Source organism: Cheilinus undulatus, linkage group 7 (genome assembly GCF_018320785.1).
Source record: "Cheilinus undulatus linkage group 7, ASM1832078v1, whole genome shotgun sequence".
Lineage (NCBI taxonomy): Eukaryota > Metazoa > Chordata > Actinopteri > Labriformes > Labridae > Cheilinus > Cheilinus undulatus.
Genome location: NC_054871.1, coordinates 25,616,440 through 25,720,839, shown reverse-complemented (window position 1 = coordinate 25,720,839; position 104,400 = coordinate 25,616,440). Strand labels below are relative to the sequence as shown.

Below are 104,400 nucleotides of genomic sequence, written 5' to 3'. Positions count from 1 at the left end.
AAAGTCTGTATTGGTGTACCCTATATGTAGTTAGACTACATTTTGGAAAGTGTTAAATGTTTTACAATATGACAAGAGCTGCAATAACGCTTGAAAATCTGTGGCATGTTGGGTCTCCTCTGGAAAGAGCAAAGCAGAGAGACAGCATCATAGCAAGATGATGCATAATGACAAAGAATACGCACTATGTATCCCTGAGGAATATAAAGTCACAGTCACAAACTGTAAATCAGTGGATAACTTCAAATGTGACTCAATTTTAAAACAACATTAATCCACCAGGAATATGAGCAAACGAGCCTCAGCAGGAATCAAACACAACTAAATACATATACAGTACCACAGGACCTATACAAACATGAAATATGAAAACCCAAATAGCTAAGAGTACTTGACTATAGCTCCTAGAAGAGCATTAACTCCAACTCACTACATCGTGATTACTTCAGATTTCTCTATATGGAACTTAATTTAATAAACTATAACTGCAACCTGGTGGTACAATGCCAGTACAGCAGTGGGTCATGAAGAATGTATGGGGTGTTTTCTGTGGTCGTGTAATTTACTGGAATGTTATCAGCAGGGCTGGCCATCAGACCGAATGACCTCTGACCTCCAAAATCTCAGCAGCTCATACTTGTATCAGGGTGCACATTTTTGAAAAGTTAAAGGAAATTAGTCAAGCATTCTTGTGATATCACACTCACTAGAATGGCCTATGCAGACAGGTGGATGTCTCGAAAACAATGCCTCCAGCCTCTTCTTTTGCCAGTGTAGAAGCATGAAAATTAATACTCGCTACTGAAGCAATATCAGTTCAGCTACAAAGCATACATTTTTAATTATTGCACGCCATTTTACCATGCAGTAATCCACCAATTCATTGTTTCAGTATGTTTATAGGATCTAACTAACTATAATTTTCTTGATATGATGACATTTAGGGGCTTTTGGAGGGAATTAGAGGACACTGCCAGGGATCCTACAAAGGGACTTTTTTGGATAATCGAAACCTATTTGCCCGATTCATTCAAAACACAAAATAAAGACATCAGTTATTGAAAATGATATTAAATGTATACCTGATATTTGATGCACACCTATAATGTGTATTTTGAGGCCTCTCAGGCATGAGGGAGACAACTGCCCACCTTTGTCTAACTGTAAAACAATAACCTACATTAAACATGTCAAGTGAGCCAAAAATATCTTTTTAAACTTAATATTGCAAAAATCATACCAAAAAGCCACTAGAGGGCAGAAAAACTGTAATCTTAACAGGAAATTTAACTTAGAGCAACATTCATCCAGAGAGAAAAGATTACACTTCATTATGAAGTTATTACCATACAACATATGATTAAGGTCTAAAACATCTACAAATACTTGATAAAATAGCAGGATATCTTAATGAGTACAACAATAGTCATTTTAATGCTATGATAATTACTATGACATAATTGCAAGGCTGCAGTTCAAATAACCACTCATGCAGGGCTTAAGAGTAAACTGTTATTGTAGTAAAGCTGACACAAGAATAAAGATCCACCCACGTTTGCTCAGATGCTGTTTTTAGTCACATGATTTATAGTTTAAGTTTATCCAGGCCAAAATTATCAGTGCACAAATCTATCATCAAACCTTTCTATTTGTGACACGTGATGTATGATAAAAACTGATTGGGTCAGAAATACTATGCAGCTCTTTCATATTCTTTATGAACAAAATATGATAAGTATCGCCCAACTATCTGTAACTTTCCTGTAACTATGAAGAATATTTTGTTTACGTGTTATTTTCAGCACTTTTCCACAATTTATCTTCCAACAACAGTGACTCATATCTGGTCTCTTCTGAGTTTCTCTTTCCTTTTGATTAATTCTCCTCTCTAAATTAACCACGGTAGTAGCTGTGATAACGTATGCCAGTAAATATAGTGTTTGAAGGGTAAAATGACGGTAGATTTGGAGGAAGGAAACTGTTTCAGTGTCAGGAAAGTCTCTAATTAGAGGAGCACATTAGGCCTTTTAAGGACAACAGGACCCACTATGACAACAGGCTGCAGTCTTATCTTAAACTCAGCTTAATGGAACTAATGAGGGTAAAAATCTGTTTCTTCAGGGATTTGCCTAAATCAAATAAATTAACTTTGAAAAAGTCAGTGAAAATCAATGGAAAAGAAGTTAACTTTAGTCTGCCTGCTTACAGACATCAGTCAGACTAATTCAGAGAGGGTCGTTTCCTCTTTCTCTCTCCTTTGATGCTGCTCTTCAAACAAGACACTCAGGTTCTCATGTTGTCCCACAAAGACCTTGCCAGCTGTGGAGAGCAACAAAACACAGGAACAAATCCTGCCGGGGCTATCAACACAAATAAATGGTACTTTTGCACAAGTTATTCAATTTTATAGTGTTTCTACTGTGGGATTATTCCTTTCACCTTGCTTTACTGATTACTATGTATCAGATTAGTATCATGTATTTTGTGGAATACTTAACTTTTTTGTTTTCTACTTTTTTGTAAAAAGCAGATTTCATGACTTAGCTTACTTCTTAAATATAGTAGGCGTAAAACTGCATCTGCTCCTTTGTGATGGCATGATATGAGTTATAAAGACAAAACTCAAAACTTAGCTCCCTAATGAGAGCTAAACAGAATGAAAATATTCAAATTCATTTATTTTTTCAAACTGTACATATGAGCCTTACGTATACTGACAAAACATATGTCACAACAACATGTTACATGAAAATACAATGAAAAATACTTGAAAAAGTAGTCACATTTACAGAAAAATATCTATGATACAAAAAGCTAAATGGGATGATCTGTATGGGAAATACACTGTAAAGTTTTCACTGGAGCACCAACACTATGTCTATACTGTACTGACAGGTATATAAATTCATGATTTTATACTTTTATGCAAAATAGCTGACTAAGTTTACTTTGTTTAGGATTTGAAATGTGTCAGTTGACCTTTTGAAGCAAAAATATATTTCTCTGACTGAAAAATAACAGATGCAAACAAATGACACTGAACAAAGAAGCAGTAGCATAAAATTATATAAAAAACAGGATTCAAAGTCATACAGTTTTGTTTTTTTGTGTAATCCTGATGCAGGTTCCTGATTTGCAGTATAGTAGTATTCAGCAATCCTGCAGTGATTAAGTTCATCATCAACATATTCAGCTCCAGTCTTAAAGTCACTGCTGGTCTGAGGCCCCTCCTAGCCCTCCTTTGTTCTCTCCTCTAGACGTAGTTGGATTTGGGGTTACTGCTGGTGGAGAGAAGGTGGTTCCCACTAATTGACTCAGCCGACCTGGTCCGGGAGCACCTCCGACAGCTCAGGAAAGCACCGCCGGCTATTGTGAGGAGGCCGCCAGCCCAGCTGACAAACACTGCTTTACCAAACTCAAAGCTGAAAAAAAGGATAAATTTACATTTACAACTGGTTTCCAGTCCAACCATTGGAACAGTAACCTCTATTCCACAATGTGTGTGTGGTGTATACCTTTCCAGGCGGTGGGATTCATGGAAGGTCTCTACAATCATGCTGACATACCAGGAGGTTATGACAACAGTCAATAGACCTGAACAATGGGGGAAAAAGTTATGCTGAAATAGTGTGATAAGAGAAAAAAAGAGAGAAGTGAATGCTGTTAGGGGTGGCAAACTTTTTAATTCTAGCCTAAAATTATTTTCAGATGATTTAAAGTCCCTGTAGAGTGATAAAAAAAAAATTTGGGTTTGTTGAATGACAGGCCACTGTGTTATGGACCAACAGAACAAATTTTAGTCTTGAAAAGGGTCTCTAAATTTGTCAAATTAAGCATCAAATTCATTAAATGAAGCAGTATCTGCAAATCTGCTCTCGGATGGTGTGGGTGTGTCAGTTGAATGAGCTAAAGCCAAATCGACTCAGAAGAAATACAATCCTCTGAAATTTTTAAAACTGCCTCTGACCAGGTCGCAACTGCCTTGCTCTGTGCCAGAGCAGAGACACAAGAGTTGGGGATTAAATTGACTGTTTTCTGGTACAAATCTCTCCATTAAGACACTTTTAATGACACGCTAGGCCACTGTAGCTGAAAGGCAGTGACATCAGCTACATCAGACTGTACTGAGATAAACTGCTCTGTGATTTTATATCATTGTAGCTTTAAGGGGGCATGAAATCCCCCATCAATACTGGTAATGTCATGGGCTCAGATATTTTTCCTACTCAACTTAAACCAACCCAGGAAAGAGGTGAACAATTTTCTAATGGTCTTAATCCAGAATTCAGTCACACATGTTTACAGCAACCTTACCTCAACATATCTGTTGTGCTAAGACACAAATCTGATCAGGCTATAGGATCTCATGTTTCCTCACTAGCAGGACTGCCTACAGAGTTGGCTGGGCCCCTTTATTTTGCAACTGTTGAATTATTTCCCCCCAAAGTTATTTAGGTTCCCTCTACTTTATTCTATGGTATCCTGACATTTGTGCACATCATGGCTCTGCTATGAAGTCTGACATAACTTTACTCACTGTTTAGTTCAATGTGCCCACCTAAATTGGTATCATTACCTAAAAAAAGATGATTATGTTTTCAGAAAAAGGGTTTAAATTTTGAAAATGCTATATTGTACTGTAGCATAAATAAGTATTTTTTGTTGACTGGTTATTATTCAGGTCAAATATAAAATATGGTTTCCACAGATTAACTTATGAACTGTGATTTTTCTTACCTCCATGGGTCCTGCATTTGGCTGGACCCCAGAAAGCTTTCCCCTTTATACCCCCTCATAGGGGGCCTTGCCCATCTGTATACTATTTTGTCATATACTGTATTTCTGCTCCTGCTGGTTTCACTACTGTAAGTTATTGCTTTGGTTTCAGTTTTTCATGTTGTCAGAAAATGTTGTGGTTGTTTTAAATGACTGCAAAGGTCTTTATACTGTTACTTCAGTTTCTGCTGCTACCAAACACACCTGAAACAATGAACAACATTCCTCCGATCATGGCTGTGAGGGATTTGCTGTCAGGCTTTCCATCCATGAAATGTGTGCACTTCATCCCCACTGTGGAGACCAGCAGAGCCACAGCTGAGAGCAAGATGCTGAGCAGCATCACGGCCCGGGTAGCCTGAACCTCATCTGGGAGAACACAACAGGGAAAAAATATATATTTATATTACAGTAAACTTGGTATTTATATAGTCTGTAAATGTTTGATACAATCTCTGCCGCATCTAGAGGGAATGTTTCTTCTTTCTAAAGCTGTATGTAATACTACTGAACAGTCTATCCATTAGGTCTATACAGTGGGATTTAATCTTTAAACACAGTGATAAAAACTGCAGTTAAATGAAAATTGCAACCATACAAAAAATATAGAAGTTTGACATTTAGCTATAAAACACCCTGATATATCTTTTAAATTCCCTGAATAGAAGACTGAGGACTTAAGAGGCCAGTCCACAGAGTTAGCACTAAGACACACTTCTGGCTAATATTAGTAACTTATCGCCAGTGGAAGGTATCTCAACAGGCAGTGTCTGGCTTTCACAGCAGATGCAGATGTGATACAAACGTACTTGGCAGCTTGAGGAGGGACTGGTGGAGTTCACAGGTTGTTCTCTCGTTGCCACTGCAGCTCATCCAAAGGCCTTCGTAGATGCGGTACGTTTTACCCTGAGACTGTTTCTTCCATTCAACCATGATGGTAGCGGCGACGGTGGCAGCGAGGCCAATCAGTGAGAGGAAGAAACCGAGAAGCTGCAGCCCCGAGCTGGCCATCGTATCCAAATGTAGGATAGAGATCGGAAAGTGTAATAAAGTTAAAACAAAAAAATATCGGAGGATTTAGAAAAAAATGTCTCGGTTTTAAAACCAACAAAGTGACCAAAAGTTGTTGAAGCAGAGAATGAATGATACAGAGAGAGATGTCTCTTTAAATATCTCCTCACAGCGCCGTTGACCGTTATACGCGCGCGACGCTGCCTCTATTTAAGGTCCAAGTCCCGTGACGCATTGGGAGGTCTCTCCACCTGCAGCTGATAGTGTGAGATGTTTGTTTCCTGCTAGTTATAGTGCTCCAAGCCCCGCTTTAGAGAAAAAGGAGGACGATTCTGGTTCACTCTGACATGACTCCTCAACAGTTGGACCCCTCCTTCCTCCTTGTGCTTTTTTTTCCAGGATAAATGACCATTAGCAGACATATTCCTGTATCACTGTCACTGTTGTGTAGCCTGCAGTACAGATTTATCTTGACAAGGGATTTGTGAATCCTCCACAGGACACAGTTGTCCTTACAAACCCACTGGTGACCGCTTTGATTTATTTTTTTAATAGTGATATTTCGACTTAATGCATCCGTGGATATTACAGAATTTTAGGAATAACTGCTGGAGTTTACTTTTTTACGGAGTAACGAGGCAAAATTACAGTTTTGAGTAACGTTAAGAAATTCAAACTAAATATTAGCTTGCTAATATTGCAAACAGGTAATCCTGTATGCGAAGCATGGCCTGCTATAGAATGTTTAGGGGAAATAATGACAGGCTAAAGCTCCAGTGAGGAACTTTCAGTTTGTGTTAATTTTGCCTTTTTGTCCAACATCAGTGCCTGACCTCATAAAAGCTCTACAGAATGAATGGGTGCACATTCCCACAAAACCAATCCAAAACTTGTGGAAAACCTTTCAAGAAGAGTGGAAGCTGTTATAGCTGAAAAAGGATGGACAGCTCCATATTAAATGTGTATGAATGCAATGTCATTATGCAATGTCACAGTCCCTGTTGGTGTAATGGTCAGGTGTCTGAATACTTTTGTCTATATAGTGTATGATGGAGTAATCACTGCGGGACCAAGCTAACTGCAAGAGTGTTTGACATATTGATCTTATTGTTCATAAAAAACACTAAAAATTAAATTACAGAAAAAATGTCAGTAAAATATGAGTGGCTTCACATGCTCAATTGTCATTCTTCTCTGCCCCCATTAACAGCAGCAAGCTTGTGTTTATGAGAATAAACAGCATTCATTTTACCCAGCGATTAGCAAATGAGTTGACCATTTTTGGTGCGGGGAATGCCAGTTTGTAAACACTCTCCATTTGTCCAAGAGATCATATCAGTGTCCACCCTTTCCTGAAATAAAACATCAAAACATTTTGCCCCAGTTTAAGGCACAGCTCCTTTCAGAGCAAGTCTAAAGCTGTTCATGTTTGGTATCCCTCCATTATACTTGCAAGTATGCAAAAATAGTAGAAAGGGAAAAAGTTACACTCCCATTGTTTACTATCACTTACAGGGTCGGCTTAGTTCAAACTTTATTTTGAAAGGAATTCCTGTTTAGGTTTGCAAGCTGCAGCTGAACCAGATGGTTAACGATAATATCAGGAAAACTTTTCAGTTTCCCTGTAGTTTTTTTATGTGGGATATAAAAACATCCATCCATCCATGAACAGAGTTATAAAACCACGATGATGACAGGGAAAAAAAGACATTTTGCCAGATGATACTGAGTGACAACGACATGATCATCTCTGATCCAGGAAATCTGTCCTCCCACACAGCCTGTCTTTGCTTCAGGTGAAGCGGCTTCCTCCCTTACATGTGAAATAACTGAGTAACATCCTGGGAGCATTTAGGGAGAATATCATGACAATGATAATAAAATGTATATACGTATGTGACTATCGACATGTGAAATAGGTGCAGCTTTAGAGAACATGCTGAAAAAAAGAGAAGAAAAAGTCTGCAATTGTGTTGAAGAGCCAGTCATTGTAGGGCAACAATGGGGCAAAGCATGACATTCCCAACTGGTGAAAATTATGAACACACTGTCTGTGTGTATGGGAAAATCTACAACCAGGTCATTTTAAAAAGTACTTTGATTTAGTTTTCAAACCCTGAAACCAAAAACCCAACAAATGGCTTTAGGTTCTTCTTTATGTTATTTGATGTAGTATGAACTGCGTTGAATTTTTGATGTTGCATGCAGTTTCTGCACAGCTGATTTTCAAAATTAATTTCACACTTTCATGCAAATTTGCACTCAGCTTAAAAATACAGTTCACAACCAGGTGTACAGCCCACCTAAGAGTGGGCTTTATGCAGGGGATGCTGGAGGCTGGTCCCTAATATAATAAATACATTATCAAATCAATGTGTCATTTCAATCAGCAAATTTTAGTGAAAGCCTCTTTACTACTGAAAACTAAAAGTTAAAGTGGACAGTTTTGAAAAAGAAAGAGACCTGCAGGTTACCAGACTATACATGACTCAGCTGCAAAAGACCCACAACCACAGAATACCACCTGGACATTTATAGTTTGTTGGTATGAGACAGCCAACATCAAGTGAGGTTTTACTGTAGCAAGTAAGGCTGGCTGTATATATTGTAGCTGTAATGGGAGATGTTTAATATAGCTAATGAATAAGAAACATAAGAAAAATGTTAAGAATACATGCTACTATTGATTATTGCTAAGGCTGAAATGTAACCTTGCAAAGCAGATCAAAAGTCTGATTGCAGATCGTACATCCCTGACGACCACTGAAAACACTGAATGGAACGAATTTAAAGTAAGACTATTAAATGTAAATGAATTTGAATTTAAGGCATTTTGGAAGGAGGCCTTCCTGTCAGGTGCTTATTCTACTTTTGAATCTTGGCAGACTTAACAGGTATCAAATATTATTCTTAACAAGGATAATCAGACAAGTCAAATAAATTTGGCCTTTGTGCCAAAGGTGCATGCAAGGTCCAAACAACTACAAAAAAACATTTGTGTGGTGAATACAAAACAATGATGACAATGAAATCACAGACACTTTTATGAGTCAGTTTGAGGCATCATGCTGTGGGCTTCATGTTTTGCAATTCACAACCAAAAATAAATGAGGCCCTTAAACTTCCCCCTTAGCTGGTAAAAAATAGATGTTTTTAGCAACCTCCAGGAAAGAAATCACATACTCAGAAGGGGAAATGGTCACAAAGTTTTGTGTGGGTGTGAACATAAGCAAGAAATATTGACGATGACACTTTATATGACGTGAATTAAAGACAGGGGATGGGTCACAGCGTGAGACATCTCACAATTGTCAGCATGATGAATCGTCAGATACATCCACCCCTGTGTGGAGTCACAGTCTTTATGCCTGCGGTTAAGACATAAGGGAAAAAGTACAAAGTGACACCAAGACAAGGACTAAAAGTGAGAATAGAATACGACATCTATAGCAAATGCTTGAACATGTCTTGGAAAATACGACAGAAAATTAAAATAGGAAGAAATATAATGTATCATTTGTATTTATAATATATATTTATTTACTTATTTATTTTATTCTTACTATTCTTTTTTGTGTATGTATGTTATGGAACAGCTGAAACTTGAATTTCCTTCAGGATCAATAAAGCATCCATCCATCCATCCATCCATCCATCCATCCATCTTAAAAATGAATTTTAAAAATACATACCTCTTCATCATTGAAAACAAGTCAGTTTGTATTGACCTACATTATGCAGGGGTTTTCAAATAGTTTTCATCAAAGGCACATGTTTAAGTGTTGAGGCACTTCATTCCCATATCCATGCAGCCCTTTTAAGCTGTTGTATAGTTGCACTGTTAATGTATGGATATACAGTATCCATCAGCACATCACAGCTTTTCTGAAGGCCAACTACACCGCTTTCCACATTATTAAGCAAATGACATTTTCCTCTTATTTTCCTAAATATTAATGCAAATGACAGTCAGAGTATTTTTCAAGTCATCAGCCGTTAGAGCATAATTCAAATGTTTTTGAACAAACTTCATAATGATAACCATTATTTAAAAAAAAAATGAAAACCTCAAAATGCACTTTTCCACATGTTCCACATTATTAAGCAGGCCACAGGTTTCAGCAATATTGGAAAGAAAAAGAATCTCTCTGCTGCTGAAAAGTGTCAAATATTGTAATGCCTTGGACAAGGAATGAAAACATTAGATATTTCATGAAAAATTAATCGTGATCATCATACTGTGAAGAAATTTGTGGCTGATTCAGCGCAAAGATGGGTTCGTGCAGATAAAGACATAATAATGAGGAAGGTTTCTGTCAGACAAATTCATCAGATTAAGAGAGCAGATGCTAAAACGCCATTACAAAGCAGCAAACAGGTATTTGAAGCTGCTGGTGCCTCTGGAGTCCCACCAACCTCAAGGTGTAGGATCCTCCAGAGGCTTGCAGTCGTGCATAAATCTACTATTCGGCCACCCAATCCAATGCACACAAACAGAAACGGTTGCAGTGGGCCCAGAAATACATGAAGACTCATTTTCAAACAGTCTTGTTGACTGATGAGTGCTGTGCAACCCTGGATGGTCCAGATGGAGGAGTAGTGGATGGTTGGTGGATGGCCACCATGTCTCAACAAGGCTGTAGGCCCCTTTAGGGTCCCTGAAGGTGTGAAAATGACCTCTGCAAAGTATATAGAGTTTCTGACTGACCACTTTCTTCCATGGTACAAAAAGAAGAACAGTTCCTTCTGTAGCAAAATTTTCTTCATGCATGACAATGCACCATCTCATGCTGCAAAGAAAACCTCTGTGTCATTGGCTGCTATGGGCATAAAAGGAGAGAAACTTATGGTGTGGCCCCCATTCTCCCCTGCCCTCAACCCTATTGAGAACCTTTGGAGCATCCTCAAGCTAAAGATCTATGAGGGTGGGAGTCAGTTCACATCAAAACAGCAGCTCTGGGAGGATATTCTGATATCCTGCAAAGAAAGCAGAAACTCTCCAAAAACTCACAAGTTCAATGGATGCAAGAATAGTGAAAGTGATATCAAAGAAGTGGTTCTATGTTAACATGTAACTTGGCCTGTTAAGATGTTTTTGATTGAAATAGCTTTGATTTCAGTGAATATGACCTCCTAATGCTGCAAATTCAACAAATGACCATTTTCAGTTCTTTACAACCAATAAAATGTTTTAAAATTTTGTCGTGCTTAATTATGTGGACCAGTGCATTTTTAGGTTTTTATTTAAAAAAAAAAAAATGATTATCATTATGAAGTTTGTTCAAAAACATTTGAATTATACCCTAATGGCTGATGACTTGACAAATACTCTGACTGTCATTTGCATTAATATTTAGGAAAATAAGAGAAAAATGTAATTTGCTTAATAAGGTGGAAAGCAGTGTAGTGTGCCTCGGCACACAATTTAGGAACCAGTCAGTCCATCCCTTTGGTGTTAATTCACTCTTCCTGCAGATTTGTGATAGTAATAAATACATTTACATACAATCATGGTTTTTGGGAGGAACAACCACTGTCTCCTGGCCTGAAATCAAGCAGTAACTTGAAAATATTAGTACTCTGACGTGAAAAACTGAGACTAGCTTCATTATGATCATTGCTTCTGCTCGGGTAAATATGAGCAGGTTAGTATGCTGCTGTTAGCATTCAGTAGCAGCATCTTTGTTCCTGTAATGCCGACATGGCTGTTGACAAAAACACATAAAAGCACACCTTTAATAAAATAAGATTTGTTTCTTGAGGTCACTGAGTGAACAGGACAATAACGTATCAAATGGAAACAATCATTGAAACGGCCCTCCAAACAACTACAGTCAAATTTTTTATCAAAAATCAGCAGTTTCCTCTAAAAAATCATAAATGTCAGGGTGTTTTATGTGCTTATGAAATTTGAAAGGATCAGAAAGTGTTCATGAGGTTCTTGAATAAGAAAAAAATGCAGGTTGTTTGTCTCAACAAACTAGTCCTTTGAGATTGGTTGTAAACTCTTGAATGCTTTTTCTGCTCGAGCTTTGGGGCATTGTTTGATTGTGTTATGTTGGTCTAACACAGTTATATAACATTTAAATAAGAGGTCATATTAATAATAAAATACCTCTTTCACAAGATAAGGATTTATAGCGGCATGTAAGAAATTATCACAACAGAAACTGTGTATGTAAAAATAGTGCTGGTTACAAAGATCACAAGCAACCATAGTCATGTATTTGATATTTCTAATTTAGACATTTACAACTGTCAAACCTCACTGATGAAATACAGGAAATAAGCCAGAATGTATCAAAATTTAACAGAAATTATGGCCAAATAATTAGTGAATCATCACAAAAACACTGGATACATAAGTAAACATCTGCTTGGCAGATACCTGTTTAACATAAGTCTGGTTCAGCTGAGGTATCGACTTGGTAAAAGGCAGTTTTTCTTGCTACTGTAACTTTGCTAAATGTTGTCAAGCACTGTAACCCATGGTGAATTAATCTTGGGTCTTTGTAATTAATATCACAAAGACCACAGTCTAGGGCTGCTCTTTTTAAAGATGGATTGTAATGATTGAAGTTATGTGGTAAAAAGATCTTGTATCTGAGCTCAGAGACAGGATGTTTTGAGGTGCAGATCTGCGGAAAGCTATAGAAAAGTTTCCGTTGCACCGAAGGTTCCAAAGAGCACAGTGGCCTCCATAATTCTAACACTGAAGAAGTTTGGCACAACCAGGATTCTTCCAAGGAGCAGTACAAACGGAGCAATCGGGTGTGAAGAGCCTTGGTAAGAAAGGTGACCAAAAAATAAATGATGGTCACACTAATCGAGCTCCAGAGATCCTGTGTGGAGATGGGACTAAGTTCCAGAGGAACAGCCATCACTGCAGCCCTCCATTGATCTGGGTTTTATGGCAGAGTGGCCAGACGGAAGCCTCTCCTCAGTGCGAAACACATGAAAGCCCAGAGTTTGCAAAAAAACACCTGAAGGACTCTCAGACTGAGAAACAAGATTCTCTGGTCCAGTGAAACCAAGATTGAACTGTTTGGCCTCAATTGTAAACATCACCAAACCAAAACCATCCCAACAGTGAAGCATGGTGGTGGCAGCATCATGCTGCTGGGGTGTTTTTCAGCAGCAGACTGGAGACTGGTCAGGGTTAAGGGAAGGCTGAATGGAGCAAAGTACAGAGATATCAGCAATGTGCAGTACCTCAGACCAGGCCGAAGGCTCACCTTCCAACATAACAATGACTAAACATACAGCCAAGACAACACAGGAGTGGCTTCGGGACAAGTCTGTAAATGTCCTGGATTGGCCCAGACAAAATCCTGACTTGAACCCTGTTGAACATCTCTGGAGAGACCTGAAAATGGCTGTCCAGTGACAGTATCCATCCAAACTGGCTGAGCTTGACAAGATATGCAAAGAAGAATGGCAGAAAATTCCCCAATCCAGGTGTGCAAAGCTCGATGTGTGATATTCAAAAAGACTTGAGGTTGTATTTGCTACCAAAGTTTCTTCAACTAAGAAGTGAGTAAAGGGTCTGAATACTTACTGTATGTCAATGTGATATTTCAGTTTCTTTGAATACATTTTCAAACATTTCTAAAATTCAGTTTTCATGTTGTCATATTAGGATACTGAGTGTTGATTAATGTAGAAAAATGTGTTTTTCAACTGTAGCATCAAGCTGCAACATTACAAAATTGGAAAAAGTGAAGGGGGTCTGAATATTTAATGAATATATGGTAGAACTTTGAAAGTAAATCTGAGTTATCATCAATTCACTGATAGATATGGAGGTCCCATCTGACAAGCTCTCTACAGGCAGCTTTCTAACACATTCTCTTTACTCTCTATCATCACAGCAGGAGGAAGCAGACACTGGGGAGGAGTCTCACTGCAATCTCTTGTCTGGGAATAGCCACTGGAGTTAATTACACCCAAATATTTATCCAGTGGTGTGGCTCAGTAAAGAAGGCGGAAGCAAAAGTAGGTTAAAGTCCTGTGCCTTTCTGTAATTTAGCATAATTTAGTTTTGTCTTAGATTATGGCAGTTGACACTGGATATGTATAAACATCGTCTTAATGTAGAAACAAGCCCATTAAGTACTGACCTGACCTACATCAGCAAAACATACAAAGAATCATACTGAGGAAATTCTGTTAAAGATATAAGAGAAAGATGCCATCTAGTTGTTGAAATGAGCACTACAACTCAGAGCAGGTGTTCTTGAGGACTGATTAAAGCTCTTGGTGCTGGCTCACAGTCAATGTAGTTCTTTATAGTGCAATTTCAATCCAAGTATTTCTATACATCTACTTTATTAGCTAAATGTGGCTGCACATTACACACTCAGCAGTACATACTTTATTGTTTTCTTTTGCATGCAGAGGCAAACATTTATTCTTGACTTTTGTGTGCTAAACATGCCATCTAAAAACAGAAAGAAACATGTTTAAATCATTCAAAACACTTAAAACTTGGCAAATACAGAGTAAAAACCAACAGACACAAACCACCAAGTCCAGAGTCAACACTGTCAGCCATCTACCAGGAGGTTTTAGAGCACTTCATGTTTCCATCTGCTGAGAAGCTTTATGGAGATACTGATATACTCTTCCAGCAGGACTAGGCACCTGTCCACAATGAAGCCACAACTACCAGAAACTGATTTGCTGTTACTGTGTTTGACTGGTCTGACCTGAAGCCTATAGGGAATCTCTGGGGAATTGTGGAGGGCGATGAGAGATGCCAGACTCAACGATACAGAAGGCTGCTATCAGAGCAACCTGGGCTTCATTACACCCCAGCAGTGCCACAGACTGATTGGCCCCAAATGCCACATTGTATTGATGCAGTAAATTATGCAAAGTTGCCACAACCCAGTATGGCCTGCAGAAATGGACAGGATTTTCTAGCAGATCAACACTTCGGTATTATAAATCCCTTTTGATTATAAATTTGAAATATTCAAATATTTTGATGTGGTTGATTTTTTTTTTTTTTTGAGCTGTAAGCCGTAATCATCAACATTGAAACAAGAACATGTCTCGAAATATTTCACTTTGTGTTTGAGTCAAGAAATGTGAAAGTGTCACTTTTTGAATTAACTTACCTGAAAGAATGAACTTTTTCCATAATATTCTAATTTGTTGAGATGCATCGTATATCTATGTGCTTTCCCAGTGGGTCTTTTTACAAGAGATATTTTGACTTGTAGAGCAATCAAGTTTCAGAATAACAACAATATCCACAGTAGTGCTGCTCTATTCAACTGGTCCAGTATTTTTATGACAGTAATCTAGTATTTAAAATGTCCAGAACCCTGAAACTCAAGCAGCTAGTGATTTTTTTTTCACCATTATTTATTTTGTTTTTGGCTTTCATGATGTATCTCAAAGTGTCATTAAGAAGGCTTGTTTCAGTTTAAAACTAAGGTCAAGAAAATTGGAAGCTCACACCTTAATCTTTTATAACAGTTTCAGTATCTGTAGCATCACTGAATCAGTGCCTTATCTTTGAAGTAATTTGTGATCAGTTTTCTCTCTCTTCAGGTCTTTTAATGCCTGCTACCTTTATCTGTAACTAAATAAGCGTATCAATAAATATAAGGTCCCTTTTAGCAAGCTTAAACAAGGCACTGAGGATTGCCTTGGCACGCATACAAGGGTGACACCCTGTGCTGATGGGCCTGGGTGGTGCTGCAAACCAGTTCGATGTCATTCCTGCATCAGGCACAGCACCGAGTGCCCGGGGCCAAACGGCCTGCCTAATTTTACACCTCACGATGAGAATGTTTGCTTTTGTCCACATGCCAACATTTCAACTTTTGAAATATGACTGACTCTCCTGTAGGGCTATGGAGTTGTCCGTCTTAAATTTGGCTGATTAAAGAGGGAACAGATCAGATGGCCAATATGCAGATATGACCAGTCATTCAAAATACCATGAGTCATTACTACCATGGCTTCAGTTAGAAACTTTAAGGGCTTGGAGGTCTTGCACGGACTATTAAATTTGCAATTGGTGCATTGATTGATGTTCCATGCAACTCCTCTGTAATAACAATTTTTGTTGATTCTGGAAACGGTTGAAAAGGTTTAGCACTGGAGACATCTCTGCTGCAGGCCTGTCAGTGAAGGATTCATATTTGACACAGAAAGAGAGCATTAGTGCTCAGATTAAAGAGCATTAGAGGAAATGTGGTTCCTAAATTGGCTTCACTGTCACTACAAGCCATGTCTTTCATATTTTTTTTCCAAGTTCACAATCTAATCTGTAACTTCTTTATTAATTTCCTCATGTATAAAAGAGCGGGCTGAGTTTCTCTGTGAAGGGTTGGATCGGTTTAAAGTCAAAAGACTAAATAGTTCTCTGACCACCTCTACCGGTTTTTCCTGAAGATGTGCCTCAGGCTCTGTCAGGTTGAGAGAAAAAACACACATGAAAAACATTGGATAAAAGATGTCTGGTGATTTTTCCCTTACAGAAACGATCAAAGACTTTGTCTTTTTCTTTCTCAGGAGGATTTACATTTTAATTAAGACCTGAATAGACCAAAACAATAAGTTCTTGGTGCCTCTGTCTGTTTTTCTGTCTGCCTGTGCGAGTCTCTCTCTCTCTCTTTCTCTAATAAGTGGGTGTGTCTTCGTGTCCCAACACGGCGTGCTCCAGTTGACAGACAGCTGCACTCACCTTTTTTACCTGCCAGGTAAGACACGAAAAAACTTTGTGTCGTTGAGAATTAATTTCACTCGGTCACTGAACGCAGTGGCTGGTTGATCACTCTCAGGCCTCTGGAATGATTAAATGACACCAGCATGGACAGGTAAGCTCTCTTACCTGTAGATACAGAAGAGTTGTTAGGTCTGTGCTGTTATGTAACACTAGGAACAAGAAGCCTCTAAAGTTAGGATACCTACCTTCTTGTGCTTTTTTTTGCCTTTAGTGCAGGCACCTGCTCTGGCCGGCCTGTGATAGTCTGTTCTCTGATAGTGTAGCTGAGTTTGAGCCTGAACATAAATCAATATTTGCTTGCAGTGTTGTGTTTCTGCATTATTGTGTATTTTGTAATGTTGTCAATAAAGGACAGTCAGACAAAATACACAGTCTATTTCTTAATTATGAGACTGATATGAGACCAAAAATGTATATTTCACAAAACAATATTTCTTTTCACAGGATGATCTGACAGCTTTTCTGTTGCCCACTCAGCTGGAAACTTTGCCTGGGAATTTGCTAAGAAATTTCAGTCATTGTTTCTGGTCGTGTGTGTAATTTTCATGCAAGGCCCAATGGATTAATTGGGGTTCTTTAAGGAACAACATGTTTAAGGGAGGGGAAATAAAGAAACAAAATTGATATAAGCCGGAAAAAAACTGCATCAAAATTGCAGAAATGGTAAGTTTCTGATCAGACAGCACTGGAAATGAAAAGGCAGCTGCTGCTGGTACTTCATAACCTTTTAAAACAAACAAACAAACAAACAAACAAACAAACAAAAACATATCTATAAAGAGTCTCATCTTAACACCAGATGATTCATCAGGTAACTAAAAGCTCTCCAGTCTGATTTGAAACTTTTTTTTTTTCACAGCAGCAGTAGCAGCTTTGTTACATGTTATTTCCAAGGAGTATCCTGCAGTAGTTTGGTTTTGACATATCCCACTGAGGGCATGGCAGCGGTGTTACCACATGCAGACGAAGCATCACTATGTCAGGTATGTTGGTGAACCAGCTCCACTCAGCCATTGTCAGATGATGGGTGTAACTCTCTACTTTGTGGCATGATTTATTAAAAAATGCAGCCAATAAAAGAGTTCCCGACATTCACACAAGGAAATGATTGCACAAAGCAAAGAGGTGTGAGGGTTAAGGTGCAGTGAGAAATAAAATGACCATTTTTTTTGTCAATATAAAATCCCATTTAGACATAGATGCTACAACTGTGTGTACTGTATGTAAGCTTGTGCATGTTTCTACAAAATAAACATGAGAAATGAATACTAAGTAAGGAGTTTTTGTGTGCATACAGGTGAGGATCATCATGTAATTCAAACACTTATTTTCATTTGCTGGTGTTCAGATGTAAAGATTAATAGGTGTCCATCAGGTGAGCAGTGCATTATGTAACATTCAAAATAAACGGAACGTGAGACATAGCAAAATGTCAATGTTTGTTTCTTTTCCCAAGGGGATAAGTGTCAGCAGGTCACAAGCTGGAGGGAGAAAAGGAGCTAAAGATAACCCAAATTTACTGTCTTTGACTTTTTTATGTGTAAGGAAGTTTGAAGCCTGTTGTACAAGTGTGAATCCCCTTTGTGGCAAGAGTATATCTTCACACTGCTTAAGATACTACTTAAAGTAACATTAATCAATGTTTGAACAGGGATCTCCCACACTAGTTTGATTCTAATGACTGTGCAGCATCATGTGACTTTAATAAATATACTCCCACTCAGGTGAAATGCTGATACATTTTATTACATTTTGAGATGCAATAGGTAAAAGCAACTTAATTCATTTTACTTAAAAAAAGTTCTGTTACAGCAAGTGCCAACACATACATGTACAGTATGTGTTGATTCATGATTGGTCGATTGCATACAAGCCCTGGCATTAAAAAAAATAACACTAGATGTTTGATGAAGACAACACTCAATTCCAAAGTAACGTCTGATGCACAACATCCACAAATACACAAAGATGCTTGATACTTGTTTGCCAGGCAATTGTCACCATGTCCACAAGGTGGTGCTCCCACCAAAGAATAAATTATAAATCCCACTTCTTGGGTGTGGTAGCTCTGCCACATTCACAACTACTTTAAGCTTTTCCCATTTTTAAGTCCCTGAAAACACTAAAAACATTGGCACAAATCTCAATCTGTCTGGCATTTAGCACGCCGTATTCTAATTCTGCATGCCCGTCCTCAGCAGCACAAACATCTCACACCTAGGTTAAGAAAAGTGAACATTTTCAGAACTCCAAACAGGAAGGGAATTATTCTAGGAGCTGATTTCAGCAATATTTATACAACATAAGAACCTGAATGCAGCAAGATTGAATCCATTTGAAGATGAATGTGCTTCTCTATTTTCCTTTTCATCCTTATTCAATATGAACAAAAATAATAGATACCAGAGCAGTAAAAGTCCTTTAAGAAGTGAAGTTTTATAGCTGACCCCATGAATGACTTTCCTCCATCCAGATTGCTCTTCTATTGTGAGAGTGTTTGCTTTTTCTGCAGGCAGGAAGTGATGTCTGCTGTTGAGTTTGAGACAAAGAGAAGAGGACTGGAAGTGACAGCAGGAAAGCTTTGGGGAATGGAAATTAAAGGAACAATGGGAAAATGTGGTATAAAAAAAATATATATATTTATATGGCTCCCTTTTTCTGAACAAAGAATGGACATAAGAAGGGATGAAAGAAAGACTTTTGGATTTCCATGACGAGGAATGATATTTGGTAGCATGAGTACAAAAAAACTTAAAAACATGTATATTTACATTTAAATAAATCAATAAGACTACATTTGAGCCATAAGCACAAGCATGAATTCAGATTTGACAACAGACAAGCAATGTACATGCATTTCATTTGAAAAGTGTCTATTTATAGGCCAAGACTTGGTTTGTAAATGATATGAAAAAGTTGCAGAAAAGTGATATATTGTACAGCAGAATAAGGTAACATTAACTTCATTCACTAGGAAAGGAGTTTTGGCTTTCTATGGCTGTAGCCCTTTTTGACGCCAAAAAAGGGAGCCTTGATACAGAGCTGAAATGCATGTACACAGTTGTACACTTTCAGTAAGCATGCACATAAAAACAGTGAGTTCAACACAGTATCATCCATCCACTTCAGTTTAAGGGTGATGGGTTAAAACAATCTCCTCACAAGTAAAAAGAAAACAAAAAAGACAGCCTACAGCCAATAAAAAACCCATGGATCATCACAAAGCTCCGCCTCCTCTGCACTGGAAAAAGGTGTCAAAAACTACCAGCATGTTGATAAAGGCTTATTTTTTGTCTTCTCTGGATAAAGAAACAGAAATGCATCCCCCTGCTGATGGCAGAGTGAGAAAGAGAGCAGAACTGCAGGGCGCATGGGTGTAACAAAGCAGCTGCCATGTTGCAATGTAAGACACTTTGGCAGCCATGATGGAGCAGACAGGCACATCCCATGAAGAAGTCACGAGGATTATTGAGATTGCACATAGTTGTTTCCAGCAGAGGCCTTAAGCCCTTGTGATGGCATGGTCCACACATGGGACGAACATCAGCACACAACCACAGTAGGTGAGGAGCCGAATCCTCCATTTTAACAGCTAAGAATCATGGGAGATTATGTCACAGGGCTGCTATTTTGGCTTTTTATGTGGTGTCAGTTTAAAGAAATTTTTATATTAAATCATCATGTACAACAAAATAAAAAAAAAAGGTTGATTGTGGTTCCAGCACCACTTGTTGAACTCTGGGCCAACTTTGGAGGGTAAGGAACAAAAAAAACATCCAACTCATTAGATTGTCCCAAGGCTTTTGGTCAACAGAGTGTGAATGGTTGAAAACAAAAAGATAAATTAAAGACGGAGGACGAAGGAGGACTGACAGCATGTCTGGACTTGGCAGAGAGCCTGAGTCACCGCCTGTAATAGGCACCTAGAAAAGACAAAAAAAAGAAAAGACAAATGATCCATCAGCAGCTTGATACATCACACATCCAATTTAAAGTTACGTTGTTGTTGAGGTGCTGCTGCACTGAACTTTTTTAGGGTCAAGCTGGCTCCCTTTTATATACATAAATGATGGCTGACAGAGAGGAGCCGTTCAGTTCAGAATAAGGCATGTTTTGTGTTTGCACTAATACCACTTTGAAAGGGAAGTGAAGATTCTTTCAACCAATTATCCCACTGCAGTGAGTCTAGTGCCATTCATTAGGGTTGGATAGGTACTATTACTGTTTCAACAGAAAGGTGCAGAAAAAGTAGCAGTTATTTTTAGGGAGGCACATCATTATCAGAATGCTATCTGTATCAGCAGATATCAGCTTTCTGCCAGTATTCATTATCAATATATCTATTGTACATATCAGTGGTAAAATCATTCATTAGCCTTAACTATCAGTAAAAGGTAGAACATCAAGTATAGATAGTTGCCTAGAGCAGGAGTTCCCAAACTTTTAAGCCTGTGATCCTCAAAATAACAGCACCAGAGACAGGGAGCCCCCTACCAACCCTGGAGGTGTTTGAAGTGTACAATGTTTCACAAAAATAATAAATACACTTAAGGCTGTTTTTGTACACATTACTTGCATTTAAGCACAAATCTCACTTAATATCAACTACTTTATTCTAAAATTGCTAGTGCTGAGCTTATGGTGATTAGCGTTGGGTCGTTGTAATAATACACCAAAGAGTACGGTCTAGACCAGGCCTCTTTGTGAAGAGTCTTAAGATCAGATAAGATTGAATATCTATTTTTTTTAAGGTTTTTATTTTTTTTAAATAATTATTGGTACAACTGTTCAGCCCTGACTAGTGACCAGTGTGTCTTCTCATATAATACCAGCCACTTTGCTGAACTCTGACCATGCATTTGAGCTTTTTCATGCCATGTACATGGCTCTTGGCTAAATGGTAAGTGCAGACACAGTATGATGAATCAAGTTTTGTAAAATAAAACATTAAAACATAACCATGCAATGAAAGCCCATAAAAATCTCAACTTATAAAAATCTATTTTTAGAGACTGGATTTACTTCCTGCTTATATGGTGGACTGATCCACTGATCACATGCAGCCCGAACTGTGGGGGTTGACCTAGACAGATTATGGATCATTTTTGATGCTTCAGAGGTTGATAGTGTAGTGGAAAGGCAAAAAAACTTGAAGCACAATATATTAAATGTTTGTAACATCTCTAAAACCAAATGATAACTTAACAATACGCTTAGTGAGAAAATAAACCTTAAATATAGCCTAAATCACAGCCCCGCATTAATGGCTCATGAAGTTAACAGCCAATCATTGTTAAGACTGTTGGGGCGGTCAGTCAGATTTTAGGGGGACCTTGTCTGCCCTCTACCTCTAGCCTCATGCTCCGTCTCTAGTCAGGATGAGAACTAATTAATTTAGACCTTGAGAAGGAGTGGACAGAGGAGAAAATTCAGGCTGCCTTTTGTGTTGCCATTTGCTGCAGTGATTCTTTTGAAATTTTAGGAGTGAACTACTTTTATTTATCTGTATCAGTTAATATTGGTATCAGCTAAAAAATAATTTGTGAATATTGACATAACAACTACTAACAAAAATCCAGTATTGCACATCCCTAGTCATACATTTCAAGTGTTTTAAAAAGGATCTACATACCCATGCCAATGTTATATTTCAGCTTTTTTATTTTTCATAAATTTGCAAACTTTTCTAAAAGTCTGCTTTCACTTTGTCATGATGGGGAACTGTGTGTAGATCTATGAGAGGAAAAAAGCCACACTGAACTACAAGATATTTTGTCTTTGGTCACTATAGTTTCAGAATCACAGAGATCCCACCTTTGTAAGCAGCGTCTGGTCTGGTAGGAGCTCGGGGAGGAACAGGATGGTCTGAATAGCCATAGCCAGAGTTCACATTCTCATAGTCATGTGCACGAGGCTGTGGAGGCCTGACCACAAAATAAATCAAAGAGAGACAAAATTAATGAAATGGCAAAGGTTTACATCCTGACTGTAAATATTTGGTTTTGAGGAGTAACGTACCTAGTAGGCTTGTTGTGGTTCCTCTGCTTCTGGTAATCATACTCCTCCCGCGTTCTAGGTCGGACAACTTCTTCTGAACTTGGCTGCAAACCAACAAAATTCTTAGTTCTAGTACTGCTGTAGAAATACACATAAGGTTTGTAATAAAGACATTTGCTGCAAAAATATTTCAGTCTTGAGCCTTGGCACAGTTTAGCTTTTTTTTTTTTTTTTTGAAAATTACCCTGTGGTCTCCCTCCAGGCGCCATCTTTCCATCGCCATCCTCTCCATGGCCAACTTCTCCCTCTCTCGCTCCTTCTCCTTTTCCCGTTCTCTCTCTTTTTCCTTCTCTAGCTCTCGATTCTTTCTGTACTCCTTTTTCTCTTGTTCCATCAGCAAGCGGGCCATTTCCTGTCAGAGTGAGACATATCGAATGAAGAACGACCTACATAGCCTATGTGATCTGATGTGTGGGCAACAACTCAGTTCTTCTACGTGATTATAATGATTATATGCTATAAATGTTGGCAGTATTTTAACTTTGATTTTAAAATAGTCTTCCAAAAATCTGTGTTAACACCCCTGATTTCCTCTAAAGATAATTGTTATGATACTGCTTATACAGTAGATATTTTATCCTAGTTTATAATTAATACTTAGGGTTAAAAGACAATAAATGCTGAGGTAACAAGATGAACCCAGAAAGTGAAAGGAAATAAAAAGAGAACAGGCAGCATAAGAACATTTTCCAGACTTCATCCCCTCTTACCTCGTCCTGTGCCACTTGTGCTGCACGCACATGCATCTTGCTCGCCTAAAACAAGAAGACAAAAAGTCACATTTTCCCCAAAAAGGGACTTCCTATCCTGCCATTATATAACAAAGGAAATGACATGAAGGTCTGTATATTTTCTGACATTTAGGCTTAAAGTCATTCACTGTGCAAACATTAGGAGGTATTTATATTAGTGCTGTTGAAATAACTCATTCATTTTGATTAATTAATCACACAAACATAATGTGCCAATTTTTTAAAAGCAAATTAATTGCACTTCTCCAGAGTGCGTTCACACTAACAGACACACACAGACAAGCACATTCACCTTCAGAGTCATGCTGCAGTACTACATTCAAAAATGCTGAATTCATCTTCTGACGTGAAGACACCCTGTTTAAAAGTTTACTGCGTCTCTCCTTTAAAACCTTGCAAAGGTTCTTTTGTTTATAACATTTATGATGTCGCTACCAAGAAGCTTCCTGCACGTGGGTTTGCAAGTAAGGAAACTTGTTCATGACAAATGACAATGAAACTTTCAGAATAAAAACAAAACACCACAAAAGAGGCAGAGACAAAACCATGAGCAAAGTTTGGCTAAATATAGCCATATATCCAAATATTTAAGTATTAACAATATACAAACAGAATTATAAGTCTGCCTGTAATGCAGTCCTACTTATTCATAGATGCAATTAATTGGAACTGTGTAATTAGATTTTTTTTTTAACTTGCTTGATGGATTACTGAAGACTAAGGCTGGACAATTATTGCAAATTAGATTAAATCGCAATATGGCCTGCTGCAATTTTCAAATCGCAGAAGGTGCAATATTTCTTTAACCTGAAATATGTGTCAAAATACCAGTTTGAGACTTTTTTGCAGCAGAGACATTATGCATTACATATCATGCAATCATTAGCGGCATATTTTTAGAATAGTGTACCAAAATGAATCCTATTTTCTTCATTTCTGTATTTTTTTCTTATTAAATATGAGAATAAGGGCGCACTCACACTAGGCCATCCATACTGTGCCTGGGCCCATTTCAGCCTAAAGTCTGGTACGTTTGGCTAGTGTGAATGCAATCGTTCCGTGCGTCGGCACAGCACTCTTCACAGCCCCGGCATGGAAGGACGAGGTGGGCCTAGGCACGGCATGGATGCAAATGAAGGGGCACAAGCGCAGGAATGTGACATAACATGAAGTAACAACAGAGGGACCCGCTTCAGAGCACAGAGAGCACAGCAGCTGCATGTTAGAGACAGCGGGATTTTTTCTAGAAAGATAGAGAGAACTATTTTGTTTCACTGAATTTCAACAAGTTACAAGGACTTTATAAGAGCTGAAGAATTAATCTTCACACAGCTTTACTACGACCTCGTTCTAATGGATCCCAGTCCAGTCCACATTTCTGACCAGTTTCGAGCAAAGTCAGGACTTTAACCACTGTGGAGGATTTTTGGTTTGTGAAATAAAGCTTCTTCCCTTAATTGAGTCACAAACAGCAGCTCACAGGATAACAAACACCTTTCATCCTCCGTTTGTAAAGGAGAGTGCCAATTACGCGGACAAGTTTGTGCCAGGGTAATTACATGGGTGATTTAACCTCTCTTATTATAAAATCATAATGCCAAACTATCATCCACTGAAATAACTTACCTCTAATTCTATTTCATGTCACCAAGAAGTGAAACTGTGGTCTTGATCGCTAACATTTGGACGGGACATCGTTTATCAATCCTGAGGCACATTCACCTCCCGATCTCATCAGATGGTTAAAATTGCTCTCATCACTGTTAAAAAAATTTTATCTGATCATTTAATCCTGCTCTGGACACAGGCTGTCCTGTGACATGAGAGCTTGTTTGGTGCAGCACTGAAAGGCATCCAAACGCAGAGAAAAGGCTCAGTTCATGGCGCATAAAAGAATTCCATGGGGATTCAGATAGTATATTGACACACAGAAGAGCTGCTGTAGGGGCTCATACGAGTGAAAAAGTCCGGGTTTCATTCATCAGAAGTGCTTGGAACTCTGATCAGGCTCCAGATTACAGTGGTGTGAAAAAGTATAGCCCCCTTTTTGATTCCTGAGGCTTTTTTGCATATTTATCACACTTAAATGTTTCGGATCATCAAACCAATTTTTTGATTTCACAAAGACAACCCAAGTAAAAAGAAAATGCAGTGTTTGTATGATTATTTAAGTTTTTAAGGGGGGGGGGGGTCCAAACCTATCTGGCCCTGTGTGAAAAAGTAATTGCCCCCTAACCTAATAACTGGTTATGCCACACTTGGCAGCAATAACTGAAATCAAGCATTTGCAATAACAGGTGATGGGTGTTTCTCATCACTGTAGAGGAATTTTGACCCACTCTTCGTCACAGAATTGCTTTAACTTAGCCATATTGGAGGGTTTTCCAGCATGAACTGCCGTTTAAGGTCACACCACAGCATCTCAGTTGGATTTAAATCTGGACCCTGACTGGGCCACTCCAAAACCTTAATTTAGTTTTTTTGAGCCATTGAGAGGTGGACTTGCAGGTGTATTTTGGATCATTGTCCTGCTGCATAACCCAAGAGCGCATGAGCTTGAGGGCACATACTGATGACCAGACGTTCGCCTTCAGGATTTTCTGGTAGACAGCAGAATTCATTGTTCCATCAATCCCAGCAAGTGGTCCAGGTCCTGAAGCAGCAAAGCAGCCCCAGACCATCACACAGACACCCCCATGTTTGACTGTTGGCATGATGCTCTTTTTATCAAATGCTGTGTTATTTTTACGCCCGATGTAACAGGACTCAAACCTTCAAAAAAGTTCAACTTTTGTCTCGTCAGTCAACAGAATATTTCTCCAAAAGTCTTGGGGATCATCAAGATGTTTCTTGAAAAATGTGATACAAGTCTTTCTGCTCTTTTTTGTCAGCTGTGGTTTTGGCCTTGGAACTCTCCCATGGATCCCATTTTTGCCCAGTGTCTTTCTTATGGTTGAGTCATGAACTCTGACCTTAACTGAGGCCAGTGAGGCCTACAGGTCTTCAGATGTCTTTTGAGGTCCTTTTGTGACCTCCTGGATGAGTTGTGGTTGCACTCTCAGAGTGACTTTGGTTGGCCGACCACTCCTGGGAAGGTTCACCCCTGTTCCCAGTTTTCTCCATTTGTGGATAATGGCTCTGACTGTGGTTTGCTGGAGTCCCAAAGCCTTGGAAATGGCTTTGTAACCTTTCCAGACTGATAGATTTCCATCACTTTGTTTTTCATTTGTTCTTGAATTTCTTAGGCTCGTGGCATGATGTGTTTCTGTCTGAGATCTTTAGCCTACTTCATTTTGTCTGACAGTTTCTATTTAAGTGATTTTTTGATTCAACAAATCTGGCGGTAATCAGGCCGGGGTGTGGCCAGTGAAATTGCACTCACCTTTCCAAAAACTGTGGTTAATCACAGTTAACTCATGATTTAACAAGAGGGGCAATTACTTTTTCACACAGGGCCAGAGAGGTTTGGACCCACCCTTAAAAAATTAAATAATCTTCAAACACTGCATTTTCTATTTACTTGGGTTGTCTTTGTGAAATCAAAAAATTGGTTTGATGATCCGAAACATGTAAGTGTGATAAATATGCAAAAAACTCAGGAATCAGAAAGGGGGCAAATACTTCTTCACACCTCTCTCTCTCTCTCTCTCTCTCTCTCTTTCTCTCTCTCTCTTTCTCTTTCTCTCTTTCTCTCTCTCTCTCTCTCTCTCTCTCTCTCCTCACCATGCTCTTTATAGTTAATGTACCTACTGATCCTAGGTCAGCTGGAATAACTCTGGTGTCAGATCAGATATTGTATAAATTTGTTGCTATTTTACAGCCTAAAAAACAATACTTATACTGAGCCATCAACACGTCTATGTTCATCAACGGTGGACGCTTCGTGTGATGACCTCAGCGCGTGACGTATCAGTGTCCAGGCCTGGATGTGTGGAGCAGTGTGAGTGTGGGCCAAAGGGGGGACAGGGGAGGGGGTCAAATGGGCTTCAGCATGGTTAGACTACGGCACAGTACGGATGGCCTAATGTGAGTGCGCCCTTATACAATAATACAACAGTTCATATCCAATTTTAAAAAATGAGTTGAAATCATCACAATTAGATATTTGATATTAAAGTGTTCAGTCCTAGTTTAATCTAATATTGTGCTGGTTATAGTATGGAATGAATTATTGCTTGTTTTTTGGAAAATACATGAGATGAGAAACTTAAGAAATAATCTTATATTAAATCGCAATCGCAATATTGGGTTAAAAAATTTGCAATTTGATTATTTTCCCAAATCATTCAGCCCTACTGAAGACTAAAATGATAAGGAAATTAAAACCATCTTTTGCATGCAAAATAAGACATTTCTGGATCACTTTGAAAAACTCAGCAGCTTAAAGGTACAGTGTGTGATATGGGCAATATCTAGCCCTCGGTACAATATTTTACACTCGGTAAACATAATATCCACATGATTAATCAACTAAATATATATAAAATTGTTTATATTTTGGATAAGCCTTCTATTCATACATATGGAGGATACCATCCACAGATTCAAACATGTTGGATTTTTGCATCTTGCATGTTTGAACAGTACCACAGAAGGGAACAAATAATAGATGGGTGTTCTTTTAATTTCACTGCTTACCATGATTACCAACATAATTGAGTCTGTTAGATGTCGCTAGTATTTCCAGTTTTACACACTGCACCTTTAATGGGTGAAGAGCTGTTAAATATAGTTGATATAGGAGACTAACTACAACATACTATCCTGTCAATCTGTCTTCTCTTTTACATTTGATATATATCTGCTCATAAAAACTGTAAACTATATCTAAGACTTCTCTGGCCTCTTCTTTCACCTTGATTTCCTCCTCCTGCAGCATCCTGGCCACCTCCATGTCCTTCAGCTCCTGCTCACGAAGATCGAGTTTTGTCAGCCCTTTAGTGGCTTCACTCAGTCCATACTCGGTTTCTGCTACTACAGCTCCACTCCCTCGATGCACAATACGACCTGTTGATAGAGATGCGTTATGTTAACAATAGATAAGAGCTATCAGTGTGTCATTTCATTAGTTAGATTGTTGAGTCCATGAGCCATTAGAAAATTCTGAAAATCATCTTCAGGGGACTGTTACATTTTGTCTGATTGGAATTATTCTTGATTATTTATCTGATGAATGCTTAAATTGAATAACAATATTTTTATAACCTTAAGGGGTAAAATTTCGATACTACAAGTACAATTATACAATCATAGTTGAATTAAAGCCATATATCACTTAAAAGGGCTTCAGGGCGTCTTCACTGGTGTTTATGACTTTTTTCTTTATGCCTTTTAACAGCTTTGGGATAAGTTGATGTGTCCAGCACAGTGGCCCTGAACCCCTTTATAAATACCAAAATTAAAACACATGGAACTATTCGACTAAGAAATCACAGCACAAAATTCACTCAGCACAGCCAATATTTATGCAAAAACCCAGAAGAAATTGCAAGAAAGGAAAAAACCCAAAAGCACAACAGCAAAAAATTCAATCACTTCAAACCATTCAAATGTGAATCACTTCAGAAATGACTGGGAAATTCAAGTCATTCTCATGAGAACAGAGAATTAGTGTCTTCATTAGTGATTGTAATGTTAGATCAACCCACCACCTGAGATTGTCTCAGCAAAAATACAACTCCAGCACACCACACCCAGCAGGGCCCGGAGAGGGGCCCAGGGTGGTACCTGTGTCTCCGCTGGGGTGAGTATTGGTGTGCTCCCTGCTGGGACCTTCCCCCACGCGAGGGTCCCACAACTCCCTGGAGTCACCCCTGAGCTCATCGAACACCTCTTCGGGGCCCGAGTGGACCCTTGGCCGGCCCCTGGCCCTCCTCTCCCTCTCAGCATCATCCCCCTCCTCCTCCCAGGATGCCCTGGCCACTCTGGGCCAGTCCCTGCTGTGCCCAGGCTCCTCTTCCAGTCCTCTCTCCATGCTCCTGGTCCTCGCTCGTCTCTCTCTGTCTTTCTGTCTTTGCCTGTCTCTCTCTCTCTGTCTGTCTCCACTATGTCCTCTATCTCTCGATCTTTCCCGCTCTCTTCTTTCTGATCTTAAGTCCTGCTCCCTGTCTCTCCGGTGATCTCTTCCCATGTGCCTCTCCCATTCCACATCTCTGCCCCTGTCTCTGTCTCGATGCCGGTCCCTCTCTCCCTTGTCTCTTTCTATTTGGCTCTGTGGTGGAGGGGGCCTGTCTGGTCTCTCCTTCCTCCTAACCACTCTCTCTCTCTCACTCTCTATAGGCTCATAATCTGGGTACCTGTCCCAATGCTTTCCCCTGGAGGGCAGAAGGTGCTCTGGGTATGGATCTGCATGCCTGCTTCGGCCTCCTTCCGCCCCGGGATAGTGCTCGGGGTATCTGGAGCGGCTGTGGGGTGCTGCTGGGTCCTGTTTTGGATACCTGCTTCTTTTGGGCTCTGTGGAGCTGTAATCAGGGGAGTACTCCCGGTGTGAGCTCACTGGAGCATATGTGTCATATTGTCCAGGGGATTTGTAGCGGCTGGGTTTGTCCAAGTCGAGAGGTCGTCTTGCAGCTGAGAGGGGTGGAGATGAAGCAGCAAGGATGAGAGGAGGGTGGCATGGAGACACAATGAAGATGATGATGATGATGATGATGATAACATGGAAACAGGGGAATAACAGACAGAAATTTTAAAAAGCTGAGATGGTTAGTGAGAAATGGGTTAGATGTCACCTCTGTGAAAAATGTGTCAAGAAAAAGTATATCACATAGAAAGAGAGTAGAGATGTACCCAAAATGTCTACATGTAGGGTTATGATGTAACTCAAAGTTAAGAAAGTAGATAGAAGTGTTTGAGTAGCAATGTAACAATATTTCAAAATACAATTTAAAATCTATACAAATATGGACAATTTAACCATATATTTCAATACCCTGTTTTAACAATCGGAGGTTATTTGCTTTTGGCTTCTCTTGTTTGACATAAGCGGCTGAAGGAGAGAGGTGTACAGACAGGTAGAGAATTAGAGGTTTCGGATGTGTCAGAGCAGGGGTGCAGACGCAAGGTGAGCAGGTAATGGACCGGACAAAAAACAGAGTTCAAATACTGCAAATAGGGATACACAGATGCATCAGTTTAACATAATTTTTGGCCAGTACTATCCCTTTTGACAGACATCGCCCACTGGCTAAAAATGTGGGCATAAACCAATGCCAGTAGCAGATGTTTATCTGTTGTTTCATATCAATTTAAAGCTGGCATCAACCACATCTAACAGCTGAATCACAAAGGAGATTTATAATTTGGCAGATGTGCTCTGTTGGAGAAACCCTCATCTGTTTTCATGATCAAACACAAGAGAAAATGTCTAAAATCTAACACCAAAAGAAGGCATGACAAAAAAAACCCACTTCAACATCAGTATCGACCACTGGCTAAACAGTTATTTTAACACTGATACCAGCATCAGCTCTGTTTTTTTACATTACCATCATCCCTTACAGCGGGACAGTGATGAGCTGTACAAAGAGTTTTTTTTTTTTTTAATCATGTTTTGTATCTGATAATCATCAATACTGACTGATATTCCATGATTATAGATCAGTCCTAGTCATCATGTCACATGCTGAGGTTTAATTATTTAAAATAAGAAATTTACACAATTGTTCACCAAATTACGCATCGATCTACTGCTACCCTAACCTGACACGCCAGATGGATTTGTTACACACATCCATCTGGACAACCTTCAATACACAGAGTTTGGGAAAGGGCAGAGCCTTTGAAAAAAAACTTGGAGGTTGATTGGATGAATGTTCTGTCTGCCACATCTTTACTAGCCAATCAGAGCAACAAAACACGTGACTTAACAAGCTGCGCCTGCGCCCCTACCGACTAGGCTAAACTCCATAAAGAACTACATAACGGCAACTACTGACATGTCAGTACATGACTTTGGTCGTTTTTGAAAAGAAAACAACTTACTGCTATTCTTTTTTCTTCTTTTAACAAAGAAATGTCATCAAGTTCTGATAAAACCTATGCTTTAGCAGCATCCACGCTAATGTCTTCTGCCATAATTGCACCGGCCTCTTGTTGCTGCTTGCTTATGTCACGACTCTGCTGCGCCCGAAAGTACTGCCCCTCGATGCTGATTGGTCCTGTCACTTTCTAACCAGGCCCAAACGGTTCAGATGGGAGCTTCGCAAGATGGATTCACCAGTGAGAAGCATGGAAAAGGGCGAATCCATCTACTTTGCAAGGTTACTGCTACCCTGCCTGCACATGCAGGAGAGAGAGAGAACAACGGGACATGCGTGCAGCCACGAGCAGCGAGGAAAACTGATAATGCATGGGCATTTAGTTCGGCACAACAAACGTACAGATTCTTCTGTTGATCTATGGCAAAAATAGATGAGACTATGGTGCTGCACCATAGTCCTTGCATTGCATTGTCAGCTCTGTGTTTGAGTCCCTTCATGGCGGTCCTGTTTAGCAGACTGGATGGGGCAGTGTCACATGACAAATTATTTTGGTTTTCTGCAGGCTACATGCCATGTGACACCTGGCTGCCTGTCAGGTGACTTTACAGTCAGTAGTGTGTTTTTAAGTGGATGGTCCATTAGTCGAGAGAGAATTACAAATGTCTGTTTTGATTATTTTTAGTTATTATTAGTTACTGTTACATTAGTTTGAAGACAAAGATGATTCAAAAAATCTGTATAGCACAAAAAACCAAAACACTTTCAAATGCTGCATTTGTTTGATGGATAGGCATCATGTAAACAGCCAGTGCCATTGCCTTAAAAGGGAAAAATGAACATGAAATCAAGAAAAACACGTTAATCTGCAAGGATCTGTTTTGCTGCTAGTTGGCCTGCTCCTTACTAAAGTTTGAACAAAAACAAACAAGTAGAAAAGCACCCTGAGGAGGGATAAAGAGGGGGCCAACACTCCATGTGCTGAGAGTCAGCTCAATGGAATTCCACTTATCTAACTAACTGCTTGGTGTCTATTTGACAGAGCTTTGTTGACATTCAAACTTTCAAAAAAAATGGAAGGTTCAAAGACTGGTACCTGCTGAGAGTGACCGGGTTAGTTTCACATTTGCTTTCCTCCTTCCTGTCTCATTTTTTAAATACACCTTCCCAGTTTTTTACCCTGTCATGTATTTGTTGAGCAGAGACAGGTTCTGCCCCCACGCTGTTGGCTGTTGTCAGCTGTAATCCACTGGATTATGAAAATCACAGCCAGAAGCACCCTCATTTCCTGAGAGGAGCAGCCAATTACATGGCCTGATGAGAGTAAGAACGCGTGTGAGAGGGATGTAAAAACTGGTGGGATGGAAATGTAACAGCGTTTAGAATACTATCCACACATAAGCACAGTGAGTCTCAACAGAGAAACACCTCTGTGTGTGATTACTCACTCTGATGCCTGGTTTTCAAGTATTAGATTCACAATACGACAGCAGCTGAATCATTTCTACTACTATATGTACATTCACACACTATGCAGGATGTTAAAACTGAAAGATTATGCAACAAGCAGGAAAATAGTGCTCACACAGCAGGCCTGAGTAGTAGCAAGGAGGTACTGCAGCTTTATTCCAAACCCCTGTAATAAGCGAGACCTTAAGAAAGAGGCAAAGCACCAGGGCAGCTGGTAATCTGTACGGACACAACAGGGCAGGTTTACTGAAGGCTGAAAACCTTTCGTAAGGGCTGTTTGTATCAACAAAGTGTAGACACAGACACTACTCTGTGCTTTAAACCACGCCTCTATCCCTTTCCTTTGTGGTGTTTTGCAGGCTATGTTTGGCTTACACACCTACTTAAAGAATAAAAGGAGTGGAATAAAATAAGATGTTTCTTGTAAGCAGACATTGAGTAACCCTCACAGTTTATATATCAGTGCACTGAGAGTAGGAGTGTGCTTAAAATGATTTCCCTCTTCTCAGAACTTGTTCCCTCTCCAAAATAAAATCAAAAGCCATAAAACAAGGCGTCAATCTGTCAGATTAGATCCAGCACATGGTCAACAGCTGCAGAGAAAAGATGAGGTTTTATGAGTCAGGAGGGAATGTAAAAAAGAGCAGTGTGAAATATATTTCCCCTGTAGCATCAGTGTCACACCTCTAGCTGAAGAGCTGTAAGTGCATTAAACTGGCCACACTCCTGCCAGAAAGCTGATATATTTCAGCAACAGCAACATATCTCATTCTGATAGCCCTTCTCTAAAAGAGACCTGCGCTGAACCTGCTTTTTTTTCAACATGGTGATGGTGCAAGATCAGCTCTGATCTTAAGGTGAATCTCACATGGGTTTAGTCAACTGTGGAACAATTTGAAAATATTTCCCTTATGAGGTAAATAAACAGGCCTCCAGTAGGGTGAGTCATGCAGCATCCGTGCATAAAAAGACCTGAAACAGATTCTATATTGGATCCTTGGTTTTTCACCAATATGTTAAGTAACATGACAAAAACGTTAAACTGATATCTGTGGTTAAATATGGATAATTTTCCCCTCACATTCATCACCCACTAACTAGGGACTCATTTGATCTCCAAAGCAGAATCTAGAGGAAATAAAATTCAAGTTGAAGCTCCTATTAATTAACATCAGTGCTTTCTCCTTAAACAGACTAAAATGACAAATTATTTCTTAGCAGGAACATGTAAGCCTCCATTCAGGGCTAATCATGAGCTTAGCAACACCTTCCATAATCTTTGTCATGTCAGAAACCATCTCCAGAGCTCTGCAGCATCAAAAGCAAAACCCAACACAAGCAGAGCTGATAAATATCCCTGTCAGGGGAAGAAAGGGCATATCGTCTCTCATGTCTCCTCACACAAGCAAAAAAAAAAAAAAAAAAAAAAAGAAAAAAAAAAACACTCATGAAGGAGAGACACAGGAAGAAACTCAGCCACATGTTAATATGAGACAGTTGTGCTCCCCCTACCTCCATGATCCTCAAAGTACTCCTCCTCGAAGTTTGCCTCCAGCTGCTTCTGTCTCTTCCTTTCTTCTTTCATCTCCTTCTCCTGCAGCTTACGAGCAATCGCCTACAAATAAACAAGCGCAAAGTGAACATATCGCACCCAGATGGAAATGAAAAATCCTTTATTTGTACTGATACATTATAAATATGTCACTTTGTTTTGAGATGCAGTTTTTCTTGGTGCAGTTTCAAACATGTCTGATTTCAGTGTTAGACATATCAAACTTCTTATTGCTAAAAAAGTAACCATGTATATTAGACCCTTCATAGACAGAATTACAGAGCAATAAGAAAGAACTATCCCTTGAGTTATTCACAAATTTATCAACAGCATTAGAAAGATTTATAGGATTAAAACACTGAACTTGGAACTGTTTTCATTAAGAATATGAAATCTTAAAATCCTGCTACTGAAACATAACATAATTAATTTTCTGCAATTTATTTAGGACATTATTGTTATGATTGAGACTTCTACATCAGGTCACTCTTGCTGTCATTCCTTAATAACAATAAGGAGGCACTGACGAGGTGATGATTCAAGTAAAATGGCCCGCCCCATCAAAGTCCATTGATACTGACAGAAGTCAAGTCAATGATAGGTGGATGTAACCTACACTGTGCTTGATTTGTACGGATGCCTATGGGTAAGGGTTTGTGTGTCTTACCGCATCCTTCTCTTCCTGCTGCCTCTGTTGTTCTGCCTGTCGGACCAGTTCTTCCTGAATCTCCTGGGCGATCTCATTATCTTGGCGTTCACTGATGTTTCCATAGGTCAATTTTCATGGGGATAGAGAAAACAATAAAACTTAGGAACATTTCAATTCATGCTAATGAAACAATCTGTAAAAATGTTTCAAAATGGCAATGTCTGGGATTAAACAAGAAAAGGTGCAGCTAATGGCTAAGATGCTGTCAACAGAGTCAACCCTTCAGTGATTTGTCAAGTCACTGTGCTCAGTCCTAGTGCCATGTCAGGTTCGGGGAAAGTTATGCGACTTTGGGTGCAGAGGATGATCACAAATTTCATGTTCCAGATGTTGAAAATCACAAGATTTACCATTTTAAATATTTTACATCCAGTCTGCCCCATCTGGAATCCTTTGACAACCACGTTTATTTCATTTTAGGGATTGTGTTCCTCCATAACCTGACATGCCAGATGGACTGTTTCATAAATCAATTGCATGGATATATTCACATTCATCTGGGAAATCTCCATACAAAGTGTTTGGGAAGGAGCAAGGAGGCATTGCTATACAGTGCTACAGAAAAGTACAAGTGTTCAAATGTAATTCATTAAAATTTAGGTCAAACAGGCGAACAATCTATGTATGCAAAACATAAAAAAATGAAGAGTTTGTCTTTTTTATTATTTTTGTCTGTTTGATAAACAAGGGCCATAGATTCAACTATGAAATGAGAATAACCTGCTTCCCTGTGTTAAAATAATGATTGTATCCATGGTATTGGTGATGAACATAACTATAGCAGCACTTCCAACAGAATGATACTATACTTGGGCGGTAGGGTGCAGAGTGGGTCATCTCACCAGGCTCATTTCATAGGTTGATTTTTTGTATGTTTCTGCTCATTTCATCCTTTCACTAACAATAAATCAGAAATCATGATCATTGGTGCCAAATCCCTCAATGAATCTGCTCATAGCTTCCGCTTCCAAATTGACACTTAGACTCCATCTCTCTCCTCACACCTGCAACCTGGTATCATTTTCAACAGTCACCTCTGCTTTGATCTGCATGTCACCTAGCTAACTAAAACAATCTTCTTTCACCTAAAAAACATAGCCACATCCATCCACTACTCTCCTTCCCTGCAGGTGAAACCCTAATCCATGCCTTAATCCCATCCAGACTAGATTACTGCCGTAGCCTTCTCTATGGTACATCTTCAAGAGTCCTCAATAAACTCCAATAGATTCAGAGCTCTGCAGCAAGCTTCCTCACCTGCACCTGCTTCCGTGACCACATCACCCCTGTCCTTCAAAACCTCCAGTGGCTACCCATTCTCAAAATACACCTCCTTACCCAAAAAGCCCTAAACTAACTAGCCCTCTCCTACCTCACTGATCTCCTATACCATAACGCCCCCAGCGGTAGCCTCCACTCTTCAAATCTCAATCTCCTCTCTCCACCAAGAAGAACTAAGCACAGAACCTGGGTAGAATGAGCCTTCTCCATAGCTGCCCCCTCCCTCTGGAACTCACTCCCTGAACACACCCAAGACTGCTCAAGACTCATCCTTTTAAATTGGCTTTTAATGTGTGATTTTGATGTTGTCTTGCCACATTTACTTGTTTGTTTAGCTGTTATGTTGTTCTTTTTTAGTAGTTGCAAAGTGTGTTTTGAGGGTTTTTTAAAAAGCATTTCCTAAATAAAATGCATTAATAATATTTGCATTATTAATATTCAGTTATCATTGTAGGGGAGCTGCATTTGTGAATGCTTCTTAATGGGCATTACGTAGCATTTTTTAAACATCATCTTAGGGTGCAAGATTATAGGATAATATCAGCAGCAAGCAGCTACAAAACTGTCAAAATGGTAGGACAAGAAGGTAATTTTTAACATAAGACGTCGCTCCTCAAATGGTGCATTTACTGGAGGGACATACTTCTGGACGCCTCTTTATCATCCATGGATACTGATTATACACAGACTTAAAGAATAACAAAGAGAAGATGATAAAGGGTCAGTAAATATGCCTGGGTGGCCTACCCAAGTCCTGTCAATGTGGGAGAAACACTACACAGATCCACTGAAAGGTCTCAGAAAAATCTAAAATTACAATTTGATGTGAATCTGTGTTTTAATAAAACCTCATCAGCAGTAGAGTTACTGTCCAACATGCTGTGAGAGTTTGCTTATGTGCTACTGGCAGAAGCAGGAGAATATTGCCCTGTCATGTTGATGTTGAGCTTATCAGCTTCTTTTCGAATATCTCAAAGATGTGATTTTGATAACACCTTCTGCCCCAAAGGCTGGTATGCAGAGGCTGTTCATCTGTTTGTGTGTGTAGAAAAACAGGAGCATAATTCTCTGCTGGGATCAGTAACAGCTGAACTACCATGTGCTGCTTGTGTATTTGACCTCAGAGGCCAACAGCTCAGGAGGACATCAGCTGATAGAAATGAACAGAATGCAGCACATTGAAATTTTTTCATCTGAAGCTATGATAAAGCAAATGATGCTGCATGACTGTGTGTGTGTGTGTTTAGCCATGCATCTGGGAGTGGGAGTATATGAAGTGGCAGGCTGGATGGCAGTGTGAGCTCCCAGCATGACAAGCAGCATCGGCCTGCCCCAATCGATGACAGAGCATCTGGCCTCTCCCCAGGAGTGCCTTCCCACTGCTGGAGCTTCCTGTGTTTGTGCATGTGTGCTCATGTGTGTGAAACAGGGATCTTACTGAGCTATGAGCCAGCAATTTTCTTTCAATAAAAAAATGTGGTACTGATAGAGGGGGCTTTATGTTTGCAGGATTGTGCTGCAGCTGAAAAAGAAGCAGCAGAGCCCTCAGATATGTTTAGGAGCTGCCTCCGTCTTCTCTGTGGCGATGCTGCATAGCTTTGGACGTGCAGCTGGAGCTTGCCCAAACCCTTAAAAATCCTAATTATATACCAGGACTGTGGAGATACCACGCAAAGACCACAAGCACTGTAAGTGGGCTGCTTGTGTCTTCTCCAGCATGTTCAGAATACCAGTAGCACTAACTGATAGTAAAAACCACATATATCACACTCAAAACAGGCTTAGTAATCTTTTCTTATTCAGAACAGCTGGATCAGTTTATATGTGAACTCGTGCAAAACCTTCAGCAGGCAAAAATCTCCTCAAAGCTGCTCTCGCTCTGGTTCTCAGATCAAGCTTATAAAGCTAAAACTAATGAATACTCATATAAAAGCATAAACAAGTTTATTTATGAAAATAAGTGCAAGAAACAAGTCATTACTTTAAATCAGTTACTGTAAACCCTTCAGGGACAATAATTAGTTTGGAGCTGTTAGTGTCCGTGTTGCTGATCGCCCTCCTCCTCAAGCATAAATCTGTCCTAGGTATAGGGTAATTACATTAGATTACACTAATCTGAAACAGATGCTCTCAACAAAGCAATAAATTGCACAAAGCACATGTTGCACAACATTCAGATAGATTTATGAGGTAATTAGATTCAGAGGTTTAAAGTTCTGAAATAAAGGGTGCTAACAGCCAAGTTTTAATGGCTACATTAAATTAGAAAACAATGTAAAAAGTCAAAATGTTAATTCTTATTCAAATGACAAGAAAGAAAAAACTAAACATTCTTATTCTACAAATGTCCTCATTTTTTCTCCCGGTGATGCCTAAGCAATCATCGTTTTAATATACGCGCAGCATATATGCCGTAATACAACCCCAAATCCAAAAAGATTGGGTCGCTGTGTAAAATGAAAACAAAAACAGAATGCAATGATTTTCAGATCTCATAAACCCATATTTCATTCACAATATAATATAAACAACATAACAGATGTGTAAACAGATATTTTACAATTTCATGAAAAATACTTGCTCATTTTCAATTTGATGACAGCAACACATATCAAAAAAGTAGGGACAGTGTCATGTTTACATTGTGTAATAGCCGCTCTTTTTTTTAAGAACAGTGTGTAAATATCTAATAAGTGAGCAGACCAGTTGCTGGAGTTTTGGGAGAGGAATGTTGTAAGAATAGAGGAAGAAAGAGAGTAGAAAGAGCTTTTCTAGATGTGCAAGCTGCCCACTCCATAGGCACTAATGCAACCCCATACCACCAGAGATGCAGGCTTTTGAACTGAGCACTGATAACTAGCTGGATGTTTCTGCTCTTCTTTAGTCCATGGGAAATGGTGTCAGTGGTTTTCAAAAAGAATTTCAAATTTCGGTCATCTGACCACAGAATAGTTTTCCATTTTGTCTCAGTCCATTTTGAATGAGCTTAGACCTAAAGAAGACAGCAGTGTTACTGGATCATGTTCACATATGGCTTCTTCTCTGCATGATAAAGCTTTAAATTGCATTTGTTGACGGCAGGGCCAACTGTGTTGGCAGAGAATGATTTCTTGACATGTTCCTGAGCCCATGCAGTAATTCTCTGAACAGTTCCATGCCTGTTTTTAATGCAGTGCTGGCTGAAGGGCCAAAGATAATGAGCATCAAAAATTGAACTTTGGCCTTGTCCCTTAAATTTTGATGATATTATGTACTGTGGATGGTGGGATATTCAAAGGCTTTACAAGTTCCCTGATTTTTGAGACTCACTTTATCATAGACTAAATCTCTGCTCGTCTTTACTTCTGAGAGATTCTCTCTTTCAAATGCCCAGTCATGTAACATACCTATTGCCAATTAACCTAATTAGTTGAAAAAAGCCCCATCCGCTCTTTTTCATTAGTACCATATCCAGCTTTTCTGAGATGTGTTGCTGCCATCAAATTCAAAATAATCTAATATTTTTCATGAATGGAAAAATTTCTCAGTTTCAACATTTGATGTATTGTTTATCTTCTACTGTGAATAAAATATGGGTTTATGAGATCTGCAAATCATTGTGTTCTGTTTTATTTACATTTTTGCACAACACCCAAACTTTTTTGGAATTGGGGTTGTACTTCATTAATGGCCTGTTCTTTTTATTTCCTTAAGCTGATTAAATCAATGACCCTGCGTCGGGATTGCCTCATTATGTGATCTGACCCTTAACAATTTCAAACAAAAGTTGTGCACAGTAAAGATATGAAAGACTTTAACAATGTAAATCTCGTCCTGATTGAATATTTGTGTACAAAACTAGGATTTCTACAATCAAACTGCCGTAAATGTCTAATCACCAACTTGCTCAAGCTTTATAAAGGGAGATAGAAAGAATGAATCTTTGCTGTGAATGTGAATCTTTGCTTTAATGAAGGCTTGTGAATGGAATATGTGTGAGAAAGACACCTACATTTCGTTGTACTGTTTCTTGTTCTCTACTTTGGCCCTCTGATCCTCCTCCTGCTGCAGCTTCTTGGCGACCTGCAGGTCCTTCTGTACCAGACGGCTCTTGTTGATGTTAGACGCCAGGTGGCTTTCAACTGTTGACAAAAACCGACAAGCACGCTCTTAAACACTGTACACACAAACCAGAGCAGAGTAGTAACTACAAGGATGTAAATAAATGATGAACGCTGGAACATTGAGGAGTTTATTTACAGCTCCACACTTCTTCAAATCAGGGCTGTATGTTAACTTTTTTTGCCCATAGCACTGGTGCTACAGAGGTTGACAGTCTTGTAGCACAGAACACAAAACCTGTAGCACATTATTTGTTACATATCTGTAACCAACATGTAACCAAAATACATGCTTAGTAAATGAATGTACTTAAAATACAAAACCAAAACAGCCTAAATTATAGCTCTCAATGTCTAACAAAGCAAACAGCCAATCATTGTTAAGAATTTTGGGGTGCAGCAGAGAAGAAAGACGCTGATGGTTCATCTCCACATTCAGGCACAAAGCAAGAGCAAACTGCTGGAAGCTGACTAACTTTATAGCAGTGTTGGTGCTTGAAGGTGATTAGAGCAGTATGATTTAGAAATCAGACCTTGAAACAGATCAGACAGAGGAGCAAATGAGCTCCATTCATGCTGCCACTTGCTGCTGTAATCCTTTTGTGTGTATTCGTCATTTTTTTAACTTTAGGCAGGACCAACAGACAGCTGAAGTCTTTTCTGGTTTGTCGTAATTACTTAAACTTTAATGTGGTCTAAATTTAAATTGTATATATCAACATAATGTATACACCCTAATATTTTGAATTCCTAGTCAAACTAAGAAATAGAGTAAAGTACACATTTTAGGTTCTTATGTGGGTCTTTCTAATGGATTTCTTGCAGGCTGATTCAAAAACACCTAGGGTACAGTTGGCCTACGGCCCATAGTTTAGACACCCCATATATAGTGCTTAACAAATGTATTAGACCACCCTAACCCTAACCCTAATCCAGGGGTCAGGAACCTTTTTGGTTGAAAGAGCCATTTTTGCCGGAACCCCCTTCCAGAAAATCTCTGAAGAGTCGCAAAACACATTTGAACCTTCCAGTGAAGGTGATGCAGTCAATTAGCCCAAGTCTTTTTCTATCAACATAACTGAGCAAAGGTATGTGGCCATCCACTGATATGATACCTGGGAAAGCTTCAATAGGAAACATTTGAGAAAAGGCAGAGGCTTTGAAAAAAACTCGGAGTGTGATTGGATGAAAGTTCTGTCTGTCACATCTCCACGGGCCAATCAGAGCAACAAAACACGTGATGTAGCCGCTATCGAGCTGCGTGTACACAGCTACCGGGAATAACGCGAAACATGGCGACTATAGACATGTAAGTACTTGATTTTTGTTGTTTTTGAAAAGAAAACAACTCACTGCTGTTCTTTGTTCGTCTTTTGACAAAGAATTGTTGTCAAGTTCTGATAAAACTGGCGCTTTAGCAGCATCCACGCAAAGCACTTCCGCCATAATTGCACCGGCCTCTTGCTTCTGCTTGTTTACGTCACAACTCTGCTGTGCCTGCAAGTACTGCCCCTCGTCGCTGATTAGTCCTGTCACTTTCTAACCGAGCCCAAATGGTTCAGATGGGAGCTAAGCAAGATAGATTCACCAGTGAAAAGTAAAGTAAAGTAAATGGGCATATCCATCTGCTTTGCAAGGTTACTGATATGTTTGGTCTCACTGATAACTGTCAACTTAGTAGTTATTTTATTCTTACTTTGCATTTTAATCATAATTTTCATTTTGATGCATCTATGGATTTAGAACTACAATAGAAACAACTGTGCACATATTTTTATCAATAAGTGCTATTATCAGCCAGTGATTACTTATTTTTATCCTTAATGATACTGATATTATCATTATCATTACTTCTTAATGCTAAAATATAACTATTATTGTTATCCATGAATTTTCAAATTTACTGATTTACAAAAAAACTGAAAAAAATAGTAAAGCACGTTATTATTTCTTGATGATTATGTCAAATTATAGTTATTTACTTGCATTCCTGAACAGAACAAAATACTTTTTGTGGTTGAATGTTATGCTTGATTAATTTCTGACTTCTCAGAGAAGCCCAGTGAGCCGGCTCAAATTTGGGTGAATTCAGTTTGAAATCCCTCATTCCTGTTCAAAGTGGTAAAACGTGGAGAGCTCACTGAAAATAAAAGAGTCCACATTAAAGCACTTCATGATGCTGGATGGTCTTTGAGACAAATATGACAGGTGGTCTCATAAATTTGTTAAGCACTGTATATTTACTGATAGTAAGAGGAATAAGAAAAATATTTCTAACATTATTAGAAATTGGTCCATATTGTACTATCACACTGGGTTCTGATGTTTATAGAGCTAATGTAACTGAATAAATCCCTCTTTTCTCTCTGACAGTGTCATGATAACATCAGTACTTAAGGAGTTAAATGGTAATTAAAACAAAAAAAATCTATCACCAAAACATGTCTCTACCCTAACAATAAACATAAAAATTTATGCAGTGTGTGGCTGTATTGATCTACTCCTCCATGCTCCTGTCTGTCTCTCTCCCTCATCTCTCCGTCTACACTGCTGTCTGTCTGTCTGTCTCATATCAGACCTGTATGCTACATCCAGACGCATATTAGCTTGTTAACATAACAGCAGCAGCTACGATATTAGTGAAGGGAAAATGCATTGTTTTATTCCTTAACCTTTAATCAGAAGTTAGCGCAGACTAAGCGGTCTGTCCTCTCCCCGACAGTTCACTCACTGTGACCATGATCCGTGCATAATTGGAGAGGACGAGGAGAAGGAGAAGTAAGCTAGCAGATAGTTGTTTTTAGCATTGTCTAGCCTATGTCCCTTAATAAAAAAAACTTGGGATTAAAGCAGCGCTCCTCTTAAATCATTATCACTATCACCTGTACTGCGTATGCCCTGAGCCTGCCTCGTTTGAGCTGCTGCAGGTCCCTTTCTCGCCATCGTATCAGCTGCGGAGCGTGGCTGCGGAGGATTATGCATGACGAGAGGAAATAACATTCCGCTTGAATTTAAAATGCGGCTGAAATATAAAATAAATTGACTGGGCATGAATTTCAAATCTCAAATCAAAGTGGGGTGAGGTTTTTGTGGCAACAAGTAAAACCTAAAGTTGCATGGCATTCACACACCTCTATCACTTTGTCATAGCACCTGTGCGATGAGGAGTGAAAACCTCTCAGCACAGACCAATTTTCTTGTCACATTTGCGACATATATGTCACACTGTACAGCCCTGCAAATGCTTTTCTTGTTGGAGGAGGAGCATAGTATTGTTTGGTCTGCAGAGAAAACATTAAGGCTGAGGACAGAGACGATTCAGTCTGTGGTAATAAACAGAGAGCGTGTTTGGTCATTGAGAAATGAGTGTTTGTAGCAGCTGTGCTGTTCCAAGGTTGTGTGATGGCCTGTTGTTGGCCATAACAGATGATAAATCCCGCTTGCTGACGCACTCTCGGCACTTGTACACATGGAGAGCATCACTCATTCGCTCAGCTCTCTTTCACCTGGATATCGATCCGTTCACTGCTTTCATGTGAAAAGGACCAAATTACATTTGGCAATTTCCCCACGAGAGGCTCCATAAAGTTTCTGCTCTCTGACTGGTGGGACTGAAAAAGGAAACTATGAGTCACAGCTGTGGTGACTTGATAAAAAGTCAAGGGTAAAGACTGACTATTTTGTGCTGATCAATTGTTTAAAGTTGTGATCTTGTCTCAGGTTGTGACACTGATGTCACAGCCTAAGACAAGATCATTTATCCACCACCATGTTTTTCATTGATTTGTCTTTCAAGGCAGCAAAAAAGACAACATGGCTGGGCATTGACACTTGTTCATTGAACAAAGTCAACCTTGAGAGGTTCCGCGTCACTCAGGAAAAGGGGAGATAAGGTGAGAAAGTTGGACTAAATAAACCTCAGACGTACCAGCCATGAGTTGCATGCTGGAAGAGAGAAAACACATTCCAGAAACAAAGATGCTAAGTGCTGAAACAGCAATACAGAAATGTTTTCCATGTGACATTTGGAAGCTTCAGTGTTTCACATGCTTAACAGTTTCAATGGAAATAAAAGCCAGCTGTAACTCCACATTAACTTTAAGTCAAAGGCATAAAAAGCCATCTCTAGGATGGCCATCTATTAATGGGATCCAGGGTGAAATAAAAGAACACTGCATATTTTAAAGACTGTCAGGCTTTGACAGCCAGCATTCTCCTTGGTGACCTCCAGGATCAAAGGTGAAAAACATTTTTCCAGCTCAAACCAGATCGGTTAGTGTGGCAACAAAGGGAGAGACAGGAGAAGAGCCTTGGATCACTAAAGCTTTAAAATGATTAACGACAACAAAAGGACAGGGTGGCTGAAACCAAATTAATGACAGCTGACACACAACCTAATCTGCACTTAGGAATGCTGACATCTGTCCTTCAATCTAGGAAGCTTTAAAATTATTATGCTTTCTTTGTTCAAAGAGGGGTATGCAGGTAAAGTTATAGCCCAAAGAGGGAGGTGTTTTTCCTGCATCTATGCTATAAACTTATCAAACCCTTCAAAGTTAAAGAATCTTCCAAATTTCCTGCCTAGTCTGAAACAAGTACCCCCTGTCCTCTCATATTCATGAAGGAATGCAGGTGAAGACTACTATAGCCATCTGCAGATATTAATTTACATCCGATAACAGGAAGGCCTTGTTTTGTCCGAGTTTGTGTTTGTCAGCCAAGCAGGAGGAAGCTCAAGCTATAGTGGAGGGCTGAGGGTATTTCAAACAGAAACAGTGAAGAAAATGGAGTTTCAAGTTGCTTTAAAGGGTTGCAAACATCATTAAATTTCTACAACTTGTCTAATGAGGCCTGCAGGGACGAACATGTGCACACAGTATCTCAACGAAGAGTTCAATATTAACTCTTCAGATTCAGAAGCTGGGTCTCTCTGTGCTGCACTCAAAAATTAATGTGGCCATATCAAACTGTAATTACTGATCTGCTGCAGTCTGCCCCTGATGCAGCATTGTGGTGGCATCCTGCACCACTCACACAGCTAACAGTGTGGCCGAAGAAGGGTTTATGTCAGCTTTAACAGGCCGCAGCCACTGACGATGCATTTTACCCGGTTGGTCTTGACAAATTTCACAGAGAAGAAGAGAGCAGCACAGTGTGCTGCATTCATTTTTCTCTTGCGGCGCTCTAAAAACATCCTTCATAGCTTGTTCTTTTGCTAAGTAAGCAGGAGGTGACCTACTGAAGGAATGCAGCAGGGCAGCCTGACAGAAACAGTCCACAGTAATGAAATCTTGTCTACTGCAGAAAACATTTAACCATAAAGGACTTAAGTATATAAACAGACCATCAGGGGGAAAAAATAACCCTGGGTTCTCTGGATTCTTTGCTAAACTTTCCACAGCTAATTTAGAGTATCTTACTTTCTTGTTCCTGGAGGTTGTGGGCCAAGCAGTGATCCTCCAGCACGGCAAAGTCTCGGCACACTGAAAGGAAAAAAAAAGAAGCTTGATTAAAACGTAAAACTAAATGAACCAAATATAATAAGGAAATGTAACCGTTTAGTTCTAACCACTAGTTGGTTTAGGTAAAAGAAAAGGTTATTCAGATGTTACCAGAGTCTGACATTTATAGTTTCATTTCACATTTCACATCCGGCACAGCTGCCTACACCCATTTAAATATAGAACATTTCTAAACAACAGAAGAACAGGATGTAACATATAACACAAACACTGGTACTACGACTTGCTGGACTCCTCATCATTTCATGTAAGTCTATTAGATACTGTAGAGACTGTAAAATACCTGAAAGTAAATGGTGACTTGTTATATACAGTGCCGTGAAAAAGTATTTGCTCCCTTTCTGATTCCTGAGGTTTTTGCATATTTATCACACTTAAATGTTTCGGATCATCAAACCAATTTTTTGATTTCACAAAGACAACCCAAGTAAATAGAAAATGCAGTGTTTGAATGATTATTTAATTTTTGGGGGGGGGGGGGGGGGTCCAAACCAAACCAGCCCTGTGTGAAAAAGTAATTGCCCCTCTTGTTAAATCATGAGTTAACTGTGATTAACCACAGTTTTTGGAAAGGTGAGTTCAATTTCACTGGCTAGACCCAGGCCTGATTACCGCCAGATTTGTTGAATGAAGAAATCACTTAAATAGACGCTGTCTGACAAAGTGAAGCAAGCTACAAGGTCTCAAAAAGAAACGCATCAATGCCAAGAACCAAAGAAATTCAAGAACAAATGAAAAACAAAGTGATTGGAATCTATCAGTCTGGAAAAGGTTAGAAAGCCATTTCCAAGGCTTTGGGACTCCAGCAAACCACAGTCAGAGCCATTATCCACAAATGGAGAAAACTGGGAACAGGGGTGAACCTTCCCAGGAGTGGTCGGCCAACCAAAATGACTCCAAGAGTGAATCAACAACTCATCCAGGAGGTCACAAAAGAACCCAGGACAACATCTAAAGACCTGCAGGTCTCACTGGCCTCAGTTAAGGTCAGAGTTCATGACTCAACCATAAGAAAGACACTGGGCAAAAATGGCACCCATGGGAGAGTTCCAAGGCCAAAACCACAGCTGACAAAAAAGAGCAGAAAGACTTGTATCACATTTTCCAAAAAGCATCTTGATGATCCCCAAGACTTTTGGAGAAATATTCTGTGGACTGACGAGACATAAGTTGAACATTTTGGAAGGTCTGCAGCCCGTTACATCTGTCATAAAAATAACACAGCATTTGATAAAAAGAGCATCATGCCAACAGTCAAACATGGGGGTGTCTGTGTGATGGTCTGGGGCTGCTTTGCTGCTTCAGGACCTGGACCACTTGCTGTGATTGATGGTACAATGAATTCTGCTGTCTACCAGAAAATCCTGAAGGCGAAGGTCTGGTCATCAGTTCATGCCCTTAAGCTCAAGCGCTCTTGGGTTATGCAGCAGGACAACGACCCAATACAAACCAGCAAGTCCACCTCTGAATGGCACAAAAATAATCAAATTAAGGTTTTGGAGTGGCCCAGTCAAAGTCCAGACTTAAATCCAACTGAGATGCTGTGCTGTGACCTTCAACAGCCCGTTCATGCTGAAAACCTCTCCAATATGGCTGAGTTACAGCAATTCTGTGAAGAAGAGTGGGTCACAATTCCTCCACAGCGATGTGAGAGACTCATCACCAGTTATCACAAACACTTGATTTCAGTTATTGCTGCCAAGGGTGGCATAACCAGTTATTAGGTTAGGGGGCAATTACTTTTTCACATAGAGCCAGATAGGTTTGGATTTATTTCCTCCCTTAAAAAAAAAAAAATCATTCAAACACTACATTTTCCATTTACTTGGATTGTCTTTGTGAAATCTAACAATTGGTTTGATGATCCGAAACATTTAAGTGTGATAAAAATGCAAAAAAAAAAACTCAGGAATCAGAAAGGGGGGCAAATACTTTTTCAGGGCACTGTAGCTGCTCTTGTGCTATAGCAGTTGTAATATTAGCTGTGTAAAATAAATTGACTGTTTTTAAATAAAAGGATTTAGTTCATCACTAATGAAGGATTAAATACATTAATCATCAGAAACTGTATATCCAAATGTCACTGATGAGAAGCTCAGATAAATAGTGTTTCTCCGTTGGTTATGCCACCTTGCAGATGGTTTGTGGTTGGGTTATTTTCTGTCCGCAATGACAAGAAGTGAAACTGCGAATGAAGAACTGTCGGACCCTAAAATGTCAATCTCTAAATAAAGAAAGATGCCATGGGGCCTTAATGCTTTTTTCTTCAACACATGAAGAAACACGTACAAGCAAAAAAGAGGTGCATAGAGCAGAGTTGTTGGCAGAATTTCATTAACTGACTAAAAAATGCAACAAGTAGACACAAGAGCAACACACGGGTCAAAATCTCAGACTCAAAAAACACAGTTTCAACTCTGCACTTATGTAGCTGAAATTAATGAAACACCAAAAAGAATAATGTGAAACTATCTCATACTTCCAATATAAATATCACAGATGTCACATCATATTTTAAACTAACATTTTCATGACTGAGTCACATTAATTTTGACTAGATTTTTGAAAAAACCCTTACACAGTCATTTGATTATCTCTTCACAGACCTAAGCTCATGCCCCTGCATTACAGAAAACCCAAAGCTTCACTGAGTGATGTTTAAAACAACAATTTAGCCCATTCTTCCTGTTTTCATTTAAACTACTCCTCTATAATTCTTTGTGTCCAGATGAGCTATGAAGAATTCAAAATGTTATTAGCTCTCTACTTGAAATGTCTTTGGAACACGTCCAACAAACTACGTCACTAATCTTTCCCAGAGACAGTGTAATACTCCAACTCTAACATTTTCTCTCCTGTTTGCTCATGAAAACAAACCTAAATTTACCCAACAGGTGACCACCTCTGCCCAATTAAAATCCTATTCTCTGAATCAGCACATACATTACTGAACCAGCTTTGAATTGATGTAACACAACAGATAAACAACAGCTTCTCACACAAGTGCATCCCACATTATTTGCAGATGGGTTGATGTTGTCAACACAGTTCCTATCAGCCAATAACAGTGCACTGTAGCTCCTCTTAAAATGTACGGCCAAAATCAAAACTATTCAGAAAATAATCTAGCCATCCTGACCTAGAACAATGTAAATAGCAACAGACCTTTCATGTATTATCCTAATTCTCCTGAAAACAGCCAAATACCAGAACAATTAATCCCAAAATGATTGTGCAAGTTGTAGTGGAAAGGTGGTTGTTCTCAGAGAGACCCAGAACTATCAACCAGCATCTATCAGAGCAGTTTTCAAAAGGGGTCATATGTCAACTTCCTTTAAATATTTAGAATCCACCAGTTTTCACATGCTGACAGTTTCCTGTGTAGGGAACAGAAGGGAGACTTTTCTCACTTTAGTAGCCGATGAGACAGGGGAAACTTAAAGAACAGGGAGTACAATTTGTACATTTTGCATTTACTTCAAGATTCAGTAAGCATGGATTTAACTCTGTTATGCATTTGTCTGCCAGAATTACATATGAAAAACAGATTCCTCGGACAGATGTAAGGATGCCACAAAACTAGGTTGTTAAACTTTCATATGATTTTAGTAAAATCAAAATAATAACTGTTTGATACCATGGTAAAAAAGATGCAAGTGACATGCACCTAATAGAAGTAAATCCTGATTTTTAATTACCAAAAACAGGCAAAAAAAATTGTTGTATATGGGGAGCAGGTGGCCTAGTGGTTTAAGGCGCTCCCCATGTACGCGGGCGGCCTGGGTTCGAATCTGGCCTGAGGCCCTTTACCGCATGTCTCTCCCCCACTCTCGACCCTGTTTCCGACTCTATCAACTGTCCTCCTCTATCTAATAAAGGCACAAAAATGCCAAAAAATAAATCTGGAAAAAAAAATTGTTGAATATGCACAAATATGTTGGCAACCTTTCAGTACAGCAAATTACACAGTGCTTTCTGGTTTGTGTCAAGAATCTGACTACCAATATGTTTTTTTTAAAAATTGCCTTTACATATTGGTACTTTTCTGGATACAAACATGATCCAATGAGTGTTTTCATGCAGACAAGATTGTAAGTTTGGAGAAATAAAAAGCCAAAAAGTCTTAATGGAAGCCCTAAGCAGACATATCTTTGTATATTTTATTTGACTCAAATTCATTACATTAATGAAAGCATTTTGGTTGTTTCGAAAGCAATTATCTCATTATTTGGGGATAACAAAGCGGGTTATACTGTGATATGTTAATTTCTTGAGCTGTTTAGAAAACAACAAAAATGTATACATGTTACAACAGGACACAGAGAGAAAGAATGTATGTGTGCATGCTCTCTCAGAGCCTCTGTATTGACAAGCCTTTTAAACATGCTTATTTTGTCCTGTCTCTTCATTTGTTCATGTGTTTTGTTCCATCCAAGGTCCAAAATAGGGGTCAGCTAATGCCATTTTTAGGTCTAAAACAGATAGTGATTATTAATAGTTCATAGGTCTGAAAACTGGTATTTGGAACCAATGTGCATTAATCTGACAAACATAATGTTCATAATGTGACAGAAGTGAAACTGAAAAATGGAAAAAAAAAAAAAAAAAAAAAAAAAAAGCGAATGGGGCACAGATGGTCTAGTGGTTGGGGCATGCCCCATGTATGCAGTCGGGCCGGGTTCAAGCCTGGCCTGCATCTACTTTCCTGTTTGTCTCTCCCTCAGTCTCTCATCCCTGTTTCCAGCTCTCCTCCTCTAAAGACAAAAATCAGCCCAAAAAAATATCTTTCAAAAAAGAAGCAAATGAAAAAAAATACCATTGCCTCTGTCGACATACGAAACGGCACTGAACAATACAAGAATCAAGAAGTCTGGAAGTAACTCCATACTGTCTGTCAGTGGCACCCAGGCCTAAATGTTGATTGGCTTGTGTGATTTGTAACCAATCAGACTGTTTTGTGAGCAGGACATAAGATTACGTTGAGTGAAAACAAAGCCAAAGGGAAGTAGCACCTTTCAGTGGAGCCAAAGTAGCGCACTTTTTAATTGATTACATTTTTGGCAATTGGTAAATAAACTGCTGATGCAGATAATCGTCCAAACACCAAATATTAGCCCGATAAACAGGAAGGCAGAAAATTAACTGACCCCTAGTCTTTTTTGGGGGGAGTCGACAGTGGGTCCTGAAGCTAGACCAGTTGAGACCCATTGCTAAAGAACATTAAATAACTGCCACTGTAACACACATGGTGTCAAGAGGTATCCAGGTTTAGAAACTTTTTACTGCCTTGGATACACTACAGCTTAAAACAATGAAAAAAAAATCAAAACAATTAATTCATGCTGCAAAGAGCTATACAAGACGCAGACTCAATTATCATTAGACTCAGTTTTAGTGGTTCTATCACCTCCTCAACCTGTATGGTGAGACTTATTCACATCATGCATTAAACATCTACTTTCCTTGTCTCTAATCTGGCATTTAAAGCACTCCTCCTCCTGAGCCACACTCAATAACCTCACACTGCCTGACTCTTACAAACATTACATCATCCACATCAAAAATTAATAACCAACAACACTCTGTGACTAAGTGTTAGCATACATTAGAGAGAGCTTTGACAAAACAAGTTATATGCCAATGTTATTGACGACAACACACAATCACAGCCCTGGCTGGTGGTCCAGATTGTGTGATTACATTAGACATGTGGAGAAAACAGTATGAATGGTTAGGTCAAAACAGATGCTGTATACAGGAGGACCAAACCTCCACAAAGCCTCAAAACAGCACAGGATTTGATTAACACAGAGACCCTTCTTTTTCTAACCATATGCTTAATCTTCTTATCCAGTAACCTTAGCTTCACAGACAGGGCTTTTTGACTAATGGGACCAATGAGAGTATGGTTATTTAAGGTGCGCCAATACCTAATGATACAGTGTAGTTTAAAATAATACAACCTCCACACTTTAATAATACACAGTTTGAAACAGAAGCTGTCTGCATTATCCAAACAAGATGTTAAGCAGTAGTTGGTGTCTAAAACTTTGAATTTTGCTAATGCTGTTTTCAAACAAGTATTTATAATGTGTGATTTTTTAAAATATTGTATTAAGGTTTAAAATTTGGCTGACGATGCTTCGTGACAATAAGGTTGTCAAAAATTTTGGTACGTTACATTTTAATTGCACATTTTTAAGTATACAATAGTTGCTTTTTCAAAATTCATAGTATCAAAAGTACAAAACTCAACAGTAACCTTAACCCCAATAGAAGAACTACTATCTAAATTGCACAAATTATTTGAAACAACTCAGTATTGTGTGTCTTGGACTAGTACTTTTGTTTCATCAATATCGACAAGAGTATAGATGTGAGTATCAAGTGTGACAGTTCCTTTAAAAGCTTGCTGAAGTCAGTACTTTTATTTGATTAGTGTGGCTTGTAAGTAATTTAAGTTTTCACCACACATCAACAAGTGGAAGGATTAGACCTGCAATCATTAAATCACGTTGCGCCAAAATGCACAAAGACCACAAGTCAAGTCTTTCTGCCTCACTAGCAAAAGAAAAAAAAAAGTAAAAAGCAAGCTTAGTTCAGTCCATGCCCAACAGGAAAGCTCAAATATTTTCTAGTTTATGAAACAGAAGCGATTAAACAAACTTTTCTAGCAGCTTGCTCAATCTTTCCCTCTGCAGATCAGCCAAGCATTGGGATTGCACGCTCCCTCTCTCTCTGACCAGAATAACAAGCATCCTGCTGAGCAGCTGCTTCACACCAACAGGACAGCTCCCTCCAACCAGCACAGCATCACAGCAATTATGTGATCCACCACCCTTCACCTGTCTTTCACCTTCATCTCAGTGTCAACAACAGACACAGTTTTAGCTTTGTTTTAGCTGTGCGTGATGGGGTTGCTGCAGACGTTTTTCTAGCTGGTCATAGTCTTTCAGGATTATGTTTGCAAGCAGTGACAGATGCAACAGCCAAAAGCTAAGTGTCACAAGACATTACATTCAGAGGAAGACCCCTGCTGTTTTCATGCTAAAGCTAACCCACAAACCATATATAAACACCTCCAGAGCGAAGACTAGAGGTTCCATCACTCCTACACTATTTACTCACACTTGTGTTGTATTGTGTAGTGCAATTCTACGATATACTTCAAACCTTGCCACTATAACCCACATAACAAGTGAAAATAAATGTTCACACGCTGTGCCAACCACGTTTTTTCTCCCTAACATAATATTTGTCTTTTCTCTAACACTGACATTTTGTTTCTTATATTATTACTGGGTAATAGACTGTGGCACGACGTCTGAGCCTAGGCTAAGAGGTTCAACAATCAGTGCTTGCTACCTGTCTCCACACTTATCTATGCTAGCATCAACTAGCAAGCTATGCTAGCAACCATAATAACCACTGTGTAAGTGACCAAAAGAAGAAACACCTGTATTCCTTCATTTTAACAATAGTCTCCATGGTGTCACCTAGCTGCATACAGGTGATGCTAAACGGCTAGCCTGCTTCACACTTAGCCGGTAAATATGTTATGGACGTTACCCTCTTTCACTCCAGGTAGTTTATTCATGTCGATGCTAACGTTACACTCAGCCATGTTGTCACCGATAGTAACTCAAAAACACGTTGACGGTGAATGACGCTTCCGCGTTTCTTCCGAAGGTTAACCGCAGGCTGATTGATCGCCTTCACTCCCAAACCCGATTGATGGTTCAGGTGCTGGACGGCCCTTTTGATTAGTTTCGGTGGCCACCCTCCCTCGGTACGTCGCTGCTGTAATTGCCTGCTGTAGCTAGCGCGTCAGGTTTTCTACGAGCGTCCCTCCCCTCCCTGATCCTGCCTACAACCAGCCAGTCAAGGTACAGGGCTCCACACGCAGTTTCCGCTACCAGATGCCAAAATAAGAGACTTGGAATAAAACAAACTTTGGAATTAAAAATATAATAGAAATAAAAAAGAACTAGCCACTTACAGTGAAAAACAACTACTTAAGAGAAATAGCTATGTAACCACTAAAAATCATTTCTCCCAATGACGGAATAATGATCACTTTTAGTGTTAGCAAATGTACTCTCCAGTTTGTGAACATGCACTATCATTTATCTGTCAAGGACTTCAGCTTAAGTCCCTTTGCTAAAAAACATGAGAAAATATTTCTTCCCCACAAAAATAATGAAACCGGTTTAAACCTTTAAAAATGCTTTTGTTTCTTTTTGTTCATGTCATACTGAAGACGGCCTGCCCACAGAGCTGGCGGGGCCCCTGACAAACACAGAATGGGCTCTTCCCAGTTATAATTTATTGAAAGTGTTTATGTATGTGTTGGATCAAAAGCATTGGAATTACTCTTGATGCCATTTTTATCAATTTTGCACACTTTTTTCACCAACAATTGCCTCTCTTGACCCATTTTTTGCCACCTTTTTATCAATTTTCACCACTTTTCTGCCCATTACTGCATCTTTAAAACTAATTTGGCCTCTTTCAGCCAGTTTTTTCCACGTTTTAATCCAATTTCAACACTTTCTGCCAATTTTTGCTCCATGAAGCCATGCAACTGTTTTTTATGCCAGTTTAACCTATTTGACGACTTTCTGCCTATTTTTTCCTGTTAATCTGTTATCCCACTTTTAACCCCCTTTTGCCACTTTCAGCACATGTTGGCACAATAAAGACATTTTTGCTACTTCAAAATCCTCTTTCACCACCTTTTCTGCCCATTTACACCATTTTTGAATCTTTATAAACCCTCACCAATATTTTTACCCATTTTGCCCTTTGTTAACCAATTGTTGCCACTTTCCACCTATTTTTGCTTCCCTTAACCCAATTTTTCCACATTTAATACATTTTGCCACTTTTTACCCATTTGTATTGTATTTCAAAGAAATGTGTTTCCATTTTGAAGAAGTATACATATTGAAGACCCACAGTAGGGAATGACCCCGCCCCTCTAACACTCCAATATAAAATCCCAGAGCAGTTCATCTCAGTACAGTCTGTTGTTAGCTGATGTCCCTGCCTTTATTGAAAGTTAAATGTTGTTTTTTGTTCATTGTGAGATAAATTTGCCAAATCTATCAGACACAGTGGTCTATGGATCATTTAAAGCAGCATTACTCAAACCTGCTCAACCAAAGAGCCAAAATGTAAAAAAAAAAAGCCTTTGAAAGAGCCACAATGTAAGCAGTGAAAAGTGGCAAAAACTGATTAAAGTGGCAATAAAAATAAGTAAAATGTGGCAAATAATGGTCAAACAGCTGCAAAAAAGTGGCAAAAGGGGCAAAAAGGGGCAAAGTAGGCTTAAAATGGCAAGAAGTGGTGGCAAAGTGGAAAAACAGGGAGAAAAGTGGCAAAATAGGGCAGAAAGTGGCAAAAATGGATGAGAAGTTATCAAAAAATAGTTACAGGTGGGAAAAAATGGCAAAAAAAAAACCCCTGCAAAAACATGGCAAAAAAATGAGTGTAAAAGTGACTAAAATAGGCAAAAATGTGGGAAAAATTGTCAAAAAGCAGAAAAGAGTGGCAAGAATGCTGAAAAAGTGGCATTTAATGGCAAAGCATGGCTTAAATGGGCGAAAAGTGGCAAAAATTGCAACAAAGGAAAAGAAATGCAAATAGCAAAAATCAGGATAAAAGAGGAAAAAACTGGTGGCAAAAATGGGATAGAAGTAGTAAAAATGGGCAAAAAGTGGAAAAAAGGGCAATGGAAACATACAGAAAAAAAAATAAAGATGGAAAAACAAAAGATAACCGTATTATTGTGGGGATTCAAACTGATTAGTGACTTGCAATGGATAATTTCTGAGGTCATAGTTTTGCTTTATAAAGGTTTTCTGGGGAATGATATTTCAAATTAAGACATAAAAGAGCCACATGTTGAGTATCACTAATTTAAAGCATCATAACAGGGATCTAAACCAGAAAACTGACTTTGTTTCTTCTCTGGCACAGAGCCAGGCCGCTGCATTCTGCTCATAAGGTCAACATTCAGATTGTAACACTTGTTTAACCTGAGAGGATGTATTTCTCCTGAGTGGGAGTGGCTCCAGCTCATTCAACAGACACGCCCACATCATCCTGGAGCAGATCTTACTGCCTCATTTTTAAAGATTTTGAAGCTTAATTTCATAAACGTAAAGATGCTTAAGTTAACTGAAATTTGATTTAGGGGTTCATAGCACGGTGACCTGTCATACAAAAAAACCTAAATACAGATTCATTTTCACCTTACAGGGTCTTTAAGAATATTTTTTTTTAAATGCTGTTTATTATTTAGGTATAAAATAACATATGGTTGTTATAAGTTTTTACAATGATCTGTGATTTTACTGACCTCTATGGGCCCTCAATTTGGCTTGGCCCCAGCAAACCCTCCTCTTTACCCCACCTGTGGCTGGCCTCGTATTGAAAAACTGTGTGATAGGAAAAAGAAACCATGCTTTGATATATAGTTGAAACCAAAGATTCAAGCTTTGGCTTGTTTGTATTAAACACATTCTAAATACATGTATTTTTATTTAAATGGTATAATTTGAGTGGAAACATTTGAACATAGGTCAAGACTTTTTTTTGCTATGGTCTTTTCATTTCTAACCCATCCCATATAAAAGTCACGGTGCGCCATGTTTAACCTTTCTTAAGGGACAAATACCATTCTTTTATTTTATTTTATTTTTTAATTCTGCAGCAAAAATGCGCTGTTGCGATCCACAAAACTATTGTGATATTGTAGCCTAAACCCTGCGCCTGTTAAACGCTACTCGCGCCTTTTAGATTTTTTCATCCCATTTCCGGTATCATCCCAGCTACATGAGGCTAACTTGACAAATCTGTCTCCACAAGGTTCAGTGACCGTAGACATCTGCAGCTGCAGATACAAGACGTCTTTACCACGCAGCGAAAAGGAGCACATCCCCTCGGGCTCTATCTGTGAATAAAATTGCCTCTAAGGTACTCTCTATTACTCGGTCATAACTAGAAAACAGACAAAGCAGACATTCTCACTTGTTAATGCCGGTGATAGAGACATACATTTATGAGTGATTGTGTAGTGCACATCTTCGTGCTATTCCTGTTCATTTGCTCATTGACATAGACATACAGAGACACAAACACACAGAGTATCATATGGTCTGACAGTAGCTGGTTTTAAATGTGATTAACATCATTGCTCCCTCTAGTGCTCAGTGTGTACCACAGCCTACACTTGACAAGAAATATACTGGCATTTTAGATTGGAATCTAAAATGCTACTGACAAAATAGGTTCAGTATATGCGCCAATAGCTGAAATATCTCACCTTTTAAACAAGAATGCCAAAGCAAAGACAAAACTAAAAGACATCAAGCCTTTAAGCAAAGGAAAATGTACATAATTCAAACATATTTTCAGCTGATGGGGGCAAAACTGTAGCATAATTTCCAAGTAATGCCGTTAGTTGCCTAACATTTACTTTTAAATGGTTGTTACAGCTGAAATTGAGCACATTGTTGTTAGTCAAAAAACTAATAACATCAGAATTATTGCCAAAAAAAAAAAAGAAAAGAAAAATGCTAAATGCCTCTGAGTAAGCATTCACAATAATCAGTTGATGTTATCGGACCATTTACAGGTGGATCACTAACACCATTAGTTGACACTTACAAAATGTGTCCATAGTTAATGCTGAATTAGAGCTGCTGTTTGTTTTAAAATGACATGTTATGGGGACAGAGTGGCCCTGACCTCTCTCATGAGTGATCGGTGGACTAGTGGAGCAGAAACAGGATCAATAACCTCACATCTTTGGCTCTACGTCACATACAATAATTGCATTGATAAAACTCAGAACCAATTTTGTTGTAAGACTTTAAACTTTATTGCTATATCTGCTAAAGAAAAGATGTACTTGGTTCATACAGCTCAAATGTATTGAACATTAATACAGAGTGTTTATGTCTGAGTGTTTTATTCAAATCCCTGATTTATTGTACATTCATGACAGGTTCAGGATGGGACACAGCAAACGTCAACAGGCTCATAAGTCACTTCTGACAGGGAGCAGACCAGCCAGGTAAGCTTTTAGGAGTCCCTCATTAGAAGGTCCCAGTTGGCTCATTTCCCTACATGCACAGTGGCTGACCCCCTGGCAGAGCTATGAGACCTGATTTCCCTGATGCACAAAATAGACTCAGTAGGTGTTGGGTAGTTGGCTTGGCTTCAGTGATGGATGTTCCTTCAGCCCCAAATCAGCTGAGATGGAGGAGCTGATGTGCGGCTATAATGCACTTAGAGACTGAATCAATCTACTAAACTCTCCTTCTCCAGTGTGGCTATTTAAAGAAGCAATTAATGTAAAAGAAAAAGACTTGCTAGTGCCAACATCTGATTGTGGCCTCTCATAACCAGCCGGCTGATTGATAACTTCCACTCTCCTGTCAGACTGATTTAAGGTTTGTGGCCTCGCCTACAACGTCAGATCTCCGTATTTCACTCAGACTGTCCACGGTCCTCATGAAAAGGAGCCTATTGACAAAAGCAACGATGACTAGCTATTGATTTTGTACGCAATAGTTCTGGCTCCTCCTCCCGGCCCTGAAAGGATAAATATATTGATGGGATGGACCTGGGGCAGTAGTTTCTTGCCTTGCTTCGGGGCGAATCATAGTGCGGCTAGTGTTTGGAGGCTCACAATGAGTAGTATGGACAAGGTGACAGTTTATAACAGCTGCTTAGGACTCCTGGCTTTGTTACTTCTGCAAGGAGTGCTTAATGTGGAGGGAAGGAGCATATTCAACCCAGGTGAGTATGCAGGTTTTACAATAATACAAAGCTGCATGCAATCAGTGCACCTTTTAATTTAGTCATATTATTAGATAAATGGATTACAAAGAGGCAACAGGTGTGGAGATAATTTCAACATGGGATGTGAATGCCTTTATTGTTATGTTTGATGGTATTTATTGCTCCTGAAACAGCTTCTGTTATATTCAGGAAACCATGTTTTTAATCCAAAAGAAGACACAGATTCACAGAGCAAGATCCTAGCACTGTTACTACGCAAGAGCTTAGTTCCTGTTGAAAAGGACGATCCTCTTGGTAAGAGATCAAATAAAATGTTTTGTTCATTATAATTGGGGGGGGGGGGGGTGTAAAAAATTGATTTTAACTAATTTTTTTTTCTGCAGGGCTTGAACTGGCCAATAAATTGGCTGAATTAGAGGAGGTAAGGAATCCAGATTCAACTTGAATAAACTTTTACAGTGAAAAAGACAAGGTGGGAACACTTTGGAAGGTAAACTTATTGGGAAAAAAGGTTTAAAAATATATATATTATTTTGAAAAATAATAGGTCATAATTATTTTCAAAGTTAAAAAAATCTTTAACAAATATATACATATAAAATCCATAAATTTTATATATATATATATATATACGGGCTAATATTAGAAATACTAGGAAAAAGGAAATTAAATAAAGCTTAGGAGAAAATTTATTTAGATTAAACTATATGGCGTTTATATCTGCAATATCAACAATCACTCTAATATCTAACACTGTTTGTTTAGATAATAATAATAATAATAATAATAATAATAAAATATATATATATATATATATAGAGAGAGAGAGAGAGAGAGAGAAATATTCTTTAAAAATAATGTGTCTAAATTATTTAAATTTTTTTTACATTTTTTTAACAGATATATAAATTTAAAATTTAAAAAAAATCACAGATAGAAAGACAGCTAGATTTATTCTGGTTTATCACACTCTGTTGCCATCAAACAGCTGGGTGTATAAGCTTTGTAACTTTGATGGAACACATGTAGAAACATCTCTTTGCCCCTAGCTTTTATAATTTTGTGAATAAAATCTTGATTCTACAGATTAACACCCACCTCGATTAACTAGTAAGTGGACAATCTGTCCTTGGTGTTTTCATTTTTGTGTTTCAAAAGCAAGTAAAAAGTTTTGACACCATTCTGAAGCATGACTTTTCTGATTATTTTCTTACTGTTATCTTTGAATCTACCAGTAATGCATCTCTCTCAAATTGTCCATATATGCAATTAATTGCAATTAACCAATAACAAGACTATGATTAATTAGATTAATTTTCTAATTGACTGACAGCACTATTTGGAATATAAGGAGTTTGTGTCTTCAATATGGGTGCTTGCTCCACTTTCTTATGAAATTGATACTTTTTAAAAAAAAATATGTATTAAAAAACCCTTATTACTGTTATAATTGTTTGTCTTGAAGCTCTCAGGGAGAAAAAAAACCATTTCAGACATAGTTTTAACCAAATGAGCATCTAAACTGAACAACAGGTGATGTAAGATGTGCCAAGAGGTTGTGCAATATGCCAGTATGCCACTACTGCCAGAAGTTTGCTTTTTATGTAGATGTAGAAAATTGTTATATGGATATACTGCTGCTACAGGATGTAATGTTATGTGTTCTGTATGATCTTTATGTATGTATTTATTGATTTTGTAACTGTGGAACAGAGTCCAGGATAAATTTTCCTACGGGGACATTAAAGTCTATCTTATCTTAGACTGCACAATGAAATTAGGTACTTAAATGCTATTAATGTGTTTTTGCAATTCAGACGGTGTGCAGGGTAGTGCCTGCATATTTTGATCTTTAAACACTAAGACTGATCCATCAACAGGTTGCTGTGGTATTAAGACTAGCGTCACTATGCTTGAAATTTATTTGTGATTGCGCCTACATTTAAAACTTTGGTAATGCAACAGCACTAATGTGTAGTACAAAAATATTCTGAATGAAAACTCGTTGGCCGAGCCCGTAAACAGACGGTGTATTTACTGTTTTATGTCTCATGCATACAGCTGCAGGCACTGAAAGAGGACTTGATGCTGGAGAGGGAGATCACAACCAATCTAGCAGAGGGCAAATCTATAAGCAGAAAGAGAGGAGAACGTGAGTAAAAATACAGACTGATCAATGTCAGTCACTCATAACTGCTTTATATTTTGTCAGTAACATCTCTGTGTTTTTCATCTATAGCTTGTTTCTGGAAGTACTGTGTCTGACAGAGGAGGACCACCACTGTGACCGTTTGCTGCAAAGCCCCACATAGCCTTAAGACTCCAAACACCAGTAATATAATCACATTATATTTTATCCCAGCAATATAGAGTTGTATAAGTCATCAGTAAGCCTGTCATTTCCATCACATTGATAGAAAATCTCAGCCATGGATGTACATCTTTATTCTGTAAATAATCTGCTGTTCACTGGAAATACTTGAGGGTCAGGCATGATGACTTCATGTACTGGAGGGAAAATGATTTTATTATCAGCAGGGACATCTACTTTCTGCTTGGTTTTGTCGCTCTCTTGTGGCAGATTTGTGCATACAATTTAGTTTGTGTACTGCTGCATACAAACATCTTATGTCTCTGCTTTTAGAAACACACAGCTGTACATGTTCCAGATTAAATAAAAATATAATGTGAATATGTATATTTTGGGGTGTTTTCTCTTGTTTTAATCCTTTGTGCAATGAATGGACTCTCAACAGATTTCATACAGAGAATTTTCCTTTTATTTTTCTGTTAAGTCAAAACCAAAACAAAGATTTTAGAGAACAAAATGTCATAGGACTCCAATTCTTTATTTACTTCAGAAATTAAATATGTTTAAATGTTAAAATGGATCACTTGGAGGTTAGCTGTTTGATCCCCATCCTGCAGCAGGACACTTTACCCAGAATGACTCCGCCTGCTGAGTCAGTGCCATGTAAATGAGTATTAATGTAAAGGAGTGGGATTAGCTGATACTGAAGAACACTCGACACAGCAGCAGTTTTTAAATGTGGTGACTAGGGGTGGGAGTGACCTGCGGTGTAAAACACACTCTGAGTAGTCAGATGACTAGAAAACTCTACAAGCTCAAGTTCATTTACCATTCAGTATGCACAAGTGTGATGACAGGTGAATTACTGTGCAGTGGAGTTTATCTGAATTGCTCTGTTGAAGGCGGGTGACATCTCTGAGTCATTGCTTTGTATAAATAATGGGTGAGCTGTTGTGAAGAGATGTGAATCACTCTGTGGATGATGAACACAGGAGTTTATTTAGTCTGCTTTCAGTGAGAGCAGACTGCACTCACAGCAGCACTTAACAAAGAGTTCAACAGTGAGTCTGCAGTGACACTTTCAGGGATTATAAAAGCAGTTCTACTTGACCCATAACACACAAAGATGGACTTTGGTGTAGTCTTTAAGTAAAACGAGGTAGGGATGTCACTATATTCTTCAATGAAAGAAGCAGAATATTTTGATAGTGAAATCATTGATTATTCATTTAGACTTCTCTTTCTTCTCAATCTACATATAGGACATAAACTTATTAGTATTCTATTTTACTGTATATTAAGATGGACAGAGCATCAGGCTCCTGGGAGGGTGGCAAAAAAGTTAGAGCTCCCCCTGCTGACTAGCTGGAATATAGGTCAATAACTTCAATGATGATATAGGAGACTTATACCAGATGATTAACAGATAGGACATGTGTCAAACTATAACAATAACCTGCACCTCAGAAATATATTTTTCCTAAACCTGGATTTCTTTTAAAATTATCACGAGGATCTATATCCAATATACAATTTTATTTTATTCTTAAGATACTAAAAACCCTACATGTAGCGCCATGATTGACATCTCTGTTGACAAAGGGGGCTTCTTACAATGTCAATAGAATATCTATATCATTAAAAGTTTTTTTAAATTTAAATTTAATTCAGAAAGTGAGAAATATTTCAAGATTTGTTTTTGTTTTGCTGTAAGCTGTAATCTTGATGACTGAAAAAAAAATCTCACAATATTAGAATGTTACAAAACAATCATAAAGAGGCTTTATCATAAAAACCTGCCACCCTTCAGTAAAGTTACATTAATTTATCCACTCACGTATTCCAGCTCCTTTTGCATGAATTACTGCATCTATGTCATGTGGCATGAAGCCAGTCAGTCCGTGGCACTGCTCGGGTGTTATGAAGCCCAGGTGGCTCTGATAGCAGCTTTCAGCTCGTCTGTATTGTTGGGTCTGGTATCTCTCATCTTCCTCTTGATATTTCCCCAAAGATTCTCTTTGGGGTTCAGGTCAGACTAGTTGGCAATCAAACACAATAACACCATGGTCAGCAAACTAGTTCCTGGTAGTTTTGGCTTCACTGAGGGCAGGTGCCAAGTCCTGCTGGAAAAGGAAATCAGTATCTCCATAAAGCCTCTCGGTAGATGTAAACATGAAGTGGTCTAAAATCTCCTGGTAGATAACTGACAGCATTGACTTTGGACTTGATAAAGTACAGTAGACAAACAGCAGCAGATAACATGACACCCTAAACCATCACTGACTGTGGAAACTGAAAACACTGGACTTCAAACACCTTGGGTTCTGTGCCTCTCTGATCTTCCTCCAGGCTCTGGGACCTTGATTTTCAAAGGAAATGCAAAATTATCCTAAAAAGGACTTTGGGCCACTGAACAACAGTCCAGTTCTTTTTCTCCTTCACTCAGGTGAGACGCTGATGACATCTGTGGTTCAGGGTTGGCTTGAGGATAGGAATTCGACACTTGAAGCCCATTTCCTGCACACATCTGTGTATGGTGGCTCTTGATCCACTGATCAAGCATAAGTCCACTCCTTGTGAAGCTTCGCTCTGAAGGCTGAGCTCATCCCTGCTGCTTGTGCACTTTTTCTTACCATTCTTTTCTTCTCCAGTCAACTTTCAATGAATATGCTCTGATACAACACTATGGAGGATGACAATGATTGTCTTCATTAATTTTACATACTGTTAACTTAGTTTTACATCTACCTATTTTTCTACATTTCAATCGCATTTCAACACCTTTTCTGCACATTTTGTGACACTATTAACCCAGTTCGCCACTTTTTAATCCAAACAGAGACATTGTGCTTGAAAATGGCAGTTCCTTTGGCAATTTTTGAGTTATATGGACTTTTCATGAGTATTTGTATTTTTCTGAGGTGACTTTTTCTGAACAGCAGGTAAAAAAAGGAGAGGCTGGAGTTTACCAGTCTCATTTCTTTACTGCTGTGTCACTGTAAAGCCTCAGAAAACAAGGAAAAGTTTAATCTTCTTCACAGAGCTCAGACTCGGACTGTTCTGTCAAGATAAGTCCACGGGAAATGACCCAGCATCCTTTGTGTCACTCATATGATTAAAAAAAAGCAACATTATGTCAAGTAGAGGATATTATGTTTAATATACAGGCTTTTCAGTTTCTGATAGAGACTAAGATAGGAAAGAAGTCCTTATAAGAAGAGAAACTGAGTGGATAAAATAGATGGTAATTCTGAGTATTTTCTGTTCAAATTATATTGAAAGTAAACCTGCATGTTTACATGCAGGGTGTTTCTATTAGATTAACACAAGTGTCTTTAATGCATATGTTGTGCATAGAAACACATGATTTAAACGTTTTGAGAAAAATCTAAAAATAAAGTCTTATGTAGGTTGCCTTTGTTGTGCAATGCATTCTGGGTAGTGTTGCCAGATGATTGTGCTTCTATCACATCTTTCTTACGACCTGTCATCCTTATAGCTTTTTTAAATTTTTACCTAAGTGCAGTTCAAGTATAGAGAGCAATGAGGTGGAAGCTGCTGTGATGTAGAGAGTGACACAACAAACAAAATCTAATTTTCTGAGACTGCTTAACATTGTCCCTGCCTATAAAAAGAAAACCATAGTAGTTAAACTGAACATAATTGTGGTGTAAGTCCAACAATAAATTAATGAATACACAATTAAATAAATACTGGGACTATTAAATCACACAGCAAGTGTTTCAACTTTGATGCCTACAATTAATGACATTATCAAGCTGAATAAATCTGCAGGACATCAGTTTGTAGCAGATAATGTTTATCCCATGGTTTAGTAACTTAGTTAGAGTTTATTTTGAACATGTAATAAAGGAAAAAAGTAAAGAAAAACAGGTAACAACAGTCACACAGTCAAAATAAAAATTAAAACAACACTTAATAATGTGGTTAACATCTCTGAATAGTTTTAGTCCAGCTGGTAAGTGACACGATGATACTTCTACATCCTCTGGTAAAGTCATGGAAGACTTTGGGCAGTCTTTAAATTGAGCAGATGACAGGGTGACATGATAAATTTGGTGTCCATCTCTACAAACAACCACAGAGAGGAAACCACAGCAGCACGATCACACTGTCATACTTACAACCATGGATTCTGACTTCAGAGGTCAGTATAACATTTTATTATTTTGGTGTTGAGTGAAATTAGATTTTAGTACCCTTTGGAATAATGAATTATTTTACATTTAGCTATTGATTGTATTTCTTTTTTTTATGACTCACAGATTAAGTGTCCCTAATTTTATTTTGTTTGTTATTTTTTAACATAAAACATTTGATCATATGCATTATTTAAATAATTAAAAGAGTAGATAATTCTGGATTTTTTTTTTTTAATCTTGTGTAAAAAAATTTGAAAAGAAAAAAATTGTCACTGGAATAGAGAAATGTCATGATGATGCACTGCTATATCAGATTTAATGTTGTGTCTCCATTCCATATCATCTAATTAAATGCTTATTTATTTTCATTTTATTTATTTATTTATTTAGTTGTTTTTTCTTAACTGTTCCTTCTCTTTTTATCTGCTATTAATCTTCTTATTTTTGTTTTATTGCTAATGATGTGATGACGTCTTCTTATATGTATGTTCATGGTTTTACTTTCATATAATACCATACTTTCTTTCCCTAGATATGTTCATCTTCTACTATTTTAACTGCCTTCAAGATCATTTATGTATTTTCCTTTCCTTTCAATTATGCTAATTTTGCAGACATCTGTGTCTCAGTTTGTTTTGATTTTCTGTTTGATCATCAAGACTTTCTCTGTTTGGTTTATTGCTGATTTGTTTATCTTGTGAATCCCTGAGCTCTTGCTTTTGCTATGATATTATTATTATTATTATTATTATTATTATTCGTTTTTTTGTGTTGTAATGAAGATTGAGGGTAGGTTTTGATGCTACTTTCATGCTATCTACTGAAGCGTGATGTCAAATTAATTGCAATATGTTGATAATAAGTTTGTTAGGTATGTTTGTTAAGTTTGTTAAGTATGTACAGGAATCCAGTTGTCAAACTAAACTGCCCCTAAACACAGGGGAGCTGTATAGTCTGTCAAATGCAGGAGCTGGCCAGCCAACAAGCACATAAATTCAATCATACCATAGGGCAGTTCCATTAAATAAAGACATTACTACAATGCTGTTTCAGTAATTAACATGTTGTTGTTAAATTCTGTAAATAGGGCCTCGCAGTTGCCTTGTGCGAGCTTATTTAATGTACTTTAGATTAGAAAAAATGCCCAGTGAATGAGCAGATGAGGGCCAGTATGATGCAGGCAGCGTCCTAACAGTGTGGTTAGCATACGAGTATAAGGCAGTGCATGAGTTTGTGGTTTCAGACACAACCAAGATGTAGCAGAAAAGCACTAATCTTAACTTTGTTCAATCTTGCAGGCACCTTGTTTCTGATACTCGCCCTCTTCTTTCTGCCTCAGCTCAGCTGTAACATAAACTGCCCTACTGGCTGCCACTGTGCAGGCGAGGTCATTTGTATTCAGATAAAAAAAATACCAAGGGATCTTCCTCTGAACACAACCAAGCTGCAGCTTTTATACACCACGATGACTGTCCTGAACGAGCACAGTTTTACAGCCCTGCGCTTGCTGACACGCTTCGGTCTGACGAAAAGCCCTCTTCACACCATCCATCCCAGGGCCTTTCAAACCATCCCAAAGCTTAGATCTCTCATGCTTACATCCAATAGCCTCTCTACTCTTCCTGAACTGGTTTTCAATCCGCTGACTGAGCTGGAGCAGCTGTTTTTAGACGAGAATCAACTGGAAACCCTAACCCCAGAGATGTTCAGAGGTCTTGCTGCATTGCAAGAAATGAGCCTGAGCAACAACAAACTGAGAAATCTGCGTTCAGATATTTTCGATGGGTTGACCAGCCTCACATATCTAAACCTAGGCAGGAACCTCATAAAGAAGCTTCCACCTACTATATTTCACAGTTTGATCAATCTTGGCAAGCTGTTTCTCTATGGCAATGAGTTGGAGGTGCTGGAATCTGGCATCTTTGATAGACTTGTTGCCCTTGAGGAGCTGAAAATACAACAAAATCAGATAAGCAGCCTTCCTCCTCAGGTATTCTGGCCATTGAGAAACCTGAAGGTCCTCTCCCTGTCCAATAATCAGCTTCAAACTGTCCCAAAAGAGAGCTTCTACTTTATGCCAATGCTGACAAAGTTTACCATCTATAACAACCCACTACTCTCTCTACCAGACCAACTAATGGGTCACATGCCTGACCTGAGAGCTTTTCATCTGTATGGAACAAACCTCACCACTGTTCCTGGAAACCTGTTTGCTAACATGTCTGGACTCCAGAGTCTTTACTCTGGCACAAATATACAACTGAAAGACTTGCCTTCAGAGCTCTTCTGCTGCCTCCCTGAACTTAAAAATCTCACACTGGAATCCAACAACCTCCATGACCTCCCCCCTAATCTGTTCTCAAGACTAACTTCACTGCAAGTACTGCGTCTTCGTCAAAATAAGCTGCAGAACGTTCCGGGGGACATTTTTCAGGGCCTTGGAAAGCTTTCCATAGTCGATCTGAAGGAAAACAAGCTGAAGACTCTTCCAGGAGATATTTTCTTGTCAAATGTAGCTTTGAGAGAGGTTCATCTGAGTAACAACATCTGGGACTGTACTTGTGGTATCAGAAGAATTGCAGAGTGGATAAGAGAGAATGAGCACATGGTTCCTGACAAAGATGAGACTCTATGTCGTAGTCCGATGGACAAAGTCAGTCGTACCCTCAGCTCTCTACGTGAGGAAGAGTTTGACTTTTGCGATGCCACAACAGCCCTTTACTTAACAACAACTCCTGAAACTCAAACCACCACCTCCCTACCTGATACTGAAGAGTCTCTCCCCACTACTATGACTCCCGAGATCAACAGTGGGCCTCGAACCACCACCTCCCTACCTGATATTGAAGAGTTTCTCCCGACTACTATGACTCCAGAGATCGACAGTGGGCCTCGAACCACCACCTCCCTGCCTGAATTTAAGGACTCTCTCCCCACCACGAGTCCAATAATCGATGACAGGTCTCCTCCTTTCTACGACATGTTGGTGTTTGAGAATGGGCCAGACTTTGTTCACCACAACTTTTACAGTGGCTGGGTGTATGTGTGGTCTCTGCCCTCAGAGACATCCCTGTATGGGTTGCTCATATTTAGTCACATCCTCCTTGTGTTTGCAGGCTTGATCCTTATCCTCGCTACCATGTACAGTATGTATCGCCTGGACAAGATCATGAACAAGCTAATGGCTTAGTATGCAAAAGCTTACAAGTGACAAAATATGCTATCAGTCCTGATGCAGCAGAGACCAAGATAAAGTATCCTTATCTGGGGCTGAAGCGTGTTTGGGAACTTTGTGATTATGGGGTTTCCTGTTGTTGTAAGTAGTATATCCAAGTGCTGCTTCTGGACAGTCACACTTGAAGTATGAAGAAAAGTTAAAGAAGAAAAAAAGCTTTAAAAAAAAGGAGCTTAAAATAGTTTGAAATCTAGTTTTATTACATAATACAGCTTTTTAACTTCAGAGCTACAGGTTGATCAACTCTGGCATTTTATTTTATTTGTTTTCTGTAAATCTATCATTTTTTTATGATCAGAAAAAGGAGCAGAAAAGCCACAGGGGCTGTAAAAGAACATAATTACCACCCTAGAATACCAAGATGCCTATTCAAATGAGATTACAATTACCTGTTGATCTCCATATGTACTGAAATATGTCAGGTAATGTGCCCTGGAATTTTTTTTTTTTTACTGCAGATAACCAACATGGTCGACTCACACAGGATTAAAAATATAGACTTTACAAATTACCAGAAGTCCCTAAAAAATACCAGTCCTATGTGAATAGGGCATGATAAACATTTCGTAAATAAAACGGAGAAAAAGTTCAGAGGTCTGAACTGGGATTCAATTATGTACCCACTGGTTTTATAAATCGAGAAGAGTTTATGAGCAGTGGCTCATTTTAGCTTTATTAGCTTTTGCTAAAGCTAACATTACTACACAAGCTATGTTATTAATGTAACTGTATAAGCCAATGTAGCTAAGTTAGCTTTATCAATGTGAGCTTTAGCAATTGTGCTAAAACTAAAGAAGCTAAGTAGATAATGTACCCACATAGCTTACATAGATATTTGTGATCTTAGCTTCAGCTACGTTAGCTACTTAGTTCCATAATCTATAGCCTGGTTATCTTTAGCAAACATAGCTAAAGCTAACAGATAACATAGATATGTAGCTGTTGTGTTCTTAGCTTTAGTTCTGTAATCTACATAACTCAGTTATCTACGTAGCTTATGCAGCTAATGGGGCTACGTAATATTTCTGGAATATTTGTATTTGTAATCAGATTTTGCTGGTCAGGTTTTTCACTTTTTACTTTTGGTATCCTAAGTCTAAACAGAAGTTTGATTTGATTTCGAATGTTTTAGTGCATATTTCTCTTCTGAGATATACAACGTCTTAGATGAACAGTCTGTGAGTGTGGCTGTCAGGGACAAACCGTCTGCAGCCAGACTATCTTAACAAAAATAAACTTCTTTCCTCTGGGTTTTTCTAACATTTGTGAAGGGATAAGTAATTTTTCTCTGGATCCTGACTTATAATTTACAATTCAGAGGTATGCAATTTATACCTATGCTGTGGTGGGGTAAAAAAACTGTCAACCCACTTAATGATTTAAAGATTTACATAGTTTAGCTCTGAGCTCTCATTATCAATCATGCACAGGATTCTACACAACTAATGTTAGTAATAAACAATTAAATGTATCCTGTCTCTCTTCAGCTGCCATACCAGAACAAAGGCTAAAAGCCCCCAAAGTAATCTTAGTAAGCTTGTTGTTTGGATTTAAGATGGGTCATGTATTTGCCCAAGAAAGCTTTAAAAGTCTAAAGTTAACTGTACTTTATGATAGAAAACAAATATTTGGTAACGATTTATTTTAGTGGGCCACAAGTATCTATTTTATATAAATAAGTGGTCATTTTCTAGTTATTTCTAAAGAATAAGGTGGCAGTGGCCTAGTAATAAGTTGGTATTTTACATAGTAATAAGTTGGAAATATAGTATTACAATTCAATTACATGGTATTTTAACATTACCCCAAACCCATTGCCAAGAAAATACCATATAATTACCAGCGAATTGCCACAATATTACAGGGGTTAGGGTAAGGCTTAGGGTTAGAAGGTCAGGGTTAGGTTAAAATATCACCTTATTACCAGAATATTGCCACAATATGAGAGGGAATTACTTGATAATTAATACATTAGTACTAGGTAAAGACTTCCTTAATATTATCAAGCTTTTACTTGGTAAAATGCCAATTTATCACTAGGCAATTACCACCTTTTTCTTTAGAAATGACTGGATAATTACACTTATTACTACAAAATTACTAGGTAATTATGGCCCACCAAAATAAAGTACTATCAAATATTGCATGCATATTTCATGCACTGGAATAATGTCATGTAATGTAATGTATTCATCCTTTCTGTTATTTTTCATTATCTGTTTTTAATTTGAAAAAGTCTGTTACCCACTACCTTACCATGGACATTTAATATGTTCCCTTGTCCAATTTAAAGGATAATCATGCATCTTTGAGATCTGAGAAGAGCAGCGTTGTGCAGGCAATTTTCTCTCCTTGTAAAAATGTGACAATTATAAAAACTGTCATGGGAAAACTATGTTTTAGCTATAAATGTGCTTTTAACATGAACAGTGTATAATGCTTCTTTCTTTGCATGCTTAATGTGTTGCTTTTTTGTGATTTTATGAATTTCATAATTCCTAAGCTTTTAATCACGAAAGATAAATCTGAAGTCAAATGTCATATAAGACCTCAAAAGAAAAGTCAATTGTCATCAACTGGCACTTGCTATTTGTCTCTCTCTAGTGGTAAAATCTTACAGCAGGCAGCAGTCCTACTTTAAAGTTAGCCTTTTTGTACATTCTTAATCAGTGTTAATATTTGTTGAGGGGAACACTTGTTTCTGTTTTCATGACTGTTTTTCTCTAGCTGAGAAATGTAGGAGAGCCATCAGTCTTGTCTGACTTATTTCCTGCCTCACCGATCAGCAATCATGACCTTTTTCTCATGTTTAAATCTGTCATCTATTTACATCAGACCAAAGCCACATCTTACTCTGTAGCCAATAAAACCAAAACATGCAGCATCATGATCAGACAATATGGTTTATGGATCATGTAGTCAGGACTATCTAAATCTGATAGCCTAGTTGCTGGATCAGGCAGGGCTACACTTTTTTTTTTTTTTTTTTTTTTTGAGATATTGGGCTCATTTCCTTGTATCTAAAAGAAGAGCATATAGACTTGGTAGCCTTCAAATAGAACTTAAAGTACAGATGTTATTGCATGTCCAGAGAATTAGACCAGTTAACCCAGCTATATTAGCTTCACATGTAAACATGACAATGACAATGTAAAGATCAGGAGGAAATGCTGTCCTATTGGTGAGCATCAGGATGCATGTTATCAAACTAGACCGAAGATGTTAGAAAAATGTCAGATGCTCCAGTTTTGTAAAATCAGGGTTTTATGGTGTCTTGGATGTATGTCAGTTGTGTCATACAAAGAGAGCATTTGTTTTTCCTGATGTTCTTATTCAGGCAGGATGTTTGACAATTACGATGGTGCCAATCTGGCTAAACTTCCATTTTATAGCCTGGTTCAGCACAGCAGTGTTTTTAAGCTCAGCTCTATGATAGCAAAAATGACCATCTTATCTGAATCTAAGAAATGAGGGAAAATGTTATTTCCCACTATGACTCACCTCATGGATACTGGAAATAGAACATTTAACGCAAGAGCCTTCAAAACAGGAAGCTCTGATTAAGTCACCTTTCAGATTTCAGAGGGTGAGGGGGCAGAAAGCAGAATAACACTTGAAATGACTAGTTTCTTTCACAACATGACCCCTGTCATTTCACAAACCCCTATCATGACACATAACCACATAAATTGGCACACAGTGGGTGTTCCCTTTTTAGGGGTTCAAAGATCCTCTACAACACACAATAAATCATATTTTAATCAAAATCATTAAAAAATTGTAACTGTATTTTATCCTTAATTTTTGTCATGTGTAGAATATTAATCAAGCCCCTTAAACTTGACACTTTTGAATCTTTTTGTTTTGACTTTGGACAAAGATCCTTCAAAACTGATCTTTTAAGATTAAACAATAGAATGAGTTTTTAAAAATAACATTTTTAAAAGCTTCCAAACTTTCACAAATATAATAACTGATGGCATAAATTCCTAGAGAAGTGATTGGACTTTTAAACAAACAGCAAACAAAAGAGCATGAATTGGTGAGCAGCACCCAAGTTCATCGCTATGACAACCGGTGATTAGGCCCTTCCAGTACGCTGAGCTCACACAACAGTGGGCATACCCCCCCCCCCCCCCCCCCCAAATAACCCCCCTCTCACGCACACACACTGAGTGAGGGTGGAGAGGAAATTACACTGCAGGGAATATCTGCCCACATTGAAAACAATTGAGCAGAAACTTAAAAAAATGTGTATTTCATTCCAACTCTTTAAACCTTTATAACCTTTGAACTGATGTTCAGAGGGATTTTCTACACAATAGCCAAGATGACTCTTTGTTTCTAAGAATTTGAGGAAAGTTTAGGTCAGACATTTTTCATGATACAGCAGCAATGACAGCCTTTTCTGTACAGTACCTGCACAAAGTATTCACCCACTTGAATGTTTTCTATTATTAATTTAAAATCAATTATGATCAATTCAATTTGTTTTTTTGACAAAAAAAACTCTGTAAAAATCTAATTGAAAACAGATTTCTACCAAGTAATGTTGATTGAATAAAAAATATGTATTGTAAAATAAGTGACTGCATAAATATTCATCCCCTTCAAGTCAGTATTTAGTAGAAGCACCTTTGACTGCAATCACAGCACTCAGTCTGTGTGGATAGGTCTCAGTCAGGCTTGCACATCTGGACACTGCAATTTTACTCTATTCTTCCTTGCAAAACTGCTCAAGCTCTGTCAGATTGCACAGGGATTGGATGTGAACCACCCAAGTCCAGTCACAAATTCTCTGTTGGATTGAGGTCTAGGCTTTGACGCGGCCACTCTGGAAAAAGTTGCTTGAGAGTGAAACTTGTAAAGAAAATAAGGATCTTAAGTAGGGCTGCACAATAAATTTTTGCAATTTAAACTCTTGCAATAAACACATGGTAAGATTCTGAATGTACTGAAATAAATAACAATGATTAATTTATGTAAATAAGCAAAGCTTTCCCGCTCAGCATGTGTACATTTTACTCACTCTCACATCATTTCCATGCAGTCAGGTGAAAGTCAAGTGAGCTATCAGCTACACTCAGAATCTAATATTCTATCCCATTTCATATCATTCTCACAATGTTGAACAATGGTTTTAAAAATGATTCTGTAGATTCTGTAAGATTCAAGTATTTATTATCCATCTTTAAGCTTCAATAAATTCACCACAATTTATTGTAATAATGTCATATGTTTATTTATTTTCCAATGTTTAAAAGATGCCACTTTGTACAATATTGTTCTATACTGCACTTTCTCCATGTCTTATCCTTTGTGTTTTTTTCTTTGGATGACACAGTGTCCTCATAATCTTTCAAAGCAGATGGATATGCCTGTTTCCGTGTTTTTCACTGGCGAATCCATTTTGCAAAGCTCCCATCTGAACCGTCTGGGCCCGGTTAGAAAGTGACAGGACCAATCAGCAACGAGGGGGATTACTCTCAGGCACAGCAGAGTTGTGACGTAAACAAGCAGCAGCAAGAGCTGGTGCAGTTATGGAGGAAGAGATTAGCGCGGATGCTGCTAAAGCGCCAGTTTTATCAGAATTTAATGACATTTCTTCTTTAAAAGAAGAACGAAGAACAGCAGGGAGTTGTTTTGTTTTCAAAACAACAAAAGTTGAGTACTTACATGTCTATAGTCGCCAAGTTTTTTTTCAAATCCTCTCTCTTTTCTCAAACATTTCCTATTGAAGCTTTTCCAGATGTGTGAAACGCATCCATCTGGCATGTCAGGTTCGTGTCCTCGTGGGTCAGAACTGTTTTAACACTAGAACTAAGCAGGTAAAATTGACCCCAATAAGAAAGCTATAATTTCCCTTTCCATTTAATTTCACACTAGTAGATAAATAAAAGACTTTGCTATGGAAATGCTTTCTGTCTACTGCTGCTTAATCAGAAGCCATACTCCAATCTTCAACATGGATACCACTGACAAAAAAAAGATTAATTATTGTGACATGTCAATAGACTTGCTGAATACTTTGAGTGAAGAAGAATCTGATCTAGGAAGTTCAGGGCTGACTGATCAGTCCTAGGACAGTTTGTGATGTGACAGCTCATCATTCATTTTAATCTGGATGTTATGGCTTTCAGCTTAAACAAATCCGCATCCACTCTCTCAAAATATTAGAATGTTGTGGAAAAGTCCAATTTCCAAAAGTTTCCTGAGGCTTAAGTCTCTCACTTTGGTTCAGTACACTCAAACACAATCACAGGGAAAACTGCTGACTTGACTATTGTCTAGGGCAGTGGTTCTCAACCTTGGGGTCGGAACCCCCTTAAGGGTCACAAGACACTGAGAGGGGGGCTCCAGATTCCTTTAAAAAAAAAAAAAACTAAGAATATTTTTCAAATTCCACTGTTGCCACTTCAAACCAATTTTACCAAATTTTAACCAGTTTTCATCATTTTTCCCCCACAAATTTTTTTTAACACATTTTTGCCATTTAACACTTTTTTTGCCATTTTAAATCCTTCCACTACTTTTTTTCTGCCTGTTTTTGCCACTTCTAAACCAGTTCTTGCCACATAAGCCTAATGGTACCTCTGTTGACCCATTATTGCCCCTATTAACCCCATTTTACCACTTTTTATGCCCAATTTTTCCTGTTATAACCACATTTAACTATCTGATATTCCCATGCCAGTTTGACCAATTTCTGCCAATATCCGCCTAATTTTTCTTTCGCAATTAGCACTATTTTGCCTGTTTATATAATTTTTTCTTCCCATTTCATCAGATTTCCACCAATTTTGCAAATTCAAAGCCTTTTCAGCCCTTTACCACCAATTATGCCCATTTTTGCCACTATAACCAATTTTTGCCTTTTTTCGGTTATTTTTTGCCATTCTTATGTAATTTTTGCCACTTCTAACCCATTTCTGCTATTTTAAAGTTCCAATTTCAACATTTTTTCACAATTTTTTGCCATCATAACCCATTTTTTCACATTTTAACCCATTTTATTTGATTTTTTTTAACAAAAAAAATACATTTTTAAGAAGGCTATATACTACACAAATGATTTTAAAAAGAGACTTGTTTCATTGATAAGAGTGGTTATTTTTATGTTGAATATGAAATATACCTCCATGGGCACCCAGTTTGGCTGGGCCCCAGAAAGCTCTCCCCTTTATACCCCCTTATGGACGGCCTTGTCTCCACATGACTGTTCTTGAATGTGCACGGCTGTGTTCAACCACCTTCAGGTACAGTGGGGTCCCTGGTATCTGGCATCTTTTTCTGGGGGGTCACGGGCTGAAAAGGCTGAGAACCCCTTCTTTAGACCAAGGGTGTTTTGTGATGTTTTATCATTTTGAGACAGTGAAAAAATATTTGATATTTTACTTTGCATGAGATTTATCTAAAATATGGAAGTTTAAGAAACAAACTTTTATGGTATTCTAACTGTTTTAAATGCACCTTTATATATTAGACATATACACAATAGTGAATAGAATATATGGAAGTTTTCACATCTTGACTATAGTGGGTCAGTGAGTTAGTGAGCATGGGAGTGGCGCCATTTATATTAAGAAATATGTTTCTGGAGTTCCATTTGAACTTTCACTTCTATATTTCTTTGAATATCATCAGATATATCAGTTAAAAACATCATGGCTCAGTAACTGTCTATCTACACGTTAACTCCACCCTCTTTATCTGTTGTCTGTGGTGAAGAGGAGGTTTGCTTCATTACACAACTGATGGATTTGCGGTAGCACAAGAATGTAATATCCAGCCAAGCACTTGTTGCTCACAGTTTTTTGGCTCATTTTATCGATGAACACAGCATTCTGAAAATTCAAGCTCAAAGATTTATGAACAGGTAGAGAACGGAGAAACTAAAGTTTATTTTGAAGGATATATTTCAGAGTTTCAATGTTTGTTTTCCATCCAAACACACTTTGAAACAGTGGGACTCAGTCTCACAAACCCACATGGTTTCCACAGATGTTCTGTGCAACGGTGGGGGAAGACTCACTTAGTCAAACTGTCTACAGAACAAGAGTAAAAACAGAATTTTCAAATAGTTTTTACATGAATCTTTTGGGTCGTCTTGTAATCTGTGATGTCCTAACAGCTGATATCAGTGTGAACATCCAAGGCTGCCGTTAACTAAACCATGGATGTCACACCAAAGATATGTGAGGCTTGTATTTTGAAAAAAATGTCCAGCATAAATCAAAGTCAAAAACAAAGCATAAAACTAAGCCCATTGTTTCTGACTTAACCAAATTCTCACCCTCCCTCTGAACCAAAACTTCCAACTCAAACACACCTCTTTCCTCTGGAAGAAAACAAAGACAAAACATGTCATTACAGAACTGAAAACATATGCATCCCTCAAGATACATCCCCTAGCATACATTCAAACACTTACAGGCACCAACGGGTGGGGCTTTCCCACATGCTTGATCCCCCACCACCACATTTAGCAAAAAATGTGGGCGTGAGAGTGTGAGAGGCAGAGAGGGGGACGGGGAAAACAGCCGGGATAGTAAAGCCCCACAGTCAGAGGCTGCAGATTTCATGAGCTAAGGGCAAAAACAAAAGAAAAAAACAAGATTAGTGTAGGGAACGGGGTGATGACAAAGAGCAGGAAAATGTGATGGTGTGAGACGTGCTGGAAACTTTCATCAGAGGATTTGAAAAGCTGAGGAGGAAGGGAGGAAGCATATAAAAGATAACCACACCAAGTCCCTGTCAGTGTTCACTCATTCATCTGGCACCACAGGAGGTAAGTTCTCCAAACAGCATGCAGTTCTGCTTAACACAATCTGATACTTGGGATAAAAATGCAGAGAGATTTAGTGTGGAAACAATTAATGAGCAGCAAGTCTGTCCGGATGATTCTTCAACTGAATACAACTGAATAATTCACTGATTTAGAACTAAAATATTTGCATTTGTATGGAAACTACAAATCTGTGCAAATGACTCTTAATATGTTCTGACGTGAGTGAATCAGGGATCTTCCCTGTTTCTTTAGCTAAGAGTGTTAATTCTAAATCTGATACACAGGCACTAAAACCCTTAAGTTTTAGCTAAAACTTAACTTCATTCCTGAAAATTCACAGTCTAACACTTTAAGAGCCAGTCCTTCAGCTATGTTGAGTTGGACAAAAACAGGAATCAAAGCAATTATTAGTGAACTGGAAATGCTTCAGCCATTACACTGTGCTGTAGACCATTCCAGTCTGTTCCAGCTGTCAGCATACAGTGGTTTTGGTTGGAGCAGTATGTACTACCAGAGAGGAAACATGGCTTAGCTGTCAAGTTTTTAATTCATACATAGGGAGATTCTTGTTTTTGCTACTAAAGCTGTTTTAATGCTTCATGTTTTTTTGTTATGTGCTGATATTTCTCTGACTGACACCCTGAAAGAGGAACTGCACGGAGATAACATGTAGCTGACTTTTAGTTTCCAGTGGTGGCATAATCAGAAACACATCTCTGACTGAAATCTAACCTCAGGCCCTTCAGATTCACTGATGTAAAGAAAAGGGAAGTGGTGATGACAATAAACCCTGAAGGAGCTTCCTACCAAACCTTGGCTGAAGAAATAAGAAGGAAAGTTTTATGCTGTATTATTAAGGACTGAGCAAAGTGGTTGATGTAGAAGTAACTCCAAGCCTGAAAAAGGAAAATTACATTTGTTAAAAAGCAGAGTTAAATTGTCAAAATAATAAACTGCTATATAAGTTATAATAAAGTGCCTATAAATTATTCTCCCCTTGGATGTTTACCATTTTAATGAGTTTATAACTCAATCACACTCAATATAATTTGGCTTTTTATGACAAAAAGAAAAAATACTAATAAACAGGTGAAAACAGAATTCTACAAAGTGCTAATGTCAGTCTATCTACCCCCTTATTTAGTAGATTCACCTTGGGCTCTAATCACAGCAGTGAGTCTATGTAGATAGGTCTCAATCAGGCTGGCTGTTGAGAAGCATCCCCATAGCATGATGCTGCCACCACTGTGCTGAACTGAACTGAACTGAACTCCGGGGAATGTTCAGTGCCTTGGAAACGTTTTGTATCCATCTGATTATTCAATAACATTTTGTCTGAGTTGCTTGGGGTGTTCTTTTGTCTTCATGTTGCGATGGTAGCCGGGAATACTGATTAACCATTGAATGGACCTTCCAGACACAGGTGTCTTTATACTACAATCACTTGAGACACAACCATTGCACTCAGGTGATCCTCATTTCACTAACTGTAAGACTACTAGCACTGATAGGGAAAACATCCAAGAGGGTATATAGTTTTATAGGCACTGTAAATTGGGATATTTCTCTACTTTCTCAGACAGAAAGAAAGAAAGAAAGAAAAAGAAAGAAATGTCACCGAGCTTATTTTTGGGACAAACTGGAGGTTTTAAGAGAGTTAACTTCCTTGGAGAACTCTTCCTGCACCCTAATACATTTCACCCACTAAAGAACTACTCATGCCTGCCAACTCTAAGTTGCATAAATTTCAAGGGCTTGTATAGAGAACTGGATCAGTAAGTTGGCACGACTGTGTTTGGAGCTTCCAGTGAGCACAGCCTTTGCCACAGTCTCAAACATGTGCCGCAGTCTGCATGCTGAAATGTGTTAAACACATAGCAATGGTTGGGAGTAATAACATTGTCTGTATGCAGAAAGGATATACAGTGAAATATGGGGATACATTTGAAAAAAATCTCCCCTAAACTTTAAAAATCTTTTTTGGCTTTGTTAACTTTGAAAGGGCTTAAAGGCTTCCTAAGACGGTGACGTATCAGCCAGTCCTCATGACAATGCAGAAGAGCATCATTCAAGCCACAAGAAAAAAGTACAGCTCTGGATAAATCAATGCAAATGTCTCATTTTGGGTTCACACAGGAATGCTGAGGCTGCAACATGTGGGACTGTTACTAATTAGGGTTGCTTTCCGTATAACAGCCTTATTATGGTAGTGATTTAAAGAGCAAGAATCCAGTCTGCAGCTGTTCTTTAAGAGGAGGGATAAGAAACAGAGCAGTCTCTTCACTTACTGATCAGGAAACCATAATCTGTTGTTCTTCAAACTTCAGGAACAGTAAAGTTAAGAAAATACAGAACAAAAATCCCCCTCTAGGATCAAATCTGAAAGAAAACTAGGTTTCTTTGTGCAAGAGCAGTGCCAGTAATTCTGCATTCTAAAGTCTATCTAAAGTCTGTAGCTATGTTTTAGCCATTTAGTCTTGCCTGGACTAATCATATTAAAAAGTTCGTAAAAATCCACCCTGTGGTGAACAGTCATGTTCTAAATATCCTTTTAAGGAACAACCTTGGCTTTAAAAATATGCACTGCAGTAATGTAACTTTAAATCTGAAGAACTTATGGGACTATGAAGACAAAAGAAAAACCTTAATGGATTTAAACGCAAAGATTTTTATGTGTGACACACAGTAAACAATGACTAAGAACCAAAAAATTTTTTGCACAAACTTGTCCTCCCATCTCTTAGGGACCAAACATTGAAAAAGTAATCAGTCTGTGGCAAAATGTCTTCAACATATTCACATATCTACAAAAAAGTCCTTGTACTTCCTTGTGATGACTCTACTTGTGCCATTTTTCAAAGCAGTTCCTGTCTGCAGTGACATAGAGGGCCTCACCACAGCCTCTTTGTCTCTCTTTCTCTCCATTATGTGCTATTTAGATTTCCTCCTGCATGATTTGCCTAGTTAGATATGCCCAGTTTGGCAAAGCCAAAGTCACAGCCTGTTCCTAATGCACTGAGGGATTCAAAATAGATGTTAAGGCAGATAGCATTAGCAGCTAGCAGCAGAATAGATCAAGAATTGATTAAAAATGGATAAAAAGGCATACAAATCAGCATTAATGGAGTGGATTTAATCTTTAAAGACCCAGGAAAGTCACCCAAGTTCCAGGATCAATTAAAAAGCCTCAGTAAGAGCTACAAAGGCATGGATAGTGACATTAGAATGGCAAAGTGGAGGGCTTCCAAAGGAAAAACACAAGTGTATTAACCCTTTATGACCTACCATAGAACAAGTCCACCAGAGCAAATCTTTACATTTTGACGTTGTAGTGCCATTTTTTGGAGTAATTGAAGTGGCTATACATCAATACAACCCTTAAAACCCAAATTTTATTGATATGTTAATGATATTGCTCAAAAGTGCAAAAAAAAAAAACACATGAAAAATGAAAAAAGTTTTTTTTTGTTTTGTTTTTTACACATATTCCTAAATACAAAGATATTTTAGCTGTATCCCTGAAAATTGTGATTGTAAAAAGTTGCACAAGATAAATTAAACCCATAAAAAATATTTTGAGTATGTAACTTAATTTTTGAAATACACTTATCTTTATAAACTTTGGCAAAAACCAAAACAAAATGAAATTTGGCTCAATTTGCAAAAAATACAGCATTTCTAGAAGAAATAAACTATTCACAGTGGTGAAATCAAATCTCTACGTGTGCCAGATACTTTTGAGCATACATATGTTTGCAGGAGACCATGTTGAAACAATAATAAGTGTGACTTGTAACCTGCAAGGAAACAACACATTTATAGCCCGGATGTTGTTTGATGTGTGCGCTTTGTACTACATTCACGCAAAAGAATGAAGGACATTTCTAGAAGGAAACAGTACTCTAAAACACACTGAATGTGTGATATGTTAATGTTACTCCTCTGGTTTTATATGCAAAAAGAATTATTGCTCTATCTCATTTGGTTACAATTTTACCTGCAGTTAAAAACAGATATGCAAATGGGAGCGCCAGCAATCCCGTAAACAGTAAAAAAAAAAAAAAACTTAAGTAGTTAAGGTTTATAGTTTAAATGTTATCCAAATTTTTGTAATCTGTCTCTCTTCCTATCATATATAACAACATCTGTCTCAGAGGGTTAAAGTATCATATACTAACTTTATTTATACCTAATAATTAACACAAGAGACTAATAACATCACATTTATTTATTCAGGACTTAAAAAATAAAAAAAATCAGCTGGCTAACAAAAGGGAAAAAAAAAAAGATACTGACACCTTGTTTGTACAAAACAGCTTTCAAGGGAGGCCAACTTTACCTTTGTCCACCTTACAAGACACACCCTGGTTGCAACTGTGGAAAGTAACTAATTACATTTATTCAAATGATCAGACTGTTAGACTGTTTCAAATCTCCCAATACAAAGTGTTTGGGAAGGGCAGGAGGTTTCAAAAACATCCTGCAAGTTAATTAGATGAACGTTCTGTCCGTCGCATTCATGATGGACCAATCAGAGCCGACAAGACAACATGAGGTAGTAGAAATTTGCAGCTCCAATGCCTGAGCTGCACAGGCTGGCCCTGCCATGGTTTATGAAAAGCGGAGCTTATCAATGACTAAAATTAATGACAAATCGGGAGACGTGCAAAAACATCCTCTCTGCCAAGAGAGGTTTTCAGTATGGTCTGTGCTCTTGTTATGATAAAGAAATGTGACCTAGGTCTGATTAAACTGCTGCTTTTCTACAGCTACATCCATGCTAACAGCGGTAGCAGCCATTGCATATACTGGCTTATAAAACAACTTAACCCCACTTGTAACGATCACAGTCTCATCAGCTGAGTTTCCATTAGAGTTTTTAACAAAATAAAAGTGATGTTTCTTAAATTTCGACAAAGTATATTTGCACTTCGGATGTGTTTCCATTGACTACAGTTTTGGGCATGAGCCTCGTAATTCTTGTAAAATCCCATCTCCCTTGACTCTGCTGCAAGGAAGCTGGACGCTCAAAACCTGTTGGGTGTTGGTTCGGTTACGATTACAGCTACAGCGGTTGCCTTAATAATTTTGAACAAAAAAACGAAGGCAACCAATGATAGTTTAGAGGTAAAGTCAATATGTATGGTAAAAGCTATGTATAAGGGTATATGTATGATAGTATGAAAAGTCTCTGCCTCCTCCTCTGTCCATACGTACTGCATCATGTTGTCTTGGAGTGAGGTCATGTGACACCATTTGTTACGTCTTGTGACTTAAAACTGCAGTAACACTTTGCAATATATTTCCATATCAAAACTTCTGAAAAACCTTTTCATGAGCATGTAAAAACTTTTTAGCAATATTTGAGAGGTTTTCCAAAACTTAGGTTTTACCGTTAACAGCTTTTTATTGCGCTGTTTAGATTTTGCGCATTTCTAAGGGTAATGGAAACTCAGCTATTCTGAAGCAGATGGAGAGCAGAGCTAAAACACCTTTTCCATCATGACAAAGCTTTCAGTGCGGTTCTTTGCTCTTTATTCCATAAAACAGAGGGTCATAGCCAACCTAACTTTGACCTTTACAGCCTTAACATATATTTTTCTTCTGTTCCAGAGAAATGATGGCCCCACCCTGGACTCCTCATGTGCTCATGCTTCTCTGTTTCCTCTCTTCTGCTGTCTGGGCGTGTCCGGAGAGATGCATTTGTCAAGGGACAAGAGTCCTCTGCAGCGGCCTCTCAGACTTCCCTGAATCTATGCCCTCATCAACCACTAGCCTGTACTTCTCCAACTGCAGCATATCTTCCCTGAAACCAGAGGATCTGAATGATTTTGTTAATGCCCTTGGCATTTTTGTCATTAAAGACAGCACTCTGAAGGAAGTTCGTCCTGGAACTCTTGACTCCACTGTAAACATAGGAGCTTTAGGGTTTACTGGTACAGAGCTGCAAGATCTCCCTGATGCCTTGTTCCAAAATCTTCAGAAGCTCGAATCTCTCAATCTTAAAAGTAACAAACTTCTGGTCCTTCGCCCAAATTGGTTTTCAGCCCTGACAGGTCTGAAACTCCTCGACCTCAGTAAGAACCTCTTCACTTCTGTACCTGTGGAATCTTTCCAGCCTCTTACTGAGCTGCAGTACCTTCAACTCTCTGGAAACAGTATCAGCCAACTATCCAGAGAGACATTCAAAGGTCTTTCAAAACTGAAAACATTGCGCCTGAATAAAAACTCCTTACAGGAACTCCCCATTGGCAGCTTGGATGACCTTGGAAACCTGGAGGAGCTATCACTTCATGACAATCAAATCACTCATCTCCACCCTGATATTTTCTCAAAGACTCTGAGATTGCAGAAGCTCTTCCTCTCAAACAACAGGCTCACATTTATTCCACAAGGAGTCTTCTTAAACCTGCCCAGGCTCAGCCAGATCTCCCTGTATGAGAACCAGCTGGAGAGATTGACTCCAGGGGTGTTTGGGCCCATGCCTCTGCGGGAGTTGTGGCTGTATGACAACAACCTGAGTCGCATAGAGGATGACACATTCAGGAACCTGACTGAACTACGTCTCCTGGTGCTCAGTCGTAATCAGATTAACTATGTATCCACTGGGGCCTTCAGAGGGTTGGAACAGCTGGGGGAGGTTTCCCTTCACACCAATTTGCTCAAAAACCTTCAAGCGGGTACTTTCCAAGGTCTGCCCAATCTGGTCAACATTTCCTTAGAGCACAACTTCATCAGCTCCCTACCTTTAGGCTTCCTCCAGGGCCTGAGCCACCTAGGACAGATAGACCTGAAAAATAACTCCCTTCCCAACCTGTCACAGGAGAGTCTGGATGACCTGAATGTCGCACAGGAAGTGCTCCTGCAGCAGAACCCATGGAGGTGTGACAAGGATATTCTTCCACTCAGGAACTGGCTGAGACAGAATCCATCAAAGACCAACCAGTCTCTGGTCGTCTGTGAAACCCCTTTCAGTCTTAATGGTGAGGTAGTCGCTCTGCTGGCTGATGAGAACTTGATATCTCACAGCACAACTCAGGAGCCAGTGCTGACATCGACTGAGAAGAAAAGGCAGCCCCACACCCCTCCAGCTAGACGCAGCACTGCCTTACCTGCTGCAAAAACCACCCCCACATCAGAATACGAGCAGGTGACCAGTGCAGGAGGAGGACAGGGTGACAAGGGAACAATCTCTAACGACACATCGATCATCCTCATCATCATCGCAGTGGTGTCCACTGTCATCATCAGCACAGTCATCATTTGCTGTTTGTGCTGGAAGAGGAATAGGAAAGGCAGGAGAGATTTAAACCGCAGGAATAAAAACTCTGTACTTTAGACTCGACCACCCAACACCAGCAGCCCATGAACTTTTGAGGCAAACAGGAGCTGCTCACTGATGACTGTGGTTGACTGGGCAAATGTGGACCTTTGAGTTGATTATAGGATCACAAATGCAGTGGGTATAACTGCTTCAGCTTCATTCAGACCTACCTGCTAGACAAGTCAAGTACAGCTTTGAAATCATTAGTTTTTGGTTTGTACTGAACACATATACCAGCCAGTATTTTTTCATGAGTGCCGTAGAAACAGAATGGATATCAGATGTACTAGATGTAAAAATGAAAAACAAAACAAACAAAAAAAAAACTTTGGGCAACATGGTCATGACAGTGAATGTAACCTCTCTGAAACAGAGCTCCCTTCTTACAGAAATTAAGTCTGCATTTAGTGGTTTCATGGATCTTTTTTTTTTTTCATTTTTCTGTGACAATTACTGCAGTTTGACTGTGGCTTTTCTTGCTAACAATAGGAGACTTTTTAACTTGTTGCAAACTTTCTCAAATGCAAAATTAACCTGTCATTTTGACTCTACTGGAATAAAAATCATTTTTTGGTTTGCATTGTTTAAATGCTAATATGCACTGAATAAATGCAATCTTTAAAAGGGAAAATCTAACTATGATTTTAGTAAACTAGTTCAAACTCAACTTAAATGCATCTTAGAAGGAAAGATTCTGCAAATGAAGCAAGTGTGGCAGTAGAATTACACACAAATACTGCGTAATACAACTCAACTGGTCTAGCCTCAGGACCCAGCATTACCTCCTTAATCACAATGCTAAAATTTGGATCTAGAAAATGAAACAAAACTGGATTGAATAAGGAGTCAGGACTAATATGTCCAAGATGATGGGATACATTTGCTTTGTTGTTTGTTCATTCAGGAACACTCTTGTCATACATTTAACCATTTTCTATCGCAAAATGGATATACAGTTTTAATTTGGTGGGCAACTTCCCGTCAGCTAGCTAGCTAGCATTCTGGTTGACAGAAATGTAGCTTCTGCCTGTCGAGCTATCTGTCAATCAAATGAGATGCACCAAGCAGTCTGCAGTGAGGTTTTTCCTAAATATAATCTAAACGATTGTGGTACAAAAAATCCCTTCCCCCACAGCAAGAGCACAATTACACACTAGCTAATAGACAGGTTTGATATTTTGAACCAGGCTGTAAACCAGTTTATTTCTAGTGTAAAAACTGTCTGTTTAACATGTGTCCTGATGGGACTTCTGGTGTTCCTGCAGCCAGCCTCAAGTGGACACTCGCGGTATTGCAATTATTTGCACTTTGGCATTGGCTTCATTTTTCAGGACCAGAGGTTGCTGCTTGAGGAGAAAGCACTCCTGATATTATCCTGCCCTTTGACCTTATGTTGACCTTATGATCAGAGCCCAGCTGCCTGGCTCTGTGCCAGAGAAGAGACAGAGTTAGTTTTCTGGCTCAAATCTCTGTTATGATGCTTGACATGCCTAACATTTCTCCAGTGTGCATGTAAGATATGTCACTATTTTCATTAGAATATTCAAAATTAATTCAAGTATTTGGTAATGCCTTTATATGAGTGTTTTACATTTCTTTTACTTTTAGAATTTGGGTGATTGAATTAGTTCAAATAGAATTAAGGTTGTCACTAAGAGTAAAAAGCTTTAAATGTAAGGACTTTTTATTGACTAAAACAGGACCAAAATGGTTTTTGAGTTTTGTCAATGAAAGTTACACTAAAACTATAAATGTTATAAATGACTAAAATATGGCCAAAACTATAAAGATGAATACTAAGTAGCTGCCAGAATGAACACTGGGTCATGGAAATTCAAAAATTCTGATTTCTGTCAATAAAAACCCCTTACATTTTAGTCAGGACTTTTAGTCTTGTTAATTCTCTTTGAACTAATTTAATTATCCAAACTGTAATATCATTTTAAATTCTAAGCACCGCTTTATGCCTTATCAATAATGCAACTAAAATAAAATCCTTTTCAAAAGGAGAACCCTTATCTTTTTAATCAATATTGATACCCTTTAACAATTCAAGACAACAAGATTCGAGACATCTTATTTTTCAGCAAAAGTTGTTTATCCTGTTTTTTCCAAGCAACTGAATTTATTCAAATTTCTTGAAACTTCTTTTCTTGAAGTTACATTTGAACACATCATGATTTATTTTTCTTAACATCTGTTGGGAATTGTAATTCTAGATTTTGGTTATTGTTAAAATATTAATAATGATTATTATCATGATCGTTAAAATAATAAATACAATTACAAATCAAGAATAATAAATATTGGAGCACCACCCTAGAGCAGGGAACAACAACCATAAAGGAGCAAAAATCAGTCCCACAGTAAAAATTAAAATAACTCCTCTTTAATAAATAATAGAATTTATCTAACAATGCAGCATCAAGCAAAATATATGACACTTAAATAACTATGATGAAAATTTAACTGCAAGCCTTAACATATTGGAAAGCATGGTGAGCATGTGCGTGTTAGAGAGAGAGCGAGAGACAGAGAGAGAACAAAGGAGGCAATATGGTTGAATCACATGTGGTTACATGTGATGGTGTGAAATAGATATTCAATCAAGAATTGACTGAGAAAAACAGGAAGGAGCAGTGCGGCAAATAAAGAAACTTGAGCTCTCAATTACAATCACAGTATGGTCACTTCACCACTCAGAAACCTTGTGGCCCGACTTTGATTCTACAGCAGCTACACTGATGTTTGTGTAAGTGAGTTCAAAGTATCGGACATAAATGGACACAGCAAAGTAAATCAACAACAGATACGCAGAAACAACAGGACAACAAATGCAGCTTTCAACAAATGCACATGAATTACTTCCTACAGTTACTTCTGCCCAAACAAAGCCTCCTAGTTGTGATCACGGTGTGATAAGAGTCTGTTGTCCATTTACATCCAGGAGTGAGCAGAGGTCAGTCTATTAATGCTTCTTCCATGGTTTGTTCCAGCAAGTGGAAAGTCGTTAGCAGCAGTGCTCAACTTTCTTGTGAGAGCAAGGCTATATCATCTTCTTCGGGTTCCATGGGCTGCCTTTAGCTCTCATATACGGATACCTGGAAGGCAGATGGTCTGCTGCAGGAATGGTGATGAAAAGGCAAGGAGGAGGGGGTCATGAGAGGTTTACTTGTCTTAAACCCTTTACAGTTTCTTCTAAGGTCTCCTCCTATCAGACAGCAGGATGTGTCATTTTCACACCTTGGTGTGAAATACTGGAAGGACACCAGGGATGACGAGTCTGTTGGTTTTCATGGCTCTTTGTCAGACAAATTCCTACAAATGTACCACAAATCAGGCGCCAGTTCTGGTATTTAGGCAGAGTCTATTTTTTCCCCACATGGCTGATGCCAACACCTCTGACTAACAGTCAAAAAGAAAGTTCGGGTGTAACTATCGTGCGGCTGCCGAGGTTTTAGCTGGCTCTAAAACAAACCAGTATAAATACTGATGTCTCTTTATGATCCACATAAGAAAAGAAGACCATCAGGGAATTTTTTAACATTTTCACGGAAAGTAATCAAAATGTGTAAAACATTTGAAGTTTAAAAGGCAGAATGACTAGAATTCTGGTCAGAAAGTCTTAGCATTTAAAGGACAAGATAAGATCATCACAAGATGTGCCTCTTCCATGAGAGTGGCCAAAATTAACACAATAAGAAAGATCCTTATTGGACCCTTACCTTTTGTCTACTGAATATTCCCTGAATGTTAAATACTGCCATCTTATGGAAGGAAGTTGGCAAAACTTTTTTAACCATTTGGCCACAACACCAAATACATTGTCAAGTCCCTGTGACAAACACCAGACAAAACAAATGAGTTGCATATGTTTTAACGTCTAATTACTTCCTATTATTTAAATGAGGAAGTTTAATCAAAATGTAATCAACAGACAGTAGAAACCGGAGATAAGCACAAGCGAAATGGAAGTAAAGCCTTTCATTTGAAGTCTGGTCCTCTTTTTCCTGATTTGGGTGAAAGAGTCCCCATCTCTCTTGGAGAGGTCTAATTGGAGACCAAGGGAAGTAAGATAAATGGTCTTTGACCTAAATATTCACCATGACCCATTACAGCAACAAAAATGCACATCTTATTCATGTAAAATGTTGCCTGTGTATAAAGGTAATGGCCATGTCTTACTTAGTATGGCTTTTCAAAGTCTGAACCAAAGTTGGGATGTAAGAATAGAAATTAGAGAAGTGGAAGCTACCCAGGGAGTCTGACCCCAATAACAACCACTTAGTAAACTCCAAAAACTGACTGAGGCCAGGCAAGACGGCTGAGTTAACAAGGGGCAGGCTCCAGTGCCACTGACCTAGCACATGTGGGTTTATATTACTAAATTATGTCTAGGGAGGACTCCTACTGGCTCTTTCAGGGAACTGGTCTCTGTGGGCAAACTGTTTACATACCACTGAGAATGTTTAGAGTGTGTCCATGAAGGGTAAGCATTAAAGCCTATAAAATCTTCTGGTGCCCTGAAAGATAGCCTTGAATACCTTTGACATGTGATGGTAGGAGGTAAAAGTTTAATTATTCCTTAACTTTGAAAATATCCTTGCATTTTTACCTTAATTCCAATAACTGAAATAATTTATACATGCAAACATAAAATATCTTGCATCACTGCAGTGCAGAAACTGGCTGGAAAATGGCTCTTATCTGGAACTGCAGACATGTGTTACACCCTGCCTCACGTGTAATATAACCAACTCTAGGTTGGCTGTAAACATTGATGCTGAAGATAACTAATGAGACTGAGTTTGTTTGTGTCTCCTCTCTGCTGTAATAATCATTTCATCCATGGACAGGAGATACAAAGGTAGGCAGAAGTTCAGTTTTTTGGCATTTGACTTTCTTAACACATTTTTTATTGATAAGAAAAATACAGCTTGTTATGATGTTACTTACATATCTGAAAAATATCCAAACTTCTTTATTATTTGAATGAAAATCATTGCAATATTTTTGCATTTTGTCTTTTTTATAGAGATGTTGAAGACAGAAGTCACTGTTCTGTTGTTTGGTACTATTTGAGTCTTTAATGACTCAAACCAACAATTGTGGAGATGCAAAGGCTGCGAAGCAAACCAGTTTGTTTTTGGTCCATCTACAACGAGAATCCCAAGCTCTTTGAGACCTGGCGTAACAGAAGTTTTCTTTGTGGAAAGCCAGATTAGAACAATTCCTGATGAAGCCTTTTCTAATCTCACCTTTCTAACAAAGGTGGAGTTTATAAACACCAAAACGTCCTCAATTGAGCCAGAAGCTTTTGCAGGTCTGGTAAACCTGGTGCACCTCGAGATCTCCAACAATCCACTGATGTCACTTCCTGTGGGAGTGTTTAGAGACCTTTCCAACCTGGAGAAGACTTTGCTGATGATGAATAAGCTGCGTCGTCTGGATAAAGGCTTATTTGATGGCTTAAAAAAGGTAACACACCTCATGCTTCACGGGAATGAGATCCAAATGATTGAGGATGGGGTCTTTGATGATCTTGAGAGCCTCACACTCCTCCATTTAGCTAAAAACAATCTCTCTGCTGTGTCTACTGACTGGTTTTCAAAGATGAACAAACTGCAGACCTTGAGGCTCTATGAGAATCAGCTCACAACCATTCCTGAAGACATCTTTCAGAATTTGCCAAATTTGAGGGAAATTGGCTTGCATGGCAACAAAATTGTGGAACTGCCACCAAATTTACTGCCACATAAAGGTAAACTCCAGAAGCTTTATTTGGAAAGTAATCTCCTGACTCATCTGCCTGAGGGTTTTTTTGTTGGCTTCCCACAGCTTAAAACACTGACACTGCACAAGAATAAACTAACCAGTCTACCTGCAGTGCTTTTTGGAGATCTGCCCAAACTAACACAATTAAGTTTCAGCCAAAACAACCTCAGCTCTCTTCCTAAAGGGATACTCAGCCCTCTGAAGGCGCTAACAAAACTGGATCTATCAAAAAATCAATTTGCAACACTGCATTCTGAGTATTTTGAAGGTGCTGAGAAACTCAAGGACCTGAATCTACAGAACAACATGATTGATTCACTGGATGAAAATGTGTTTGAAAAGCTACAATCGCTGATAACACTGAAGCTAGCTCATAACAACCTGCAGACGCTCCCTGGGGACATTTTTCAACCTCTGATCAAATTAAAGAAGGTTTATCTTAATGACAACCCCTGGCACTGTGACTGTAATCTGATTGATCTACACCTCTGGATGAAGCAAAACCCTGAAAAGGTTGGGGATCCTGTGTTGTGTGAGCATCCCGAAAATCTAAAAGGACAGGAAATGACCTCATTGACAGAGGAGCAATTCATTTGCCTCACCACGATCATTCCTCTAACAACAACCATCACAACAACTCCCATGATTACAACAACACTCCCAACGACGGCCCTGAAGACCACCATTCTTACCACTACAACACCAACCACCACTTTGCCAACTACAACCGCAACCACTACCACAGTGAGTACCACACTCCCAACTACTGACCTAACAACCACCATTGCCACTACAACACTTCCTACTACAACCCCAACCACCACAGTGGGTACAACGCGCCAAGCTAACAACCATCATCGCCACTACTACAACCCCGGCCACCACGTTGAGCTGCAGGAGGAATAATAAAGGCAGCAGAGATTTAAAGGCCAGGAACAACAAGTGTGTACTTTAGGCTTGACCGCCCAACACCGGCAGCCCATGAACTTTAGAAGCACAGAGGAGCTGCTCACTGATTACTGTGGTTGACTTGGCAAATGTGGATAGAGTTGCTTTGTGATCCCATAAGATAGAGCTGATTATGAGATCACAAAGGCAGCAGGTATAACTGCTTCAGCTTCATTCAGACCTCCCTGCTAAGACACAAGTGAATAGAAGATGTACTGGTTATAAAAATCAAAAAAAAAAAAAAACAGCTTTTGAGCCACATGGTTATGGCAGTGAATGGTGAATGTAACCTCAATGAAACAAAGCTCCCTTCTCACAGAAATTAAGGCTTCATTGAGTAGTTTCTTATACCTTTATCCCATTTTCTCTGACAGTAACGGCAATTTGACTGAGGCTTTTCCTGCTAATAGGATACTTTTTAACGTGTTGCTAGCTTTCTCTTATGCAAAATCTTACATGCCATTTTGACTCGACTGGAATAAAAATAATCTTTTGGTATGCACTCTTTACATGCTGATGTACACTGAATAAATGCATTCTTTAAAAGGAAAAAGTCTAACTTTCTTTTTAGAAAATAAGTCCACACTTATTTCCAACATGAATGCACAGATGCTCATCTCTGCCTGTGTTTTAACAGTGATTTTTCAACAGTCCAGCACTAACATTTTAGTCTTTGAGATAAATGCAAATAAAGTCTTTAATTTGTCGCCTGGTTTTCCTGATTTGGATGCAAGGCTTTTCATAAGGGGAGAAACAGGAGCCCAGTCTAACTGGGGCCAATGGAAGGAAGAGAAATGGTTTGTCCTAAACTAATTAGGAATATAGGATTATTGTGTTTGACCTAAGAATTCATCATCACTTATCATAGCAACAAAAAAACCTTTTCTTTATGGTTGCTTCAGTAAAATATTGCCTGATTCAAAAGGCAAATCCCATTTTCTAACAACTGTATGAGTCTTTTCGTACTATGGCCATTTCAAAGCCTGCACCAGTTTAGGATGTTAGAAATGACAGGTGCAGATGAAGCGGGTGCTAGCAAGGAAATGTGACGCCAATAACCAGTTAGCAAACTCCACAGCTGAAATAACCCAGGCACAGACGTGAATGTTAGCCAGAGGAAGAGGCTAGTGCTACTGACCGAGCACACATGGGTTTACATTACTAAAGTATTTCTGGGGAGGGTCTTTCAGGGGGCAAGGTGTTTCCGTTTGGGTGCAGATCCATTTTTTAAAATGGCTAAATGTTTACATACCATAGAGAATGTTTAGAGTGTGTGTGTTACACACAGTTTTAAGAAACAGCATTGTGAAAATGTGATGTATTTGACAGAGATTAAAAATTCAAGAAGTTCTGTGTCTTACTAACACATGAACAAATACGCAGTGCTACTATGCCAACACAGCCTCACCCTGTGAGTTTTTTTCATGTGCGACAGAAGACTTGTTTCTGTCAGCTTGCTGGTTTTCCTCAAGTGAGAGTGCAGCATGAGGAGGTGTTGCAGAAGTGTGTTATTCTGTTAGATGGCGTTAATAACAAGACCCTGATGGGTTGTGTTGTTTTTGTGGGCATACGATACTAAAAATAAATCACTTACTACAGCTGTAAATCCAAGACATACTCTCAAACATTGCAGAAAATCTTTTGGGTCTTAGACATCTGTTGGACAAGCATGAGCTGAACAATTTCTGTTATGGACATGTCTAAGATAACTAAAATGTAGTATATAGAAGGAATGGATGGTAATAAAGTAATACTTTGTCCTGGGGTATTAAAAATAGCTACATCAGTGCTTTAATTACTGTCATGAAAACTGTGTGATGAATTGAATACTTAAAAAGCCTTAACAGTGTATGTCTGTTTTTAGTAAATGCGATTAAAGGAAAACAGAACTCATGCTAATTATGTCAGGCTAATCTGTAAAAAAAATCAAGGTTATTTTGGGTGCTCTAGTGGTCTTTAACTTTTTATAAGCTTCCTGTACAGTGAAATTGGCTAAATGGGGTTTGCCATAGTTGTGCAATGCAAAATTGAATACTAATAAATTGAACAGATTTCATCTGTACAAAATATCACCCTATCCTCCTGACTACCAGGAAAAAAAATGTTGTCCAGTCACATTTTTGAAAATCCCCCAATTTTTGTAAGGTAATTAGAATAAAGAAAACTTTTTTTTTCTTTTTTTTTTAAGATTTTATTTTTGAGATATCATGTGCCCACTATAGTGGACATCTGAACGCCATACGTGTGAAACCGATCCTTAATCCACATAAGCCATCCACATCCACATAACTGTTCACTATCACTGTTGTTTTGTTTTGTTTTGCTTTGTTGTGCTTATTTGGTATGATGCTTCAAAAAGTAATAACCTGAGCCTGTGTTTGACCCTCTGAACCTGTGAAGTTACCCCCTAAGTCTATGATGAGGCCCTCTGATCCTGTGATCTGGTCCTCTGAGCCTGTGAAGTTACCCTCTGAGCCTGTGATGGGGCCCTGTGAGCCTGTGATGTGACCATCTGAGCCTGTGATGAGGCCCGCTGAGCTTGTGATGAGGCCCTCTGAGCCTGTGAAGTAAACCTTTAAACATGTACTGAGGCCCTCTGAGCCTGTGATTTGGCCCTCTGAGCCTGTGATGTGACCCTCTGAGCCTGTGATGAGGCCCTCTGAGCCTGTGATGAGGCCCTCTGAGCCTGTGGTGTGACCCTCTGAGCCTGTGATGTTACCCTCTGAGCCTGTGATTTAAACCTCTGAGCCTGTGATTTGACCCCCTGAGCCTGTGTTGAGGCCCTCTGAGCCTGTAATGTGGCCCTCCGAGCCTGTGATTTAAACCTCTGAGCCTTTGATTTGACCCCCTGAGCCTGTGTTGAGGCCTTCTGAGCCTTTGACGAGGCCCTCTGAGCCTGTGATGTTACCCTCTGAGCCTGTGACGAGGCCCTCTGAGCCTGTGATGTGGCCCTCTGAGCCTGTGATTTGACCCTGTGAGCCTGTGGTGTGACCCTCTAAGCCTGTGATGAGGCCCTCTGAGCCTGTGAAGTGACTCTCTGAGCCTGTGAAGGTACCCTGTGAGCCTGTGATGAGGCCCTCTGAGCCTGTAATGTGGCCCTCCAAGCCTGTGATTTAAACCTCTGAGCCTTTGATTTGACCCCCTGAGCCTGTGTTGAGGCCCTCTGAGCCTGTGATGTGGCCCTCTGAGCCTGTGATGAGACCCTCTGAGCCTGTGATTTGACCCTCTGAGCCTGTGATGAGGCCCACAGAGCCTGTGATTTGACCATCTGAACCTGTGATGAGGCCCTCTGAGCCTGTGAAGTGACCCTCTGAGCCTGTGAAGGCCCTCTGAGCCTGTGATGTGGCCCTCTGAGCTTGTGATGAGACCCTCTGAGCCTATGATTTGACCCTCTGAGCCTGTGATGAGGCCCGCAGAGCCTGTGATTTGACCATCTGAGCCTGTGATGTGGCCCTCTGAGCTTGTGATGAGGCCCTCTGAGCTTGTGATGTGACCCTCTGAGCCTGTGATGTGACCTTCTGAGCCTGTGATGTTACCTTCTGAGCCTGTGATGAGGCCCTCTGAGCCTGTGTAATAACCCTCTGAACCTGTGATGAGGCCCTCTGAGCCTGTAAAGTTTCCCTCTGAGCCTGTGATGAGGCCTTCTGAGCCTGTGAAGTAACCCTCTGAGCTTTTGATCAGGCCCTCTGAGCCTGTGATGTGGCCCTCTAAGCCTGTGGTTTGACCTTCTGAGCCTGTGAAGTTACCCTCTGAGCCTGTGATAGGCCCTCTAAGCCTGTGAAGTTTTTCTCTGAGCCTATGATGTAGCCCTCTGAGCCTGTGATTTAAACCTCTGAGCCTGTGATTTGACCACTGAGCCTGTGTTGAGGCCCTCTGAGCCTGTGATGTGGCCCTCTGAGCCTGTGATGGGACCCTCTGAGCCTGTGATTTGACCCTCTAAGCCTGTAATGAGGCCTGCAGAGCCTGTGAAGTTACCCTCTGAGTCTGTGAAGGGGCCCGCTGAGCCTGTGATGAGGCCCTCTGCGCCTGTGAAGTGGCCCGCTGAGTCTGTGATGAGGCCCTCTGAGCCTGTGATTTGACCTTCTGAGCCTGTGATGTTACCTTCTGAGCGTGTGAAGGCCCTCTGAACCTGTGATGTGACCCTCTGAGCCTCTGATGTGACCATTTGAGCCTTTGATTTGACCCCCTGAGCCTGTGATGAGGCCCTCTGAGCTTGTGATGTGACCCTCTGAGCCTGTGATGAGGCCCTCTGAGCCTGTTGAGTAACCCTCTGAACCTGTGATTAGGCCCTCTAAGCTTGTGATGTGGCCCTCTGAGCCTGTGATGAGGCCCTCTGAGCCTGTGATGTGGCCCTTTGAGCCTGTGATTTGACCCTCTGTGATTTGACCCTCTGGGTCTGTGATGTTAGCCTCTGAGCCTGTGATGAGGCCCTCTGAGCTTGTGATGTGACCCTCTGAGCCTGTGATGAGGCCCTCTGAGCCTGTGGAGTAACCCTCTGAACCTGTGATTAGGCCCTCTAAGCTTGTGATGTGGCCCTCTGAGCCTGTGATGAGGCCCTCTGAGCCTGTGATGTGGCCCTTTGAGCCTGTGATTTGACCCTCTGTGATTTGACCCTCTGGGTCTGTGATGTTAGCCTCTGAGCCGTTGATGAGGCCCTCTGAGCCTGTGAAGTTTCCCTCTAACCTGTGAAGTTACCCACTTAGCTTGTGATGAGGCCCTCTGAGCCTGTGATTTGACCCTCTGAGCCTGTGATGTGGCCCTCTGAGCCTGTGATTTGACCTTCTGAGCCTGTGATGTTACCTTCTGAGCGTGTGAAGGCCCTCTGAACCTGTGATGTGACCCTCTGAGCCTGTGATGTGACCATCTGAGCCGGTGATGAGGCCCTCTGAACCTGTGATGTGACCCTCTGAGCCTGTGATGTGACCATCTGAGCCGGTGATGAGGCCCTCTGAGCTTGTGATGAGGCACTCTGAGCTTTTGATGTGACCCTCTGAGCCTGTGATGAGGCCCTCTGAGCCTGTGAAGTAACCCTCTGAACCTGTGATGAGGCACTCTGAGCTTGTGATGTGGCCCTCTGAGCCTGTGATTTGACCATCTGAGCCTGTGATGAGGCCCTCTGAGCTTGTGATGAGGCCCTCTGAGCCTGTGATGTGACCCTTTGAGCCTTTGATTTGACCCTCTGGGCCTGTGATGTTAGCCTCTGAGCCGGTGATGAGTCCCTCTGAGCCTGTGAAGTTTCCCTCTAACCTGTGAAGTTACCCTCTGAGCTTGTGATGAGGCCCTCTGAGCCTGTCAAGTTACATGCTGAGCCTGTGATGAGGCCCCTCTAGGAAACACAAAGGAATACCTTGCACTTTGTGCACATCACATTCAGTATGTTTTGCTTTTGCAGCCGGATCTGCAACATCTTGATGCATGTGTTTTGTCCACCTGGCTTAAACACATGCATCTTGATCTTTTTCATCAGACAACTCAATATCTGAGTTTCCATCAGCAGTTTGCAGTAAAATTCAATGCGTTGTTAAGAGACTTGTATAAAATATGCCAGCAACATTTCAAGCCAAAATTTGCTCAGTAAAAAGTATTATGCACTTAATTTTCTTCTTCCCATAAAATGCGCTTGCACTGAAGGAAACCATTTTCCTTGATGAGAAAGAAAAAGGTACCAAAGCCCCACCCTTTCACATTTGTTATCATTGAAAAGCCCTAAATGTCCTCTGTTACGGTGCCCGAGAGGTCTCACACGAATGCAAATTCAAAACGCTTTGCAAAAAGAAAAAACACGACATTTGAGAAAAACACACACAAAAAAGTTCACAACACAAACACAAAAAGCTGCAGCGCATGAATACAAACACTCAGCGCCGCGCATGGACACATACACTCGGCACAGCGCGGAGGCAAACAGATTCCACAACAGCACAAAAACACAACAACTTGGCGCAGCAGATGCAAATAAAAAGTCACAACAGAAGTCACAAACGCGCTGTTTCCCAGTTAAAATTACTTCTAAAATGTATCGATTACAAAATAAAATGTGCAAAAAGTGGAGCTGAAGAACGAACAGTGTTTACTTACTATAATTACTCGATCCAAGCGTGTCTTCAGTTAGTTTGCATTGTGGTTGTGAGTGCTGGTGTCATGGCCATTGTATCCAGAGCCTTCAGAGGTTCCCGCTTTGATGGAATCGGTCCGTCCCTAATAACGGCCCCACTTCCGTTGTGACTTTTTATTTGCATCTGCTGCGCAAAGTTGTTGTATTTTTGTGCTGTTGTGGAATCTGTTTGCCTCTGCACTGTGCCGAGTTTATGTATCCATGCACGGCGCTGAGTGTTTGTATTCATGCGCTGCAGCAAGTTTTTGTATTTGTGTTGTGAACTTTTGTTTTTGTGTTTTTCTCAAATGTCACTGTGTTTTTTCTTTTTGTAAAGCATTTTGAATTTGCATTCGTGTGAGACCTCTGTAGATGTCAAAAGGAGTTAATTCAGTAGTATGCAGTGGGTGGGAGATATTCAGGTTTAGAAATGTCCTTCACAGAGGACAAATTTGAACTACTGTTAGTCAGGAGGATATGAGTGTATGTTGGTATGGACTCTCAATACACCTGGCAAGTACAAGTCAGCTTGGACGGTGCTCATCTGAGATACAATAACCTTCCTGTGGATAAAAAAAAGATGCCAGTTTGAGGCCCAGCCATGAACATGACCCTTCACAAAGGATAACTTCCTTAAAAATATTTCATCATTCACCATGTCTCATTTAGCTGTACACCAAAGAAGAAGTTCCTGTAGAAAGAGTTTCTGCCCTAGAGGCTTTTATGTAGAGCTTCCCATCTGCCCACAAAATTTCATGGATCTACAACAAAGTCAAAGAAGGAGTCTCTGGTGAAAACTGTTAGGGGGCGCTATTGTGGCAATTCTGGATGGCTGTATTGGAGACCCAAAAAATACTTTTGCCACCTGCGAAGTTTCTCAGAAACTGGAATATGTTAAGGGCATCCAAACATCATACATTGATGTCAAATGTGTAATTATTATAATCCTTGCAGATACAATTAGGTCCGCACTCCACACAGTACTTGGGCCCTAATTATCTTGCATTACTGCAGTGCAGAAACTGGCTGGAAAATGGCTCTTATCTGGAACTGCAGACATGTGTTACACCCTGCCTCACGTGTAATATAACCAACTCTAGGTTGGCTGTAAACATTGATGCTGAAGATAACTAATGAGACTGAGTTTGTTTGTGTCTCCTCTCTGCTGTAATAATCATTTCATCCATGGACAGGAGATACAAAGGTAGGCAGAAGTTCAGTTTTTTGGCATTTGACTTTCTTAACACATTTTTTATTGATAAGAAAAATACAGCTTGTTATGATGTTACTTACATATCTGAAAAATATCCAAACTTCTTTATTATTTGAATGAAAATCATTGCAATATTTTTGCATTTTGTCTTTTTTATAGAGATGTTGAAGACAGAAGTCACTGTTCTGTTGCTGTTGGTACTATTTGAGTCTTTAATGACTCAAACCAACAATTGTGGAGATGCAAAAGGCTGCGAAGCAAACCAGTTTGTTTTTGGTCCATCTACAACGAGAATCCCAAGCTCTTTGAGACCTGGCGTAACAGAAGTTTTCTTTGTGGAAAGCCAGATTAGAACAATTCCTGATGAAGCCTTTTCTAATCTCACCTTTCTAACAAAGGTGGAGTTTATAAACACCAAAACGTCCTCAATTGAGCCAGAAGCTTTTGCAGGTCTGGTAAACCTGGTGCACCTCGAGATCTCCAACAATCCACTGATGTCACTTCCTGTGGGAGTGTTTAGAGACCTTTCCAACCTGGAGAAGACTTTGCTGATGATGAATAAGCTGCGTCGTCTGGATAAAGGCTTATTTGATGGCTTAAAAAAGGTAACACACCTCATGCTTCACGGGAATGAGATCCAAATGATTGAGGATGGGGTCTTTGATGATCTTGAGAGCCTCACACTCCTCCATTTAGCTAAAAACAATCTCTCTGCTGTGTCTACTGACTGGTTTTCAAAGATGAACAAACTGCAGACCTTGAGGCTCTATGAGAATCAGCTCACAACCATTCCTGAAGACATCTTTCAGAATTTGCCAAATTTGAGGGAAATTGGCTTGCATGGCAACAAAATTGTGGAACTGCCACCAAATTTACTGCCACATAAAGGTAAACTCCAGAAGCTTTATTTGGAAAGTAATCTCCTGACTCATCTGCCTGAAGGGTTTTTTGTTGGCTTCCCACAGCTTAAAACACTGACACTGCACAAGAATAAACTAACTAGTCTACCTGCAGTGCTTTTTGGAGATCTGCCCAAACTAACACAATTAAGTTTCAGCCAAAACAACCTTAGCTCTCTTCCTAAAGGGATACTCAGCCCTCTGAAGGCGCTAACAAAACTGGATCTATCAAAAAATCAATTTGCAACACTGCATTCTGAGTATTTTGAAGGTGCTGAGAAACTCAAGGACCTGAATCTACAGAACAACATGATTGATTCACTGGATGAAAATATGTTTGAAAAGCTACAATCGCTGATAACACTGAAGCTAGCTCATAACAACCTGCAGACGCTCCCTGGGGACATTTTTCAGCCTCTGATCAAATTAAAGAAGGTTTATCTTAATGAAAACCCCTGGCACTGTGACTGTAATCTGATTGATCTACACCTCTGGATGAAGCAAAACCCTGAAAAGGTTGGGGATCCTGTGTTGTGTGAGCATCCTGAAAATCTAAAAGGACAGGAAATGAGCTCATTGACAGAGGAGCAATTTATTTGCCTCACCACGATCATTCCTCTAACAACAACCATCACAACAACTCCCATGATTACAACAACACTCCCAACGACGGCCCTGAAGACCACCATTCTTACCACTACAACACCAACCACCACTTTGCCAACTACAACACCAACCACTACCACAGTGAGTACCACACTCCCAACTACTGACCTAACAACCACCATTGCCACTACAACACTTCCAACTACAACCCCAACCACCACGATGCCAACAACCACAACCATGCCACCTACAACTACCACAGTACCAAGTACCACCACCACACCACCTACAACCACCCGTCTGCCAACAACCACAGCTTTGCCACCTACAACCGCAACCACTACCACAGTGCACACAACGCTCCCAATTACTGAGCTAACAACCACCATTGCCACTACAACACTTCCTACTACAACCCCAACCACCACGATGCCAACAACCACAACCATTCCACCTACAACTACCACAGTACCAAGTACCACCACCACGCCACCTACAACCACCCGTCTGCCAACAACCTCAACCATGCCACCTACAACCACAACCACGGCAACCACTACCACAGTGCCAAGTCAACCACCATTGCCACTACAACACTTCCTACTACAACCCCAACCACCACGATGCCAACAACCACAACCACGGCAACTACAACTACCACAGTGCCAAGTACCACCACCACCCCACCTACAACCACCCATCTGCCAACAACCTCAACCATGCCACCTACAACCACAACCACGGCAACTACAACTACCACAGTGCCAAGTACCACCACCACCCCACCTACAACCACCCATCTGCCAACAACCTCAACCATGCCACCTACAACCACAACCACTACCACAGTGAGCACGACACTCCCAACTACTGACCTAACAACCACCATTACCACTACAACACTTCCTACTACAACCCAAACCACCACGCTGCCAACAACCACAACTGCCTTGACTACAACACTCTCAACCACTGAGCTAACAACCACAGCCCCTACCACTACAGCACCTCCCCCTGCAACTCCAACCACCACTACACGTCCTACAACAACCACCATCCTTACAACTACCACAACATTGCCAACCACTTTACCAGCTACAACCACCACTGTCTCCACCACTACACCAATACCAACAACCACAACCATGCTGACATCATCTGCACCAACAACCATCAAAATTACAACAGCCAAAATAACGACAGTTGAACTCACAACAATGATGGTAACAACCACACTAACCACCACAATGACAACTGCACCCACCACTACTAATGCTGTAACGACTTTACCCACAACCTGTGTAACAACAACCATGACAACAACTTCTAAAACCACAACCACCCCCCTGAGGACCACCCAGCCAACCACCCACACAATGACTCTGCCTCAACAAACTACACCACTGATCTTTGCCTGTCCGATGGATCCACCCAGCCAGAAGCCACCAGTGCCCTTCACAAGTTCATACAGGAATAAAGTTCAGCAGTGCAAATCTAAGACGATGTTCTACACCACCCTACTGGTAGTGGAGGTCATCTGCACCCTTGTTCTGGCTAAGGTCACCCTGTCTATGTATCGTCTGCTGCAGAGCAGAGAGAGGATGAACCACAGGGTCAAACTCACACGCTTTTCCTACAGGAGGGAGGTCATCTTGAGGCCACTGAGGGAGACAGAAACTCACAGACTTTAAACAGCAACAGCACTTTAAATTGAGCTCCTTTTGTTACCTCTGCCAAGGAGGTTATGTGATTGGCAGGATTTGTTAGGTAGTTAGTTTGTTAGTTTGTTAGCAACATAACTCAAAAAAGTAAAGACGGATTTTGATGAAATTTTCAGGAAATGTCAGAAATGGCATAAGGAAGAACTGATTAGATTTTGGGACTAATCCGGATCACTGTCTGGATCCAGGAATGTTTTAAAGGATTCTTTACTAGTGGGAGATAGGGCTAATGGCGGAGGTCTGCGCTCTCCGAGTGCTTTTCTGGTTGGAAATGTAACATTTATATCTAAGTAATGTGTACTTTCGTGATAAAATGTTCCAGGTAACTATAAGAAAATAAAGGACAATGTGAGAATGGTTACAAATTGTAAAGAACTTCCGGAAATTAATTGTTATCACATATAATTTTTGTATGAGTCTAAGCTCATTTTCTAATAAGGCTCCAACAAAATTCACTGTGTTCAAGGGCTCGCTAGAGTTATCCGTGGCCATCCTAGCTCCTTTAATCAGTATTAGCATTTATTAATTCTGATAGTCTTTAGAAATGAAGTGTTTTTTGTCACTCTGTTCTGAAACTTTTAAAAGAAGATATATATATACATGTTTGTGGAATACTTATGTGCTAGTTGTTATGGATATGTAAATAAAATCAGATGGGGTAAATAAATGATATTAATTCTTGTGTATGCATTCTTCAGGTCAGCCCTACATAAGCCACAGCCACAGTGGGCCACCTCAGTCAAAAATGCTGTTTACACCACTGATAATATTAACTATCTATAACAGCGGGTTAGAAAAAAGTTTGTTTGCAAACTTCTTTTTGTTTTTGAAGATGATCAACAATGGTATCTTACAATAAAGATGTAATTAATTATTATTGTTATTTGGAGATAATATCCACAAGGAAGTTGTACACAAAAAAAATGTGTAATTTAAAATCCCTTCAATTTTTTGGCAGTAATGTATCATTGAAAAGTGTATTGAGTCATTAGTAAATCTGAGTGTTCAATTCAGTGCACTTATTTTTAATGAAAATTTTCCACCTAAAAAATATGTTCCATTGCTATGGCTGCAACTCAGAAGCAGATTGCAAGTGATGTAGTCCAACAGCAGGGGGAGCCAGAGATCTGAGCCAATTTACTCCAGATGTGGAAATGTACACAACTATTGTTCTCATGTAAAAGCAAAATAACACAGGTTAAAATTCACTTATGTTGAAGTAAAAGTGCTGGTCTATAGATTTACTCAAGCAAGAGTATAAATTATTGAATTTAAAGCTTACTTTTAATGCTGAGTAGCTGAGGAGTTTTACTGTACAATCCAGTCATTCCTTATTGGCAAGAACAAGAGAATAGATCTACAACCAAGCTTTTTCTGGTTAAGTAACACCTTTATCATAAAGTAAAATATACAGCAAAATGGAAAGTGTAATTACACTCATAAAGAGTTAAATCTTATACTTTAAAGTGTAAATATTGGTCCAAACTACATATAGTTAAACTACACTTCTAAAGTGTTAAATAATTCACAATATGACAGAGCTGCAGTGACTCTTGAAAACCTGTGGCAAGGTGGGTCTTCTCTAGCAAGAACAAAATGGAGTCAACCTTATAGCAAGGCAATGCATACCAGAGCATGTGAGCGGAGCGGATCGGGAGCGAGCGGGAAGCGCGAGCGGAAGGATTTTGGCCAGAGCGCGGAGCGGTTTTTTCAAAAAAAGGTGGACCGGCACCTTATCCTGCGCTCCATCCCGCTCCAGTTTCGCTCTGGTACCGCTCACACCATGCGTCTGAAGCATGTCTCACCCAGAATGCATCTGCAAGAATTTGTATCCGTGAAGCATCCCGTGTTGGTTTCACTGCTCCTGTAGAGAGACAGCGACATCCAGCACGTCAGACTTGGCTTTCCGCCGGAATAATCCGAGAGACTTGAGATGCCTGCACAGTGTTGATATACTCATATTAACACCATCGTCATTTTTTAAAAACATCAGTATTTCCCAGTATCTGAAACCGAGAAGATGGTAATGGTAATGCGCTTCCGTGTTTCGTTGAGTGAGCGGTGAGTGATTGGAGTGGAGCGGGTAGAAACTTGAGTGAGCGGTGGAGCGATAATGAGCGGAGCGGCGTGAATCCCCTCTAAGCAGACGAACGGGCGCAAGGAACAGCTCTGTGAGCGAGGAGCGGGAAATCTCATCACTCCACTCCGCTCACATGCTCTGATGCATACCAATGAAGAATACGCACTATGCATTTCTTAGGAGCACCTAAAAATCACAGAAATCTAACTCAGTAGATAACTTCACTCATGATGCAAATGTTTCTCACCTCAAAAACAACAACAATCCACAAGAAACACGAGCTAAAGAACTCCAGCAAGGATTACTGTACTACAGGAAACATCCAAACACATCTAAAGACTCTGCCCAAGAGCATGATGATGAACTCAGCCCACACACACCCTTATTTGAGATAGCAGTGGGCAGTAACCTGACACGCCAGATAGATGAAAACCTCCCACAGACTATGTTTGGGAAAGTGTAGAGCCTTTGAAAAAA

General features: G+C 39.3%; 7 protein-coding genes across 9 annotated transcripts; 5 read left to right on the top strand and 2 right to left on the bottom strand.

Annotated features, from left to right (window-relative positions):
- Positions 1-2,709: 2,709 nt before the first annotated feature.
- LOC121512686 (claudin-19) lies at positions 2,710-5,958 on the bottom strand. The gene is made up of 4 exons (XM_041792078.1): positions 5,586-5,958; positions 4,981-5,145; positions 3,516-3,594; positions 2,710-3,422 (listed from the first exon to the last, which is right to left on the bottom strand). Exons 1-4 carry the CDS (start codon positions 5,785-5,787, stop codon positions 3,254-3,256), a joined length of 615 nt encoding a protein of 204 aa, XP_041648012.1. The 5' UTR covers positions 5,788-5,958; the 3' UTR covers positions 2,710-3,253.
- A 12,306-nt stretch (positions 5,959-18,264) lies between these two features.
- Positions 18,265-56,347, bottom strand: ccdc50a (coiled-coil domain containing 50a). Of its 2 annotated transcripts, none has more exons than XM_041791489.1 (12): positions 56,317-56,347; positions 45,852-45,914; positions 40,323-40,452; positions 35,009-35,099; positions 34,302-34,404; positions 29,068-29,910; positions 28,196-28,347; positions 23,299-23,343; positions 22,773-22,940; positions 22,550-22,632; positions 22,346-22,455; positions 18,265-20,454 (listed from the first exon to the last, which is right to left on the bottom strand). In XM_041791489.1, exons 5-12 carry the CDS (start codon positions 34,372-34,374, stop codon positions 20,435-20,437), a joined length of 1,494 nt encoding a protein of 497 aa, XP_041647423.1. In that variant the 5' UTR covers positions 34,375-34,404; positions 35,009-35,099; positions 40,323-40,452; positions 45,852-45,914; positions 56,317-56,347; the 3' UTR covers positions 18,265-20,434. The 2 variants fall into 2 exon arrangements, with proteins under 2 accessions (XP_041647423.1, XP_041647422.1); XM_041791488.1 differs by lacking the exon at positions 56,317-56,347 and adding an exon at positions 53,523-53,785.
- Positions 56,348-56,835: 488 nt separating this feature from the next.
- uts2d (urotensin 2 domain containing) lies at positions 56,836-61,411 on the top strand. 2 transcript variants are annotated; one of them, XR_005992126.1, is made up of 6 exons: positions 56,836-56,933; positions 57,967-58,035; positions 58,956-59,060; positions 59,150-59,187; positions 60,828-60,918; positions 61,006-61,411. XR_005992126.1 is itself a non-coding variant. In XM_041791952.1 (6 exons), the coding sequence occupies exons 2-6, from the start codon at positions 58,577-58,579 to the stop codon at positions 61,029-61,031; spliced, it is 447 nt and encodes a 148-aa protein (XP_041647886.1). In that variant the 5' UTR covers positions 56,836-56,933; positions 57,967-58,576; the 3' UTR covers positions 61,032-61,411. The 2 variants fall into 2 exon arrangements, 1 of the variants encoding a protein (XP_041647886.1); XM_041791952.1 differs by having other exon boundaries at positions 57,967-58,763.
- A 3,757-nt stretch (positions 61,412-65,168) lies between these two features.
- Positions 65,169-70,902, top strand: LOC121512074 (platelet glycoprotein V). The gene is made up of 2 exons (XM_041791075.1): positions 65,169-65,245; positions 66,539-70,902. The coding sequence occupies exons 1-2, from the start codon at positions 65,227-65,229 to the stop codon at positions 68,428-68,430; spliced, it is 1,911 nt and encodes a 636-aa protein (XP_041647009.1). The 5' UTR covers positions 65,169-65,226; the 3' UTR covers positions 68,431-70,902.
- A 6,157-nt stretch (positions 70,903-77,059) lies between these two features.
- Positions 77,060-85,165, top strand: lrrc15 (leucine rich repeat containing 15). The gene is made up of 2 exons (XM_041791076.1): positions 77,060-77,263; positions 82,877-85,165. Exon 2 carries the CDS (start codon positions 82,881-82,883, stop codon positions 84,600-84,602), a length of 1,722 nt encoding a protein of 573 aa, XP_041647010.1. The 5' UTR covers positions 77,060-77,263; positions 82,877-82,880; the 3' UTR covers positions 84,603-85,165.
- Positions 85,166-89,435: 4,270 nt separating this feature from the next.
- LOC121512239 (leucine-rich repeat-containing protein 15-like) lies at positions 89,436-91,863 on the top strand. Its single transcript, XM_041791409.1, has 2 exons — positions 89,436-89,454; positions 89,710-91,863. The coding sequence occupies exons 1-2, from the start codon at positions 89,436-89,438 to the stop codon at positions 91,266-91,268; spliced, it is 1,578 nt and encodes a 525-aa protein (XP_041647343.1). The 3' UTR covers positions 91,269-91,863.
- Positions 91,864-98,492: 6,629 nt separating this feature from the next.
- On the top strand, positions 98,493-101,970 carry LOC121511752 (leucine-rich repeat-containing protein 15). The gene is made up of 3 exons (XM_041790524.1): positions 98,493-98,608; positions 98,777-100,553; positions 100,892-101,970. The coding sequence occupies exons 1-3, from the start codon at positions 98,590-98,592 to the stop codon at positions 101,811-101,813; spliced, it is 2,718 nt and encodes a 905-aa protein (XP_041646458.1). The 5' UTR covers positions 98,493-98,589; the 3' UTR covers positions 101,814-101,970.
- The last annotated feature ends 2,430 nt before the right edge of the window (positions 101,971-104,400 follow it).

Excerpts from the sequence above, each read along its gene's own strand:
- LOC121512686 (XM_041792078.1), bottom strand. The coding sequence starts at position 5,787 with ATGGCCAGCTCGGGGCTGCAGCTTCTCGGTTTCTTCCTCTCACTGATT. Across the intron at positions 5,146-5,585 it reads GTCCCTCCTCAAGCTGCCAA|ATGAGGTTCAGGCTACCCGG; the intron begins GTACGTTTGTAT and ends GTGTTCTCCCAG. Across the intron at positions 3,423-3,515 it reads GAATCCCACCGCCTGGAAAG|CTTTGAGTTTGGTAAAGCAG; the intron begins GTATACACCACA and ends CCTTTTTTTCAG.
- ccdc50a (XM_041791488.1), bottom strand. The coding sequence starts at position 53,577 with ATGGCTGAGTGTAACGTTAGCATCGACATGAATAAACTACCTGGAGTG. Across the intron at positions 34,405-35,008 it reads AGCAGGAAGAGAAGGATGCG|GCGATTGCTCGTAAGCTGCA; the intron begins GTAAGACACACA and ends GTTTATTTGTAG. Across the intron at positions 29,911-34,301 it reads GTACTTTGAGGATCATGGAG|CTGCAAGACGACCTCTCGAC; the intron begins GTAGGGGGAGCA and ends CACCCCTCTCAG.
- uts2d (XM_041791952.1), top strand. The coding sequence starts at position 58,577 with ATGGGATGGACCTGGGGCAGTAGTTTCTTGCCTTGCTTCGGGGCGAAT. Across the intron at positions 59,061-59,149 it reads TGAAAAGGACGATCCTCTTG|GGCTTGAACTGGCCAATAAA; the intron begins GTAAGAGATCAA and ends TTTTTTCTGCAG. Across the intron at positions 59,188-60,827 it reads AATTGGCTGAATTAGAGGAG|CTGCAGGCACTGAAAGAGGA; the intron begins GTAAGGAATCCA and ends TCATGCATACAG.
- lrrc15 (XM_041791076.1), top strand. The coding sequence starts at position 82,881 with ATGATGGCCCCACCCTGGACTCCTCATGTGCTCATGCTTCTCTGTTTC.
- LOC121511752 (XM_041790524.1), top strand. Across the intron at positions 100,554-100,891 it reads ACAACCCCAACCACCACGAT|TACCACCACCACCCCACCTA; the intron begins GCCAACAACCAC and ends CACAGTGCCAAG.